General features: G+C 41.0%; 4 protein-coding genes and 1 long non-coding RNA gene across 12 annotated transcripts in view; 3 read left to right on the forward strand and 2 right to left on the reverse strand.

The window, feature by feature from the left end:
- Positions 1-2,903: 2,903 nt before the first annotated feature.
- Positions 2,904-36,616, reverse strand: LOC115436560 (arylsulfatase I-like). 4 transcript variants are annotated; one of them, XM_030159427.1, is made up of 11 exons: positions 36,466-36,616; positions 27,702-27,880; positions 24,298-24,437; positions 21,274-21,423; positions 20,529-20,603; positions 20,247-20,421; positions 10,247-10,483; positions 9,040-9,186; positions 6,877-7,024; positions 5,625-6,229; positions 2,904-3,786 (listed from the first exon to the last, which is right to left on the reverse strand). In XM_030159427.1, exons 1-11 carry the CDS (start codon positions 36,491-36,493, stop codon positions 3,373-3,375), a joined length of 2,298 nt encoding a protein of 765 aa, XP_030015287.1. In that variant the 5' UTR covers positions 36,494-36,616; the 3' UTR covers positions 2,904-3,372. The 4 variants fall into 4 exon arrangements, with proteins under 4 accessions (XP_030015287.1, XP_030015286.1, XP_030015288.1 ...); XM_030159426.1 differs by having other exon boundaries at positions 36,439-36,612; XM_030159428.1 differs by lacking the exon at positions 36,466-36,616 and adding an exon at positions 35,080-35,294.
- Positions 36,617-44,535: 7,919 nt separating this feature from the next.
- Positions 44,536-86,083, forward strand: LOC115437986 (fibrous sheath CABYR-binding protein-like). Of its 3 annotated transcripts, none has more exons than XM_030161412.1 (15): positions 44,536-44,755; positions 46,158-46,213; positions 48,897-49,057; positions 52,876-52,985; positions 57,012-57,236; positions 61,754-61,882; positions 67,260-67,338; positions 71,658-71,719; positions 71,837-71,933; positions 72,988-73,608; positions 77,196-77,346; positions 79,504-79,823; positions 80,064-80,113; positions 83,617-83,658; positions 85,524-86,083. In XM_030161412.1, the coding sequence occupies exons 1-14, from the start codon at positions 44,651-44,653 to the stop codon at positions 83,650-83,652; spliced, it is 2,202 nt and encodes a 733-aa protein (XP_030017272.1). In that variant the 5' UTR covers positions 44,536-44,650; the 3' UTR covers positions 83,653-83,658; positions 85,524-86,083. The 3 variants fall into 3 exon arrangements, with proteins under 3 accessions (XP_030017272.1, XP_030017273.1, XP_030017274.1); XM_030161413.1 differs by having other exon boundaries at positions 83,620-83,658; XM_030161414.1 differs by lacking the exons at positions 80,064-80,113; positions 83,617-83,658; positions 85,524-86,083 and having other exon boundaries at positions 77,196-77,352; positions 79,504-79,617.
- A 678-nt stretch (positions 86,084-86,761) lies between these two features.
- On the forward strand, positions 86,762-88,189 carry LOC115437655 (uncharacterized). The gene is made up of 2 exons (XR_003937963.1): positions 86,762-87,444; positions 87,501-88,189. It is a non-coding gene; the product is annotated as an uncharacterized LOC115437655 (long non-coding RNA).
- A 21,709-nt stretch (positions 88,190-109,898) lies between these two features.
- Positions 109,899-114,083, reverse strand: LOC115437018 (E3 ubiquitin-protein ligase TRIM21-like). Of its 2 annotated transcripts, none has more exons than XM_030160081.1 (2): positions 113,928-114,083; positions 109,899-112,266 (listed from the first exon to the last, which is right to left on the reverse strand). In XM_030160081.1, exon 2 carries the CDS (start codon positions 112,260-112,262, stop codon positions 110,619-110,621), a length of 1,644 nt encoding a protein of 547 aa, XP_030015941.1. In that variant the 5' UTR covers positions 112,263-112,266; positions 113,928-114,083; the 3' UTR covers positions 109,899-110,618. The 2 variants fall into 2 exon arrangements, with proteins under 2 accessions (XP_030015941.1, XP_030015940.1); XM_030160080.1 differs by having other exon boundaries at positions 109,899-112,264; positions 113,924-114,083.
- Positions 114,084-117,539: 3,456 nt separating this feature from the next.
- LOC115437017 (E3 ubiquitin-protein ligase TRIM39-like) overlaps positions 117,540-144,179 on the forward strand; it is a 760,370-nt gene continuing 733,730 nt past the window's right edge. The window contains exons 1-2 of one of the 2 annotated variants that reach the window (XR_003937901.1): positions 117,540-117,641; positions 122,355-122,593. The gene's annotated coding sequence lies outside the window, so the exon portion shown is untranslated. Of the gene's footprint in view, positions 117,642-122,354; positions 122,594-144,179 lie in introns of those variants that run through there. The other variant, XM_030160078.1, reaches the window with a different exon arrangement.

A 144,179-nucleotide genomic window follows, 5' to 3' on the forward strand; every position in this document is an offset into this window, starting at 1 on the left:
GCAGGTACAGGGTCACATCCGAACCCTTTCACCCGAGTCCTGACTGCAGGCACAGGGTCACATCCGAACCCTTTAACCCCCGAGTCCTGACTGCAGGTACAGGTTCACATCCGAACCCTTTAACCCGAGTCCTGACTGCAGGTACAGGGTCACATCCGAACCCTTTAACCCCGAGTCCTGACTGCAGGTACAGGTTCACATCTGAACATATTAGTTAATATATACACATTATCACATATCAGTTTTAGTTTAGACTCTTTTTTTGTATAAATCAGTCCAGCTGCTGTTGGACACCTGTTTAACTCCATACAACAGTTCCACAGTCAAAAAAAAGAATAAAATAAACAACAAAATGAACAAAAACAGCCAAAGTGATCAATAAAATGAACTAATTTTTATTTTTTACTTTTTATTTTTAGGGTAATTTGTGGGTGATTTTTAGGTAGTTTTTGGGTGATTTTTAGGTAGTTTTTGGGTGATTTTTAGGTAGTTTTTGGGTGATTTTTAGGTAGTTTTTAGGTGGTTTTGGGGTAAATTCTGGGTGTTTTTTGAGTCGTTTTTGGGTGGTTATGTGTAAATCTGTACTTTCTTCTGTATATAATTCCCCTCAGTATTTCTTCTTTCAGGGCTGGTACGAAGCACTTGCTGAAGCTGTTCTTCTGCTGTGTACAGACGGCTCCATCTACTCAACATCCTGTGGTCATTTACGGTCAGCGTCACCTTTAAAGGACACTGGGACGTTCACAGACTCACAGGCTGGGGGGGGGTGGTTACCATGGAAATGTCCCAAACACACATGTACCTGCATAACACTGGTCATGTCTTTGTACTCTGGTGATAATTGTATTTAAGTCACGACATTTACAAAGTGTCCAGACTTAAGTAGCAGATGTGACACAACAGGACCCACATAGAACAGCCCTAAGAGCAGTCCAGTCCGGTCCAGTCCAGTCCGGTCCAGTCCGGTCCGGTCCAGTCCAGTCCAGTCCAGTCAGGTAAACTGGTATCATCCTTTCTGGAGGATTTTCTGGAATTCCAGCTGCTTTTAATGTCATTTTACAGCAACGGCTTCAGTCTGAAGAAAACAAAACTGATCAGATGATGTCATTGTGTTCAGTTTTAATGGATAAACTACAAACAACAACTTTCACATTTAGTTCATCTAACACATGGACCAAAAGACGAGTATTCGGACTGTACTGACCTTCAAATTCCAGTGAAGAGGCTGCAGATGGACTTGGACTTTCAGTGGACAACAACACCTACATTTCACTAAACACACAAATAAGTCCTTTTATTTCCTGAAGAAAATGATAAAAATCCAACTGTCGAAGCAGGAAAATGGAGGACGTTGAAGAACATGAGGTGACTTTGAAACCTGATGGAATGAAGTCACTCCATTCCCACTTCCTGGTTTTAGTTTGTGTCAGATGTGAACCTTCTGAACACGAGTCAACACATCGGTCTGCTCCGATCAGAACTGTTGAACCGGTCCAGTCTGTGGACCCGCTGGATCCAGGTGTTTGTGTTCCAACAAAACCATAAGGACGAATGAATCCAGGTGTTTGTGTTCCAACAAAACCATAAGGACGAATGAATCCAGGTGTTTGTGTTCCAACAAAACCATAAGGACGAATGAATCCAGGTGTTTGTGTTCCAACAAAACCATAAGGACGAATGAATCCAGGTGTTTGTGTTCCAACAAAACCATAAGGACGAATGAATCCAGGTGTTTGTGTTCTAACAAAACCATAAGGACGAATGAATCCAGGTGTTTGTGTTCCAACAAAACCATAAGGACGAATGAATCCAGGTGTTTGTGTTCCAACAAAACCATATGGACGAATGAATCCAGGTGTTTGTGTTCTAACAGGGTCTGGATTCACAACAATAAGGACTAACACATCAGCTCATCGAACCGGTCTGATTCACTCAGCTTTGGGTGGTTTATGGGGGAATTTTAGGGTGGTTTGTGAGCAATTTTAGGTGGTTTTGGGTGATTTTAGGTGGGGGTTTTTTGGGTGGTTTTTAGGTGTTTTTTGGGTGATTTTTAGGTGGTTTTGGGGAGATTTTTGGGTGATTTTTGAGTAATTTTTAGGTGGTTTTTGTGTAATTTTTAACTGGTTTTTGAGTAATTTTTAGCTGGTTTATGAACAATTTTTAGGTGGTTTTTGGGTGATTTTAGGTGGGGGTTTTTTGGGTGGTGTTTTGGGTGGTTTTTAGGTGTTTTTTGGGTGATTTTTAGGTGGTTTTGCGTGATTTTTTTGGTGGTTTTGGGGTAATTTTTGGGTGATTTTTGAGTAATTTTTTAGGTGGTTTTTGTGTAATTTTTAAGTGGTTTTTGAGTAATTTTTAGGTGGTTTTTGGATGATTTTAGGTGATTTTGGGTGATTTTTTTGGTGGTTTTTGGGGTAATTTTTAGGTGGTTTTTGTGTAATTTTTAAGTAGTTTTTGAGTAATTTTTAGGTGGTTTATAAACAATTTTTAGGTGGTTTTTGGGTGACTTTAGGTGGGGTTTTTTTGGGTGGTGTTTTGGGTGGTTTTGGGTGATTTTTTTGGTGGTTTTTGGGGTAATTTTTAGGTGATTTTTAGGTGGTTTTTGAGTAATTTTTAGGTGGTTTTGGGGTGATTTTTGGATGATTTTTTAGGAGTTTTTGGAGTAATTTTGGGGTGATTTTTAGGTGGTTTTTCGGTGATTTTTTTGGTGGTTTGTGGATGATTTTTTGGTGGTTTTGGGGTAATTTTGGGGTGATTTTCAGGTGGTTTGGAGGTAATTTTTGTGTTATTTATAGGTGATTTTTGAGTAATTTTTAGGTGGTTTTTGTGTAATTTTAGGTGGTTTTTAAGTAATTTTAGGTGGTTTTTGTGTGATTTTTAAGTGGTTTTTGAGTAATTCTTAGGTGGTTTTTGTGTAATTTTTAGGTGGTTTTTGAGTAACTTTTAGGTGTTTTTTGTGTAATTTTTAGGTGAATTTTGGTGATTTTTGAGTAGTTTTTGGGTGACTAGAGGGGTTTTAAGGTGAGTACAAAAGAGCAGGAATAATATTTTATCAATTTAGAGTTAAAACATTTAAAATCCGAGTCATGGATAAAAAAAAAAAAAAAAAAATTCATCAGTGTTGATCCAAATTCAGTCCAAACCATCTGTGAGTCATTTTAGAAACAAAGATAAGAACTGAACCCAAATGAACCAATGCACTGATATCTATCCCATAATATCCAACTGTATTGTGACATTAGTCCTTATTGTTTTGGATCCCAGAGCCCTGTTAGAACACAAACAGACTGGGGTCCATTTCAGTATAAGTTGGACAGTTCTGATGTCCAAGGAAGGATAAGGTCGTGTAAATCTAACGGCTGTCCATGTGGGACGTCAGATCCGGCTCGACATCATCCTGGTGTTCAGTTTCAGGAAGAACGACTGCAGTTTGCACAGTCGGCCCTTGGTCTTCTTCTTCTTCTTCTTGCTGTACTTCCTTTTCTTGTACACTCCGTGGTATTTCCCTTCGGGGTCCTCGTCCTCGTCCACCCAGGGCACCCAGGCTCCTCTGTGGTGGTCCGGGTTGGCTCGGGGGTCGTCGGGGGGGAAGTAGACCGGTACGGCGGTCCGGTTGTAGTAGGCCAGCCGGTCCAGCAGCTGTCGGACCACGTCGGGCCTCTGGTCCGCCAGGTCCTGCCGCTCGTACGGGTCTGCGGTGATGTTGAACAGCCAGACGCTTTTGAGTTTGGGGCTTTTGTAGGACGCACGTTCCAGGTTCCACCAACGACCGGGGAGAGAGGTAAGGACCTGAGGGATGGAAGGCACAGGTAAAGACGCCAAACCAAGGTTATTACCGTTAACGAAAACTAATGACATGACCAAAACTACAATTGAAAAAACATTTTCGTTGAAATAAATAAAAATATACTATACAATATAATAAAATATATGATAATTAAAAGAAAAAAACGATAACTAACTGAAACTGTATTTGTGTATTTACAAAACTAACTAAAACAGATAAAAATTATAGATAAAATTCCTTTCGTTTTTGTCTTTGTCAATGTTGGATAGATACGAAATCGATTTCTTTGTCTCTCTCAGTTTTCTGTGCTGTCTCCATACGACACTTTTTGCTCCGTCACTTGTGTTCACTTGTGGTTTCCAGTCGTCTTCTGGTCCCCACTCTACCTGGAAACATGGAGACTAAAGTTGGGAGAAAGCAGCACAGTCCTTTACACCAGGACTCTCAAACATGTGTCCCGGGGCCCAAATGCGTCCCCCCAAAGGTTCCAGTCCGACCCCTGGGATGAATTGAAGTGTATAAATTCCACAGTCCAGGCTGTGGAACTCATTTTAGTTGTGGTTCCACATCCAGACTAATCTGATCTACAGTTAAATAATAACAGCAGAAGAACCCACACAAAAGAATGACTGCAGATTTACAACTGGGTTTGATGGGAAAAAAATAATATTACATTGCGTCTATAAATAATGACGACTTCAAATTTTTGTCTTTGTTTTAGTGCAAAAAAATAACATCAAATTCTGAAACTCTTTCCATTTCCAAACTCTCCTGTACCAATAAAATGTGACTAACCTGAACAAATGTGTCCAACCTGAAATGTCTGTATTAAATTCAGTCCAGTTTGAACTCTTTTCTTCCTGTTCCTCAGTGTTTAGTGTCTTTGCAGATCTGATCCAGAATGCACATGGACTAATGAGAAGTGGAGGAAGAAGATTGTTAAAATTGCACTGATTTTTCTCAAGAAATTTCAGTTTTTTAGGTTTGGAAAGTTTATAAAAGTAACTATTTTCATAATTACCTCCGCCAAGGAGGTTATGCTTTTGCTGGCACTGGTTTGTTTATCTGTTAGCAAGATAACTCAAAAAGTTAAAGACGGATTTGGATTAAAAATATCAGTAAATGTTGATACTGGGACAAGGAACAAATGATTAAATTTTGGTGTTTGGTGGTGATGGGGGGGGGGGGGGGCACTGATCAGCCTTGGCGGAGGTGTGGGCTCTCCGAGTGCTTTTCTAGTTTGAAATTTTGTTTTGTTTTTTTGCACAAAAACAAAGTCATTATTTCTAGGTTTTTCTGTTCTTATTTTACTGGTCCGGCCCACTGTAGAGCAAATCAAACTGAATGTGGAACCTGAAAGAAAATGAGTTTGAGAGCCCTGCTGTCTGGGATTTATGTGAATACAACAGTGAGGAAGATAAAAGATATGAAAAAACTACAACCAAGCACTTAGAAAAAAATGAAAACTAAAAAAAGTAGCAAACCTGCTCTAAAAACGAATTCAAACGAACTGAATTAGGGAAAAAAAAAAGTCGAAACTAAATAAAACTAAACTAGAATGAAAAATCCAAAACTATTCGAACCATGCCACATTCAGCCTCATCTGCAGAGTCCTGTCTGGGATTTATTTGAATACGACGGAGAAGAAGTGAAAAGAGACGACTAAACTAAAACTAAACTAAGCATTTAGAAAAAAATGAAAACTAATAAAAACTATCAAACCTGCTCTAAAAACAAACTGAATTAGATTTTATAAAAAAGTCCAAACCAATAAAACTAAACTAGAATGAAACATCCAGAACTATTAGAACCCTGGTCTGGACCTGTGGCGGGTCGGTACCTGTGGGGGGACCCAGTCTCCGTGACCCGGGTCTCCGGTCAGCAGTTTCCAGTCTCCCACCCTGATGGCGGCCTGGACCAATGTGTCCCACACCGATGGGGGGGGCGTGGGCCGCGGTCTGGGCGGGGCCGTCCCAGCCTGGGTCGTGTTCCGGTACCGGGTTAAGGTCCGTCTGGACTTGGATTTGAGTCTGAACTGGACTTGGTCTGGTCTGGGTTTTGTCTGATCAGACTCTGACAGGTTCTGGCTTTGGGGTAAAGTTCTCTTAGATTTGGATTTAAAGCCCAGTCGTTTCTGAGGTGGAGTTTTGGGCTGAGATGTTCCCGACGCCAACGCGTTCCGGTCGCCGTGGGTGTTCTGTTTGGGGCGGGGCCTGTGACTGGTCGAGGTCTTCTGCTGAGGAGATGCTTCGGTGTTGGGTTTGAGGTTCAGTTTGGGTTTGGGTTTGGTTTTAGGGGCATGATGGGAAAATCCATGAGGTTTGTTGGAGGTCTTGACTTTGAAGGCGGACTTCTGCTTGGGCTGCAGCCTCAGAATTTTCTTCTTCTTCTTCTTTTTCTTCTTCTTGAGTGTCTTTTTCAACACGGTGCCCTTTGGTTGAATTACTGTCAAATGGAAGAAAAAACACAGGTCAGCTGATCCTCCTCTGGACATTTGGCATGTTTGAGGTTATTTGCTATAACAGTGTGTTCAGGTCCAGTGTTTGTCCCACACTTTAATGTCACTGAGGTCAACTAAGGATGACAAGAATGTTTTCCCCTTATAAAAAATATCACATGATGTTGTCAGGAATATTTTCACATTCTAATGCTTATTATTAACCCACTGCAGATAATATTGAACTAGATTTAACCAGAATCGAACTAAAACCATGGACAGGTTTGGATAATATCTGAGCAGTGGATGGTTTAGGTTAAAGGTGGACGTTTGGGTCTGTAAGGGTTAAAGGTGGACGTTTGGGTCTGTAAGGGTTAAAGGCGGACGTTTGGGTCTGTAAGGGTTAAAGGTGGACGTTTGGGTCTGTAAAGGTTAAAGGTGGACGTTTGGGTCTGTAAGGGTTAAAGGTGGACGTTTAGGTCTGTAAAGGTTAAAGGTGGACGTTTGGGTCTGTAAAGGTTAAAGGTGGACGTCTGGGTCTTTAAGGGTTAAAGGTGGACGTTTGGGTCTGTAAGGGTTAAAGGTGGACGTCTGGGTCTGTAAGGGTTAAAGGTGGACGTTTGGGTCTTTACAGGTGTTGTGTTGCCATGGTTACCGGCGTCTCCCTCTGTGCTGCTGGTCCAGGCTGTGGTGGGTGCAGGTGGTTTGTGCAGAGGGTCGATGTTGTGGAGGATTTCCTTTCGTGGAGACGCTTTGCCCTCGCTGATGGTGGACCAGACGTCAAAGCCGTCCAGACCTGGGCTCTGAGAGGAGAGCAGGACAGAGAATACACACAAGGAGAGAGAGAGAGAGAGAGGGAGTGTGAATGTGGAAGTGAAAACCACCCAGCACACCAACAGCAATAAAGAACAAGATAAGCACTCAGAGGGCGCAGACCGCCACCAAAACCGTACCCCCCCCCCCCGATCACCACCAAAATGTAATCATTTCTTCCTTGTGCCAGTATCAACATTTCCTGAAAATTTCCTGAAAATCCATCCTTAACTTTTGGAGTTAAAGGTGGGGTCTGAGATCTTAGAAAAACAGTTCCAGCAGCTACATTTTGAAAATACTCAATACTCAAGTCCAACCCCCTTTCTTCAGATGTCCCTCTGAAGCCACGCCTCCGGAGTACTGGCACACACAATGCTTTTTCCCGAGGGTTCACGAGTGCTTCACGGCAACAGTTCACCAGATGAGGCTCTGCTCCGGTCCCGGAGGCTCAGCTGGGGCTGTAGTTGGCCTTGGACCCCGGCTCCGGCTTTGACCCCGCCTGGGGCTCCAAGGCCAACTACAGCCCCAGCTGAGCCTCCGGCTGGCATATCCAGTCATACCTCCTTCAGTTTCCTCCCACCCCCCCGCTCGTCCAGAACAGCCCCAGTTCAGACCTGTGGGACTAATGTTCCATTTCCTACTGGTTTATGTTGTGACTTAACAGTTTACCAGTGAACTTTCCATCCTAATAGAACTAATACATCCAGGTTCGGGCTACGCTTCCTGTCCAAGGGTTTCCAGCCTCTGGGAACGCACTTCATATTCAAAGAGGGGTACGAACGGGGGGGGGGGGGGGGGTTTAGTTTGATAGACATGTCACCGTTCAATCATTTCCAGTGGGCGCTCAGTATGACTGGATGGAGTTTTTTCAGTCCTGTCCACAGGTGAACGATTTTTTTATTTTTGTGTTAGAGCATTTAATTAATAAGTTGTAATCGGGGCGTGAAGGGGATTTGAAAGAATATAGTAAAAAATGTTCCAGAAAAAATCTCAGACCACACCTTTAACTTGCTAACAAACAAACAAACAAACAAACACACAGAGCAAAGGGCTCACAACACCTCCTGGTGGAGGTAATAACACAGTTCCTCTGGGAATGGAGGCACTGTGTTTCAGGATGAGTCCAGTTGTGTTCAGACTGTAGCCAAGACTGTTCATGTGATGTGTTTGAGTACCTGAGATGAGTACCAGAGGTTCTAACAGTTTTGGATTTTTCATTCTAGTTTAGTTTTATTTAGTTTGGACTCTTTTCTCTAATTCAGTTCGTTTTAATTCATTTTTAGAGCAGGTTTGATAGTTTTTATTAGCTCTCATTTTTTCTAAATGCTTAGTTGTAGTTCAGTTGTAGTTCAGTTGTAGTTCAGTTGTAGTTCAGTTGTAGTTCAGTTGTAGTTTAGTTGTAGTTCAGTTGTAGTTTAGTTGTAGTTTAGTTGTAGTTCAGTTGTAGTTCAGTTGTAGTTCAGTTGTAGTTTAGCTGTAGTTTAGCTGTAGTTCAGTTGTAGTTCAGTTGTAGTTCAGTTGTAGTTCAGTTGTCTCTTTTCTCTTCTTCTCTGTGCTCCTATTCAAATCAATCCCAGACAGGACTCTGCTGCTTTAGTCTCCATGTTTCCAGGTAGAGTGGGGACCAGAAGACGACTGGAAACCACAAGTGAACACAAGTGACGGAGCAAAAAGTGTCGTATGGAGACAGCACAGAAAACTGAGAGAGACAAAGAAATCGATTTTGCATCAATCCAACGTTGACAAAAAAACAAAAACGAAGGGAATTTTATCCATAATTTTTATCTGTTTTAGTTACTTTTGTGAACACACAATACAGTTTCAGTTAGTTATGTTTTTTTCTTTTAATTATAGTTTTTATTTATTTCAGTTAATGAAAATGTTTTTACAATTCTAGTTTTGGCCGTTTCGTTAGTTTCCAATAATAATCTTGAACTGGCCGATAAAAACCCCACACAGACCCGTAAACCCAAAGCACAGCAGACACACTGGAGATGAGTCCGACCTGGCTGATGTTTCCTCCGGCCAGTCCCACCAGTGTTGGAAACCAGTCTGTGATGTGCAGCAGGTCTGTGGAAACCCTCCTCCTGCGCTTCAGTAAAGGGCTGTGAACGAAGGCCACGCCCCGCACACCGCCCTCCCAGTACGTGCCCTGAAAACACAAGTCACAGTCAGTCCTGTCCCTGTTATCAGACCCAGAGGTGACTCCGCCCACTCCTCATTAAGGCTGTGCCATAAAATCCATTCATAAAACAATCGTGATTCTCATTTACTACGATTTAGAATCGAATTAAAATGTCCCAAATTGATTTTAAAAAATAAAACAAATCCACGCCATTAGTGCGATTAGCGGCTAGGGTTAGCGATTTACAGCTAGCACTATTAGCGGTTAGGGTTAGCGATTTGTGGCTAGCGTGGTTAGTGGCTAGGGTTAGGTTTAGTGCTACCGATTAGCGGCTAGCGCGATTAGCGGTTAGGGTTAGTGATTAGCACGATTAGCAGCTAGCGTGGTTAGCAGCTAGGGTTAGGTTTAACATTGCGATTAGCGGTTAGGGTTAGCAATTAGCGGCTGGCGTGGTTGGCGACTAGGGTTAGGTTTAGTGTTAGCAATTAGCAGCTGGCACAATTAGTGGTGAGGGTTAGCAATTAGTGGCTAGTGTGGTTAGCGGCTAGGGTTAGTGTTAGCAAATACCAGCTAGCGCGATTAGCATTAGGGTTAGCAATTAGTGCGATTGGTGGCTAGCATGGTTAGGAGCTAGGGTTAGGTTCAGTGTTAGCGATCAGCAGCTAGCGCGATTAGCAGCTAGCATGGTTAGCAGCTAGGGTTAGGTTCAGTGTTGGCGATTAGGGGCTAGCGCGATTAGCAGCTAGCATGGTTAGCAGCTAGGGTTAGGTTCAGTGTTAGCGATTAGCGGCTAGCATGGTTAGCAGCTAGGGTTAGGTTTAGTGTTAGCGATTAGCGGCTAGTGCGATTAGCAGCTAGCATGGTTAGCAGCTAGGGTTAGTTTTAGTGTTAGCGATTAGTGGCTAGACTGGAGTAGATCATGGGGATCCTTTGCACACCTACAGATTGAAGCAGAAATCATTATAAATCATAATTCTAAATCATTATAAATCAAATCAAAAATCAATTTTGAATCGAAACGAAGCCCCAAAAATCAGAATCCAATCCAATCGTGAGACAGTAACAGATTCCCACCCCCCCTTGACACCTTGCGGCCTCGGAGGGGCCAGTTGCTTCCTCCTGTGAAGGGCTGGGCTCCGTTATCGGTGGAGTAGATGATGACGCTGTTCTTGTAGTAGCCGTACTTTCTCAGGGCGTAGGTGACGTTACGCACCGCCTCGTCCACTGTGGAAACCATGGCTGCAAATTTTCTCCTGGCGACGTTAGCCATGTCTCGGTAGGGGTAGATGTAAGACTTGGGGGGCTGTAGAGGAGTGTGGACCGCCTGCAAACACAAGACCATCCTTTAATGACAGCTTTGGACACTTGGAAGGTATTTGGCACAATTTATTTATCAGTTATTGACCTATGGTGGTGTTTAACATCACACTGGTCTCTTTTCCACTGACCCTCAAATTGCGTGAATATAACTTGCGCATAAAAATTTGTCTATGCACAGGTCTGTGCACAGGTGTCAAACATGCGGCCTGGGGGCCAGAACTGGCCCACCAAAGGTTCCAATCCGGCCCGCAGGATGAATTTGCAAAGTGCAGAAAATATTAAGAGTCAAGGGTGTCAAACTCAAAAATAACAGCTTAATAACCTAGAAATAATGACTCCACATGTTCTTCTTGGTTTAATGTGAAAAAAATAATATGACATCATCATCAAATAATGGCAACACCAATTTCTTCTCTTTGATTTATTGCAAAGAACATTAAACTCTGATATCCTTTAATAATAAAACATGAATAATCTGAACAAACATGAACAACCTGAAATGTCCTAAAAAAAATAAGTGTAATTTTAACAATCATCTGTCTGTTTTGTGTCTTGGTAGATCTGATCTGTATTGCACATGTAGAAATTATGAGTTGAGGCAGAATATTGATCAGATTTTTCATATTATGTCTTATTTTTATTCAGAAATTTCATTTTTTTCCAGGTTATTCACATCTTTTTTTGTTTGGATAGTTTGTAAAATGTAAATGAATTCATAATTTAATCTTATTTTTTGCATATAAAAAACATGGAGTTGTCATTATCTATAAGTTATTCTGATATTATTTTACTGGTCTGGCCCACTGCAGATCAAACTGGGCTGAATGTGGAACCTGAAAGAACATGAGTTTCAGAGCCCTGGATTACATGGTGTTGTACAAACTGACACATTGGAACAAACCTTTGTATGAGGCTGAAAGACACACACACACACACACACACAGTAAAGTTTTCTAAAACATTACTCTATAAATGTAAAGACACTGACTCATACAGAAGTTAACTCTGTGTTAAAATAGTTCAGTGTATGAGAAGACAGCAGACTGAGACCAACTGTTCAGCTGTAAAAACAAAAATAAAGTCAACATGAATCCACAGACTGAGGTCTACAAGGGCCCATAGTCTGAACCGTCCCTCATTCAGGTCTAGAAGGGCCCATAGTCTGAACCGTCCCTCATTCAGGTCTAGAAGGGCTCATAGTCCTGAACCGTCCCTCATTCAGGTCTAGAAGGGCCCGTAGTCCTGAACCGTCCCTAATTCAGGTCTAGAAGGGCCCATAGTCTGAACCGTCCCTCATTCAGGTCTAGAAGGGCCCATAGTCTGAACCGTCCCTAATTCAGGTCTAGAAGGGCCCATAGTCCTGAACCGTCCCTCATTCAGGTCTAGAAGGGCCCATAGTCCTGAACCGTCCCTCATTCAGGTCTAGAAGGGCTCATAGTCCTGAACCGTCCCTCATTCAGGTCTAGAAGGGCCCGTAGTCCTGAACCGTCCCTCATTCAGGTCTAGAAGGGCTCATAGTCCTGAACCGTCCCTAATTCAGGTCTAGAAGGGCCCGTAGTCCTGAACCGTCCCTAATTCAGGTCTAGAAGGGCCCGTAGTCCTGAACCGTCCTTCATTCAGGTCTAGAAGGGCCCATAGTCTGAACCGTCCCTCATTCAGGTCTAGAAGGGCTCATAGTCCTGAACCGTCCCTCATTCAGGTCTAGAAGGGCTCATAGTCCTGAACCGTCCCTCATTCAGGTCTAGAAGGGCCCGTAGTCCTGAACCGTCCCTCATTCAGGTCTAGAAGGGCCCGTAGTCCTGAACCGTCCCTAATTCAGGTCTAGAAGGGCCCGTAGTCCTGAACCGTCCTTCATTCAGGTCTAGAAGGGCCCATAGTCTGAACCGTCCCTCATTCAGGTCTAGAAGGGCTCATAGTCCTGAACCGTCCCTCATTCAGGTCTAGAAGGGCCCGTAGTCCTGAACCGTCCCTAATTCAGGTCTAGAAGGGCCCATAGTCTGAACCGTCCCTCATTCAGGTCTAGAAGGGCCCGTAGTCCTGAACCGTCCCTAATTCAGGTCTAGAAGGGCCCATAGTCTGAACCGTCCCTCATTCAGGTCTAGAAGGGCCCATAGTCTGAACCGTCCCCCATTCAGGTCTAGAAGGGCCCATAGTCCTGAACCGTCCCTCATTCAGGTCTAGAAGGGCTCATAGTCCTGAACCGTCCCTCATTCAGGTCTAGAAGGGCCCGTAGTCCTGAACCGTCCCTAATTCAGGTCTAGAAGGGCCCATAGTCTGAACCGTCCCTCATTCAGGTCTAGAAGGGCCCGTAGTCCTGAACCGTCCCTAATTCAGGTCTAGAAGGGCCCATAGTCTGAACCGTCCCTAATTCAGGTCTAGAAGGGCCCGTAGTCCTGAACCGTCCCTAATTCAGGTCTAGAAGGGCCCATAGTCCTGAACCGTCCCTCATTCAGGTCTAGAAGGGCTCATAGTCCTGAACCGTCCCTAATTCAGGTCTAGAAGGGCCCGTAGTCCTGAACCGTCCTTCATTCAGGTCTAGAATGGCCCATAGTCTGAACCGTCCCTCATTCAGGTCTAGAAGGGCTCATAGTCCTGAACCGTCCCTAATTCAGGTCTAGAAGGGCCCGTAGTCCTGAACCGTCCCTAATTCAGGTCTAGAAGGGCCCGTAGTCCTGAACCGTCCTTCATTCAGGTCTAGAAGGGCCCATAGTCTGAACCGTCCCTCATTCAGGTCTAGAAGGGCTCATAGTCCTGAACCGTCCCTCATTCAGGTCTAGAAGGGCCCGTAGTCCTGAACCGTCCCTCATTCAGGTCTAGAAGGGCCCGTAGTCCTGAACCGTCCCTAATTCAGGTCTAGAAGGGCCCGTAGTCCTGAACCGTCCTTCATTCAGGTCTAGAAGGGCCCATAGTCTGAACCGTCCCTCATTCAGGTCTAGAAGGGCTCATAGTCCTGAACCGTCCCTCATTCAGGTCTAGAAGGGCCCGTAGTCCTGAACCGTCCCTAATTCAGGTCTAGAAGGGCCCGTAGTCCTGAACCGTCCCCCATTCAGGTCTAGAAGGGCCCATAGTCTGAACCGTCCCTCATTCAGGTCTAGAAGGGCTCATAGTCCTGAACCGTCCCTCATTCAGGTCTAGAAGGGCTCATAGTCCTGAACCGTCCCTCATTCAGGTCTAGAAGGGCCCATAGTCTGAACCGTCCCTCATTCAGGTCTAGAAGGGCTCATAGTCCTGAACCGTCCCTCATTCAGGTCTAGAAGGGCCCATAGTCCTGAACCGTCCCTAATTCAGGTCTAGAAGGGCCCATAGTCCTGAACCGTCCCTCATTCAGGTCTAGAAGGGCTCGTAGTCCTGAACCGTCCCTCATTCAGGTCTAGAAGGGCCCGTAGTCCTGAACCGTCCCTCATTCAGGTCTAGAAGGGCCCGTAGTCCTGAACCGTCCTTCATTCAGGTCTAGAAGGGCCCATAGTCTGAACCGTCCCTAATTCAGGTCTAGAAGGGCTCATAGTCCTGAACCGTCCCTCATTCAGGTCTAGAAGGGCCCGTAGTCCTGAACCGTCCCTAATTCAGGTCTAGAAGGGCCCGTAGTCCTGAACCGTCCCCCATTCAGGTCTAGAAGGGCCCGTAGTCCTGAACCGTCCCCCATTCAGGTCTAGAAGGGCCCGTAGTCCTGAACCGTCCCCCATTCAGGTCTAGAAGGGCCCGTAGTCCTGAACCGTCCTTCATTCAGGTCTAGAAGGGCCCGTAGTCCTGAACCGTCCCTAATTCAGGTCTAGAAGGGCCCATAGTCCTGAACCGCCCCCCATTCAGGTCTAGAAGGGCCCGTAGTCCTGAACCGTCCCCCATTCAGGTCTAGAAGGGCCCGTAGTCCTGAACCGTCCCTCATTCAGGTCTAGAAGGGCTCGTAGTCCTGAACCGTCCCTCATTCAGGTCTAGAAGGGCCCGTAGTCCTGAACCGTCCCTAATTCAGGTCTAGAAGGGCCCGTAGTCCTGAACCGTCCCTCATTCAGGTCTAGAAGGGCCCGTAGTCCTGAACCGTCCCTCATTCAGGTCTAGAAGGGCCCGTAGTCCTGAACCGTCCCCCATTCAGGTCTAGAAGGGCCCGTAGTCCTGAACCGTCCCTAATTCAGGTCTAGAAGGGCCCGTAGCCCTGAACCGTCCCCCATTCAGGTCTAGAAGGGCCCGTAGTCCTGAACCGTCCCCCATTCAGGTCTAGAAGGGCCCGTAGTCCTGAGCCGTCCCTCATTCAGGTCTAGAAGGGCCCGTAGTCCTGAACCGTCCCCCATTCAGGTCTAGAAGGGCCCGTAGTCCTGAACCGTCCTTCATTCAGGTCTAGAAGGGCCCGTAGTCCTGAACCGTCCCCCATTCAGGTCTAGAAGGGCCCGTAGTCCTGAACCGTCCCCCATTCAGGTCTAGAAGGGCCCGTAGTCCTGAACCGTCCTTCATTCAGGTCTAGAAGGGCCCGTAGTCCTGAACCGTCCCTAATTCAGGTCTAGAAGGGCCCATAGTCCTGAACCGCCCCCCATTCAGGTCTAGAAGGGCCCGTAGTCCTGAACCGTCCCTAATTCAGGTCTAGAAGGGCCCGTAGTCCTGAACCGTCCCTAATTCAGGTCTAGAAGGGCCCGTAGTCCTGAACCGTCCCCCATTCAGGTCTAGAAGGGCCCATCGTCTGAACCGTCCCTCATTCAGGTCTAGAAGGGCTCATAGTCCTGAACCGTCCCTCATTCAGGTCTAGAAGGGCCCATAGTCCTGAACCGTCCCTAATTCAGGTCTAGAAGGGCCCGTAGTCCTGGACCGTCCCTCATTCAGGTCTAGAAGGGCTCGTAGTCCTGAACCGTCCCTCATTCAGGTCTAGAAGGGCCCGTAGTCCTGAACCGTCCCTAATTCAGGTCTAGAAGGGCCCGTAGTCCTGAACCGTCCTTCATTCAGGTCTAGAAGGGCCCATAGTCTGAACCGTCCCTAATTCAGGTCTAGAAGGGCTCATAGTCCTGAACCGTCCCTCATTCAGGTCTAGAAGGGCCCGTAGTCCTGAACCGTCCCTAATTCAGGTCTAGAAGGGCCCGTAGTCCTGAACCGTCCCCCATTCAGGTCTAGAAGGGCCCATAGTCTGAACCGTCCCCCATTCAGGTCTAGAAGGGCCCATAGTCTGAACCGTCCCTCATTCAGGTCTAGAAGGGCTCATAGTCCTGAACCGTCCCTCATTCAGGTCTAGAAGAGCCCATAGTCCTGAACCGTCCCTCATTCAGGTCTAGAAGGGTCCGTAGTCCTGAACCGTCCCTCATTCAGGTCTAGAAGGGCCCGTAGTCCTGAACCGTCCCTCATTCAGGTCTAGAAGGGCCCGTAGTCCTGAACCGTCCCCCATTCAGGTCTAGAAGGGCCCGTAGTCCTGAACCGTCCCTCATTCAGGTCTAGAAGGGTCCGTAGTCCTGAACCGTCCCTCATTCAGGTCTAGAAGGGCCCGTAGTCCTGAACCGTCCCTCATTCAGGTCTAGAAGGGCCCATAGTCCTGAACCGTCCCTAATTCAGGTCTAGAAGGGCCCGTAGTCCTGAACCGTCCCCCATTCAGGTCTAGAAGGGCCCGTAGTCCTGAACCGTCCCCCATTCAGGTCTAGAAGGGCCCGTAGTCCTGAACCGTCCTTCATTCAGGTCTAGAAGGGCCCGTAGTCCTGAACCGTCCCTAATTCAGGTCTAGAAGGGCCCGTAGTCCTGAACCGCCCCCCATTCAGGTCTAGAAGGGCCCGTAGTCCTGAACCGTCCCTAATTCAGGTCTAGAAGGGCCCGTAGTCCTGAACCGTCCCCCATTCAGGTCTAGAAGGGCCCGTAGTCCTGAACCGTCCCTCATTCAGGTCTAGAAGGGCTCATAGTCCTGAACCGTCCCTCATTCAGGTCTAGAAGGGCCCATAGTCCTGAACCGTCCCTAATTCAGGTCTAGAAGGGCCCGTAGTCCTGAACCGTCCCCCATTCAGGTCTAGAAGGGCCCATAGTCTGAACCGTCCCCCATTCAGGTCTAGAAGGGCCCATAGTCTGAACCGTCCCTCATTCAGGTCTAGAAGGGCTCATAGTCCTGAACCGTCCCTCATTCAGGTCTAGAAGGGCCCGTAGTCCTGAACCGTCCCTCATTCAGGTCTAGAAGGGTCCGTAGTCCTGAACCGTCCCTCATTCAGGTCTAGAAGGGCCCGTAGTCCTGAACCGTCCCTCATTCAGGTCTAGAAGGGCCCGTAGTCCTGAACCGTCCCCCATTCAGGTCTAGAAGGGCCCGTAGTCCTGAACCGTCCCCCATTCAGGTCTAGAAGGGCCCGTAGTCCTGAACCGTCCCCCATTGAGGTCTAGAAGGGCTCGTAGTCCTGAACCGTCCCTCATTCAGGTCTAGAAGGGCCCGTAGTCCTGAACCGTCCCTAATTCAGGTCTAGAAGGGCCCGTAGTCCTGAACCGTCCTTCATTCAGGTCTAGAAGGGCCCATAGTCTGAACCGTCCCTCATTCAGGTCTAGAAGGGCTCATAGTCCTGAACCGTCCCTCATTCAGGTCTAGAAGGGCCCGTAGTCCTGAACCGTCCCTCATTCAGGTCTAGAAGGGCCCGTAGTCCTGAACCATCCCCCATTCAGGTCTAGAAGGGCCCATAGTCTGAACCGTCCCTCATTCAGGTCTAGAAGGGCCCATAGTCCTGAACCGTCCCTCATTCAGGTCTAGAAGGGTCCATAGTCCTGAACCGTCCCTCATTCAGGTCTAGAAGGGCCCGTAGTCCTGAACCGTCCCTCATTCAGGTCTAGAAGGGCCCGTAGTCCTGAACCGTCCCCCATTCAGGTCTAGAAGGGCCCGTAGTCCTGAACCGTCCCCCATTCAGGTCTAGAAGGGCCCGTAGTCCTGAACCGTCCCCCATTCAGGTCTAGAAGGGCCCGTAGTCCTGAACCGTCCCCCATTCAGGTCTAGAAGGGCCCGTAGTCCTGAACCGTCCTTCATTCAGGTCTAGAAGGGCCCGTAGTCCTGAACCGTCCCTCATTCAGGTCTAGAAGGGCCCGTAGTCCTGAACCGTCCTTCATTCAGGTCTAGAAGGGCCCGTAGTCCTGAACCGTCCCTCATTCAGGTCTAGAAGGGCCCGTAGTCCTGAACCGTCCCTAATTCAGGTCTAGAAGGGCCCGTAGTCCTGAACCGTCCCCCATTCAGGTCTAGAAGGGCCCGTAGTCCTGAACCGTCCCCCATTCAGGTCTAGAAGGGCCCGTAGTCCTGAACCGTCCCTCATTCAGGTCTAGAAGGGCTCATAGTCCTGAACCGTCCCTAATTCAGGTCTAGAAGGGCCCATAGCCCTGAACCGTCCCCCATTCAGGTCTAGAAGGGCCCGTAGTCCTGAACCGTCCCCCATTCAGGTCTAGAAGGGCCCGTAGTCCTGAACCGTCCCTCATTCAGGTCTAGAAGGGCCCGTAGTCCTGAACCGTCCTTCATTCAGGTCTAGAAGGGCCCGTAGTCCTGAACCGTCCCCCATTCAGGTCTAGAAGGGCCCATAGTCCTGAACCGTCCCTCATGCTTCTGCAGCTTCAGTCCATGTGTTCCACGTGTGCTGTTTGTCTGGTTCCACCCACTCTGTTCAGTGTTTCCAGAGCGCCTGCTGAATCGCAGATTGCCACCCTCCTGTCTGCAGGTTACTTTTTAATAATTTAAATTAAATATTCTTACCGATTTGAGACGACACAGTTTAAAAGTTGAAATAATTGCAATTTTTTGTTCGTCATCTTCTCAACTTTTACTTCACACAACGCCATCTTTGTTTTGGCCAAAGTGTGAACTGAATGATCCTGAAGCACTCCAAGTCTCCGGAAACAGCTGAGCGCGCTCCGTGTAGCTTTCTACTGCAAATTGGTCAAAGAAGACAACGAAAGAAGTCTGCTTGGAGCGTGCACTAAGGGTGGGAATCGAAATGGTGCTGATGAGAGTAAAACTCTGAATAAATGGATTGTTTTATGTCAGACAATGTCTTCCAAGAGCAAGCAAGAGATCATGAAAGGCCAGCAGACACTGTTTGGTTTAATACAGAAGCAGAGAACAGGTATTTACCCACAATACATCTGGAGCTATGCTTGAAACTACTGTTCTCTCCACTAAAATTACCAAAATAAATCTCAGGTCATGAATGTACACATTTCACAGATCTTTTGTATTTGTTCTATTAACTTTTATGAACGAGTGAAATGACAAAATTCTGCCAAATATTTTTTCATGTCCAGACTTAGAAAATATTCTGGGTCCTGCCATATAGATCTAATTTAGCCATTTTCAGTAATGTTCTGAGCTGCTATATAATTGATATTTTATTTTTCAGAGCCTCCACCAGCCTCTACGCCACATCTATGCTAAACATGCAGTTATGTTACATGCCAGACAGCATACTACAGAGGTTTACTAAGAGACCAGACACACACATATTCCAGAGCAGATGACACAGAAATAATGCGCCACATCGCTATGACGACCAGGTACTGTAAAGTCGGTAGTATCTTGTAATGGAAATGGTCTGCAGGAATACTGAGTCGAGCCGAGCCGAACCAAGCTGAGTTGAGCTGGTTCCACGTAGTGGAAACGCAGCATAAGAGACCAGACACATACTGCTGGTGAAAGTGCAGTTTGGATGAACATTGTGTACTTAAAAGAGCTCCATTACATTGTGTATTTTTCAGTGTCACATTTTGATGGAAACTGTACTTAAATACACAAATCTCAAGACAATACAAGTGCTAGAAATAAGTAATATTACACAATTAAAATGCACCAGAGATCACCAAATAACACCAAATTATCAACATTTTCTTAGGGGGGCATGCCCCCAACCCCCTCCAGGTGAAGCACACCTGTGGTGCACGGCAGCGCGTTACACCCCACAATAACTTAACATGCAAAGCTGTGCAGGCTACTGTTTTTTTTTTAGTGCAGACTACTTAAATATTCTGGGAACACTGTCTGTTCTGTCCATTTGCAGGTCAGATCTGTTTCTAAAACCTCGATCTCAGCTTGATTTGGTTCGCATCAAATGTCAACAGCGCACAAATGTTGCTCTAATACAACAGGAGGTTTGGTGGCGGTGACATTTTCTCGAAGGCTTGTTTTAAGGACATGGTTTGAGTTCACGTACTGTTTCTAAATCCGTTCACACTGTTTGTCAGCGGCCAAACAAACACACACTTAAATGTGGCGTCCATGTTTTTCCCACATAAACCAAGGCAGCGTCAGCCCACATGTTTACTGACTGAGCTGGAGTCTGGACTCCTGCATCTACTGACAAACAGCAGCTCTGTGGAAGTCTGAGCTCAGATATGGTTCTACTCACATCAGAACTGTGGAACTCACACACACATGGACAAGAGACTGTGGACACGTTGAATCCTGGTGTTTGTATTGTCTGTGTTTGTGTTGTTGTTTGTGTTGTCTGTGTTCACTGTGTTGTTGTCTGTGTTGTTTGTGTTGACTGTGTTGTCTGTGTTGTTGTTTATGTTGACTGTGTTGTCTGTGTTGTTTGTGTTGTTTGTGTTTTCTGTGTTGTTTGTGTTGACTGTGTTGTCTGTGTTGTTGTCTGTGTTGTTTGTGTTGTCTGTATTGTTTGTATTGTGTTGTTGTTTGTGTTGTCTGTATTGTTTGTATTGTTTCGGTTGTCTGTGTTGTTTGTTTGTGTTGTTTGTGTCCACCTGCAGGGACAGCAGCAGGAACAGGGGCCTCTCCGTTGGCTGGTGTTTGCATTGTTTGTTTGTGTTGTTTGTTTGTTGTTGTTTGTGTTGTTTGTGTCCACCTGCAGGGACAGCAGCAGGAACAGGGGCCTCTCCGTTGGCTGGTGTCCCTCCAGGACTTTGCGTGCTCTCTGGGTGAACAGGGTGGTGGAGTACTTCCCTTCGTATCCCCAGGCCACGCCCTCGTCATCATGGAGGTCATAACCACAGACCCCTGGGCCGTCACATGAGCCGTAACTGGACACACACACACACACACACACACACACACACACACACACACACACACGTGTTTATCAGAGGTCATGTGTTTCCTGTCAGTCTAGTGTTGGTCTGTAGTTTACCTGTAGTAGTCCACACTTCCTGTCAAAGAACCAAAGAAAGAGTCAAAACCCTTCCTGGTGGGCAAACACGCTTTCCTGGAACAAACACAGAAACGCAGAAACACACATAATAATATGAAAATGAACACAGACTCTTGGAAATCTACCCCCCACAGTCAATTCTAGAGACAAATACCTGATTAATAGAATGACGGCAGCCTGTAGAAAAAACCATAACAAGAAAACGACTGAGTGAAGAGCCCCCAAAAAAGAAGGAATGGATTGGAATTATTCAAGAAATATACAATATGGAAAAACTAACATTCTGCTTAAACCATAATTTGGACAAATTTGCTAATTACTGGCTAAAATGGACGTCTATTCCAGAAGATGTGACGCCCCAATAGGACAACAGCTTGTTTTTGTCATGACAAATACACATATATGTCAACATCTGTGCGTTTTACTGTCAACATGTCCCTGGTTGTCTGTCCCCAGTGAGTTGTCCCTGGTGGGTTGTGTCTCCAGTGGGTGGGTGGGCTGTCCCCCCAGTGGGTGGGTGGGCTGTCCCCAGTGAGTTGTTTGTCCCCAGTGAGTGGGCTGTCCCCAGTGGGTTGTCTCTGGTGGGTTGTGTCCCCAGTGGGTGGGCTGTCCCTGGTGGGTTGTCCCCAGTGGGCTGTCTGTCTCTGGTGGGTTGTCCCTGGTGGGTTGTGTCCCCAGTGCGTGGGTGGTCCCCAGTGGGTGGGCTGTCCCCAGTGGGTCTCACCTGTAGAATCCCAGGTGCCACTTGCCCACCATGTGTGTGCTGTATCCCAGCTGCTGCAGCCGCTGTGGCAGTGTGTCCATGTGTGAGGGCAGACAGCTGGGTTGGCTGGGCCTGATGATGGAATGCTGCAGGCCTGTGTGGATCTGATATCTGCAACAAACACACACACACACACACAAACACACACACACACACAAACACATACACACACACACAAACACATACACAGGAGAACACCAGGATGTGCTGTTTACTCTCAGACTCAGAGAATCCCACTCAGGAAGTGTTCTGCTCTTTAGTGTCAAACATCTGGAATAACAAACGATAAACAGGATAAACACACGTCAGAACCCAAAAGAACAACAGACGGCAGAACGACTGGAACGAACGCTCAGTGTCTGTGATTAATAAAGACCTTATATAAGACTGGTTTAGGATGAACACCACTGATGCTGCTCTCATAGAACCATTCCACCCACATCTGTGCAGTAAATAGTTCTGTTGTTGGTACCACGGTTATTATTGTTAACCAAAACTAACGAAATGACCAAAACTAGAATTGTAAAAACATTTTCATTAACTGAAATAAATAAAACTATAATTAAAAGAAAAAAAACATAACTAACTGAAACTGTATTGTGTGTTTACAAAACTAACTAAAACAGATAAAAAATTATGAATCAAATTCCCTTGGTTTTGGTCTTTGTCAGTGTCAGATTGATGTTAAATGGATTTCTTTGTCTCTCTCAGTTTTCTGTGCTGTCTCCATACGACACTTTTTGCTCCGTCACTTGTGTTCACTTGTGGTTTCCAGTCGTCTTCTGGTCCCCACTCTACCTGGAAACATGGAGACTAAAGCAGCAGAGTCCTGTCTGGGATTGATTTGAATAGGAGCACAGAGAAGAAGAGAAAAGAGACCACTGAACTACAACTGAACTACAACTGAACTACAACTAAACTACAACTAAACTAATACTAAACCACAACTACACTAAAACTAAACTACAACAAAACTAAACTAAACTAAAACTAAGCATTTACAAAAAAATTAAAACTAATAAAAACTATCCAACCTGCTCTAAAAACTAATTAAAACAAACCGAATTAGAGAAAAAAAAGTCCAAACTAAATAAAACTAAACTAGAATGAAAAACCAAAAACTGTTCAAACCTTGGTTGGTACCAGAGAAATCTTCAAATAAATGGTTTACGGACAAGAAATCCTGACGTGCACTCCTTTTATTATGCAGTCTGGGAAGTCATTCTGTGTTTTCTTTATTATTATTATTATTATTATTATTATTATTATTATCATTATTATTATTATTATATATTGTTTTTGAATGCCCTGTGTAACTGTGGAACAGGTCAATCCTAGTGTGACTCTTACATGAACACAACTGTTATTTTCCATTTACTGATATCTACCTCATGCAGGGATGTAACCATATGAACATTTCAGATCATGGTTATTGTGACCAAAATTATCACAGTTATCGTTATTATCACTGTATTGTTGAAACTGTGCTCAAAATGTTCAAAAGTACTGATACACACACTGAAATAATTTAACCAAGTTGTATTAAAAAAATAAAGCAAATAAAATAACAGTCCCAATGTCCCTTCTGTTGCAGAAACATTCCAATATTAACCCTTAGTGGTCTGAGCCTATTTTGTCCATTTTTCAGTCCTTTTGATTTGGCCTTTATATACTATATAAACAAATGTTTACTATACCCATATTTGGGTTCTGTTTTTTCCAGCACAACTTCATTTATATCATCTATTATTTTTTCACTTTAACCTACTATAAAAACACATTTTTATTTGATCATAACAGGATCTAATGTTATATCACAAAATACAGTTTCAGATCCTGTGCTGGAAGGATATCGTCAGGGCAGTAAACAGCTACCTGCAGCAGACCACACCAGCTTTGTCACAGAAGGGGGAGGGCCAAGATCCACCAGGCCAAGAGAGAGACCAAGGCCTTTTTCCCCGGTCAAAGGTGGGACATGAGGGTTGACCTTGACAGACAGCTCCAATTTCCCACCAAGATTACCACCACACCTCTTCGCCCCGACACTGTCGTATGGTCCGAATCAGCAAAAGCAGTGTACCTCAATGAACTCGCAGTTCCATCAGAGGAGGAGATCGAGGCTGCGTTTGAGTGTAAGAGGGCCAAGTTCGCAGATCTGGCCGCTGAGTGTCAGGAGGCTGGCTGGAAGACTACCATCTACCCAGTGGAGGTCGGCTGCCGCGGCTTTGTGGGGCTGCCCACGACGCAGCTACTAAGGGATGCAGGAGTGGCAGGGAGGAAGCTGAGGAAGGCTATGAAAGAGCTTTCTGAGGAGGTGGAAAAAGGCAGCTTCTGGCTCTGGCTCAGAAGGAAGGACAGGTGCTGGGGAAAGAACACCTAACCCCAACAACAGCCACAGGGGGTAACAGCTACCAGCTGCAGGGGGTGACAGGGAGACGTCCCTCTCACTGCTGATGACCCTGCAGCTGACCCTGCAGCTGACCCTGTGGCTGACCCATGGGCACTGGAGGAAGTGCGACAGGCAGCAATGCCAAGCAGGAACTTCCACCTTCCTGTATCTTAACTGAGTACCTAAAAATATCCATACAGTACTTTTTAATATCGATACAGTATTGTGAAATGAAATATCGCGATATATTGCAGAACCGATATTTTCTTGCACTCCAAGTTAAGAGATGTAATCCAAGCTGTTTTCAACACTTTTCATGGGTTAAATATTTGTAAAACCTTCAGGCTAATGTGAAGACCGGCCAATAGAAATATTTTATGACCAAAAAAAAACCCCCCAAAAAAAGACCAAAAAAATGGACTTATGACGTTTCTACCCGACAGCGACAATATGTTTGCTAACCAGCTAAAATAACAAATCCTGTGTCATGGTCCAGATCATTCTGGTTCGAACTGTTTCACCCTGTTGCAGTGAGTAGAAGTAGGACTGGTCTGGTTCTGATCGACCCGGCTGAAAGGGGGGGGGGGGGGTCGTACCTGCCGGTCATCAGCTGACTGCGTGACGGAGTACAGATGGGCTGGACGTAGTAGTTCTCCAGCTTCACCCCCTCTGCTGCCAGTTTGTCCAGAGTGGGACTTTGAATGGTGGGGTTGTGGTAGCCGATGTCATTGAAGCCCTGATGGAGAGGCATGGACAGGGTCAGAAAAACCGGACTCAGGTCTGGTTCTGTTATTGAAACACAAAGACAAAGAAACACAACAGACCAGTGTCCACGCTGAAACCATTTATCAAATAATCCACTCCAATCAACTTTAAAAACATGAGTCCATTCAATTAGTCCTGAATCTCTCCTTGGTTTCCTTCATGTCTGTGCTCTTAAACATTGGTTCCACTGTTGTGTTTCACACCCGTATTGTGACGCACGAGTCCAGTCCAAGGTTCGAATAGTTTTGGATTTTTCATTCTAGTTTAGTTTTATTTAGTTTGGACCTTTTTTCTGTAATTCAGTTCGTTTTAATTTGTTTTTAGAGCAGGTCTGCTAGTTACCTCCACCAAGAGGTATTGTGATCATTTTGCTTTGTGTGTTTGCATGTTTGTTTGTTTGTTTGTAACTTTAGGGGAAAACTCTTCCACCCTGTCATATCAGTCCCCGGACTTTTACTCGTTTGTCTGTCTTGTGTGTCATTTCCTGTTTTATTTTGTTAAGTTTCCCTCATGTGTCATGTCTGGTGTTTTTACTTCCCTTCCCTGATTGTGTCCACCTGTGCTGATTACCTGACTCCTCCCTGATTGTCTCCACCTGTGTCCAATTGTCTTCCCGCCCTCTTGTGTATTTAAACCCTGTGTTTTCCCCTGTTCATTGCCAGTTCGTTTTCCTCCTTTTGGTGTGTTAACTTACCAGCGTTTTTGGATCCTGTCTGTCTGTCTGTCTGTCTGCCTGTTGTGACCCGTTTTGCCCTTCGACCACCGTCTCTGCCTGTCCCTCGTCTGCCTGCTCGTCTGTCTTCGACCTGGTTTGTTCATCACACCTGAGAATTCGCCTGACCCCTGTCTGTTCCTCCGCCTCGGTGCCCTATCCTGGTTTCGACCCCTGCCCGGACTATGGGTACGTGAGCCTGCCTATCCCCATGTACGTTTGCCTGTCTGATTGTCCACCCGCGTATGACCTGGTCTGTCCCCTGACTCTTCTGTGTTTCTTCCTAGTCGGGTTCCCCTCGTGTGCTCCCGACCTGGGCTGTAAAGTGGTTCACTTGGAATCAGAAGCCGAGACGATTCCCCAACACAGTCCCACTGAAGAAATATCCATTACTTTCCTGTGTGAACCATTTACTCTGACTGTATTCAATAAATCCCCTTTAATTGTATTTCTGTCTGAGGGTCTTGCATCTGGGTTCAGTTCACGTACCATCAGTCCTAACACACCCATCTTTCCCAAATCTTCCCCACAGATAGGCCTTGGCCCTGGGACCAACCCATTAAATTCTGGTCCAAGTAGGCCAAAGTTCAAGGTCACAAAATCTACAATTTTCCATCTGTCATCATTGAGACATTTTCAAAAATTCATCCAAAATTCAAAACGACTCCGATTAGCCTCCAATTTGACCCACCCATAGCTTAGAACAATATCTTGTTACCTTATGTTTATTGCAAGGGTTTGTTTGTTGTTAGTTAGCAAGATTTAGCAAATAGTTATATAGCAATAGCAAAAATAATAGCAAAAGTAACAAATGGAACAGACTTTCATGAAATTTTCAGGAAATGTTGATACTGGCACAAGGAAGAAATGATAAAATTTTGGTGGTGATGGGGGGGGGGGGATCTGCCTTGGTGGCAGATCTGCCACTCTGAGTGCTTTTCTAGTTTTTATTAGTTTTTGTTTTCTTTTAAATGCATAGTTGTAGTTGTAGTTTAGTTGTAGTTCAGTTGTAGTTTAGTTGTAGTTCAGTGGTCTCTCTTCTTCTCTGTGCTCCTATTCAAATCAATCCCAGACAGGACTCTGCTGCTTTAGTCTCCATGTTTCCAGGTAGAGTGGGGACCAGAAGACGACTGGAAACCACAAGTGAACACAAGTGACGGAGCAAAAAGTGTCGTATGGAGACAGCACAGAAAACTGAGAGAGACAAAGAAATTGATTTCACATCAATCTGACATGGACAAAGACGAAAACGAAGGGAATTTTATCCATAGTTTTTATCCGTTTTAGTTAGTTTTGTAAACACACAATACAGTTTCAGTTAGTTATGGTTTTTCTTTTAATTATAGTTTTTATTTATTTTAGTTAACGAAAATGTTTTTTCAGTTCTAGTTTTGGTCATTTTGTTAGTTTTGGTTAACGATAGTAACCTTGGTTCAGTCATCTTATAGCTCATTAAAAGTGGTTTTATGGGTTGAACTGGTTCCGAACTCAATTCTTGCTTTGCTTTTATATCAGATGGAGCTCATGTCTTCACCTGCATGTGTGTGTTTGTTTGACTGTTTCGCAGAGGAGTCATAAACTGAAGCCTGCAGCGTTTCACCGCAGTTTCTCCCATTGTGCGATGGGATGTTATGTCGGATTAGTCTGACTGTGGGCCTTGGATGACAAATGGAACGACTCAGCGCTTACTAGTTTCCAATTTGTGCTGATAAATCTGTGATTAAAACCCTCCAAGTCTGAGAAAGTGAAGAAATTAAGAAAAATTATACATTTTAGAATCATCATGGAAAATAATTTGTAGGGCTACAACTTCTAAAATGTGCTGCTTTCAGATCCAAACAGGACTTTGTTTTTTTTTTCTTATTGTGATGCAAAAACTGGGACGTCCCTTAGATTGTGATCATTGTGGTGCTGCCGTTCTTTCGTTCATTCATTTGAATACTTGGGGTGGCCACGGCCACATGAGGTAGAGCAGGTCGTCCGATAACACAAGGGTTGGCGGTTTGAATCCAGCTCTGTCCTGCCGTTGTGTCCTTGGGCAAGACACTTCAGCCCCTTTGCCTCCACTGTCACTCACACTGGTGTATGAAGGCGTATGAGTGTTCAGTGGTGGTGGGAGGGGCCATTCGGCATGAAGCCACGCCTCCTTCAGTCTGCCCCAGAACAGCTGTGGACACAAATGGAGTTTAACTCCACCACAGTGTGGATACAGATGGAGTTTAACTCCAACAGAGTGTGGATACAGATGGAGTTTAACTCCACCAGAGTGGATGAATAACAGATCAGTAGTGTAAAGTGCTTTGAGTGCCTTGAAAAGCACTGTAGAAGTCTAGTCCATTCTGTTCCTGTGCTCATGGTCATGTGACCAGGCTGGTCCTGTTTACTGTGGTATGTGTTTGTGCATCTCTGTAGATCTATATTATTATATTACTGTCGTCTTCAGAAAATTGCTTATATTGTGATCCCTGGTCCCTGGAACCTGCTGTAAGTGTTTGAAGTCCATATTTGAACTGGGACACACACCTGGTCGTCTATGAGGATGAATATAATGTGCGGCTGGTTCTGGTGTTGTCTGGTGTGGTGGGTCTTTGTGCGTCCCCCGTCGTGGCCGTGGTCTGGTTTGGACCGCTGTCCGCTCAGGCCGTCCAGTCTGAAGAAGACGCCGAGCAGCGTCAGAGCCACGGCAGGAGGACGCATCTTCACTGCAATGAAACACAACAAACAGACGTTACAGTGGAAGAGGAACGTGTGTGAGTCAGCGAATAATCACACACACATGCCAACGCTGAGGACTGGCATCAGAAACCACATCTGGAACGGAGCGCACCGCTGAGTGATCTGAAACACATCCATGTGGTAGTGGAGAGACAGAGCTCTCATTACCCACAATTCAGCTGGAGTCACATGTGTAAGTGCTGGTGGTCTGACAGTCATCTGAACAGAAAACATATGATAAAAGTTTACTGTCACTGTTACAGGAACTGACTGGACACAAACTAAAACACATTATACTTAAAATATAGACTGAGAAAATACTGATGATATAGAAAAACACAAAGAAAAACTGAAAATACACAAAAGGCCAACTCTGTACCACAGATAGAAGAAATATATGACACATATAAAAGAAACCACAGGTGTTTAGTGTCAGACTGCAGTGGAAGCTCCTCTGACCCTAAAATGACTCCCATTAAATGCTCAAATCTGTTCAGTTGTTTTCATTTCATTGACTCCAAATGTGTTGGAACACGTTCGTCTCTCAGACCAGTTGGTTCAGAATCAGTTTGATCCCAGATCAGTGGACTGGATGTTGTTCACTTCTCCTCCATTCCTGTGTCTGTGTTTTCTCCTCCATCTCTGCTCAGTGCATTTGTCCATAGACGCTCAGCGTCCATGCACTTCAATGGGACTGAGTGGAACTGCTGGAAACTGACTCTAAACTGGACCAGCATTGGATAAAGACACCATGTTGTCCTGCCCCCGGACGCTCGGCGTCTCTGGGGGTGAACGGAATTGTGGGCGGAGCTTGGTCGGGCCGGACGCTGAGCTACCGCGTGGCAATTGGAGGATGGGTCCAAAGGCTGAATCCTGTTTGACTGACAGCTGTTTTCAGATCTGCTCCTTCACTGACACAGTTCAGTTTAATACCGTCACACATTCTGCTGGGAAATCACACAAACCAAATGAACTGTTCATTTACTGACCTGAAAGAAAACACAACCACTGGACTAACTGGGTTACACTGAACATAATTTCAATGTTTTCTTGTTTCAGTTCCATAATTTAATCATTTCTTGTTTGAGTTTAACATTGTTTTGGAGATAGTTAAATCAATCAAACTGTTGGCTACGTCAGAGCTGACAACGAGCTTCCCCTGTCTGAAAGAAGAGCAGCTGCCACTGGAGGAAATATATATGTGTATATTTATATATATACACATATAAATATATATATATATATATATATATATATATATATATATATATATATATATAGTAATAAAGGGTACTTTTTTTAACCGTTCATTATCTGTCTTGTCGACAGAACAGTAGTTGTGTGTCTTTAAGTGTTAAAGCTTCATTTCACTAATTAGACAATCCAATTAAAATGGATGAGACCAAAAGGACTCCTGGGAAAAAAACATTTACAGTTTATTTTCTGAAACAGAAGTTCAGTGTAAGTCTGTGGGGGCCAGAGTGCCCCCCCAGTGGCTGTTATTGGGATTGCAACATTAAAAACCGTCCACATGGGCTTCCTTTTGGAGCTGCGACCCTTGACCTTTGGGCCAAACACCATCCACATGAGGTAAGTCCAGTTCAGGGTGTTCTTTCTTCTGTTTTCCTCCTACTTGGATGAACTTCAGCCTGAGCTCACACTCACAGATCTGCTGGTGACAAATCCACAGACACGACCAGGCTTGTCCTTGGCTTCCACTTCCTCTAGAACTTTCCCACAGTTCCACTGAAGTGTGGGCCTGTTGGTCTGAATAAACTCCACTGACTGTCTACAGTCAATCTGGGTCATTTCACCAGCGTTCACTCAGAACAAAGGGGGAGTCACAACACAAGACAGACACTAAATGCACCATAAACCTGGACATGTTTGGGTCTGTAAGGGTTAAAGGAGGACGTTTGGGTCTGTAAGGGTTAGAGGTGGACGTTTGGGTCTTTAAGGGTTAAAGGAGGACGTTTGGGTCTGTAAGGGTTAAAGGTGGACGTTTGGGTCTGTTAGGGTTAAAGGTGGACGTTTGGGTCTGTTAGGGTTAAAGGTGGACGTTTGGATCTGTAAGGGTTAAAGGTGGACGTTTGGGTCTGTTAGGGTTAAAGGTGGACGTTTGTGTCTGTAAGGGTTAAAGGTGGACGTTTGGGTCTGTAAGGGTTAAAGGTGGACGTTTGGGTCTGTAAGGGTTAAAGGTGGACGTTTGGGTCTGTAAGGGTTAAAGGTGGACGTTTGGGTCTGTAAGGGTTAAAGGTGGACGTCTGGGGCTTTAAGGGTTAAAGGTGGACGTCTGGGGCTTTAAGGGTTAAAGGTGGACGTTTGGGTCTGTAAGGGTTAAAGGTGGACGTTTGGGGCTTTAAGGGTTAAAGGTGAACATTTGGGTCTTTAAGGGTTAAAGGTGGACGTTTGGGTCTTTAAGGGTTAAAGGTGGACGTTTGGGTGTGTAAGGGTTAAAGGTGGACGTTTGGGTGTGTAAGGGGTAAAGGAGGACGTTTGGGTCTGTAAGGGTTAAAGGTGGACGTTTGGGTGTTTAAGGGTTAAAGGTGGACGTTTGGGTCTGTAAGGGTTAAAGGTGGACGTTTGGGTCTGTAAGGGTTAAAGGTGGACGTTTGGGTCTGTAAGGGTTAAAGGTGGACGTTTGGGTCTGTAAGGGTTAAAGGTGGACGTTTGGGTGTGTAAGGGTTAAAGGTGGACGTTTGGGTCTGTAAGGGGTAAAGGTGGACATTTGGGTGTTTAAGGGTTAAAGGTGGACGTTTGGGTCTTTAAGGGTTAAAGGTGGACGTTTGGGTCTGTAAGGGTTAAAGGTGGACGTTTGGGTCTGTAAGGGTTAAAGGTGGACGTTTGGGTCTGTAAGGGTTAAAGGTGGACGTTTGGGTCTGTAAGGGTTAAAGGTGGACGTTTGGGTCTGTAAGGGTTAAAGGTGGACGTTTGGGTCTGTAAGGGTTAAAGGTGGACGTTTGGGTCTGTAAGGGTTAAAGGAGGACGTTTGGGTCTGTAAGGGTTAAAGGAGGACGTTTGGGTCTGTAAGGGTTAAAGGAGGACGTTTGGGTCTTTAAGGGTTAAAGGTGGACGTTTGGATCTGTAAGGGTTAAAGGTGGACGTTTGGGTCTGTAAGGGTTAAAGGAGGACGTTTGGGTCTGTAAGGGTTAAAGGTGGACGTTTGGGTCTGTAAGGGTTAAAGGTGGACGTTTGGGTCTGTAAGGGTTAAAGGTGGACGTTTGGGTCTGTAAGGGTTAAAGGTGGACGTTTGGGTGTGTAAGGGTTAAAGGTGGACGTTTGGGTCTGTAAGGGGTAAAGGTGGACATTTGGGTGTTTAAGGGTTAAAGGTGGACGTTTGGGTCTTTAAGGGTTAAAGGTGGACGTTTGGGTCTGTAAGGGTTAAAGGTGGACGTTTGGGTCTGTAAGGGTTAAAGGTGGACGTTTGGGTCTGTAAGGGTTAAAGGTGGACGTTTGGGTCTGTAAGGGTTAAAGGTGGACGTTTGGGTCTGTAAGGGTTAAAGGAGGACGTTTGGGTCTGTAAGGGTTAAAGGTGGACGTTTGGGTCTGTAAGGGTTAAAGGAGGACGTTTGGGTCTTTAAGGGTTAAAGGTGGACGTTTGGATCTGTAAGGGTTAAAGGTGGACGTTTGGGTCTGTAAGGGTTAAAGGAGGACGTTTGGGTCTGTAAGGGTTAAAGGTGGACGTTTGGGTCTGTAAGGGTTAAAGGTGGACGTTTGGGTCTGTAAGGTTAAAGGAGGACGTTTGGGTCTGTAAGGGTTAAAGGTGGACGTTTGGGTTTGTAAGGGTTAAAGGTGGACGTTTGGGTCTGTAAGGGTTAAAGGTGGACGTTTGGGTCTGTAAGGGTTAAAGGAGGACGTTTGGGTGTTTAAGGGTTAAGGTGGACGTTTGGGTCTGTAAGGGTTAAAGGTGGACGTTTGGGTGTTTAAGGGTTAAAGGTGGACGTTTGGGTCTGTAAGGGTTAAAGGTGGACATTTGGGTCTGTAAGGGTTAAAGGTGGACGTTTGGGTCTGTAAGGGTTAAAGGTGGACGTTTGGGTCTGTAAGGGTTAAAGGTGGACGTTTGGGTCTGTAAGGGTTAAAGGTGGACGTTTGGGTCTGTAAGGGTTAAAGGTGGATGTTTGGGTCTGTAAGGGTTAAAGGAGGACGTTTGGGTCTGTAAGGGTTAAAGGTGGACGTTTGGGTCTGTAAGGGTTAAAGGTGAACATTTGGGTCTGTAAGGGTTAAAGGTGGACGTTTGGGTCTGTAAGGGTTAAAGGTGGACGTTTGGGTCTGTAAGGGTTAAAGGAGGACGTTTGGGTCTGTAAGGGTTAAAGGTGGACGTTTGGGTCTGTAAGGGTTAAAGGTGGACGTTTGGGTCTGTAAGGGTTAAAGGTGGACGTTTGGGTCTGTAAGGGTTAAAGGTGGACGTTTGGGTCTGTAAGGGTTAAAGGTGGACGTTGGGTCTGTAAGGGTTAAAGGAGGACGTTTGGGTCTGTAAGGGTTAAAGGAGGACGTTTGGGTCTGTAAGGGTTAAAGGTGGACGTTTGGGTCTGTAAGGGTTAAAGGAGGACGTTTGGGTCTGTAAGGGTTAAAGGTGGACGTTTGGGTCTGTAAGGGTTAAAGGTGGACGTTTGGGTGTTTAAGGGTTAAAGGTGGACATTTGGGTCTGTAAGGGTTAAAGGTGGACGTTTGGGTCTTTAAGGGTTAAAGGTGAACATTTGGGTCTGTAAGGGTTAAAGGTGGACGTTTGGGTCTGTAAGGGTTAAAGGAGGACGTTTGGGTCTGTAAGGGTTAAAGGTGGACGTTTGGGTCTGTAAGGGTTAAAGGTGGACGTTTGGGTCTGTAAGGGTTAAAGGTGAACATTTGGGTCTGTAAGGGTTAAAGGTGGACGTTTGGGTCTTTAAGGGTTAAAGGTGAACATTTGGGTCTGTAAGGGTTAAAGGTGGACGTTTGGGTCTGTAAGGGTTAAAGGTGGACGTTTGGGTCTTTAAGGGTTAAAGGAGGACGTTTGGGTCTGTAAGGGTTAAAATGGTCCAGCTCCATAGTGTTCAAATGTATTTTCATTGTCTTCATGTCTTCCTGGACACAGACATGTTCCTGTAAATATGAAAGGACAGTTTTTGCGTCTGCCTGTGTCCAGGCTGTTGCAGTGCTTTTCATCAGACTCTTTTCATCGTCTTTATCCGTGCATTTCCTGAACGCTGCAGTGTTTGGTCCAGACCAGGCTGTGCTGGTGTTTGTAATCAGACATGTTTGGAGGCTGAAGCCAAAGGCCCAGGGCTGGGTTGGTTTTATACATGACAGACGACGGACGGCAGCTGGACACCGCAACGACTGACTGCTGAGGGTCAACTGGTTTAACAGCGGGTTACATACTGGTCGTCATGGCAACAGCACTACACACCAAGGTTCTAATAGTTTTGGATTTTTCATTCTAGTTTAGTTTAATTTAGTTTGGACTTTTTTTCTCTAATTCAGTTCGTTTTAATTAGTTTTTACAGCAGGTTTGATAGTGTTTATTAGCTGCTTAGTTGTAGTTCAGTGGTCTCTTTTCTCTTCTTCTCTGTGCTCCTATTCAAATCAATCCCAGACAGGACTCTGCTGCTTTAGTCTCCATGTTTCCAGGTAGAGTGGGGACCAGAAGACGACTGGAAACCACAAGTGAACACAAGTGACGGACCAAAAAGTGTCGTATGGTGCCACCAACTAAAATTGCTTGAGCAAAATAAATCAATTTCATATCAATCCAACATTGACAAAGACGAAAACGAAGGGAATTTTACGCATGATTTTTATCCGTTTAAGTTAGTTTTGTAAACACACAATACAGTTTCAGTTAGTTCCGTTTTTTTTCTTTTAATTATAGTTTTTATGTATTTCAGTGAACGAAAATGCTTTTTCAGTTCTAGTTTTGGTCATTTCATTAACAATAATAAGCTTGCTGCAGACACACATAAACACATCCCTTTGCCTGTGACTGAATGTTGGACATGAATGCCCTGGTGTGGTTGAGTCTGCAGCTCAGACTGGTGCTGAACCCTAAGATCAGCTTCAATGAACATGCAGCCAACATTATATTATATTATATTATATTATATTATATTTAGGGCTGTAAGAAAATATCAGTTCTGCAATATATCATAATATTTCATTTCACAAATCGATATCGAATCGGTATCGATATTAAAAAGTACTGTACCAATATTTTTAGGTATTTATTCAAATATTATTATTATTATTATTCACGCAGATATGGTGGAGGTTCATTACCTCCACCAGGAATCATTGTGATCACTGCTTTGAGTGTTTGTGTGTTTGCGTGCGTGCATGTTTGTTAGCAGGATAACTCAAAAAGTTATGGACGGATTTTCATGAAATTTTCAGGAAATATTGATACTGGCACAAGGAAGAAATGATCAAATTTTGGTGGTGATCGGGGAGGGGGGGGGCAGATCTGTCTTGGCAGAGGTCTGCGCTCTCTAAGTGCTTTTCTTGTTTTTGTAGTTTTGTTTTTCTTTTTTGTTTCTATTTTATTAATTATTATTTCACATTCTTTTATTCAATAATGTTGGTTCCTTTGTTGGGATTGAACTCAAATCCTGTTCTGATGTTAGTTGTGAACTAATAGAATCTGAACATTTGAACAGGATCTGAAACTGGAATGTCTGTAAAACAGAATTTCAGTTTGAACACAGGAACATTTTGTGATAGAACATTAGATCCTGTTGGGATCAAATAAAAATGTGTTTAGTATTTGCGCAGATTTCTGCTGTATTTCAATTCTTCAAGGAAATAATCATTTTAAAAAAGAAAGAAACAAAAAATTGCCTTTTTAACAGTATCATGATATATCGTGACATATTGTATCATGATCCTAGTATTGTGATTTGTATCGTATCACCAGATTCTTGCTGATACACAAACCTAACTATATTATATTATATGTAAAATCCTTCAGAAGTAAAATATAAAACAGCAGCAGGACTCACTTCAGTCTGACTCAAACATTTTGCTGAACTCATGCACAGATCTTCTCCGGTTTTACATCTGTCTGAACACTAACACCGATCTGACTCTGAATTAGTTCAGACTGGATCAATACCTCTGAACACAGGATCAATACCTCTGAACACAGGATCAATACCTCTGAACACAGGATCAATACCTCTGAAGACAGGATCAATACCTCTGAACACAGGATCAATACCTCTGAACACAGGATCAATAGGAGTGAACGGCTCCTCTTCCTCTTCCTCCTCTTCCTCCTCTCCTTCAGTGCATTCTTCACACTTCAGCTGTGGTTTTCCACTCGCTGAAAGTTAAGTGTGTGAAAAGTTTGTCTCAGAACCCGCCGCATGTCCTCCAGTCTGCACAAACGCTTCTTTCCTTCTTTTCTTTCTTTCCTTCAGAGCGTCTTCACTCCTAATGAAACACAGCCGGACGTCAAGTACGCGAGAGTACAACACTTCCGGTTTGACCCGCCAAAATAAAAGAGCCTTACAGAACCGGTAAGAAGTACCCAAGGAGGTTTGTATGTTTACAGTAAACCTGTCTAGAAATTTTTTTTGTCCTCTGCTGTGTGAAGATGTAAGATATAATAAAATATATATAATATACAATTATTATAGTATTTAAAACAGTGGTAACTTGTTGCAAACATAACATGTAACTTGAATATTTGAGAAATTACGCTTACTTTATCGTCACTTAAGGCAATAGTTAAAAAAAAAAATCTGTAGAACGTATGCTAAATGATAAAATTATAAGTTGTGTCAACTTTTAACACCTAATTAATTTTTGTATTTTTTTGTGAACATCAAGCTAGGTGGTTAGCATCGTCACCTAGCATCAAGCTACATGCTAAGATGCTAGCACAGGTTACGCTGTTTTACCCTTTATACTCTTTTTATAAATGTGCTTCCTTTATCATCACTTAAGGCAATAATTAAAAAAAACTGTAATACGTATGCTAAAGGATAAAATTCTAAGTTGTGTCTACTTTTAACACCTAATTAATTGTTGTATTTTTTTTTATATACATCTTGCTAGCATCGTCACCTAGCATCAAGCTACATGCTAAGATGCTAGCACAGGTTACGCTGTTTTACCCTTTATACTCTTTTTATAAATGTGCTTCCTTTATCATCACTTAAGGCAATAATTAAAAAAAACTGTAATACGTATGCTAAAGGTAAAATTCTAAGTTGTGTCTACTTTTAACACCTAATTAATTGTTGTATTTTTTTTTATATACATCTTGCTAGCATCGTCACCTAGCATCAAGCTACATGCTAAGATGCTAGCACCAGGTTAAGCTCCTTTACCCTTTATATTCTTTTTTAAAATTGTATCATAAATATGGTACATTTTTATATATATCAAATATTAAGTTACAGTTGGTCTTGACTTGGTGACTGGGTGTAACAAAGCTAATTTTAATGTTAGCATACTATACTTCAACATGTTCTGCTAGGCTGTTATTATTATAATTCTTCTTTCGTTTCGTTTTGGCCTAAACTGTCTGTAAAAGTCCAAACAGATGTGAGTTGTGGTTCAGACTCAGTACCTGTCAGGGTTTCTTGTGCAGTCTGACCTGTTTGGTGTCCGTGTTTCGGCTTCATTTGTGGGACTTCCTCCTCTGGGTTCGGTTCTGTCTGCTGTTTGGTACCGGTGTCATTAGTGCCGGTGTGTGGGTGTTGACAGTCCACAGGCAGCTGGGCTGGTTTACACACACACACACACACACACACACACACACACACACACACACACACACACACACACACACACACACACAGGAGCCAAGTCCAACTGTAAAACTCAGACTCAGTGTCTTTACGCAACTTTTACTGTACAGCTGCGAAAACTGCATCAAGTCAGCGTAGGTAACCATACCGGAAATGAAGCGGGTTGTCTACAAAATAAAAGCATCACATTTCAGCATCTCTCACAGAAGATAAGAAACATTAATACAAATGTTTGTATCAGTATTAATCATCTTAGTTTAACAAGTGCTACTTAAATAATACTGATTTTATATACTGGCTGAACGAATGTTACTGATCATACTGATAATAGGAACAACAGCAGAGATCTGAGTCCAACAGAGCACAACCCTAGGAACAGAGAAGATCCTGAACAGAACCCTCAGACTGCAGGACCTGTGGTAGAAGACCCAGTCTGAAGGAGACACCACCCAGGAGGGACAGAAGAAGACTTTAGATAGAACGATAGAACGATACATAGAACGACAGATAGAACGACAGAACGATAGATAGAACGATAGAACGATAGATAGAACGATAGAACGATACATAGAACGACAGATAGAACAACAGAACGATAGATAGAACGATAGAACGATACATAGAACGATAGAACGATACATAGAACGACAGATAGAACGACAGATAGAACAATAGAACGATAGATAGAACGATAGATAGAACGATAGAACGATAGATAGAACGATAGAACGATACATAGAACGACAGATAGAACGACAGAACGATAGATAGAACGATAGAACGATAGATAGAACGATAGAACGATACATAGAACGACAGATAGAACGACAGAACGATAGATAGAACGATAGAACGATAGATAGAACGACAGATAGAACAATAGAATGACAGATAGAACGATAGAATGACAGATAGAACGATAGATAGAACGATCGATAGAACGATAGATAGAACAATAGAATGACAGATAGAACGATAGATAGAACGATAGATAGAACAATAGAATGACAGATAGAACGATAGATAGAACGATAGATAGAACGATAGATAGAACAATAGAACGATAGATAGAACGACAGATAGAACGATAGAACGATAGATAGAACGACAGATAGAACGATAGAACGACAGATAGAACGATAGATAGAACGATAGATAGAACAACAGATAGAACGATAGATAGAACAACAGATAGAACGATAGATAGAACGACAGATAGAACGATAGATAGAACGATAGAACGATAGATAGAACGACAGATAGAACTATAGAACGATAGATAGAACGATGGATAGAACGACAGATAGAACGATAGATAGAATGATAGATACAACGATAGAACGACAGATAGAACGATAGATAGAATGACAGATAGAACGATAGATAGAACGATAGATAGAACGATAGAACAATAGATAGAACGATAGAACGATAGATAGAACGATAGAACAATAGATAGAACGATAGAACGATAGATAGAACGTTAGATAGAACGATAGAACAATAGATAGAACGATAGAACAATAGATAGAACGATAGAATGATAGATAGAACGACAGATAGAATGATAGAACGATAGATAGAACGACAGATAGAACGATAGGACGATAGATAGAACGATAGAACGATGGATAGAACGACAGATAGAATGATAGAACGATAGATAGAATGATAGATAGAACGATAGAACGACAGATAGAATGACAGATAGAACGATAGAACAATAGATAGAACGATAGATAGAACGATAGAACAATAGATAGAACGATAGAATGATAGATAGAACGATAGATAGAACGATAGAACAATAGATAGAACGATAGATAGAACGATAGATAGAACAATAGAACGATAGAACAATAGATAGAACGATAGATAGAATGATAGAACGATAGATAGAACGATAGATAGAACGATAGAATGATAGATAGAACGATAGATAGAACAATAGATAGAACGATAGAACGATAGATAGAATGATAGATAGAACGATAGAACAATAGATAGAACGATAAATAGAACGACATAGAACAATAGATAGAACGATAGAGCGATAGATAGAATGATAGAACAATAGATAGAATGATAGATAGAACAATAGAACAATAGATAGAACGATAGAGCGATAGAACGATAGAACAATAGATAGAATGATATATAGAACGATAGAACAATACAACGATAGATAGATAGATAGATAGATAGATAGATAGATAGATAGATAGATAGATAGATAGATAGATAGATAGATAGATAGATAGATAGATAGATAGATCATTGTTTAAATCCCTGGGACTACGTTAGTTATTTTGTATTGAGTTTAAAAACTGAATGTTAAATAGATCAAAACACTAAATGAATTCAAAGTGACCTGCCATTAAAATATGCAGATGCTAATTCTACTAAATATTACATTAGACCAGGGTTCTCCAACTCCTGTTCTTTCAGGTTCCACATTCAGTCTGATCTGATCTGCAGTGGACCCAACCAGTCAAATAAGAACAGAAGAACCTGTGAATAATGACAACTGACAATTTATGTCTGTGTTAAAGTGCAAAAACCCATTAAATTATGAAAATACTTAGTTTTATAAACGATCCAAACAAGCAAAAAAACGTGAATAACCTTGAAAAAAAGGACATTTTTTAACAAAAATCTTTTTAATTTTAATAATCTTCTTCCTCCACTTCTCATTAGTCCATGTGCATTCTGGATCAGATCTCCAAAGACACTAAACACTGAGGAACAGGAAGAAAAGAGTTCAAACTGGACTGAATTTAATACAGACATTTCAGGTTGGACACATTTGTTCAGGTTAGTCACATTTTATTGGTACAGGAGAGTTTGGAAATGGAAAGAGTTTCACAATTTAATGTGATTTTTTTTTTTTTTGCACTAAAACAAAGACAAAAATTTGAAGTTGTCATTATCTGTAGGAGAGCTTCTCCCAGATCCCAGGGGAGGCTGGGGACATTGAGTCCGAGTGGACCATGTTCTCCACCTCCATTGTCGAAGTGGCTGCTCGGAGCTGTGGTCGCAAGGTCTCCGGTGCTTGTCGTGGCGGCAATCCCCGAACCCGGTGGTGGACCCCGGAAGTAAGGGATGCCGTCAAGCTGAAGAAGGAGTCTTATCGGGCCTTGTTGGCCCGTGGGACTCCTGAGGCAGCTGATGGGTACCGGAAGGCCAAGCGAGCTGCAGCCCGAGCAGTTGTGGAGGCAAAAACTCGGGTCTGGGTGGAGTTTGGGGAGGCCATGGAGGAGGACTATCGGTCAGCCTCGAGGAAATTCTGGCAAACCATCCAGCGCCTCAGAAGGGGAAAGCAGTGCGCCACCAACACTGTTTACAGTGGAAGTGGGGAGCTGCTGACCTCGACTGGGGATGTTGTCGGACGGTGGAAGGAATTCTTCGAGGATCTCCTCAATCCCACTGTCACGTCTTCCATGGAGGAAGCAGAGGCTGAGGTCCCAGAGGTGAACTCGTCCATCACCCAAGCTGAAGTCACCGAGGTGGTTCACAAGCTCCTCGGTGGCAGGGCACCGGGGGTGGATGAGATTCACCCTGAGTACCTTAAGTCTCTGGATGTGCAGGGACTGTCTTGGTTGACACGTCTCTGTAACATCGCGTGGCGGTCGGGGACAGTACCTCTGGATTGGCAGACCGGGGTGGTGGTCCCCCTTTTTAAGAAGGGGGACCGGAGGATGTGCTCCAACTACAGGGGGATCACACTCCTCAGCCTACCAGGGAAAGTCTATTCCGGGGTACTGGAGAGGAGGATCCGACCGATAGTCGAACCTTGGATCCAGGAGGAACAATGTGGTTTTCGTCCCGGCCGCGGAACGCTGGACCACCTCTATACTCTCCATCGGGTGCTCGAGGGTTCATGGGAGTTTGCCCAACCAGTCCACATGTGTTTTGTGGATCTGGAGAAGGCGTTCGACCGTGTCCCTTGTGGTATCCTGTGGGGGGTGCTTCGGGAGTATGGGGTCTTTGTATGACCGAAGCAGGAGCCTGGTTCGCATTGCCGGCAGTAAGTCAGACCTGTTCCAGGTGCACGTTGGTCTCCGGCAGGGCTGTCCTTTGTCACCGGTTCTGTTCATAATTTTTATGGACAGAATTTCTAGGCGCAGCCAAGGGCCGGAGGGGGTCCGGTTTGGGGACCACAGGATTTCATCTCTGCTTTTTGCAGGTGACGTTGTCCTGTTGGCCTCATCAGACCTGGACCTTCAGCGTGCACTGGGGCGGTTTGCAGCCGAGTGTGAAGCGAGCGGGATGAGGATCAGCACCTCCAAATCCGAGGCCGTGGTTCTCGACCGGAAAAAGGTGGTCTGCCCTCTCCGGGTCTGTGGGGAGTCTTTGCCCCAAGTGGAGGAGTTCAAGTATCTCGGGGTCTTGTTCATGAGTGAGGGAAGGATGGAGCGTGAGATTGACAGGCAGATCGGTGCAGCGTCTGCAGTGATGCAGTCGCTGTACCGGTTGGTTGTGGTGAAGAAGGAGCTGAGCTGAGAGGAGAAGCTCTGGATTTACCGGTCAATCTACGTTCCTACCCTCACCTATGGTCATGAGCTTTGGGTCATGACCGAAAGGACAAGATCCCGGATACAAGCGGTCCAAATGAGTTTCCTCCGCAGGGTGTCTGGGCGCACCCTTAGGGATAGGGTGAGGAGCTCAGTCACCAGGGAGGAGCTCGGAGTAGAGCCGCTACTCCTCCGCGTCGAGAGGGGCCAGCTGAGGTGGCTCGGCCATCTGTTTCGGATGCCTCCTGGACGCCTCCCTGGGGAGGTGTTCCGGGCATGTCCCACCGGGAGGAGACCTCAGGGAAGACCCAGGACACGTTGGAGAGACTATATCTCTCAGCTGGCCTGGGAACGCCTCGGGGTCCCCCCGGAAGAGCTGGAGGAGGAGTCTGGGGAGAGGGAAGTCTGGGCATCCCTGCTTAGACTGTTACCCCCGCGACCCGGCCCCGGATAAGCGGTGGATAATGGATGGATGGATTATCTGTAGGCATAATATAATTTTTTTTTTCCCATCAAACCCAGTAGTAAATCTGCAGTCCTTTTGTGTGGGATCTTCTGCTGTTATTATTTGACTGTAGATCAGATTGGTCTGGATGTGGAACCCACACTAAAATGAGTTCCACAGCCTAGACTGTGGAATTTACATATACACTTTGTAAATTCATCCCAGGGGTCGGATTGGAACCTTTGAGGGGATGCATTTGGGCCCCGGGCCGCATGTTTGACAGCCCTGGTTTAGAGAGTACAGTGAAGTGTGATCTGCACCAAGTGTGTTGAAGATGATCATCATCCTGGGCTTTTATTTTGAAGTTCCCCTGCAGCTCCTGACTGTGGCTGTTTTTAAAAGCTGAGGATATGGATAAATGGAGGAGTAGACGGATGGATGATGACAGCAGTTATTAACACCTGACATGTACATGAGTCCTGAGCAGACACAAGGACAGACACAAGGACAGACACAAGGACAGACAGAAGGTGGACCAGTCTCATCACTGTCCTCTGACAGGAGTTTGTGTGTGTTTGAATTCTGTGAAGGGTCTGGGTGTTTGGACCTCTGCCTCAGTTGGAACTCCTCCTCTGCCGCTGCTACGTCCACGTCCAAGTTTCCAACAAACAAATCACTGAAGGAGGTGGTGTGGGATTTATTAAAGTCTGATTTACTGAAGGAACAGAGCCAGACACTGAGGAGGAGCATCTGAACTGAAGACACCTTTAACCCTTAAACACCCAAACGTCCACCTTTAACCCTTAAACACCCAAACATCCACCTTTAACACTTAAAGATCCAAACGTCCACCTTTAACCCTTACAGACCCAAACATCCACCTTTAACCCTTAAAGATCCAAACGTCCACCTTTAACCCTTAAAGACCCAAACGTCCACCTTTAACCCTTACAGACCCAAACATCCACCTTTAACCCTTACAGACCCAAACGTCCACCTTTAACCCTTACAGACCCAAACGTCCACCTTTAACCCTTAAACACCCAAACATCCACCTTTAACACTTAAAGATCCAAACGTCCACCTTTAACCCTTAAAGATCCAAACGTCCACCTTAAACCCTTAAAGACCCAAACGTCCACCTTTAACCCTTACAGACCCAAACATCCACCTTTAACCCTTACAGACCCAAACGTCATCCTTTAACCCTTACAGACCCAAACGTCCACCTTTAACCCTTACAGACCCAAACGTCCTCCTTTAACCCTTACAGACCCAAACGTCCTCCTTTAACCCTTACAGACCCAAACGTCCACCTTTAACCCTTTAACACCCAAACATCCACCTTTAACCCTTACAGACCCAAACGTCCACCTTTAACCCTTACAGACCCAAACATCCACCTTTAACCCTTTAACACCCAAACGTCCACCTTTAACCCTTAAAGACCCAAACGTCCACCTCTAATCCTTACAGACCCAAACGTCCACCTTTAACCCTTACAGACCCAAACGTCCACCTTTAACCCTTACAGACCCAAACGTCCACCTTTAACTCTTACAGACCCAAACATCCAACTTTAACCCTTAAACACCCAAACGTCCACCTTTACCCCTTACAGACCCAAACGTCCACCTTTAACTCTTACAGACCCAAACGTCCAGCTTTAACCCTTAAACACCCAAACGTCCACCTTTAACCCTTACAGACCCAAACGTCTACCTTTAACTCTTACAGACCCAAACATTCAGCTTTAACCCTTAAACACCCAAACGTCCACCTTTAACCCTTACAGACCCAAACGTCCACCTCTAACCTTTAAAGACCCAAACGTCCACCTTTAACTCTTACAGATCCAAACGTCCACCTTCAACCCTTACAGACCCAAACGTCCACCTTTAACCCTTACAGACCCAAACGTCCACCTTTAACTCTTACAGACCCAAACGTCCACCTTTAACCCTTACAGACCTAAACGTCCACCTTTAACCCTTAAAGACCCAAACGTCCACCTTTAACTCTTACAGACCCAAACGTCCACCTTTAACCCTTAAAGACCCAAACGTCCACCTTTAACCCTTACAGACCCAAATGTCCACCTTTAACCCTTACAGACCCTAACGTCCACCTTTAACCCTTAAAGACCCAAACGTCCACCTTTAACCCTTACAGACCCAAACGTCCACCTTTAACCCTTAAAGACCCAAACGTCCACCTTTAACCCTTACAGACCCAAACGTCCACCTTTAACCCTTACAGACCCAAACGTCCACCTTTAACCCTCACAGACCCAAACGTCCACCTTTAACCCTTACAGACCTAAACGTCCACCTTTAACCCTTACAGACCCAAACGTCCACCTTTAACCCTTACAGACCCAATCGTCCACCATGAATTAATATATCAAGCCATTTTTACACCAGTGTCCAAACATTATTGTTTTTAAAGCCCTTTTGTCCAATTATTTAGACAATTTAAAGAACATCACAAACTCTAAAGCAAATGAAATAAAATAAAATAAAAACTAGGTCAAGTGTATAATCTTATTTAATTTGTATAATTTCCATTTATATCTCGAGTATTTTTTATTTATTTATATATATTATTATTTTTTTACTTGCATGTGTTTCTATATGTTTGAAATGTAAAATATATTGTGATTTGTGATTTTTTTTCTATCCTTTTTTGATGTATACTATTATGTATATATACTGTTCAATTGTTCATTGTTCCAAAAAAAAAAAAAAAATTACAATTATAGTAGTAGTATTTAATCTTTTTTTTTTGTTTGTTTGTTTTTTTTTACATTTTTCACGTGTTACAATGCTTAATTTTCATCTCAAATGTATTACAAATAATTTCATGGATATTTTTTTGGCGGAGGATGAAGTTTTGCAATGTCCCGTTTGGAAAGGAACTCACTTTCCCATGCTGCATTTCGAGGGGGGCGTCTTCAGTGAGTGCACGAGCGCACGCTGGATAGCGCGCATGAACTGAACTGTGAATAAATCGTTAATATTTCTGGTGTTTGTCCTGTTTTGTCGGTCGTGTCCGCCGGTTCTGTGGGACAGAATGGCCTCGGAGGAAGACGAAGCTCTGCTGTTTTTAATTTACCAGCATTTAAAGGTGAACGGCTACAAGAAAGCTGCCAAAGGGCTGGAAAAACACGTAACTCAGGTGAGAAGTTTGGTGTCATTCATGCTAACTCTAACCCTTAAAGGTTAGCCTGAACCCTTAAACATTAGCCTGTACCCTTAAACATTAGCCTGAACCCTTAAACCTTTAGCCTGAACCCTTAAAGGTTAGCCTGAACCCTTGAACCTTTAGCTTGAACCCTTAAATATTAGCCTGAACCCTTAAACTTTAGCCTGAACCCTTAAACCTGCTGTGCCTGAGCTCAGGTCAGTTCAGTCTTATATATATATATATATATATATATATATATATATATATATATATGAGTTAAGGCTGTTTTCATGGACTGGAAGCGCCATGCTGTGTTGTATAAGACTGTAAAGTGTGTGTGTGTATTAAATGTAAAGTGTGTGCTCCTTGTTGCTGTGTGGTGTGTGTCAGTGAGCTGCAGGCATGTTCAGTGTGTCTGAAAGCACATGGGTCCTGAAGAAGGAAAAGAACAGAATGTTACAGCCACTGCATGTCCATAAAAACAGCTCTGAGCTGCACTCACACTCCAGTCTAAAGCCATCACACTGTTTACCGAGAGAAATACCAGCAAATCCTTAGATTTCAACTCTTATTTATTCCAACCAGTGCACATAAATACATACAGACTGATGCACACTTTAAACCTGCATGATGTGTACCTCGTATACATGTGTACCCAGTGAAATGGCATGTGGCAGCACAGATTTCCTGTGTCTGACCTTTCGACAGCAGAGCGGTAACAGAACACATATGATGGGAAAATCCAAGTATTTCTTGTTTAGGACTGTAAGAAAACATCGGTTCTGCAATATATCACGATATTTCATTTCATAATACTGTATCAATATTAAAAAGTACTGTATGGATATTTTTAAGTAGTCATTCAAATGCAGATATGGTGGTGGTTATTTTTTTTTCTTTATTGTTTATATTTTTATTAATTATTATTTAATACTGTTTTATACAATAATGATTATTTGAAGCATCCTTAAAGCACTTTTTACTGTCTGAGAGGAAGATGTTCGTTCCTTTGTTGGGATTGAACTCAAATCCTGTTCTGATGTTAGTTGTGAACTAATAGAATCTGAACAGGATCTGAAACTGTAATGTCTGTAAAACAGAATTTCAGTTTGAACACAGTTTGAACATTTTGTGATATAACATTAGATCCTGTTGGGATCAAATAAAAATGTGTTTAGTATTTGTGCAGATTTCTGCTATAATTCAATTCTTCAAGGAAATAATAATAAAAAAAAAAAAGAAACACAAAAAATTGCCTTTTTAACAGTATCATGATATATCATGATATATCGTATCGTGATCCTAGTATTGTGATTTGTGTCGTATCGCCAGATTCTTGCCGATACACAGCCCTACTCTTGTGTTTGATGACTGTTTGTTTGTTTGTGCTCAGGTGGAAACACCAGAGGACATGTCCAACCTCCATGACATCTACACTGGATGGATGAAGTAAGTCAGACAGGTTCAAAGGCTGGGTTTGGTGTCTTTTCTCATGATGTCACCCACTTGTTTCTGAATGTCTTGTTTTGAAGGTAGCACTAGTAGCTTATGATTTGGCCATTGTTATGTTGACTTATTGGAGCCAGAAGTGACCATATTTGGATCAAACAGGCATAGGTATTGGAGAGGTCAGAGGTCAAACTACCAAACACTGAACTTCATCAGGCTTTACCAAACCAAATCATTTAACAGAATTTGTCGTTCAGCTTATTCACCACAGCTACAGTAGAGCGGTCTGTCAGGAAAAAATGTGTTTCATTAAATGAACTGAAATTCTGAGGGTCCATCTCAGCAGGGTTAGGGTTAAGGTTACTTTAATCCAGTGTTTTTCAACCTTGGGGTTGGGAGCCCATGTGGGGTCGCCAGGAATTTCTAGTAATTGATAAAAATAAAAAGCGGCAGCTTAGTAATAAAAAAATCTGTGTTGAGTTGACAGAGCCAATCCCAGTCCATATCAGACAAACTGTGGTTGTGAAACTGCAGCACTGTGGTTCTGTTTCTGTGTCAAATGTTCATTGTGGTCAGTTTCAGATGCTGCAGCTCTTTCATAATTCATAGTTTCAGTTCTTGTTTGTTCAGTATTAATTGTCCTCCTTGTAAATCCCAGCTGGACTGACTGGACAGATCCTGGGCCTTTGTGCAGTAATCTACACCTGGATTTACTGCCTCTGTCCACAATAATATACATTATATAGACTAAATGTCCTCTGAAATTAACCTGGATTTGAAACAGAGGATAGAAAACTATTACAGGATCAAAAACAAATTAATTTTTAGCAAAAAAAAAAAAGTCTCTGTTTTGAATGTCTGGGGTCGTCAGGAATTAGTGATGTTAAAATGGAGTCAGGAGACAAAAAAGGTTGGGAACCGCTGTTTTAATCATTTATTTATTTTTATTCCCACTGGGCGCCCATCAAAGGGAAGTGGGTCACTCTCATCAGACTGACTCTGTATCTGCGCAAGTAAAGGATGAAACAGTGACTTTCCTATAAATGGTACTTTTCAGTACGTCCTGTCAGCGTTGTGCAGGTAGAGGTTTGACGGTCGGATCTGAACATACACTATACTGCCAAAGGTGTTGTCTCCCCCATCCAAATACTCAGACTCAGCTGTTCCAGTCCCTTCCATGTCCACAGGTGGATTAAATCCAGCCCTAGGCATGCAGACTGCTTTTACAAACATTTGGGACAGAATGGGTCTCTCTCAGGAGCTCAGTGAATTCCAGCGTGGAACTGTGATAGGATGCCACCTGTGCAACAAATCCAGTGGTGAAATTTCCTGGCTCCTAAATATTCCACAGTCAGCTGTCAGCTGGATTATAAGAAAGTGGAAGTGTTTGGGAACGACGGCAACTCAGCCACGCAGTGGTAGGCCACGGAAACTGACGGAGTGGGGTCAGCAGATGCTGAGGCGCAGAGTGTGAAGAGGTGGACGACTTTCTGCAGAGTCAATGGTACAGACCTCCAAACTTCATGTGTCCTTCAGATTAGCTCCAGAACAGTGCCCACAGAGCTTCATGGAATGGGTTTCCGTGGCCGAGCGGCCGCATCCGAGCCATACATCAGCAAGTGCAATGCAAAGCGGTGGATGCAGTGGTGTAAAGCACGCCGCCACTGGACTGTAAAGCAGGGGAGGAGCCTTCTCTGGACTGACCAATCACACTTCTCCATCTGGCGATCTGATGGACGGGTCTGGGTTTGGCGGTCACCAGGAGAACGATACTTGTGGGAACGCATTGTGCCGAGTGTAAAGTTTGGTGGAGGGGGGGTTATGGTGTGGGGTTGTTTTTCAGGAGCTGGGCTGGGCCCCTTAGTTCCAGTGAAAGGAACTGGGAATGCTTCAGCAGAACAAGACATTTGGGACAATTCCACGCTCCCAACTTTGTGGGAACAGTTTGGAGCCGGCCCCTTCCTCTTCCAACATGACTGTGCACCAGTGCACATAGCAAGGTCCATTTGGACATGGAGGACAGAGTCTGGTGTGGATGAACTGGACTGGCCTGCACACAGTCCTGACCTCAACCCCATAGAACACCTTTGGATGAATTAGAGCGCAGACTGAGAGCCAGGCCTTCTGTCCAACATCAGTGTGGGAACTCACAAATGCGCTTCTGGAAGAACGGTCCAAAATTCCCATGAACACACTCCTAAACCTTGTGGACAGCCTTCCCAGAAGAGTTGAAGCTGTTAGAGCTGCAAAGGGTGGACCCACGTCAGACTGAACCCATAGACTAGGAATGGGATGGACCTGACATTCATATGAGAGTCAAGGCAGGTGAGGGAATACTGTTGGATATATAGTGTAGATGAGCCTGTGGACACCCATTAGCTCCTCTGACTGATTCTGTCATCACTTTTTCCTCCACACCATCGGCATGAACAGGATGCGACTGAATGGCTGTACTTGGCCTTGCGCCCAGTGCATTCTGGGATTGGTGTCAAATCCCTGCAGCTCTGAAAAGCATTAAATGGGCAGCAGATGAAAGACTGACTAGATGACATCAGCCATGACTCTGATACTGTTAAACCAAAAGAATATAAAATGTAATTAAATGTGACTTACAGACTCCACTCCACCTTTAGTTGTGCTGTTTCCACACACACTCATAACTGACGGTATGTGTCCTCTGTAGACTGTGCTCTTTAGCTCAACATGCGAAGGAGGAGACGGGCGACTCCAGCCCAGTGAAGAAGACGGTCAAATGTGAACCTGCCACCAGCGAAGAAGAAGGGCCTGAATCCAAACACTCAAACACCACAGAAGAAGAAGATGTGGACGCCAAACCAATACTTGGTACGTTTTGGATGTACAGTCTTTTATCTCCATGCATGAAGGCACAGATGTCAAACATGTGGCCCGGGGGCCAAATCCAGCCCACCAAAGGGTCCAATACGGCCCTGTGGGATTAACTTATGAAATGCAAAAATTATTAACAATCAGTGGCGTCAAAATCATTTTAATTCAGGTTCCACAGACCACGGTTCTAATAGTTTTGGATTTTTCATTCTAGTTTAGTTTTATTTAGTTTTGACTTTTTTTTCTCTAATTCAGTTCATTTTAATTTGTTTTTACAGCAGGTTTGATAGTTTTTATTAATTTTTCATTTTTTTCTAAATGCCTAGTTTTGGTTTAGTTTTAGTATTAATTTTAGTTCAGTGGTCTCTTTTCTCTTCTTCTCTGTCGTTGTATTCAAATAAATCCCAGACAGGACTCTGCTGCTTTCTCCCACCTTTAGTCTCCATGTTTCCAGGTAGAGTGGGGACCAGAAGACGACTGGAAACCACAAGTGACGGACCGTTAAATATCATATGGTGCCAGCAGATAAAATTGCTAGAGCAAAATAAATCAATTTCATATCAATCTGACATTGGCAAAAATGAAAACGAAGGGAATTTTCTCCATAATTACCTCCGCCAAGGAGGTTATGTTTTTGCCTGGGTTTGTTTGTTTGTTTGTCTATTTGTTTGTTTGTTTGTCTGTCCGTTAGTGTGCAACATAACTCAAAAAGTTATGGACAGATTTTGATGAAATTTTCAGGGTTTGTTGGAAATGGGATAAGGAAGAAATGATTAAATTTTGGTGGTGATCGGGGGTGGGGGGGCCCACGGGGGGGTGCACTGATCAGCCTTGGCGGAGGTCTGCGCTCTCCGAGTGCTTCTAGTTTTTATCTGTTTTAGTTAGTTTTGTAAACACACAATACAGTTTCAGTTAGTTATGTTTTTTTCTTTTAATTATAGTTTTTATTTTAGTTAACAACAATGTTTTTTCAATTCTAGTTTTGGTCATTTCGTTAGTTTTCGTTAACGATAATAACCTTGCCACATACAGACCAATTAGTTCTCAAGTGGATCAGAGCAGTAAAATATTACCATAATATCCTATAAATAATGACAACTGCAAATTTTCTCTTTGTTTTGGTGTAAAAAAGTTAAATTACATGAAAATGTTTACATTAACAAACTATACTTTTACAAAAAAATTTGAATAACCTGAACAAATATGAACAACCTGAAATGTCTTAAGACACAGGTGTCAAACATGCGGCCCCAGGGCCAAATGCGGCCCTCCAAAGGGTCCATTCTGGCCCCTGGGATGAATTTATGAAATGCAAAAATCACACTGAAAATATGAATCATTTTAGTTCAGGTACCACATTCAGACCAATTTAATCTCAAGCGGGTCGGATGAGTAAAATACTATCATAATAACCTATAAATACTCACAGCTCCAAATTTTTCCCTTTGTAAATGTAAACATTTTCATGTCATTTTACTGTATTTACACTAAAACAAACATTTCACAAATACATGAATAACTGCAACAAATATGAACATTTAGAAATGCCTGAAGTATAATTTTAACAATATTCTGCCTGTTATTAAAGGTTTTGTGTATTTGTTGATCTGCTGTGCTCTGTACATTGTAATTTACATGTTTAATTGATAAACTCAGACATAATATTGTAAAAATTGCACTTAGTTTTATTAAGAAATTTCAGTTTGTTCATGTTATTCACATTGTTTTAAAGGATATTTGGCAGATGTAAACATTTTCGTCACATAATTTGACTTTTTTCACTCTAAAACACAGAGGAAAGTTTGGAGTTGACATTATTTATATATTATTATGTTAGTATTTTAGTGGTTCGGCCCACTGCAGATCAAATTTGGCTGAATGTGGAACTGAACTAACATGAGTTTGACAGCCCTGTCTTAATAGAAGTAAATGCAATTTTGCCACCATTCTGTTATTAAATGTTTTGTGTATGTGTAAATCCACTGTGATCTGTAAGTTATAATGTACACGTGTAAATTATAAACTGTGGCAGAATATTTTTAAAATTGCACTTATTTTTCTGAAGACATTTCAAAGTGTTCCTGTTACTCAGATTTTTAAGGACACTTTGTAGATGTAAACATTATCATAATTTAATTTAACTTTTTTCACTGTTATTATTTTACTGGTCCGGCCCACTTCAGATCATATTGGGCTGAATGCAGCCCCATGAACTAAAATAAGTTTAACACTCCTGCATTTAGGTTTAATATTTCCTTAATTTTATAATACTATAGTTTATAAAATACCAGGAAATGGAAGAAATGCTGATCACAACTCCACAACCCTTACATGGACATGATCCAGGTGCTCAGTCTTACCAGCTGTTTGTAAAACGGCCTTTTTAAAGCTTTGAATTTGCATTTTTGCATTTTTCATATTCAGAAAACGGAGTTGATAGTTGATCCACACCAAGCTAATGCTTCCACTGACTTAGAGGGCTGTGTATTGGCAAGAATCTGGTGATACGATATAAATCACAATACTGGGATCACGATGCGATATATCATGATACTGTTAAAAAAGCCAATGTTTTTTTTTGTTTCTTTTTTAAATGATTATTTCCTTGAAGAATGGAATTCCAGCAGAAATCTGCACAAATACTAAACACATTTGTATTTGATCCCAACAGGATCTAATGTTCTATCACAAAATGTTCAAACTGTGTTCAAACTGAAATTCAGTTTTCCAGACATTCCAGTTTCAGATCCTGTTCAAACGTTCAGATTCTATTAGTTCACAACTAACATCAGAACAGGATTTTAGTGCAATCCCAACAAAGGAACGAACATTATTGAATAAAAGAGTGTGAAATAAGAATAAATAAAACATAAGCAAAAAACCAAAAATGAACCTCCACAATATCTGCATTTGAATAAATACCTAAAAATATCCATACAGTACTTTTTAATATCGATCTAGTATTGTGAAATGAAATATGGCAATATATCGCAGAACCGATATTTTCTTACAGCCCTACTGACTTACAAAAACCCTGACCACACAGTTTGGTTAAAGTCACCAAGTATTTGCAGATGCTTTATAAATGATTATAAATGATTAGATGAGATGATTCAGTGGATACTTTATTCATCCAAATGGGTAATTTCACAAGTTCCAGCAGAATTCACACATTTAGAAGAATAAGCCATGCAATAAATGCTACTAAAACACATTAAAATCATTAAAGTCCAGTAATAAAAAGTCCAATGCAGATGCATAGTAACACATTCAGTTATTTTTATGTGCAGTAACGGCAGATTCACACAATCTGTAAACTTTAGATGTGCTGTTAAAGCTGGATCCCACAGTCCAAAGCACTGCCTGTTTTTAAGGCTTCTGTGGAAGTTGGTCGTCATGTATTCGCTGCTGTGTTTCCCCGAGTCTGGCATCCTTTGGGGTGGGGGGTACATTGTTCATTTTGTCATAATAATCATAAGGTGCTTTTCAGTCAGTATAATTCTTTGTTATTTATTCAGAACCTTTCCCAGTTCTCTCTCTCTCTCTCTCTCTACATATATACATATATATATATTCATTTATTCATTCAAGCTTTATTAAGGACACAAAAAAATAGATCCACAGAATAAAATAAAAATATACACAAAAAAAAAGAAATTGCATTAATCCATATATTACTTACACATAAAGGCTTGATCACCACTGAGACCACATTTTACATGTAAACCTTACAGATCTCATCTTGGGACAGACCAGTCCATGGAATTGTAAAAACACATGCAGTACTTTTTCTTCTCCTTTTTTTTTGGTGACAGATGAGGTCGAACCTTCCACAGTAGATGATCAGCTTCTTGGTCCGACCCCTGAAATCCAAATAACAAACAAAGAAGAAAAAAGGAAAGAAGAAATCCAAATGGAGCAGGAGGTGAGCAGCATTTAGACATGTCTGGTATTTGTCACAGTATTAAATGTTTTCATAAATAGGGCTGAGTATCAGCGAGAATCTGGTGATACAGCACTAGGATCATGAGACGATATATCACGATATATTACGAAACTCTTAACAAGACCATTTTTCAAAATTTATTTATTTATTTTTTAAAGATTATTTTCTGGAAAAATTGAATTATACCAGAAATATGCACAAATACTAAACACATTTTTATTTGATCAGAACTGGATCCAATCCAATCCAACTTTATTTATAAAGCACTAAAATGACCACAGTGGACCAAAGTCCTGTACAGAAGACTAAAAGCACCATAAAAACTAATAAAAGCATAAAAAATACAAACAAAAAAATGTTAAAATAAAATGAAAATAGTTACAATAAACACGTTAAAATATAAACTCCATCAAATTAACATATTTTACTGTGTCTTCACAACAGATATGATGTTGAAGTTATTGATAGTGATACAAGATTTGGGGCCTATTTCTTCCAGTCATCAAGTATCATTGTAAAATTACATGAAGAAACAACTAAAACCAACAGACAGGAGCAACTATGCATCAGAATCATCAATAATAATCATCAGGATCTAATGCTATATCACAAATGCAGGATTTGGATAAATAAAGTTTTAACATCTGGCTTTACCAGTACAAAAAAACACAAAAAATAAATAAATATATAAAATTATATTTTACACACATTGCAGTTTAAGATCCTGCTCAAATGTTCATATTCTACAGGGTTATTCAAAAAGAATGAACCCATTTCATGATGCGTTACTTCAGTTCTTATGCATCATCATGGAATTGAGTCAGTGACCATTTGAAAGAGGAGTTTTATCAGTTTTGAACGGTTTCTTCGATGACCTTAAACAGCGAATAACAACAGTGATCAACTCAGTAGATGGTGATCTGCTGATACTCCTCTGGGAAGAATCCTCTTATCGCACTGATGTGGTCTGTGCTGCAGGTGGTGGACACACTGAACACTTGGAAGACAGGAAATAAAAGTTGATTATCGGGTGAATACTTGGGACTTGGCTGGAGTTTTCTGTTGCTTTTCCTGATTAAAATATTGCATAATGAAATCAGTTCATTCTTTTTGAATTAGTATTAGTTGTAGGGCTGTGTATTGGTAAGAATCTGGTGATGCAATACAAATCACAATACTAGAGTCACCATATGATATACCACGATGTATCATGATACTGTTAAAAAGGCAATTTTTTGTTTTTCTTTTGTTTTTTGTTTTTTTTATGATTATTTCCTGGAAGAATTGAATTACAGCATAAATCTGCACAAATACTAAACACATTTTTATTTGATCCCAACAGGATCTAATGTTCTGTCACCAAATGTTCCTGTGTTCAAACTGAAATTCTGTTTTACAGACATTCCAGTTTCAGATCCTGTTCAAATGTTCAGATTCTATTAGTTCAGAACTCACATCAGAACAGGATTTGAGTTCAGTCCCAACAAAGGAACTCCCATCTGCCTCTCAGACAGAAAAAAGTGCTTTTAGGATGATTCAAAGAACCATTATTTAATAAAACAGTGTTAAATAATAATAAATAAAATATGAACAGAAAAGAAAACCAAAAAACAAAAATGAACCTCCTCCATATCTACATTTGAATAAATACCTAAAAATGTCCATACAGTCCTTTTTAATATCGATACAGTATTGTGAAATTAAATATTGTGATATATATCTCAGAACAGATATCTTCTTAGCCCTCTGACTCACACAGCTTAAACCACGTTACGCCTCGTGGTCACAGTGACGAACAGTAGAAGTAATTACCACAGGACGACACTCGTCTACCTACAGCTTTGGGTTCATGACTTCAATTAGAAGCTCTGAACATTTTTGGCCCAGCAGGAAACGAATGCAGCGCGGCGCTAAAACCCACACATACCTGTTGTCCAGTCACTGTGCTAATAGGAGTGCATGGACAGTAGCTGCAGTGTTGTTCTATTCTTCATGTCTACTGTGCGTCCTGTGGCTGTTAGTTCTGTTCATTTACTCCCTTGTTTTTCTAAGTGTGTGTGAGTGTGAGTCCAGGTCTGGTCTCTGACGTGTTGTGTGCGTTCACTGATGCAGCAGAGAACGCCGTTTGGACAGAAAACGTCCTGTGATAACTCCAACAAATGGACTGTGTGTGAAGTTTTGTGTGTCTACAGCAAGGTTATTATCGTTAACGAAAACTAACGAAATGACAAAAACTAGAATTGAAAAAACATTTTCATTAACTGAAATAAATAAAAACTATAAATAAAAGAAAAAAACAGCTAACTTAAACTGTATTGTGTGTTTACAAAACTAACTAAAACAGATAAAAATTATGCATAAAATTACCTTCGTTTTTGTTTTTGTCAACGTCTGATTGATACGAAAACGATTTATTTTGCTCTAGCAATTTTCTCTGCTGTCACCATACGACACTTGATGGTCCGTCCCTTTTCGTCACTTGTCATTTATTTATTTTGATTTTTAAAAGTTTTTTTGTCCATTTAGCTTTAATGTTGTGGAAGTCAGTGTACACCATATTAAATCAATATTAACAAAATAAATACTGCATTAAAAAGCACAGAAAAAAAACAAAATAACACCCCAAAAAAGGAAAAACAAAATGAGCAAAACAAAAAACAGAGGGAAAGTGAACAAAATAAACCAAAAAAATAAAAAACAAACAAGAAAAAAAAGAAATAGCCAAAAGGTGAGGACAAATTAACAAAATAAGTCACTTGTGGTTTCCAGTCGTCTTCTGGTCCCCACTCTACCTGGAAACATGGAGATTAAAGTTGGGAGAAAGCAGCAGAGTCCTGTCTGGGAAGAATAGAAAAGAGACCACTGAACTACAACTAAACTAAAACTAAACTACAACTAAACTACAACTAAGCATTTAGAAAAAAATGAAAACTAAAAACTATCAAACCTGCTCTAAAAATGAATTAAAATGAACTGAATTAGAGAAAAAAAAGCCCAAACTAAATAAAACTAAACTAGAATGAAAAATCCTAAACTATTAGAACCTTGGTCTACAGCGAATGGACGCCTCCTTTTCTCTTTACCTTCCTTTTTTTGTGTCTGAAAAGTGAATTCAGCCTCACAAAATCAGATACAGATTGTCGAACAGAACAAAGACACAGTTCAGTCTGGCTGTGTTTTCTCCTGATTCCAGCCGGTAAAATGAACTGAACTCCCCACAAAAGGAGCGGTACTACTAAAGTCTGCAACTAAGGATGGAACCATATGACCATTTCAGATCACGGTTATTGTGACCAAAATTATGACAGTTATGATTATTATCGCGGTATTGCTGAAATGTGCTCAAAATGTTCAAAAAGTACTAATACACACCAAGGTTATTATCGTTAATGAAAACTAATGAAATGATGAAAACTAGAATTGTAAAAACATTTTCGTTAACTGAAATAAAGAAAAACTATAATTAAAAGACAAAAACCATAACTAACTCAAACTGTATTGTGTGTTTACAAAACTAACTAAAACAGATAAAAAGTATGGATAAAATTCCCTTCGTTTTCTTCTTTGTCAATGTCAGATTGACGTTAAATGGATTTCTTTGTCTCTCTCAGTTTTCTGTGCTGTCTCCATACGACACTTTTTGGTCCGTCATTTGTGTTCACTTGTGGTTTCCAGTCGTCTTCTGGTCCCCACTCTACCTGGAAACATGGAGACTAAAGTTGGGAGAAAGCAGCAGAGTCCTGTCTGGGATTTATTTGAATACAACGACAGAGAAGAAGAGAAAAGAGACGACTAGACTAAAACTAAACTACAACTAAAGTACAACTAAACTACAACTAAGCATTTAGAAAAAAATGAAAACTAACAACTATCAAACCTGCTCTAAAAACCAATTAAAACGAACTGAATTAGAGAAAAAAAAGTCCAAACTAAATCAAACTAAACTAGAATGAAAATCCAGAACTCTTCTAACCTTGGTTCTCACCCCTGTTTGTTCATTTTCAGTCTGCTCTAGTGTTCGCTGAGGAACCAAACAATGTGGAAAACCCCAGCTCTGACTCCTCAGACTGTGCAGGAGCGGTTGAACCACCTCAGGGTGAGTCCAGCTCAGTCAGCCCAGATCAACCGGACCCTGATCCGGCTCCAGATCAAACGCAGACCCTTGATCCGGCCCCAGCCCCCAGCCCAGTCAGCGAGGAGCCCGATCAGGACGCAGACGAGCTGCAGCAGGTTAGTGACCCCAGGCAACGAAAGTACTGATGGAAAGGCTTCTCCCAGTGAACTGCCAAGTCTTTTTTGTTTTTACAATTTTTATTTCTCATTTTGATCAGCGCATTTCAATCTCCTCAAGTTGAGGAGCAGGAAAAGAACAAAAGAACAGAAAAACAAACAGATGAAAAGAACAGCCTGTGTTGGTGTCAGAATATTTAAGGTTCCTTAATAGATACATTTGTCTCTGAATGTCTGCCATTTTCCCTAGCTTTTCATAAAGAGATTTTCTTTTAACTTCAGTTTATATGTCAGATGTTCCATGACAAGTCTATCATCTATGATTGAAAGCCATTTTTTTTAAGACAGAGCATCAGTCTGAAGACAGTTCTTTGTTCTGGCCTTCTTCCTGACCACCAGGAGGATCTTGACAAGATATCTGTCTTTATGCACTGATTCTTCTAAAGTCTGAGGTACAGAACAAGACAAGAATTTGGGATTGTATATCAAACACACATCACAGAGAGCTGAGTGAACCTTCCCCAGAAGGGTTGGATATTTGAGCATTTCCTAACTGCCAAGTCTTTTATGTATTTACAGTTTTCTGCTGTTGATAAATTTAGTGAAATTCACCTTTTAGTCTAACAGACCTCTGATACATGAATTCACATCTACTGTTCAGGAGTGTGACAGTGCAGTTGTGTCCGTTTGCTTTAGGTTTTATTCACCACCATAATGTCTTGAACAAGCACATGTATACGTACAGCACATGTTCCCGTCGCTCTGCCAGAAAGCGTTGAAATGTGAAGAAATATGTTGCACTGTTTCTGTAATTAGTCGAAACTGCAGCCAATAAAAACAGGAGTTTCTGCTGATTCCTGGCACTGCTGAGGCTTCGCTCCCTCACTTCACCCTCTGCACATCTGAGTCTGATTTTGCACAGGGCTTGGCCAGGCTGAGGTGCATTGTTTGTGCTGTTTGTACACGTTTTGTTTTCTGTGCAGAGCTCTAAGTATGTTCTGGCGTGCAACATTTCTGGATTAAATGTCACCATACCTGTTGTTAGCAGCAAGGAAAGTGTTGAGACAGAAAAAGGTGAACCAGAACAAGCTGAAGCAAAAAAAACAAAACTAAAAACTAGCCAACTGTAGCTGTTTCTGGGACCAAGAAGTAAGAGTGTGTTCAGACAAAAGTACAATGCACAAACTTCAAACTGAGCATCTTTTTTTTTTTTATTCAAATGTTTATTCAGAACAGTCTTATGACATCAATCATGCAAAGTACACTGTTCTGTTTTTTTAAGAAGGAAAAAACATGGTATCAATAATGATCATTAAAAGGAAGAAAGAGGGAGAAAAAAAACAAAACAGAGTAGTATAAGTAAATTAAATAAGTATGTAAAAAAAATGGATAGTAAAAATGATATTAACAAGCCTGTACACTGAACCAACCACACTTTCAGGAAACAAGACAAAAAAAAAAAAGGATGCATAAATGCATATATATAAATACACACAAAGCAGCATTCATAATCATAATACAAAGAAAAAAAAATAAAGAGCCTAACAGTGCACATGTACATTTAGTCTTAGGATATTAAAGTACAAAAGGCAACCATGAACACAAGAGTAACACAGAAAAAGAAAACACATAACGGCTAAAATTTCCTAAGGGGGTCAAATGAGTGTCCATTTTTGTCAAAAAAAAAAAAAAAGTTGTCATAAAGTCATAGAAGTGTGTGTAAATAATGCTAATCCATTTGTGCACAGACTACTGATATTCTCTGACAGTGGAAGCTCTATTTTCATAAATATTGGATTTGGAATAGCACGTGTATGTGAAAACTTGCTGGTGGACGGACGTGACATTACCCATGATGCTCTGGTCAGTCCCAGTACTTTATTAGGAATAAACTGATAGACTTCCTATTGCTAATTGTGCTCTTCTTCATAAATGTTGGTATTGTGGATCTAAAACAATCCCAGCTGACACAAAAACACTAAATGTGTCAGTGGACGGATGTGACATGGTTGTTGTGGATCCCATCATACTGATGCTCTGCAGCCATGTCAGCGTTTACACTAATGATCCCTGTGCAAAAACTAGGAGCACTATTATTTATTGGATAGTTTAGCATCAGACTAACGAGGAAAGAACAATATAGAATAGTTCTTTGTGTATAAAAATGCTTCTTATTGTAAAAGTGTTGATGTAAACAGTGCTGTGTGCCATTCTTCATGTATGTATTGGTGGAACAGAAGCAGGATGGATCAGCACCATACTCCAGATTGAACCTGTACAAATAAAACATGTGATATGGAGGAGAGAATCTGGGAAGAAAAACTGGGGAATCCAAAAGAAGAGAAGATTTGTTTTTCAGGTCAATTCACTTCAAATAGAACTTGTCCATTTGTGACATGAAAATATAGCATTAATTGTGCTGAAATTGTTCATTTTTGAGCTGAAAACATAGTTCATATGAGCATCAACATGTCGAACAGAACTGAAATCCTGTCCATTTGAACAACTGTCATTTACCAACACAAAGTTCCTTTGGATTCACTGAGACTGATTTCTTATGAACAAAGACAGAAATAAGACCTCTAAGCACATTTTAGCCGATAAACAAAATTAAAAAAAAAAAACCTTGAGGGAAGAGAGTTCATATCATTTTCTGTGTTCTGTCAAAGTCAGGTTTGCTAAAGTTAAACTGAGCGTCTTTTTTGTTTCATTGTCAACATTTGGTCGGTTAGTTTTGCTTTCACACACCCAGATGTCATCATCACTGCACCTGCCTTTATGAATGGACTTGTGTCTGACGTCGGATGGATTATTTCCTGCATTTTCCAAGGTTTCTGACATATGCGTTATGTGCACAGTGAATTCACAGAAGTAAATGTTTTGGTGGTTTATTAGGACATTCAAACTTCATAACTACTTCTACAGGTGGTGACTGTTGTCATTCTGTAGCACTAGATTTACAAAGAACTGAAACCAGGTTCTACACTAAAAAGAATGGGAGAAATGAAGGACTTAATATTAAGTTTATTTTTAAATTTAGATTCAGTGGCATCTAGTGGTGAAATTGCAGGATACTATAATAGAACTAAGGAAATGAAGTTTTCAAAAATAGCCTAGTGAGTAGGGCTGTAAGAAAATATGGGTTCTGCAATATATCGTGATATTCCATTTCATAATACTGTATCAATATTAAAAAGTACTGTATGGATGTTTTTAGGTATTTACTTAAATGCAGAAATGTGGAGGTTCATGTTTGTTTTTTGTTTTTCTTGTTTCTATTTTATTTATTATTATTTCACACTCTTTTATTCAGTAATGTTTGTTCCTTTGTTGGGATTGAACTAAAATAATGTTCTGATGTTAGTTCTGAACTAATAGAATGTGAACATTTGAACTAGGGATGGAACCATATGAAAATTTCAAATCACGGTTATTGTGACCAGAATTATCACAGTTATCATTATTATCGCGGCATTGTTGAAATTGTGCTCGAAATGTTCAAAAAGTCTAATACACACACTGAAATAATTTAACCAAGCTGTATTTGGAAAAAAAAAACCCAAAACAAATAAAATAATAGTTCCAATGTCCCTTCTGTTGCAGAAACATTCCAATATTAACCCTTAGTGGTCTGAGCCTATTTTGTCTGTTTTTCAGTCCTTTTGATTTGGCCTTTATATACTATAGAAACAAATGTTTACTATACCCATGTTTGGGATCTGTTTTTTCAGCACAACTTCATCTATATCATCTGTCTATTTTTTTTCACTTTAACCTACTATAAAAACATAAAAGGACAAAAAGCACACAAAAAAAAATAAAATCTGATTTGAAAAATGTATATACTTTATCGCATAAATAACACACAGATGCTTAGCGAACCTTTTCAAAGACTTTAAAAGTGAATATTGGTTCCAAATATTGGGTATAGAAAATTAAAATTGTAATAAATTAAAACTATACTCAAATATTTGACATAAAAGCAGATACTTACATAGGCGTTTTGTCCGGAAAAGTGTGGTAATCAAACACGGTTATCATGATAATTAGAATTTAAATGGTAATACTAACAATTTTACCGCAGTTTATCGTTATCGTAATCGTTACATCCCTAATTTGAACAGGATCTGAAACTGTAATGTCTGTGAAACATTTAGTGATAGAACATTAGATTCTGTTGAGATCAAATAAAAATGTGTTTTGTATTTGCACAGATTTCTGCTGTAATTCAATTCTTCCAGTAAATAATCATTTTTAAAAAAAGAGACAAACAAATAATTGGCTTTTTATCAGTATCATGACATATCATATCATGATCCTAGTATTGTGGTTTGTATCGTATCTACAGGTTCTTGCTGATCCACAGCCCTAATGCTGTATAGAAAAATGTGTCTAAAATGCAGAAAGCCAAACCTACATGCATGTGAACTGCTTTGGAATGAAAAGCTGAGTCCTTAAAGCTCTGTTATTGTTGTATCTAAATCTCCTGGTGTCACTGCTGCCTTCTGTTCCTCCAGGAGCCTGAAGCAGACGCAGCTGAAACATCAGACCAGACACCTGTCAGTCAAACGTTGGCACCGCCCCCATGCACTCAGGAGCCAATTGAGCCACACTCCTCAGAGACCGGAGAAGGCGCTCCAGAAGAGGTGCAGTGTGGGGAAAAAAAAAGAGGGGGTAGAGATTTTGTTGTTGATTAGAGGACACATCCTGACTCTTTGTTGATTCTTAGAAATCCACTGAAGACAAATGAAGTGTCAGGAAATTCAGGTTTACATGGATTTGGTGTTTGGAAAGTGTTGGTTTCTCATTTAGGGGCTTTACAGTCTTTAACCCTTTAGCCCCTGAGCACTGACTGCAGGTAAAGGTTCACATATGAACCCTTTAACCCCTGGGCACTGACTGCAGGTAAAGGTTCACATATTAAAACCCAGCTTTTCGGCCTCAGTGAATAGAAAATGATCCAGTTTGTGTCCAAACAAAAAACAGTGAAAACCCAGCACAAATAAAGAGAGATAATCTAATCCACAGGTGTCAAACATGCATCCTGGGGTCCAAATGCGGCCCACCAAAGGGTCCAGTCCAACCCTTGGGATGAATTTGTGAAATGCAAAAATTACACTAAGATATGAACAATCCTTTTAGTTCAGGTTCCACATTCAGACCAATTCAATCTAAAGTGGGCAGGACCAGTAAAGTACTATCATAATAACATAAAAATAATGACAAATCCACATTTTTCTCTTTGTAAATGTAAATATTTTCATGTATTTACACTAAAACAACGGATAATTTCACAAAAAATGTGAATAACCTGAACAAATATGAACAACCTGAAATGTCTTAAGAGAAGTCAGTACAATTTTAACAATATTCTGCCTGTTATTAAATATTCTGTGTTTACAGATCCACTGTGACCTGTATGTTACAATGAACATGTGTAAATGATAAACTGAGGCAGAATATTGTTAAAATTACACTTATTTTTTCAGTTTGTTCATGTTATTCACATCTTTTGAAAGGATTGTTTGTAGATGCAAACCTTTTCATAATGTAAATTTACTTTATTCGCTCTAAAACATAGAGAAAAGTTTGGAGTTGACATTATTTATATATTATTCTGTTATTATTTTACTGGTTCAGCCCACTGCAGATCAGATTTAGCTGAATGTGGAACTGAACTAACATGAGTTTGACAGCCCTGATCTAGTAAATGTTTAAAAAAAAATGCAAATGTGTAGAAGTAAAGTTGAACCAGTCAGAGGACGTCCACGTCTGGTCCTGGGGTCTGTTGCAAGGTTATTATCGTAAAAGAAAACTCACAAAATGACCAAAACTAGAATTGTAAAAACATTTTCGTTAACTGAAATAAATAAAAACTATAATTAAAAGAAAAAAAAACATAACTAACTGAAACTGTATTGTGTGTTTACAAAACTAACTAAAACGTATAAAAATTATGGATGAAATTCTCTTCGTTTTCATCCCTGTCAATGTCAGATTGATGTTAAATGGATTTCCCTCAAGCAATTTTCTGTGCTGTCACCATATGATATTTAACGGTCCGTCACTTGTGTTCACTTGTGGTTTCCATTCGTCTTCTGGTCCCCACTCTACCTGGAAACATGGAGACTAAAGTTGGGAGAAAGCAGCAGAGTCCTGTCTGGGATTTATTTGAATACGACCACAGAGAAGAAGAGAAAAGAGACGACTGAACTATTTATTTATTTATTTCAAACATACAAAGAAACAAAATTAAAACAAAACAAAGCAAATTGAGAAAAAAATAAAATAACATTTAAATGGACAGAATCTCTCTTCAGCACATACAAGTCTGAATATTGCATGGTCGAAAAGGAGCAGGAAGAAGTATAAACTTATTTAATCCAACCCCTCAGTGCGTTTACACCTTTATCATAAACTTAATACAACAATCAAACAATACTATTTTCCTAATTTTAGCATCGAACCACAACAATCCATAATGCAGTAACTGAATTATTCACAACAAAATGTTCATGTCAGTGCAGTCATACAAACAGACTCAACAATTCAACCATTTTCTTCAATAATTCCATCAGATTTATCAGTACAACATCATTCATAAACAAACAGCCTCATTGTCATTGTTAAATACTGTAACCTCTCAAGAATCAATTCTTTATATCTTTTTTTAAACTGAATTATGTTTGATATTTGTTTTATCTCCACACACAATTTGTTCCATAATTTTACTCCACAGATGGTCATACAGAAACTTTTTAATGTAGTGTGTACTTAATGAATCTTTAAATTAAATTTTCCCCGTAGATCATAGCCTCCCTCTCTTTCACAAAACATTTCTTGAATATTGCCCGGTAGTAAGTTATTCTTTGCTTTATATATTATTTGAATAGTTTTGAACTCCACAAGGTCAATGAGTTTTAAAGTTTTAGATTGTAAATCTAAAACTAATACTAAACTAATACTAAACTGTAAAACTAATACTAAAACTAAACTAAAACTAAGCATTTAGAAAAAAATGAAAACTAATAAAAACTATCAAACCTGCTCTAAAAACAAATTAAAACAAACAGAATTAGAGAAAAAAAAAAGTCCAAACTAAATTAAACTAAACTATAAGACAAGGTTCAAGGTTTGAGTTGCATTTTAGTGACATCAAGGGCAAAAATTCCAGTTCTTGGTTATGGACTGAAAATATATCAGTTTAGGGTCAAACTTTCTCAGGAATCTGAATCTGAAATCATTTGTGCAAAATCTCTGCTTAAATTGGCTCCCTCATTAACAGAACAAGTCCAAATCTAACAAATTGGTGGGCAGTTTCAAAAACCAATATGAAAATTTGGTTGTAAAAAAAACTTGATCTCACTTTAGGAAAGTAAATGGGCCTCAATAATCTAAACTAATTGTAGCCCATGTAGGTGGGCACAATTGATTAAATTTTGGAGGCTAGATATTGAAAATTGAGTGAATGCTAGTTTTTTTTTTACAATGGTCTGTATTTTTTTCACAAACTAAAAACTGATGGGGGTGGGGTTAGTAAAAGTAATGATTTGACTGATCTAATATTAGAATTGACTTAATTGTTGGGTAATGCTTTATTCACAACAGAAAAAGAAGGAGAATGGTGTATAATACATACAGATTTATGATCATATCTACATACCGTGCATTTACATGACAACTTTTATTTCTGGTTTAATCTGATTAAAGGTCAGATGTCCATGTAAACACCTTATTCCAGTTGAAAAAGAAAAGTTCGAATTAAATTTAAACCCGATTAAAGTCAGTGGTTTAATCCTCTTTTAATTGCGGTCTAAATTCTTCCTGGACATGTAAAGCCTTTATTCCGTTTGGACTTTATTCCTTCCATTCTGCACATGCTCAGTGTCTTGTCCTGTGGCGATGACGCACACATTCTGCGCTGGTGGAAGAATCTGCACTGCAGTCTAGTCTTCCCAAAGCGTTCCAGTGGAATATTCTGATGGGATCTACCAGCCTGGAAAACCCTGAAGGAACAGTTCAACACTGGCTTTGGATTCATTCATTTGTCCTGAACTAATGAGTTCCACAAGTGGGACAAACAGTTTGAACTGCAGCCCTAACGTTAGCTTAGCTTAGCTTAGCTTAGCATAATGGCTTCATTCCTCTGGTCAGACGTAGCCAGGCTTTTAGAGGTGGTTTGTAGTATTTTAGGAGTGATTTTGGTAAATTCAGTTCTCCCTAATCATTCCTTTAGTCCGCTGGGGTCAATATGATCACAAACTGAAGGAATAAAATCTGGGAAATAAAAATTAATGCAAAGCTAAAACGCTAAAGCAAAGCTAATTTAGTGCATGCATCCCTTCAACAAAAAGATTTTCCAACTTCCGTCAACACAACAGTCCACAGATTGTATGAGTGCAGTAAGTCGCAGATCTAAAGAAATAATTAGAGAGAATCGGATTTCACAAAATCACTGACAAAAGACGACTTTAAAAAATCGGACCAATGGTCCTGTGTCGGCCAAATTCAAAGCTTTGGGAAATGTATCCAGATGCCATTTATTCTCCCCCAGTTCTGTGTATTTATTCTATTACAGAAATAGTCCATGTTTTGCTCATATTCCAATCAGATCTGTAAAAAATTCAAATTCACACTTGATATCATTGATACTGATTTATTGGATCAATCCACTTCCTATCTGTTATAATGGAAACATTCATCGAAGTGGCATCAAATCCAGAATCAGATCCGGATCCAAATAATTTCAATCCCTTGTGTTGACATCATCATACAGAAGCTGTATACCAAGTTTGAAGTCAACCAGAACTGGAGTTTCAGAGAAGAAGACGATTGAATTTTTTTTCCTCATAAGAGCCCGTGTTAAATTTTCCATCACTTCCAGATCCAGAAGAAGATCCTGATCAGCATGTGGACATTATGTTTGGGTCATCTCCCCATCAGGGCTGGACTGGAGACATTTACACTGGATATCATTTATATTTACAGAGTTACTGCATCCATCCACTTCCTATCTCTGATAATGGGGACATTTTTCCAAGTGGCACCAAATCCAGAATCAGATCCAGACCCAAATAATTTCACTAACTTTTGTTGACATCATCATAAAGAAGCTGTATACCAAGTTTGAAGTCAATCGGAATTGTAGTTTTGGAGAAGAAGACAATTGAAATTTTTGTAACGGACGACGCCGATGACAGACGACGACGCATGATGACAATAGCTTATGTCCTGTCGGCCGGTAAGCTAAAAACTGGCTATATGTGACCATGGAAATGCAGCAACTATGCTAAGCTAAGCTAACAGAGGGGCTGCCAGAACAAGGCAACATGAGCACTGCAGCACAAACCCCTTAGCTCACTTGTCTACCTCATTAATACCTCATGTAAACTTTTATTCAGGTTTAACATTTCCATGGGAACAGAAGAGAAAATACTTTAGTTCCGAATTAATTTCTTCTGGAAAAATAAATTGGATTTAAAAAACCTCACGCAACCGTACCCATACAGAATTATAAGTCCAGTTCTTACCTAGACGCCAGAAAATCCAAACAGAATAGCCCTAGGACGTCTTCTGAGGAACTGTCTGATCTGACGTCATTGACTTTGAACTGAAATCACTGAAACTGATCCTCATTCCAAAGGCCAGACCATAAGCTCTGCTTCTAAGGTTCAAAGGAAGCAAGTTCAATGAGCATTTGCAAACAGCAACAGGATTAATAAGGGTTTGCAAATTATTTGTCACTGAAAAAGGGTCATTTTTGCTCCACTTTTCAGCAAACATCATGCAAAAAGTCACACAAGGACAACTGATGCACATTTTTGGATGTTATATTCTGAAACTACACAAATTTTCTAATAAATTCAACACAAGACACTGCATGAAAGGTGTACATTTATTCCACAATATTTTTTTCACAATAATGTCACAATAATGATACTCAAAGTTTCAACCTTGTCATAATGAAACATCCAAAACTATTGGAACCTTGGTCTGTTGTTGACCTGTCCGTTCCTCAAACAGGACCCTGGCCAGGCACCGCCCACCGCCACTGCAGAGCCCAATGAGAAGCCAGCTGACATGGAAGCCCCGCCCCCCACAGGTACTGGCAGCCAATGGAGTAAGAGAATAATTCTTTACATGTTATGTGTGGCATCTTTCTTCTTAATGCTGATGAGTCACAGGCTGGTGTGAAGAGAGTTCAGAGGGTTTGGTTTGAAATGTTTTCACCACAGACTGCACCAGGAATCACACACATTCACATTTATGATCCACACAGAAACTAGAAGAGTTAGAACATGTATGGGTTCTGCAATATACCGCCATATTTCATGTCACAATACTGTGTCGATATTAAAAAGTACTGTATCAGTATTTTTAGGTATTTATTCAAATACAGATATGATGGAGGTTAATTTTTACCTCCGCCAGGAGGTATTGTGATCACTTTGCTTTGTGTGCCTGCGTGCGTTTGTTTGTTAGCAAGATAACTCAAAAAGTTATGGATGGATTTTCAGGAAATTTTCAGGAAATGTTGATACTGGCACAAGGAAGAAATGATTAAATTTTGGTGGTGATCGGGGGGGGGGGCGCTTGCTAACAAACAAACAAACAAACACGCACGCACGGGAGGCAGCTCTGTCCTGGCTGAGGTCTGCACTCTCCGAGTACTTTTCTTGTTGTTTTTTGTTTTTCTTTATTGTTTATATCTAATTTATTATTCTTTATCACTGTTTAATTAAGTACTGGTTATTTGAATCATCCTAAAAGCACTTTAAACTGTCTGAGAGGCAGATGTTCGTTCCTTTGGAAACTAATAGAAACACATTCACAGCTGGACAATTATTCTGTTCATTTATTATTTACTTGAATTTCTTTCTGGAGTAATAAGTGTCTGTCTGTCTGTCTGTCCGTCCGTCCGTCCGTCAATCTATTGTCATATCTATCGTTCTATCTATTGTTCTATTGTTCTATCTATAGTTCTCTTGTTCTTTCTATCTCAAACTTTATATTCACAATTTATATATACATATACATAGAAGGAGGACTCATATAGATGAAAGTGTGCAGGGACAGGACGACTCCAGACAGTGGGACAGACCAGCTCAGTGGTTGCTGTTGAAAACATAGCAAAACATGTGAAAGATGTGACAACAAGTAAGACAAAAACAGATACTAATTACATATTCATCATTATATATGTGTGTCTGTGTGTGTGTGAGGAGAGTGAGGGAATTTTATTTTTTTTTTTTTTATCAATTTGTGTTGCTTAATCGTTTCTGGTTAAATGTCCCTCCTGTCTGTGTAATGTTCAGTTTTAGGGCAGTGAAAGTAGTTTGTAATGTACAGATCCTGTATGTAGTCTGTGAATTAATACAGACAAATCCTAAATGTCTTAGTTTGTAGAAAACAAAGACCAGGTGAAACAGTCCTGCAGAGAAGCTGCTGTGATGGCTGAGCTTCGGCTGTGTCCAATGTGTGTTTTTCAGTAGTTTTTTTTTTTTTTTTTTGTCCGCTGTACAATTTCCAATGACTTTTCAACCTTTTCACAGCGGTGTTCTGTCAGGAATGTACCGGTTTACTACAGTCAGTCCCTGAGGATTATTCACAGCTGACATGTGAACAGATGAAGTGACCTTTTAAACCACAGTCCAGCTGAACGCAGACACATCACCAAGGGTCACATGACCACATACTGTCGACACCTTCGAGGCCTGATCACTGCCGTGCCTTTGACCCCGGACACATTTTGACCATTTTGAGGGTTTTGAACAGAGCTCACTTCTTTTACTGGCAGGGTTTTGTTTGCTGTGGAACCTTTCTGTGCAGGAAGAAGGGAAAAGAAAAGAACGTACACACATAAAGTTGACGGTTTTTTTCTTGAGGCGCTTGAATTCATAGCCAAAACTTGTAAAGAGTTTGATGGTTTCCTGCCAAGGCCGAGAGGAGCAGCTCCGTTCAGAAAAATAAAGCACGTCAGTCACTTATTTTAACGTCTTAAAGCAGGGTTCTCAAACTCCTGTTCTTTCAGGTTCCACATTCAGTCTGATCTGATCTGCAGTGGACCCAACCAGTAAAATAAGAACAGAAGAACCTGTAAATAATGACAACTGACAATTTATGTCTGTGTTTTACTGCAAAAAAACCCATTAAATTATGAAAATACTTACTTTTATAAACTATCCAAACAAATAAGATGTGAATAACCTGAAAAAACTGAAATTTCTTCAAAAAAAATCAGTGCAATTTTAATAATCTTCTTCCTCCACTTCTCATTAGTCCATGTGCATTCTGGATCAGATCTCCAAAGACACTAAACACTGATGAACAGGAAGGAAAGAGTTCAAACTGGACTGAATTTAATACAGACATTTCAGGTTGGACACATTTGTTCAGGTTAGTCACATTTTATTGGTACAGGAGAGTTTGGAAATGGAAATATTTTCAGAATTTAATGTTATTTTTTGCACTCAAATTTGAAGTTGTCATTATTTATAGACATAATGTTAGGTGGGTTTTTTTTAGGTGTTTTTTGGGTGGTTTTTAGGTGGTTTTTGGTTGATTTTTACGTGGTTTTTGGGAAATTTGTAGGTGGTTTTTGGCCGTTTATTGGGTGGTTTTTAGGTGATTTTTAGGTGGTTTTTGGGTAATTTTTAGGTGGTTTTTGGATGGTTTTTAGGTGGTTTTTGGCTAGTTTTTAGATGGTTTTTGGCTAGTTTTTAGGTGATTTTTAGGTGGTTTTTGGGTGATTTTTAGGTGATTTTTCGGGTGATTTTTAGGTGATTTTTCGGGTGATTTTTAGGTGATTTTTGGGTGATTTTTAGGTGGTTTTTGGGTGGTTTTTAGGTAGTTTTTGGGTGATTTTTGGGTGATTTTTAGGTGTTTTTTTGATGGTTTTTGGGTGATTTTTAGGGGGTTTTTGGGTAATTTTTGGGTGATTTTTAGGTGATATATAGGTGTTTTTGTGTGATTTCTAGGTGGTTTTAGGGTAATTTTTGGGTGATTTTTGAGGAGTAACTTCTCATTTCTACATGTGCATTCTGGATCAGATCCCCAAAGACACTAAACACTGAGGAACAGGAAGAAAAGAGTTCAAACTGGACTGAATTTAATACAGACATTTCAGGTTGGACACATTTGTTCAGGTTATTCACATTTTATTGGTACAGGAGAGTTTGGAAATGTAAATATTTTCATAATTTAATGTTATTTTTTTGCACTAAAACAAAGACAAAAATTTTAAGTAGTTAATTCAAGACTTTTTTGCTTAATTCAAGATTTTTTGCTAAATTTAAGATTTTTTTTTTGTGCTTAATTCAAGATTTTTTTTTGTCTTAATTCAAGATTTTTTTTTACTTAATTGGAGATTTTTTTTTTTTTTGCTTAATTCAGTTCAAGACTGTGGAATGTTTGACTTTGCAAAAACATCCCCAGGGGCCAGATTGGAACCTTTGGCGGGCCACATTTGGCCCCCGGACCGCATGTTTGATGCCCCTGTCTTAAAGGCTTTGTTAAAGACGTCAGAGCTTGTTAAACAAACTGAAACGACAAGGAGTGTGTTAGAATTATGGCCGTCTGGAACCAAAGCTCCCAGTTTACTGACGGAGTTCATCAGTCACAGTCAAAGCCAGAGAATCGGCTTTCTGACATGTTCACAAAGTAGAGACAGGTTTGACTTTTTGGATTACCTCTGAAACTCATCAAGCAACAACTGAAAAGTGCAGTTTGTGGACAGTTTTTTTTTTTTTTTTTTAATAAACAAAACACAACAAACAAAACAAAACAAACAACATTCGGCAATGGATACTAGTTTCTATCCAAAAGCAAAGATAATAATGGTTTCAGTCATGCAACAGCAATCAGGTTATATAATCAAGTTTGTGCAGCAGCTCACACAACGCTCTCAGGAATACGTGATAAACCACACATTAATTGTCTTTAAAGAAACTAACCCATGTGTTCCACCTTCTCATGTATACATCAGTTTGCAGCCTCGGCATAAATGTTAATCTCTCCATCCTGTGAATTTCATCCACCTCTTTCATCCAGTCCTCCAGCACCAGTGGTTCAAGTTGAAGCCATTTTTGAGTGATTGTGTTTTTTGCTGCAGCACCAAAAATTTTTCAAGAGGTTTTTGTCATTTATTGTCAAATCGTCAGGAAGATCTCCTAACAAAAGTGGAAGAGTGGGTTGTTGTAATTTAAAACCCAAAATCTGTTCTATTTTTTGTTCCAACATCTTTCCAAAAAGTTGTAATTTGTGGACAGTTTTATGTTGGTGAAATGCAACTTTTTAGTACTTTTCGTAGTTTTCCAATATCGTAAGTGGAGGAGTTTTGATTAAGAAATGTCGTGTTCAAAGTGCTGTATGTCTGTACTTTTAATGAACACTTGAGCTTAACAACTGGTTTTCATTTTCCAGACCCTGAAACTGACTCGACTGGTGAAAATCAACAGGAGGAAGTAGAGGAGCAGAAATGTGAGGTACGAGAGCACAGTTTTTTTGGTAATATTGTAACTTAATGAAGCCAGTAGCCTACCTGTGAATGCTCCAAGGTGTGTATGAAACAGCTGATTGGCTGCTCTGTCCTCTTAACTCAGGATCCAAAGGTGGATGATCTGACGCCATCGGTGAATCCTGAGGTCCAGATGGAGACGTCATCATCAGATCCTGCTGATCCTTCACTCAGTGTCCATGGTAAAAGTCAGTTAATATGTATGTGTGTACGCTGTGACACATATGAAACTTGCAGGCTTCAGTTTTGCTGCTAATTGTGCTTAATTTTCTTTAGACATTTCAGGTTGTTCATATTTGTTCAGGTTATTCACATTTTATTGTTACAGGATAGTGTGTGAATGTAAATATTTTGATAATTTAATGTTATTTTTTTGCACTACAATTTGAAGTTGTCTTTATTTATAGGCATAATGTTAGGTGTTTTTTTTTTTTTGGGTGGTTTTTGGGTGATTTTTAGGTGGGGTCTTTTTGGGTGATTTTTAGGTGTTTTGTTTTTTTTTTTTGGTGATTTGTGGGTGGTTTTTGGGTGACTTTTTTTGGGGGGTGAATTTGGGTGATTTTTGAGTAGTAAGTTCTCATTTGTCCATGTGCATTATTGATCAGATCTACAAAGACACTAAACACTGAGGAACAGGAGGAAAATATTATTTTTTGCACTAACACAAACAGAAACAATTAAGTTGTCATTATTTATTGGTATAATGTAATATTATTTTTTTCCACATCAAATCATGAAGAAAATATGGAGTTGTTTGGGTCTGTAAGGGTTAAAGGTGGACGTTTGGGTCTGTAAGGGTTAGTGGTGGTCTTTAAGGGTTAAAGGTGGTCTTTAAGGGTTAAAGGTGGTCTTTAACGGTTAAAGGTGGACGTTTGGGTCTGTAAGGGTTAAAGGTGGTTTTTAAGGGTTAAAGGTGGTCTTTAAGGATTAAAGGTGGACGTTTGGGTCTGTAAGGGTTAAAGGTGGTCTGTAAGGGTTAAAGGTGGTTTTTAAGGGTTAAAGGTGGTCTTTAAGGATTAAAGGTGGACGTTTGGGTCTGTAAGGGTTAAAGGTGGTCTGTAAGGGTTAAAGGTGGTTTTTAAGGGTTAAAGGTGGTCGTTAAGGGTTAAAGGTGGACGTTTGGGTCTGTAAGGGTTAAAGGTGGTCTGTAAGGGTTAAAGGTGGTCTTTAAGGGTTAAAGGTGGTCTTTAAGCGTTAACCACAGTAACTCTTCAGTGTTGTGTTGCTGTGTTGTAGTTCAGGAAATGGAAGCTGCTGTGAAGGAACAGGCAGATCCAGATTCCTCCATCCTCCTGAACATTGTTGGTGACGTCAGTGCAGAGGTGACTGAATCCTGTGGAGACCAAACTCCAAAGAAGAAGAAGAAGAAGAAAAAGAAGAAGGGGAATGCAGAGACAGCAGCCACAGATACTTCAACCTCAGAAACAACCAGTGAAACCTCCACCAAGAGCCCCAAGAAGAAGAAGAAAGACAAGAACAAAGAGCAGGAGGAACAGGTGGAGGTGCAGGAGGACGGAGAGGAGGAACAGGTGGAGGTGCAGGAGGACGGAGAGGTAGCACAGGAAGCTCTGTCAGAGAAAAAGAAGAAGGCAAAAAAGAGGAAAAGAGATGAAGAAGTGGAGAAAGATGAGAAAGAACATATCATTCCTGTAGAAACAAAAAGCAAAAAAAAGAAGATGAAAGACGTAGAAGAGGAGAAGGAGGAGGAGGAGCATCCTGTTAGTTTGACTGACACAGCAGCAAAAAAGAAGAAGAGGAGAAAGAGGAAGAAGGGAGGACCTGGAACAGAGGAGGTGCATTCTGCTGAACAGCCAGCAGAGGGCGACACAGACAAAGACATGACACTGGAGGCAGCAGGTAAGAGGACGCTGTGGACCAACGCTGTCCATCTGCAGCAGCGTCCAGCTACAACACACACATGTCATTAAACTGGTGTTTTTCAACCTCGGGGTCGGGACCTTATGTGGGGTCGCCTGGAATTTATAGTAATTGGTAAAAATAAAATATATTATGAGTTGAGAGAGACAATCACAATCCATAGAAGACATGACAAACGCTGAAGCTGAAACTGAAGCACTGTGGTTCTGTTTCTCTGTGGTTCTGTTTCTCTGTGGTTCTGTTTATGTGTGATTCTGTTTCTTTGTGGTTCTGGTTCTCTGTGGTTCTGTTTCTGTGTCAAATGTTCATTGTGGTCAGTTTCAGATGCTGCAGCTCTTTCATAATTCACAGTTTCAGTTCTTGTTTGTTCAGTATTAATTGTCCTCCTTGTAAATCACAGCTGGACTGACTGGACAGATCCTGACCAAGGAAAATCAAATTCTCCCTTTCAAATCAAATCAAAGTTTATTTCTATAGCTTTTTACAACAGCATAACAAAGCTCAAAGTGCTTTACATCTAAAAGCATGATTCAATTGTAAGATAGAAACAGGTTAATCAAGTACCATAAATATGCATAAAACAATAGGACACAACACACACACAGAGCACAGATTCAAAGCTAATAGTGTGTCAGTGTGAAGGGTTAAAGCCAGTCTGAACAGGTGAGTCTTTAACCTGGACTTGAACAGGGGCAGGTCGGTGACGACTCACAAGTCAGGAGGAAACGAGTTCCACAGGTTTGGAGCGGCAACAGCAAGTGAACGATCAGCCCACTGTTTATATGTGGACCTGGGGACATCCAGAACCATCTGAGAAGACGATGGGAGGGCTCTGCTGGGACGGTGTTTATATGTGGACCTGGGGACATCCAGAACCATCTGAGAAGACGATGGGAGGGCTCTGCTGGGACGGTGTTTATATGTGGACCTGGGGACATCCAGAACCATCTGAGAAGACGATGGGAGGGCTCTGCTGGGACGGTGTTTATATGTGGACCTGGGGACGTCCAAAACCATCTGAGAGGACGATGGGAGGGCTCTGCTGGGACGGTGTTTATATGTGACCTGGGGACATCCAGAACCATCTGAGAAGACGATGGGAGGGCTCTGCTGGGACGGTGTTTATATGTGACCTGGGGACATCCAGAACCATCTGAGAAGACGATGGGAGGGCTCTGCTGGGACGGTGTTTATATGTGGACCTGGGGACGTCCAAAACCATCTGAGAGGACGATGGGAGGGCTCTGCTGGGACGGTGTTTATATGTGGACCTGGGGACGTCCAAAACCATCTGAGAGGACGATGGGAGGGCTCTGCTGGGACGGTGTTTATATGTGACCTGGGGACATCCAGAACCATCTGAGAAGACGATGGGAGGGCTCTGCTGGGACGGTGTTTATATGTGACCTGGGGACATCCAGAACCATCTGAGAAGACGATGGGAGGGCTCTGCTGGGACGGTGTTTATATGTGGACCTGGGGACGTCCAAAACCATCTGAGAGGACGATGGGAGGGCTCTGCTGGGACGGTGTTTATATGGGGACCTGGGGACATCCAAAACCATCTGAGAGGACGATGGGAGGGTTCTGCTGGGACGGTGTTTATATGGGGACCTGGGGACGTCCAAAACCATCTGAGAGGACAATGGGAGGGCTCTGCTGGGGCGGTGAACTGTTCAAATCTCAGATAAATAGGGAGGAGCTAGACCTTTTAAAGCTTTAAAAACAAACATTAAAATTTTAAAATCAATATGATGGTGGACTGGGAGCCAGTGCAGAGAAGAGAGGATGGGGCTGATGAGGTTGAATCTGGTGGAGGTGATCCAGAAATAGGCAGCTGCATTTAGGACCAGTTGTAAGCGATGGAGTGAAGACTGAGTGATAATGAACAATAATAATAATGATGATGGATCAGATTTCTATAGTGTTTTTCTATGAACGCATACTCAAAGCACATACAGAGGATCCATTATTCATTCACTCTCACATTCTCCCTCTGGTGGTGGTAAACTACATCTGTATCCACAGCTGTCCTGGGGCAGACTGACAGAAGTGTGGCTGACAATCTGCACCTATGGCCCCTCCCACCACCACCAAACATTCACACACATTCATACACCAGTGTGAGTGGCACTGGAGGCAAGGAGGGGGAAGTGTCTTGCCCAAGGACACAACAGCACATGGAGTGAGCAGGATTCAAACCACCAACCCTTCGGTTATTGGACAACCCGCTTTACCATCTGAGCCATGGCCACCCCAAACTGAGCCATGGCCGCCCCAAACTGAGCCATGGCCGCCCCAAACTGAGCCATGGCCACCCCAACCTGAGCCATGGCCGCCCAAACTGAGCCATGGCCCCCCAAACTGAGCCATGGCCACCCCAAACTGAGCCATGGCCGCCCCAACTGAGCCATGGCCGCCCCAAACTGAGCCATGGCCGCCCCAACTGAGCCATGGCCGCCCCAAACTGAGCCATGGCCACCCCAACCTGAGCCATGGCCACCCCAACCTGAGCCATGGCCGCCCAAACTGAGCCATGGCCCCCCAAACTGAGCCATGGCCACCCCAAACTGAGCCATGGCCGCCCCAACTGAGCCATGGCCGCCCCAAACTGAGCCATGGCCGCCCCAAACTGAGCCATGGCCACCCCAAACTGAGCCATGGCCGCCCCAACTGAGCCATGGCCACCCCAAACTGAGCCATGGCCGCCCCAAACTGAGCCATGGCCGCCCCAACTGAGCCATGGCCGCCCCAAACTGAGCCATGGCCGCCCCAACTGAGCCATGGCCACCCCAAACTGAGCCATGACTGCCCCAAAGTGAGACGATAATAAAGAGCATTACAGTAGTCCAGATATGAACTGATAAAAGCATGGATCAGTCTCTCCAGATCTCTGTGAGAGGAACAGCTTCCCTTTGGCCAAAAGACAAAGCTGGAAAAAACCTGCTTTAACAACTGCGTTCATCTGTTTATCAAGCTTCAGCTGACGGTCTAAAATCACTCTGAGGGTCCTGACAGCCTGGCTCACAGGGGCTGGGAGGAGGTGGGATGGTGCATTAAAGTGAAAATCAGAGGGGCCAAAAAGTATACATTCACTTTTGTTCTGGTTGAGGTGAAGAAAGTTTTGAGCCAACCATTCTTTAATGTCTGAGAGGCAGGTGTGGAGAGAGTCTAGTGCAGATGTGTCATTTGAAAGCACAGGGAGATAGACCTGGAGGTCATCCTTTGTGCAGTCATCTACACCTGGCTTTACTGCCTCTGTCCACTATAGTATACATTATATAGATTAAATGTCCTCTAAAATTAACATTTATTCACAACATAGTATAGCAAACTATTATAAGATCAAAAACTAATTATTTTAGCAAAAAAAAAAAAAAGTCTCCATTTTGAATGTCGGGGGTTGCTACAAATTTGTGATGTTAAAATGGAATCATGAGCCAAAACAGATTGGAAACCACTGGATTAAACCTATATCAGGACTGAAGCTCTGTTTTTTTCCCTCATTCAGCCTTTGTGTCTGATTTCACTCAACTGTGTGTGGTTTCTGTGTGGTGACTCCACAGACGGCGGTGGATCTCAGCTCCACTCAGCCAAAAAGAAACGCCTCAGAAAGAAACTGAGCCTGAAGAAAAGATTAAGGATCCAGAAGTACGAGCGAAGAAGCAGCAGTGCTCCAGTCGAGTCCCAAACCAAAACCTTCACCAGCGAAAAAAAGTAGGAGTCTATACGTACTGTAATATTTATGTGTGTACCAGAGTTTGTGTCATCTGTAATGAAAAAACATGAACTCAAGACTTTTAAATGTCTGAGGTAAGAGTAATGTTTTAGTAGTCTGTACAAACAACTTAGAACAAGGGTGTCAAACATGTGGCCCGGGGGCCAAATGTGACCCCCCAAAGGTTCCAGTTAAGCCCCTGGAATGAATTTGCAAAGTGTAAAAATTCCACAGTCAGGGCTGTGGAACTCACTGTAGTGTTGGTTCCACATCCAGACCAATCTGATCTACAGTCAAATAATAACAGCAGAAGAACCGACAAAAGAGAATGACTGCAGATTTACTACTGGGTTTGAGGGAAAAAAATAATATTACGCTATGTCTATAAATAATGACAACTTCAAATTTTTGTTTTAGTGCAAAAAACAACATTAAATTATGAAAATACTTACATTTACAAACACTCCTGTAACAGTAAAATGTGAATAACCTGAACAAATATGAACAGCCTGAAATGTCTAAACCAGGGGTGTCAAACATGCGGCCTGGGAGCCAAATGCAGCCCCCCCAAAGGTTCCAATCTGGCCCCGGGGATGTTTTTGCAAAGTCAAAAATTCCACAGTCTTGAATTGAATTAAGCAAAAACAAAACAAAAAAAAATTCTTGAATTAAGGAAAAAATGTTGAATTAAGAAAAAAAAATCTTAAACAAAAAAAAATCTTAAATTTAGCAAAAAATCTTGAATTAAGCAAAAAAGTCTTGAATTAACAACTTCAAATTTTTGTTTTTGTTTTAGCGCAAAAAATAACATTAAATTATGTAAATATTTCCATTTCCAAACTCTCCTGTACCAATAAAATGTGACTAACCTGAACAAATGTGCCCGACCTGAAATGTCTGTATTAAATTCAGTCCAGTTTGAACTCTTTTCTTCCTGTTCATCAGTGTTTAGTGTCTTTGTAGATCTGATCCAGAATGCACATGGACTAATGAGAAGTGGAGGCAGAAGATTGATAAAATTACACTGATTTTTCTGAAGAAATTTCAGTTTTTTCAGGTTATTCACATCTTTTTTGTTCAGATAGTTTTTAAAAGTAAATATTTTCATAATTTAATGGGGTTTTTTTGCAGTAAAACACAGACATAAATTGTCAGTTGTCATTATTTACAGGTTCTTCTGTTCTTATTTTACTGGTTGGGTCCACTGCAGATCAGATCAGACTGAATGTGGAACCTGAAAGAACAGGAGTTTGAGAACCCTGGTTTAGACATTGAAATGTAAATGAAATGTGATTCTTGGAAACAGTGAAACTGCAGCTTCATTTATCAAACCGTCATCATCATATTCTAAAATGCTGTTCATACATAAAGGCAGTTAACTGTGTTCCATAAACAACAAGAAAATACAAGCAACACACTTCAATGAAAGTAAGAAATCCTACATATAGTTAAAAATAGGGTTGTAAGAAAATATTGGTTCTACAATATATTGCGATATTTCATTTCACAATACTGTATTGATATTAAAAAGTATGGTATCGATATTTTTAGGTATTTATTCAAATGCAGATATGGTGGAGGTTCATTTTTGTCTTTCTTTTTTGTTTGTATTTTATTTCTGATTATTTCACACTCTTTTATTCAATAACGTTGGTTCCTTTGTTGGATTGAACTCAAATCCTGTTCTGATGTTAGTTGTGAACTAATAGAATCTGAACATTTGAACAGGATCTGAAACTGGAATGTCTGGAAAACTGAATTTCAGTTTGAACACAGTTTGAACATTTGGTGATAGAACATTAGATCCTGTTGGGATCAAATTCAAATGTGTTTAGTATTTGTGCAGATTTATGCTGTAATTCAATTCTTCAAGGAAATAATCATAAAAAAAAAGAAACAAACTAAAAATTGCCTTTTTAACAGTATCACGATATATCGTGATGTGTTGTATTGTGATTTGTATTGTATCGCCTGATTCTTGCCAATACACAGCCCTAGTTAAAAAGTGCAATGAATATAAGACAAAGAAAGGAAAAATATAATGAAATAGATCCTGAAATGATTCGAACAAAGTGCAGTACAACAGAATTAAACGGCAGAAAAATGAACGTTCATCAGTAATGAAGTGTAAAAATCATATGATCTGTGTTTATCAGACTAAAGCTGATGGAGACCCCCCGTCAAAAAGCAGCCAAGAGACCCCGACCAGAGTCAGCGCCAGATGACAAAACACCAACGAAGAAGAAGAAGCTGAAGGCTGAACAGGAGGAGAACTCCTCCAAAGAGAATCAACCCCCGAAGAAAAAGAAAAAGGGGAGGAGTTTGTCTGGGGAGGGGGATAGTGGTGCAGTGAGCGACCTGAGCGCTGCAGATACACCGACAAAACCAAAGAAGAAGAAGAAGAAGAAGACGGTGCAGCAGATGGAGAGTTCAACCCCCGTCACCTCCAGCCGACAGGAACCAGTGAAGAAAAAGAGTGGGTCAAGAATGTGATGAATGTGATAAATGTTCTGAAGGTTCTGAAGGTTCTGTGGATTGAATCCCAGTGTCTCATGTTTATTGGAACTAACCAGTGTACAGTCTGGGGTTGGAACAGGCAGTAAACAGTAGTCTAACGTATGTGTATAACTGGCTGCATTTCCTCACAGATTAAACAGAATGACTCCTCAGTGTACTGATGATGAACTTTTGTCATGACTTTTTTTTTTTATTGCAGAGAAGAACAAATTAAAGCTGAAAGACACAGAAGCTGCTGCTGCCTCCACGGTACGACACAAATACAGCTGTGACTGGAACACAAAGAGTTATGATGGAGTTTAAACACGTCAGATACAGGAAACAGGAAACAGACAGGAAACAGGAAACAGACAGGAAACAGACAGGAAACAGACAGGAAACAGACAGGAAACAGAGGAAACAGTAAACAGACAGGAAACAGCAAACAGACAGGAAACAGACAGGAAACAGACAGGAAACAGAGGAAACAGTAAACAGGCAGTAAACAGACAGGAAACAGTAAACAAGCAGGAAACAGACAGGAAACAGAGGAAACAGTAAACAGGCAGTAAATAGACAGGAAACAGTAAACAAGCAGGAAACAGACAGGAAACAGGAAACAGAGGAAACAGTAAACAGGCAGTAAACAGACAGGAAACAGACAGGAAACAGACAGGAAACAGAGGAAACAGTAAACAGGCAGTAAACAGACAGGAAACAGTAAACAGACAGGAAACAGAGGAAACAGTAAACAGGCAGTAAACAGACAGGAAACAGTAAACAGACAGTAAACAGACAGGAAACAGTAAACAGGCAGGAAACAGACAGGAAACAGGAAACAGGCAGGAAACAGACAGGAAACAGGAAACAGAGGAAACAGTAAACAGGCAGTAAACAGACAGGAAACAGGAAACAGACAGGAAACAGCAAACAGACAGGAAACAGACAGGAAACAGACAGGAAACAGAGGAAACAGTAAACAGGCAGTAAACAGACAGGAAACAGTAAACAGACAGGAAACAGACAGGAAACAGAGGAAACAGTAAACAGGCAGTAAACAGACAGGAAACAGCAAACAGACAGGAAACAGACAGGAAACAGGAAACAGAGGAAACAGTAAAGAGGCAGTAAACAGTAAACAGGCAGGAAACAGACAGGAAACAGACAGAAAACAGAGGAAACAGTAAACAGGCAGTAAACAGACAGGAAACAGTAAACAAGCAGGAAACAGACAGGAAACAGAGGAAACAGTAAACAGGCAGTAAACAGACAGGAAACAGTAAACAGGCAGGAAACAGACAGGAAACAGAGGAAACAGTAAACAGGCAGTAAACAGACAGGAAACAGTAAACAGACAGGAAACAGACAGGAAACAGAGGAAACAGTAAACAGGCAGTAAACAGACAGGAAACAGCAAACAGACAGGAAACAGACAGGAAACAGGAAACAGAGGAAACAGTAAACAGGCAGTAAACAGTAAACAGGCAGGAAACAGACAGGAAACAGACAGAAAACAGAGGAAACAGTAAACAGGCAGTAAACAGACAGGAAACAGTAAACAAGCAGGAAACAGACAGGAAACAGGAAACAGAGGAAACAGTAAACAGGCAGTAAACAGACAGGAAACAGTAAACAGGCAGGAAACAGACAGGAAACAGTAAACAGGCAGTAAACAGACAGGAAACAGTAAACAGGCAGGAAACAGACAGGAAACAGAGGAAACAGTAAACAGGCAGTAAACAGACAGGAAACAGTAAACAGGCAGTAAACAGACAGGAAACAGGCAGGAAACAGACAGGAAACAGGAAACAGGCAGTAAACAGACAGGAAACAGTAAACAGGCAGGAAACAGACAGGAAACAGGAAACAGAGGAAACAGTAAACAGGCAGTAAACAGACAGGAAACAGTAAACAGACAGGAAACAGAGGAAACAGTAAACAGGCAGTAAACAGACAGGAAACAGTAAACAGGCAGTAAACAGACAGGAAACAGGCAGTAAACAGACAGGAAACAGTAAACAGGCAGTAAACAGACAGGAAACAGTAAACAGGCAGGAAACAGACAGGAAACAGGAAACAGAGGAAACAGTAAACAGGCAGTAAACAGACAGGAAACAGTAAACAGGCAGGAAACAGACAGGAAACAGGCAGGAAACAGACAGGAAACAGGAAACAGGCAGGAAACAGGAAACAGACAGTAAACTGTAAAGACAGGAAACAGGAAACTGACAGGAAACTGACAGGAAACAGACAGGAAACAGACAGGAAACAGTAAACAGGCAGGAAACAGACAGGAAACAGAGGAAACAGTAAACAGGCAGTAAACAGACAGGAAACAGTAAACAGGCAGTAAACAGACAGGAAGCAGGAAACAGACAGGAAACAGTAAACAGGCAGTAAACAGACAGGAAACAGTAAACAGGCAGGAAACAGACAGGGAACAGACAGTAAACAGTAAAGACAGGGAACAGACAGTAAACAGTAAAGACAGGAAACAGGAAACTGACAGTAAACAGACAGGAAACAGACAAGAAACAGTAAACAGGCAGGAAACAGACAGGAAACAGGAAACAGACAGGAAACAGTACACAGGCAGGAAACAGAGAGGAAACAGTAAACAGGCAGTAAACAGGCAGGAAACAGACAGGAAACAGACAGGAAACAGACAGGAAACAGTAAACAGGCAGTAAACAGACAGGAAACAGGAAACAGGCAGGAAACAGACAGGAAACAGGAAACAGAGAGGAAACAGTAAACGGGCAGGAAACAGAGAGGAAACAGTAAACAGGCAGTAAACAGACAGGAAACAGTAAACAGGCAGGAAACAGTACGTAGGCAGGAAACAGACAGGAAACAGCAAACAGGCAGGAAGCAGGAAACAGACAGGAAACAGGAAACAGGCAGGAAACAGTAAACAGGCAGGAAACAGACAGGGAACAGACAGCAAACAGTAAACAGGCAGGAAACAGTAAATAGGCAGGAAACAGGAAACAGGCAGGAAACAGACAGAAAACAGTAAACAGGCAGGAAACAGACAGGAAACGGGCAGGAAACAGACAGGAAACAGTAAACAGGCAGTAAACAGGCAGGAAACAGGCAGGAAACAGTAAACAGGCAGGAAACAGTAAACAGGCAGGAAACAGTAAACAGTAAATAGGCAGGAAACAGACAGGAGGCAGGAAACAGACAGGAAGCAGGAAACAGACAGGAAACAGTAAACAGGCAGGAAACAGACAGGAAGCAGGAAACAGACAGGAAACAGTAAACAGGCAGGAAACAGACAGGAAACAGTAAACAGGCAGGAAACAGACAGGAAACAGTAAACAGGCAGGAAACAGTAAACAGGCAGGAAAGGGCGGACATACTACATCACACTCTTACTAGTTTTAAAAACACAAATTTCATCTAAAACAAGTAGAAATGAGGAATAAAATAAAGCAAATCTCATGGGTGAAGTGGTCAGTGTGTCATCTTAAAATAAAGAGGATGTTTTTGACAGACAGACAGACAGACAGACAGATAGATCCCAAACTGTGAAACTGTAGAGCAGCAGCAGGACAAACAATAAAACCAGAATATAAGATAATCAATAGAAGACAAGAGCAGACACAGTATCCAGAATAGATTAGAAGTGTATTAAAAACAGAATGGTAGATGACAGGGCCAGTCCAACAGTAGGTGCAGTAAATAAACTGAGTCAAATAGAGTGGAAATATGTTTATGAGTGGGTTCAAACATCATGTATAATGTGCATATGTTTACTTTATTTATAGAAGAAGACCTCCAAGAAGAAGACCAACTCTGATTAAATCTGTGTAAGTTTCAACGTTCACAATAAGTCAGAAGGTTTTAAATGGATGAACTGTTTGAGCCCTTCAGTAAGGCTGTAATGGTCTGGTCCTTTTTGAAACTGTGGCTCCACTGACACAGTTTTAGTGGTAGTAGAACCTTTGTCAGATTTGATTGACAGCTGAGTTGGACATTTAATTGAATCAGACGTGTTTCTACAGACAGAATGTGTTTGTGACTATAGTTACACTAGTCCCTCATGGATTATTTCACCTGTCATTTACAAACACCATCTTTTTTATCTGTTCCAGCTCAGCTCGAATTAACACTCTAAACCAGGGTTCTCAAACTCATGTTCTTTCAGGTTCCACATTCAGTCTGATCTGATCTGCAGTGGACCCAACCAGTAAAATAAGAACAGAAGAACCTGTAAATAATGACAACTGACAATTTATGTCTGTGTTTTACTGCAAAAAAAACCATTAAATTATGAAAATACTTAGTTTTATAAAATATTCAAACAAAAAAGATATGAATAACCTGAAAAAACTGAAAATTCTTAAGAAAAATCAGTGTAATTTTATCAATCTTCTTCCTCCACTTCTCATTAGTCCATGTGCATTCTGGATCAGATCTACAAAGACACTAAACACTGAGGAACAGGAAGAAAAGAGTTCAAACTGGACTGAATTTAATACAGACATTTCAGGTTGGACACATTTGTTCAGGTTAGTCACATTTTATTGGTACAGGAGAGTTTGGAAATGGAAAGAGTTTCAGAATTTAATGTTTTGTTTTGCACTAAAATTTGTAGTTGTCATTATTTACAGACATAATGTAATATTTTTTTCCATCAAACCCAGTAGTAAATCTGCAGTCCTTCTTTTGTGTGGGTTCTTCTGCTGTTATGATTGGACTGTAGATCAGAATGGTCTGGATGTGGAACTGACACTAAAATGAGTTCCACAGCCCTTACAGTGGAATTTATACACTTTTATATTTATACACAACAAAAAAAATCTTGAATTAGGCAAGAAAAAAATCTTGAATTAAACAAAAATATCTTGAATTAAGCAAAAAAATCTTGAATTAAGCCCAAAAAAAAGTGAATTAAGCAAAAAAAAATTTGAATTAAGCAAAAAAAACTTGAATTAAGCACAAAAAAAAAAAATCTTGAATTAAGCCAAAAACTCTTGAAATAAACCAAAAAAAAATCTTGAATTAAGCCAAAAAAAATCTTGAGTTTAACAAAAAAATATTGAATTAAGAAAAAAACTTGAATTAAACAAAAAAATCGTTAAACAAAAAATCTTGAATTAAACAAAAAAATCTTGAATTAAACCAAAGAAAATCTTGAATTAAACAAAAAAAATCTTGAATTAAGCAAAAAAATTTGAATTAAGCAAAAAAATTTTGAATTAAAACAAAAAAATCATGAATTAAGCAAGAAAAATCTTGAATTAAACAAAAAAATCTTGAATTAAGCAAAAAACTCTTGAGTTAAGCAAAAAATTTGAATTAAGCAAAAAACAATTTGAATTAAACAAAACAATCTTGAATTAAGCCACAAACTCTTGAATTAAGCAAAAAAAATTGAATTAAACAAAAAAATCTTGAATTAAGCAAAAAAAGTCTTGAATTAAGCAAAAAAAAACCAAACCTTTGGTGGGCTGCATTTGGCAGCTGGGCTGCATGTTTGAGACCTCTGCTCTACAGGAGTTCTGCTTCATATAAAGGGTTTACAGTAAAGTCACACAGCTGATGGTGTTGTTGTTAAATCACAGCTGATGGTGGTGGTGTTAAATCACAGCTGATGGTGGTGTTGTTAAATCACAGCTGATGGTGGTGTTGTTAAATCACAGCTGATGGTGTTGTTGTTGTTGTTTTTCAGTGTTGTGTGCGAGCAGATCAGAGGAGGTGGGTTATGCATTAGGTCAGTGCCTTCCCTCTTTAACATCGACCACAGAACGACTCCACAGACTCCTCAAAGGTCGGCCACATGTTCTTAAACTGTGAAAAAACACGTACGTACATGTTGAACGTCAGCAGACTGGAGCTTTATCTGAACACGTGTAAACAGAAACAGCTGCTTTAGAAACAGACAGAAAACAGGTGACAGAGCGTTCAAGTGTGTTCAGTTAGTGGGTTTAAGCATAGAAGGACATCTACTGGTTCTACAGACGACGAAGAAGTTCTACCTAAACTAAAGCTATAGTGTGTGATAGGAGGACATCTGGTGGTGAAGTTCCAAACAGCAGAAAACTGCCCTCACTGTCATCCACAAAAAGTAACAGCAACAGTTCTGTTCTTCTGCTCTGTTTACTGAAGACATGTGTTACATTCAATTAAACATCAAAAAACATGTGTAACATTAAATTAAAAATAAAATAAACGTGTGTAACATTAAATTAAAAATAAAATAAACATGTGTAACATTAAATTAAAAATAAAATAAACGTGTGTAACATTAAATTGAAAATAAAATAAACATGTGTAACATTAAATTAAAAATAAAATAAACGTGTAACATTAAATTAAAAATAAAATAAACATGTGTAACATTAAATTAAAAATAAAATAAACGTGTAACATTAAATTAAAAATAAAATAAACATGTGTAACATTAAATTAAAAATAAAATAAATATGTGTAACATTAAATTAAAAATAAAATAAACGTGTGTAACATTAAATTGAAAATAAAATAAACATGTGTAACATTAAATTAATGTGTAACATTAAATAAACGTGTTACATTAAATCAAACATTAAATAAACATGTGTTACATTAAATCAAACATTAAATAAACATGTAACATTAAACATTAAATAAACATGTGTAACATCAAATAAACATGTGTTACATTAAATTAATGTGTAACATTAAATAAACGTGTTACTTTAAATCAAACATTAAATAAACATGTGTTACATTAAGTCAAACATTAAATATGTGTAACATTAATTACACATTAAATAAACATATGTTACATTAAATCAAATATTAAATAAACATGTGTAACATTAAGTCAAACATTTAATAAATATGTGTAACATTAAATTAAACATAAAATAAACGAGTAACATTAAATAAACATGTTACATTAAATCAAACATTAAATAAACATGTGTAACAGTAAAGAAACATGTGTAACATTAAATTAAACATTAAAGAAACATGTGTTACATTAAATTAAACATAAAATAAATGAGTAACATTAAATAAACATGTGTTACATTAAATCAAACATTAAAGAAACATGTGTAACATTAAGTTAAACATTAAAGAAATGTGTAATATTAAATAAACATGTGTTACATTGAATTAAATTAAATTAAACATTAAATAAACATTTGCAACATTAAATAAACATGTGTAATATTAAATTAAACAATTAAACATCAAATAAATGTGTAATATTAAATATTGTCCCTGATGGGAAACATCATCATGACCATTTTCTCAGATACTTTTTTTTTTTTTTTTTTTTTCAATAGAATGTTTTTTGCAGTGGACAGTGTTTGTTTTTCCTTTTTTTTTTTAAAAACTAAGTAAAACTGTGAAAGGGGACAAAAATGCATCTGCACAGGCATTTTCTTCAGTGTGAACTTCAAATCCACTCGACAACAAATGGAGACGGAGTTATTTTTAATTTTTTTTCTGTTTTTTGTAAGTGAATCCAAATGTTTACTCAGTCATTTCTGCTTCAACCTGCATCTGAAACATCACATGGAATCACATGACACTCACCGTCTCACTGTTCTTCACGCTCGTTCATTTTTACGTCTGTATTTCTGAGGTTCTAAACAGAGGTGTGGTTCAAACATGTTCATTTTTAACGTCTGTATTTCTGGGGTTCTAAACAGAGGTGTGGTTCAAACATGTTCATTTTTAACGTCTGTATTTCTGGGGTTCTAAACAGAGGTGTGGTTCAAACATGTTCATTTTTAACGTCTGTATTTCTGGGGTTCTAAACAGAGGTGTGGTTCAAACATGTTCATTTTTAACGTCTGTATTTCTGGGGTTCTAAACAGAGGCGTGGTTCAAACATGTTCATTTTTAACGTCTGTATTTCTGGGGTTCTAAACAGAGGCGTGGTTCAAACATGTTCATTTTTAACGTCTGTATTTCTGGGGTTCTAAACAGAGGCGTGGTTCAAACATGTTCATTTTTAACGTCTGTATTTCTGGGGTTCTAAACAGAGGCGTGGTTCAAACATGTTCATTTTTAACGTCTGTATTTCTGGGGTTCTAAACAGAGGCGTGGTTCAAACATGTCAGTCAGTGTTAAAGGAACACTGAGCTGTGAACACACCCTTTTCAGAACAGGTTTAAACTTCCTTTTTCCTGTCGGTGCTTCAGTTTTAAGGCAGAACGTCAGCTGTTTTCTGTGTCTGTGAATTTAAGCTGTGACAGTGGTTTGTTTCCTCTGGTTTGTCGACACTTTGTGATGTTTACTCTGTTTTTATTCTGATGTTTACCTTCTTTTATGTCTTTTTATCAAAGCCATGACTGTTACTAAACCTCTGATAATAAAATCCTTCTGCTGTTGTTTTGGTTAAACTACTGCGTCATGACTTCGACCACATTTTACAGAAAACATCTGAAACGTTTCCACAGTAAATGTACGTCTGTGGTTTGAAGAAGGTCCAGCCTGTCCACTGTCTGCACTGAAGCGCCTCCTGGTGGACTGTAAGAGCAGAAACACACCGGGCACAGAGACCTGGGACACCACCAGGGTTAGGGAGTCCACTGGAGAGTAGGAGAGGGGACACCAAGACCACCACCACCCCAAAGACCAGGACTACGCAAGGAAACCTGTCTCAGCACATTCGGAATTATAAAAGCCAGTGGATTTGTAGCACTGAAATTAAGTATCTGAATTTTTGCCTGTCAGTTTAACTATGTTCATAAATAAAAATTAAAAAAAATTCACTTGCAAAAAACTCAGATGCAAAAAATTCCGATCACACATTCTGGACACCAAGGATAAGCAAAGATTCTATCTGAAGCCGAACTGACAGCCAACCAATCGAGTTACGTTAGGTTGGTCATGTGACACCGATGCACGAAGACGGTCAGCGCCGATGTGTGATCTGAGTTTTTTGCATTTGAATTTTTTTTTTACTCTAAATTTATGAACATAGTTGAATTCAGAGACAAAAAAAATCAGATACTTAATTTCAGTGCAAAAAAAAATTCAGCACTAGAAATTCAATGGCTTTTATAATTCAAAATCTGAAAAAAGGAACAGGGAACTGAAACAACACTGGAGGTCAAAGGTCAAACCCACACAACCTCTGAAAACAGCTTTGACCACAGTGATTCTAGTTACTCCAGTGGCACGCCCATATTTTAGCTATTTGGCTAAAATGTGGGATTTCTAGAAGCCAGTTGTATTTGGTGTCCAAATGTAGTCACTTCCTGTCCTTTCTCATGGTGTCTGTTATTTTGTGGTCCTGCCTATCCCACATGCTGATACTGACCTGTGAATGTGCAGGTGGGACAGATGTTTGTACTGTTCATCTGTTCACATCTCATCCAGAACAGAACATAGACCTTCATTTTGCACAGATCCATTCCCTCAGTAGAACAGATAGAACACAGAACATTTACACTGAAGATGAGGAGGAGTTTGTGTGGAATGAGTGGACAACAGGAGCAGTTTACAGGTTCGCAATGGATAAAATCTCAACTTTGTCATTCTCTGTAACATGTAATTATAAATGTTCAGTGAATATGTTCCCATTTCTTAGGACTATAGATTCTGTCAAATGGTTCTGTAAATTTCAGACCTCTAGTTCTTGTTGTTCAGAAGTTATAGAAGCTGAAAATAGACCAACATTTACAGTCTGAATTTGGGTCGCAATTGTAGGGTAGGCTCTACCTACTGCAAACGGACAGAACTGTGGAACTGTTTACAATGAAGCCTGAAATTTTGTATTTTCCATCATATATAATGTTCTATAAGTATGTCAAAATTTAGAAAAATCTGAGAGGGTCAGGGGGGAAATTTTTAAAAATCTGTTGATTTCATATGGAATGACCCAGTTATTTCAGTTCTTCCAGAGTCATTCCAGTTCTCCCACAGTTCTTCCAGAGTTCTTCCAGTTCTTCCACAGTTCTTCCATAGTTCTTCCAGTTCTTCCAGAGTTATTTCAGTTCTTCCAGGGTTTTTCTAAAGTTCTTCCGCAGTTCTTCCAGTTCTTCCACAGTTTTTCCAGAGTTTTTCCAGTTCTTCCACAGTTCTTCCAGTTCTTCCACAGTTCTTCCAGAGTTATTTCAGTTCTTCCAGTGTTTTTCTAAAGTTCTTCCGCAGTTCTCCCACAGTTCTTCCGCAGTTCTTCCAGTTCTTCCACAGTTTTTCCAGAGTTTTTCCAGTTCTTCCACAGTTCGTCCAGTTCTTCCAGAGTTCTTCCAGTTCTTCCACAGTTCTTCCAGAGTTATTTCAGTTCTTCCAGTGTTTTTCTAAAGTTCTTCCGCAGTTCTCCCACAGTTCTTCCAGTTCTTCCACAGTTCTTCTGTCTGTTTGTCATATTCTGCTCTTTCTCCACTCACCGTACACAGATGTTTGCAGATGTTCATCTTCATCCTCCTGTTCTGCTCGTCTCCAAACCAAATGAGTGAATTCACTGGAGTGAAACGACGCTCAGATATGGTCACTGCTGTAATAACCACAGTGGTTTATTTATTTATTTTGAAATATATTTTTTTATTTATTTTAAATTTTTAAATTTATTTATTTTATTATTTAATATAACCGCAGTGATTCCAGTTCATTTCACTCCGCTCCAGTCCATTTGTCTTCATTAGTTGTGATGATCACAAACACATCATCATGTGTCAGTCAAAGCGGCGCCTCTGCGACCCGAGCGCGACCGTTCAACGACGCCCAGAAACGCCACCGTGACGACTGCGACCAATGAGCTGTGACGTCTGCTGATGTTTCTGAACCTGAGTTTGAAAAGCAGTTTGAGTTAAAGTGTTATTTAATGAACTGGAGGAAGAGGAGAGAAGAAGTCAGACCACAACGAAAGCACGAGCACAGGTTAACAGGACACACACACACACACACACACACACACACAGGCGTATACATCCCTTCTCTTATCCTGGTTTGGTTTCGTCTAAAGTCCTGGTCTGGAGGCTGGTCCTGTTCACGTCCTTCAGCTGAACCTCAGACTACCTCCTCTGTCGCTGAATCTGCCTTTTAAACCCAGTTTCACTGTGTTGTTATGGTTGTGGGTTTTAGTTTGTGGAGGTTTTAGATTAGTTTGAAACATTTGTGTAGATCAGTAATACCCTGTTGGGTTGTAGTGGTTTTCTCCAGTGGGCTGAACAGGATGAAAGGCACCAGTTTCCATCAGCTGGTTCTGCTGCTGGAGAAGACACTGATGCTCTGACCTCCAGCTGCTCTGACACTTTTTGACATTTGCACTTTTAAGTGAGATGAAGCCTCATGAAGCATCAAACCACTTGAGCCAGTTAGTTCCAGAAAGGGTTCATTTGTCGAGGCTTCATGTGCACATGAACCCACCTCCTGTCCATGTGGAGAACCACAGACGGCTGCATCTGAACCACAGAACGTGGGATGGGTTGAAGGTTTGGGTCTGTTCTGGCTCTGAGGAACGACTATGAAGAACACAAAATGTGTGAACAAATAATTTCTCTGCCTAAATGATCACATATGTGTAGAATAAAATATTTTTGAATGTATTCTGTGTGTGTAAATTTCCCCCAAATGGTAGAATCATATGTAGGAGGTTGTGTCATGTTTTTTTTGTCACTTTAGGAAAATGTCCTGGACTTAAACAGACAGAGGACAGTGACAGTGTTTGTGGAACTAGAAGAGGACACTGAACATGTGTGGAACTTAGACAGTGATGGACAGGACAGAGGAGATTTCATTCACTTTTATTCAGAAATAACAGTTTCTCAACAGTTTTTACTTTGAAGTGATTTTTTTTTTTTTTGACACAACCTCTGCTGCGTTTGTAAACACCCTGTCACATGGTTCAGAAGATGCACAGAAACACAAGAACAACATGATATAAACTGGGGCACAGTCGTTTATTGTCTCTCCCAGTTCTCCAGATAAACAAACCTTATGTGTCTGAAATAATGTTAGATTTAGTTGACCTTATCAGGAGTTATCAAATCCAAATGTTCATCCTCCTCTTCTTCACTGGCTCCATCCTCTTACTCATCCTTCTCTTCTCCCTCTCCTAAATCTTCAGATGATCTCTCGCTAAACTCTTCAAACTCGATCCAAACTCTGCTTTCCAACTGTTCACACTCTGCTCTGACCTGAACTCTCATTCCTAAACCCACATGTTGAACAGAGCCTGAGTGGTTTCTACTGCTGTCAATCAAACCTGGATCACACAGATCCACCTCTGAACCGCTTCCTGAAGCAGTCACATGGTACAGCCGGGCAGCGAGGCTTCACACGTCATCATTTTCGGCTCCTCCCCTAAATGAAGCAAGCCTCCATACACAATTCACTGAAACGCCCCCTCCATTACTAGACACACACTTTTTGTTTTGTTTTTTTTACTGGACATACACTTTTTTTTATTTTATTGTTTTTTTTTATTACTGGACACTTTTTATTTTTTTTTAATTTTTTTTTTTTTTTTTATTACTGGACACACTTTTTTTTTTTTTAATTTATTTTTTATTACTGGACACACTTTTTTTTTTTAAATTTATTTTTTATTACTGGACACACTTTTTGTTTTTTTTTTATTACTGGACACACACTTTTTTATTATTTTTTTTTTTATTACTGGACACACACTTTTTTTAAATTTTATTATTATTATTTTTTATTACTGGACACACACTTTTTTTAAATTTTATTATTATTTTTTTTTATTACTGGACACACACTTTTTTATTATTATTTTTTTTTATTACTGGACACACACTTTTTTTAAATTTTATTATTATTATTTTTTATTACTGGACACACACTTCTAAGCCTCAGCCCATCTGTGACATCACTGCTTTACACTTTTTAACCCCTGCACTCTGTTGGAAATAAGGATTATTGAAAACATGAAAAACTGGACCTCACCATCTCCGGCCTCTCCTCCTTCAGTTCTCTCACCTCCAACCGCTAAAGGGCCAGCCTACGTCACAGCCCCCCCACGTGCTGGTGCGGCCCCCGGTGTCTGGGGGAGGGGCTGTCTGACTGACAGCAGTGGGGCAGTTAGGCTCCTCCCCACCTCCTCTAGGACGAGCCGCTGACAGAAGGAGTTCTGCTGCTGCCAGGTGGGATGGATGCAGGTCCAGAGGATGTAGGCGCTGGAGTCCAGGAGGTTTGAAGACAGCACCAGGGGCCGACGCCAAGACGCCCTCCAGCAGGAGTACGTAGAACCACCTGTAGAATACAAAAAGAAAAACACAGTGAATACTAATGTTCTTTTGGACGTACACTAACGGTCAAAAGTTGTAGAACACCCCAGTTTGTTCCAGTTTTGTCTGTAAATTCCATCAGTTCCAGTCCAGTGAACAGCTGGAACTGGTCCAAAGGTCAGAGTGAACTGACAGAGGAAAAAAAAAAGGTTAAACAAAACTGAAAAATAACGTACATTTCAGAATTCTACAAAAAGGCGAAACAAGAAATGGATGAACAACTGAAAGCAGTTCTGCAGCAGTGGAGGGTGATCAGACCTCAAAAGTTGGTGGTTCAATTCCTGCAGGTGTCCCAACATTTGTTGGGACATTCCTTCAGCCCCCTGTGTCTGCAGAACAGTCAGCCTCAGCCCAGGTGAGACCAAAAAACTAGAACCAGGTACCAGATTCCAGGTGCTTTTTTGTAATGGAAACACAAAAAGGCCGAGTCGAGCCGGTACCACATACAGGGTGTGGAAGCCAAATGTACATGAACATGTAGTTGTTTTTTCTCAGCAGACACTACGTCAGTTGTTTTGAACCCAAACATATACTGATGTCATAATCATACCTAACACTATTATCCATACCTTTTCACAAACTTTTGCCCATATGAGTAATCAGGAAAGCAAACGTCAAAGAGTGTGTGATTTGCTGAATGCACTCGTCACACCAAAGGAGATTTCCAAAATAGTTGGAGTGTCCATAAAGACTGTTTATAATGGAAAGAAGAGAATGACTATGAGCAAAACTATTACCAGAGAGTCTGGAAGTGGAGGAAGCAACAAAAAACGTACCAAAGCTTTTATTGAAGCTCTCAAATCCAAAATCCTAAAGGATCCAACCAAATCCAGGAGAAAAATGGCAACTGAACTTGAGGTAGACAACAAGAGCGTTAGAAATGCAGTAAAATAGGATTTGAAGTTAAACTCTTACACAAGAACACCAAAACACTTGTTGACAACAGCAACAAATCCAACTTTAGCAGTTTTTGGGAATCCTGTTTATGTCCGCCTTCTAGCCCAGATCTAAACCCTCTGGATTCTGCTGTTTGGGGCGTTTTAGAACATGCTACCAATAGAACATCACACAGCAATGTCCACTTTATTAAAAATACTATTAAAGAAGAATGGGAGAAGTTGTCACCCCAATATCTGAGGAACACTTGCGCAAGTTTCAGGAAGTGTGTGAAGGCAGTTACTGAGAAAGAAGGAGGACACATAGAATAAAAACATTTTGTATTATGGACATTTTCTTGTGGCAAATAAATTCTCATGACTTTCAATAAACTAATTGGTCATACACTGTCTTTCAATCCCTGCCTCAAAATATTGTACATTTTGCTTCCCCACCCTGTAATGTAAACGCAGCATTAGTCTGTGCTGGAACCTACAGTAACTGCATGCAGTCATTTTATTTCTCCAATAATTAGTAAGTGAAAACATGGGCTTACTTTCTTATTGGTACTGGAACTAATCACACCGCTGTTAGTTTTTAGTTTTTGGAACTGAATGCGCTGAAGGTGTTCTGTTTGAAGAGTCAGCACTTAATGTTCCACACACCTGTTTTAGCACACGCGGTGACAGGTCTGTTAAAGCTGTGGCACCACGTCTATGGAATGACCTGCCTCTACACCTACGGTCCATGGACTCTGTACAGAGCTTTAAGAAACACCTCCAAACCCTCCTGTTCAAAAAGGCTTTTTAGTCTCCCACCTGACCCAGGACCACCACAGACTGATTACACTCTATGTATTCATCATAACGTACTCCATGTGTCATCCCCCCCCCAGTCTCTCTATATCTCTATCGCTCTCTCTTTTCTCCTCCTTTACTCTCTCTCTCTCTCTTTAACCCCACTGGTCCAGGCAGACGTCCATCCTTCAGGAGTCTGGGTCTGCTCCAGGTTTCTGCTGTTAAAGGGAACTTTTTCCTTCCACTGTCACCAATCACAAGTGTTTGCTCCTGAAGGATTCTGTTGGGTCTGGAAACGTAATTTGATTCTGATTTGAATGATAAAGCACTTTGTGACTCTGTCTGTGAAAAGTGCTCTGTAAATAAAATTTACTTACTTACTTAATGTGTTTCAGGGTTGTTAAAAATCGGACATATCCTGCATAAACGAGGTTGATAATATTATAAAATGTCAAATATCAGTGCTGGGGTACTCATAAGAATGTATGTGTTGTGTGTGCCCCACCAGAACACACTTTAAATTCAGAACTGATCCGGTGTTGGATCACTGACTTTAAAAGTGTTTTGTGTTTTTACCTTCGATGCCATTTAACCCAGGAAGCACAGATCGCATCATTCAGCAGTAAAAGACGAAACAACCAAAGTGAACAGGATTACTCCAAACTGCAGGAAGTGAAGTGTTACTGTGGGTCTGTTTTTGACAAAGGAACATTTAATAACTTATAACATGGTTTAAAACAGGACTGTCAAACTCATGTTAGTTCAGTTCCACATTCAGCTAAATCTGATCTGCAGTGGACCCAACCAGTCAAATAAACAGAATAATAGAGAAATAATGTCAACTCCAAACTTTCCTCTATGTTTTAGAGCAAAAAAAAAAAAGTAAAATTACATTATGAGAAGATTTACATCTACAAACTATCCTTTCAAATAATGTGAATAACATGAACAAACTGGAACAATAAGTGTCATTTTAACACTATTCTGCCTCAGTTTATCATTTCCACATGTTCATTAGAACTTCCAGATCACAGTGGATCTACAAACACACAAAACATTTAATAACAGACAGAATATTGTTAAAATTGTTCTTACTTCTCTTAAGACATTTCAGGTTGTTCATATTTGTTCAGGTATTTTTTTTGCGAAATTATCTGTTGTTTTTGTGTAAATACATGAAAATATTTACATTTACAAAGAGAAACATTTGCAGTTGTCATTATTTCTGTGATTCTGATGGTATTTGACTGGTCCTGTCCACTGGAGGTTGAACTGGTCTGAATGTGGAACCTGAACTAAAAGGACTGCTCATATCTTCAGTGGAATTTTTACATTTCTCAAATTCATCCCAGTGGCCAGACTGGACCCTTTGGTGGGTCGGACTGGACCCTTTGGTGGGTCGGACTGGACCCTTTGGTGGGTCAGACTGGACCCTTTGGTGGGCTGGATTTGGCCCCCAGGCTGCATGTTTGACACCTGTGGTTTAAAGTAAAAAAAAAAAAAAAAGTCCATTTTGCATGATACGTCTCCTTTAAAGGGTAGTATGCCTTTTGTCTAAGTTTGGAAATCTGCAAAATGCTTGTAATCAGATAAAAAAAAAAATCCACAAATAAATGCAGATAATAGTTCAAGTTTCTGTGTGAACATGTGTTTTGGGTGATGGAAAACTTTCAGTGGAACTGTGTCCAAACCCTGAGCCGCATGTGAAAGAACATTTGAGCTCAGATGTACTTTATGGATGAACCCCAGTTTGTTTGACAGGTGTTTGTGTTTGTCACTGACTTGAACACAGACCAGGGGCTTAGAGCGGTAACTGTGGGGGTGGGGGGTGGGCTTTGGTCAAATGTCTCCTGGGGTGTAGGAGGAGGAACGAGTGTCCGTACTGGAGTGGGTGGAGGGGTCAGGGCTGGCCGATGCAAGGTTATTATCGTTAATGGAAACTAACGAAATGACCAAAACTAGACTTGAAAAAACATTTTTGTTAACTGAAATAAACAAAAACTATAATTAAAAGAAAAAAAAAACTGTAATGGAATTTTAACTTCTTTATCTGATTCCCTTCTTTGTTCCCATATCCTTTCCTGAATCCCCTTCCCCACTGCATGCTAACGTTCCCACATCCTCACCCAAATCCTCCTACTGTGTGTGTACATTTTCCTGTGAGGGAACAAAAGGTGACAGATTATTAAAGCCGTGAGTTCATCATTCAGTCAAAAGGCCCTTTGAGCAGACTGGAGGTGTCACCTGTAAATGGGATTCACCCTATAATAGAAGGCGGACCTTGTGAGAAGCTCTCTGTCTTTTCTTCACAATCGCTGCTCGTGTGCAGAACTGACCTTTCCTGACAAAGACAATAAATACTGTCGGCCGGCAGATGTCTCTGTTTCATTATTCACCAGCAGCAGAGAAAAACTGCTGTAACAAACCCTAACTAACTGAAACTGTATTGAGTGTTTACAAAACTCACTAAAACAGATAAAAATTATGGATAAAATTCCCTTAGTTTTTGTCTTTGTCAATGTCGGAACGAGAACTGATCAACACTTTATGACCCATCCAGTGTCAGTGCCCCCCCGACCCCAAGTCACCAACTCACAAACTTATATTTTTGCACTCTGTATAAAACTGTCTAATTTGCACCATGTAAAAAAAAAACAAAACTCTATTTGCACTACAATTAAAAAAAAAAAAAGTGTATATATATATATATATATATATATATATATATATATATATATATATATATATTTTTTTTTTTTTTTTTTTTTTGTACAGTCTGTATTCCTGTACATTTCCACTTGCTGTATAAATACTTCAGTTTGCACTTTCTGTACATATTACAATGTAAGACCCACTGTAAATAATATACACATATATTTTTAATAGACCGGACCCACCCACTGTATAAAAAGTCCAAATGCACTCTGTACATACTCCATTGTAAATCCACTGTAAATCTCCACCCATTGCTCTCTTCGTCTCCAGTGGACGGTTTGTCTGTATTATGTCCAGCTCCACATGTTCTTCTGGGTTCATGTTGAAACTGTCGTGAGCGATGGAAAAACTGAAGCCAAACCCCTTGTATGTGTTCACATACTTGGCCAATAAATTGATTCTGATACGAAATCGATTTCTTTGTCTCTCTCAGTTTTCTGTGCTGTCTCCATACGACACTTTTTGCTCCGTCACTTGTGTTCACTTGTGGTTTCCAGTCGTCTTCTGGTCCCCACTCTACCTGGAAACATGGAGACTAAAGCAGCAGAGTCCTGTCTGGGATTGATTTGAATAGGAGCACAGAGAAGAAGAGAAAAGAGACCACTGAACTACAACTGAACTACAACTGAACTACAACTGAACTACAACTGAACTACAACTGAACTACAACTAAACTACAACTAAACTACAACTAAACTAATACTAAACTACAACTGAACTACAACTGAACTACAACTGAACTACAACTAAACTACAACTGAACTACAACTAAACTACAACTGAACTACAACTGAACTACAACTAAACTACAACTAAACTACAACTGAACTACAACTGAACTACAACTAAACTACAACTGAACTACAACTAAACTACAACTGAACTACAACTAAACTACAACTAAACTACAACTGAACTACAACTGAACTACAACTGAACTATAACTAAACTACAACTGAACTACAACTAAACTACAACTGAACTACAACTAAACTACAACTGAACTACAACTGAACTGAAACTGAACTACAACTAAACTACAACTGAACTACAACTGAACTGAAACTGAACTACAACTAAACTACAACTGAACTACAACTGAACTACAACTAAACTACAACTGAACTACAACTAAACTACAACTGAACTACAACTGAACTACAACTAAACTACAACTGAACTACAACTGAACTACAACTGAACTACAACTAAACTACAACTAAACTACAACTAAACTAAACTAAACTACAACTAAACTAAACTAAACTAAACTAAACTAAACTAAACTAAACTAAACTAAACTACAACTAAACTAAACTAAACTAAACTAAACTAAACTACAACTAAACTAAACTAAACTAAACTACAACTAAACTAAACTAAACTAAACTAAACTAAACTACAACTAAACTAAACTAAACTACACTAAACTAAACTACAACTAAACTAAACTAAACTAAACTAAACTAAACTACAACTAAACTAAACTAAACTAAACTAAACTAAACTACAACTAAACTAAACTAAACTAAACTACAACTAAACTAAACTAAACTAAACTAAACTAAACTAAACTAAACTACAACTAAACTAAACTAAACTAAACTACAACTAAACTAAACTAAACTAAACTAAACTAAACTACAACTAAACTAAACTAAACTAAACTAAACTACAACTAAACTAAACTAAACTAAACTAAACTAAACTACAACTAAACTAAACTAAACTACACTAAACTAAACTACAACTAAACTAAACTAAACTAAACTAAACTAAACTACAACTAAACTAAACTAAACTAAACTAAACTACAACTAAACTAAACTAAACTAAACTACAACTAAACTAAACTAAACTAAACTAAACTAAACTAAACTAGAATGAACATCCAGAACTACTCTAACCTTGGTCTGATGGTCCATCAGAGCCACAGCAGAAGTCCTTCAGACTGACGGCTAGTCGCAGACTGTCAGTGGAGTGGGTGGAGCTTTAAGGTGAAGACACACTGACCTGATTTTCAGCAGTCGGACGTCATCAGTCAGTCTGCTTTGTTTTTGTTTTTTTTTAGCTTGTCTTGTCCTTCGTCCTAACAGCAGAATCTGGTTCCTTTTGGTGCTGAACACATTTGCTTTGCCAAAGGTATAAAGTATATGAAGCTCCACTTGATATTCTGCTGTGTTTATTATGAGTTTTGTTGAACCACATTTTGATGCCAGACCTGACATGGGGGGGGGGGGGGGGGCAAGAAAGAAGAAGGTGGTAAAGACCCTCACAACAAAGTATCAACAATACAAACAGCACCAACCATGGAGATAATTATAATGGAAACCATAAGCAGAACCACAGCTGAGTAAAACTGGGCAGAAGAGACAAACTAAAGCCAGTAAATCAAATCAAATAAACATGTGGGTCAGTCTGCTGAGGTGGGTGACAGGAGTGTGTTTGGTGTGTTCTGTTCCATCAGCTGTCGTTAATTCTGCCTCCAGTCTTTCTGGTGATTCAACACGTGTGATGGTCCACTACCGGTCATTCAGTCGGACCAGTGTGACTGGTGGAGGTGGAACAGAGTTCATGTTTGTAGTGTGTGATTCCACTCACCATCTCACACTGTTACTGGACTCATTCCCTCCACCAGGGGGGGTTGGGATCCCTTTTGTTTTTTCTTGGATTTCTATAGCGTTTTTCTATGAACACAGACTCAAAGCGCTTACAGAGGATCCATTCTTCATTCACTCTCACATTGTCCCTCTGGTGGCGGTAAACTCCATCTGCATCCACAGCTGTCCTGGGGGGGGGGGGGGGGGGGCAGGCTGACAGAAGTGTGGCTGACAGTCTGCCTACAGCCCCTCCCACCATCGCTGAACATTCACACATGTTCATACACTAGTGTGAGTGACAGCACTGGAGGCAAGGGGGGGGGGGGGGTGCCCAAGGACACAACAGACTGAGTGGGAATCAAACCGCCAACCCTCTCTACCATCTGAGCCCTCTTTGCTTTGTTTGTTTGTTTGTTCATCTTCAGTGTAAAACTCTTCCACCCATCTTTCCCAGATCTTCCCCACAGATAGGCCTAGGCCCTGGGACCAACCCAGTCCATTTTGGTCCCAGTAGGACAAAGTTCAAGGTCACAGCAAGGTCACAACATCTACAGTTTTCCATCTGTCATCATTGAGACATTTTCCAAAATTCATCCAAAATTCCAAACGACTCGGATTCTCCTCCAGTTGGATCCACCTGTAGCTTAGAACAGTCTCTTGTATGTGGAACTAAATTGTCCACATCCACTGTGGAATGTGGACTCTGTGGACATTTACACTGAAAATCCCATTTCCCACACATTTAAAATTAGAACTCAACTAATATTGATGTGAATTGAATCTAATTGGACAGACACATGACTGGGACCAGATTCAACTGTTTCTGTGTATGGAACAACCTGGAAACTGTTGGATTTCACCCTTTCATGCATTAATTATGAGAACCTTGTTTAAGATTTTTTTCTTGAATGTTTTTATTCCTCCATAGGCATGAAAAAACAAAATGATTTTTTTTTTTCATGGAGTTACAAAAATGTCCATGCATTTAATTTTACAAGTAAAGAAACGTGTTTAAAACTCAATATTAGAAAGTGATATGAAAACAATGAAATAAAATCTGATGTTTTCTCACATTTTCACATATTCCATATGCCAGTTATTACTCCCTTCATGGAGATAATATGCAAAAAAACAACTCTTTGTCTAACAAATTGATTTACACTGAAACATGTTATTGTAGATGAGGTTTATCAAAAACAGTAGTTACACTAATGTCTGAATGTATTATTATGGGATGGTGCATTAGTGTCCACTGTGTTCACTGATATGGAACTGAAACAACCAAACCCATAAATATACAAGAGAACAGATGGAGAAGAACTGTCCACTGGACTGACCACTGGACTGACCACTATGCATGAAAGGGTTAAAACAAATAGTCCATCCTCACACGCACACCGTTCGGGGTGCTTGGCGGAGGTTTGCGTTCTCTGAACACTTGTTACAATTTTATTTTATCGCCATTGAACGCAACACCCCTGCGGACTAGGGTGGTGAACCCCAGGGAGTTAGCAGCAGTGGAGCTGTGCTGTTTACTAGGGAAGTACACACTGGTAGTACCGCCATTATTTTACATGTTTTAATTTTAATTTCAGATCTAAATGATTGTATTACATCATTATGTTTGTGTAACGCTTAGCTCCCTATCAGTTTTGAGCATATTCTTGAATGAAAATGACAATATTCTTAATTATATGTTCATAGCATGGTTAGCATATGGCGTGCTAGCTAACTTTGATTTTTTAAATTTATTTTTTACATTTTTGTAGCCAACTTTTTAAAATGATAGCTTAGCAGTGTGAGAACCAGGTTTGGGTGTTACTCATGAGACTGACTGTATATTTTTTCTGCCAGGAATAAACGGAAAGTGTCCAAAGAAGATGGGTTTTGTCAGATCTAACACAACGTATGAATACAGCCGCTACGATGGAGCTGTCAGCCTGACAGAGGACTGTTCATGCCGCTGATTCACCGCTGCTTTAACTCTTTCCTGGCTATCGTGAGTCCAATTGTGACTTGGAGTCTGATTTTTGAACTGTGTTTTTTCTGAGTGATGAATGTGGCCTGAGTACTACAGAGGGTCTGCACGTGACGTCACCGCTAGCGGAAGTCACCGCCCACTGAGTGTCAGAAAGAGGGAGATGAGTGACAGCGTTGGCTTCAAAACCGTCTAAACTGAAGAACAATATTTAATAAAAATGGGGCAGAGCTGTTGTGAGATTGATTGTATTTTCAGGTTCTTAAAGCAGTGGGAGCTATCGTTTACAGACACTGAAAGACAAAGAAAAGAGAAGGAGATGGATCCACAAATCCAGGAAACCAAACCTAGATCTGTGGATCCTGTTTGGTGTCAGATAACATTCATTAATGCTGAATTTTTGGGTCCAATCAGACCTGAAATGACCTATTGTTTTGGCTAACGTTCCTTCTTAGTGCAGCTCTTGGTTTCATGATCAGATCTTTCCTGGTTTTTGTCTCATTTTGTGATTGTGAACCTTGTGCTCCTACATGATTAGTAAACTAACTGAAACTGAGGCCAACCTAGTTTTACAAATACGGAGGAACTGGAGAATAAAGCTACGACGGAGTATTAGGACCACAGAAGAAAAGAAAAACACTGGGCACTACCAGAAGAAAGTCAGAAAATATAGATATAAAACCCTTAGTTTTATGAGAATAAAGTCAAATACCAAAAGAATCACAATGTTATGAGATTAAAGTCGTAGTTATAAAAAAAAAAACAACCTCATAATGTAACAAAAATGTCATTCATTTATGAGATTAAAGTCGTCATACTCTGACAATAAAGCCATAATGTTATGAGAATAATGCCATAATTTAAACCAGGTGGTGTAAATCTGCTAATTTCCCAGAATGCAGTGGTGCCCTGCTGGTCCACAGCAGTAGTATCTGTGTTGGATAAAGGACTGGATCTGAACTAGACTCAGTAAATCTGCTCAGTCCCAGTAGATCATGCATATATTCACTGGGGTCAGTCCACGCTCGACTGGAAATGACCTTTGGATCAGCTGGTTCTGGGCCCTAGTTTTGGAGCCTTTAGATCAGCTGGTTCTGGGCCCTAGTTTTGGAGCCTTTAGATCAGCTGGTTCTGGGCCCTAGTTTTGGAGCCTTTGGATCAGCTGGTTCTGGGCCCTAGTTTTGGACCCTGGTTGTCAGTCCTGATGAAACCATGTATATTTGTTTCAGGTCCAAATAGCGCTGGTCCCCTCCCCCCTGGATTAGGTCTGGATCCTCCATTTGAGTCCACATGTCAGTGTTCATGGACCACTTGTTCTTTGGTAGCTCGTACAGATCCATGTCCAGTCCAACTGTCCTTCATTTAATTTCAGATTTCACATTTTCCCTTTTCTCTGGCTGTGTTTACTGCTATACTCCGTCATGTTGAGCAGGTTGGTTTAAGACACTCAGTCTGACTGAGAGGGGCGTGGCCTGGGGGGGAAGTGACGTATGTGCATCCCCTCTATAGAAAAAAAAAAAGAAAAACAAAAAAGGGTTGATTTGTTGCATATATGATGTGTTTGATGTGATCTGTGAAGAAGTGTATTTTTTGTTTCCCTCTCTTCCTCATATCTGTGGGTCATTTGAAGGGTGTATCCTGTGAAAGGGGAAACATTGGAGAAAAAAAAAAGTACAGCAGTGAGTGTTAACAGGCTCATAGCTGGAGGGTTTATTTTATTTATTTATTTGTTTTCTTTCAGTGACATTGGATGAACATAATGTGTCAAGTGCTGTAGGGGTTAAAAAATGTGGTTCAGGGAGTTTCCTACTTTGGGTTAGGCTTAATGAAGACAGACACGTTACATCTAGCCCTCATAGTCTTCTGGGTGGGATGGTGCAGGTGCTGCTGCAGATGCTGGGATGGATGGTGAGTCTGTGCTTTCTGGGTGAGAGGTCCATGTTCTCAGTGACTTGGTGAGACCGATAGGAACCAGTATAGGTGAGAATATCGCTTCATGTCTGGAGTCCTTCCCTGCTAATGATGATAGTCTGACCCAGTCAACCACAGCTGATCTTTCTATAATTCAGGTTTTTATTAGAGTTTTCACTTGGCCCACGACATTCATACAGTGTTGCTTAATTTTAACAATGAGGGCTTCTGTATGTACATGAAAAGTATCACCAAAAAAAAAAAGTGCTACAAAGCGTGGAAGTTCTCAAGAAGAAAAAAATAAAATAGATAAATAATTAAGTAAATAAATGAATATAAGAGGGAAGTCGTTCAGCTGTCATCCTGCTGACTGTCAGTCATAGTTATGTAGGACCAGAATGGCCTCCAAACTGGTGCTGTGGTTCCATCCCTATCAGGGGTTTTTCTAGAAAAAAATAGTAAGAGGGAGTACAGGTAGGCAAGGGAGCGAAGTGATCAAGCAGGGGGGATGGTGCACGTTCTGAAAAGACGCCAGTTGGTGTCGTTTTGAACTGTCAGACAGTCTACCTACTATGTTTACAATAGTTTTGGAATAATTATATCGTTTTTGATGACCAGGCACATTGTCTTGTGTTGTTACTGTGGTAGTTTCGCCAGGAAAAGATCGTTTTTGGAAAGATTGCATGTTGTGTAAGTACTGTGTTGCAGGGATGTCAATAATTTTCAGAGTAGACGGTTATTTGTTATAAATAGGTGTGTCTTCCCAGATGGCAGGGTGGGGTCTAGGGGCAAAGCCCTGGTGGGGGTATACGGGGGGCGAAGCCGATATCTGATATATCGTCCGATAACCGATATATTGGCCGATATATGAAATAAGAGCATTTATATACACAGGAAATATACAGTACATGAACATAAATTCTTATAATACCCAAAATATGATTCAACACAAAGAAGCAGAAGACTACTAAATTAAAATAAGGAACTTTAATTAGTAACACTGTCAACATAAGGACTGTAAACCCACTGATAAATAAGAAAAGCAGACTGTAAACACAATGGTATAAGAAAACTAAACTGTAAACACAATGCTAAGTCAGTACATTTGTAGTGTTCTTTGCTGGTGCTGGAGCCCTGGCTAACTCTTCACTGCAGATGTCCATCTACCTCCTGTGGAGTCTTTTGTGAAGTGGCTCCACACCTTCCTCTTCCCCTCTGCCTGTGAAATGAACATTTACATTTAATGCATTTTGACAGTTAGCATAGAATTTGATTCTATAGTTGGCCATTTTAAAATAAAAACAAGTGGCTGCATTTAGCTGAAAGTGATCATATATAGGCTAATGTGAGGGGTTTTTAAACCAATACACTATGTATTTTTAAAAGGCTTATTCACAAAAACATCTTACCAATACTAATTAGTCATATTTACTAGCTAATGAAAAGTTCCATCTGCAGCCACTGGGTATTTGCAAACAGCTCAAAAATAATTGCTGAAGCAAACATTAAAAAGAGAAAAAAAAGTTGTCTACGAACAAAATAAGAAATAATCCAAACATGCATCATGTTATTAGACTTAATACAAGGGACTAAACTATATTTTATGTAACAATGGAGCTGCTTTCAAAACATGCAATACATAAAATTACAACTAAATACATTACTTGGAACCTTTTCAAAACTATTTTAATGAAGACATTAACTTGTGAATTTATGAGCCCCGGTAAATCCTGCATGACAGTATGAAGTGAAGTGGGACGCTGTATGGTAGTCTGATATGAATGATAGACATGGGAGTGAACAGGTGCATAGATATGTATTTCACAAAGATGCTACTAACACAACTTTAAAACACTGCATAATAGTCTGATATTAGATAATGGTGGACATGAGAATTAACAGTTGTACATGTCTGTGTTTGTTTCACCGAGATGCAACTTACGCGACGTTAAAACGCTGTAATACGCTCTCTAAAACTTGCGTGAAAAAAAAACTAGAATGTTCTCTTTGGCGTATCCTGACAGCGTGTTTCCACAAGGACGTTTTTCTCATGGGGCACTAAAGTGTAGTGTTATATTGTTTTACAAAGTCACAGCTTACCGTGGAGTAAAATAAATGCAGTTTCTTTCACCGTTTCTCTCGTCTTCTTCTCTGCTGCAGCCCAGTGAGTGTGAGAGGAAAAGCTTAAAGAGCAAAAAACTTAAATCAATATATCGGTTACATATTGACCAATGTTGATTAATCGGTCCGATTAATCGGTGGGGCTCTAGTTTCTACTTTTCTTGTTGACTTGCTGCCTCCTGATGCTGGGGCAGTTGTTGCATCAGAGGCAGGACAACATTATCTGTGACAGTGTGTAGGGGATACGGACTACAGTAGATATGGGAGGGTCGTTAGAACTGTCATGAGATGTATTCAGAAGGTTCTTACTGGTCGCTAGGTTTATTTTGTGTATTGGTTTTACATTTGTTCATGTGTTGATTAGGCAAGGCAGGTTTATTTCTATAGCACTTCTCATGTACAAGACAATTCAAAGTGCTTTACACAAAACATTAAAAGCATTACAGCAGAAGCAATAAAAAGCATAGACATGAGAAAAACAAACAAAACAAAGTCAGATAAATAGATAAAACCTATAAAGCAGACAAAACTTTAAGCTTAAAAGAATATGAACTATTCAAATGCAGCTGAGAACAGGTGGGTCTTTAACCTGGATTTAAATAAACTGAGTGTTGCAGCTAATCGGAGGTTTTCTGGGAGGTTGTTCCAGACATGTGGAGCATAGAAGCTGAACGCAGCTTCTGCAGGTCTGGGTCTGACTCTGGAACTGACAACAGACCGGATCCAGATGACCTGAGGGGTCTGGGGGGTTCATACTGGGTCAGGAGGACCGGATCCAGATGACCTGAGGGGTCTGGGGGGTTCATACTGGGTCAGGAGGTCACTGATGGATTCTGGTCCTAAACCATTCAGAGCTTTATAGACCAGCAACAGAACTTCAGAGTCTATCCTCTGACGGACAGGCAGCCAGTGGAAGGACCTCAGATCTGGACTAATGTGGTCCACTTTTCTGGTCTTAGTGAGGACTCTAGCCTCAGAGTTCTGAATGAGCTGCAGTTGTCTAATGGATTTTTTAGGTCAACCTGGAAAGACACTGTTGCATTGACACTGATTAGCAACTGTATAATGTATAAGTTCCTTCACTTTTGAGGAGGATTTGGTTTTGGGTTTTTTTTGTCTTCTCTGTGAAGTACTGACATCTGTGTGTGAATACTAGGGTATGTCCAGATGGATAATGTTTGTGCTGTTTTATAACATGATCTGTGAGTTGTTTAACATTTATAAGGCCACGTTTACCTGCGGGTGCTGGAGGCTTTGCAACCCTTCCTCATTCTAGTTCTTCAGGAATAGTCTTGTGACTGGTTTACTTGGGATCTGTGATCTTAACAGCGCTGTACACTTGGAGTGATATTTATTTATTTTTCTCATTTCCTCCTCTTGAGATGTTATTGATACCTGGTATGGTCATGGGTCATGTGATTTCGCAGTCTAGTCTCATTCTTTGATTTGTGTATTTTTTTGGTTTGGGTTGTATGGGCAAGTGGAGATCAGTAGGGGGAGTGTAACAGAGTTAATATATGTAGTGTGGGATTCCACTTGACATCTCACACTGTTAATGTATTAATGATAATTTTATTTCATTGCCATTGAATGCAACACCCCTGCAGACAAGGGTGGTGAACCCCAGGGAGATAGCACCAGTTGAACTTTGCTGTCTACCAGGTGGGTACACACACTGTTAGTCCAGTCATTATTTTACATTTTTTTAGTTTTAATTTCATACCCAAATGATTGTATTACACCATTATATTTGTGTACCACTTAGCTCCCTATCAGTCAAGCATATTCATGAATGAAAATGACAATATTCTTAATTATATGTTCATAGCATGATTAGCATGCGGTGTGTTAGCTAACTTTGATTTTTTTATTTTAGCTTAGCAGTGTGAGAACCAGGCTTGGGTGTGACTCATGAGACTGACTATATTTTTCTGCCAGGAATAAACGGCAGTTGTCCAAAGAAGATCGGTTTTGTCATCTTACACAACGCACAAATACAGCCGCTACCGAGGGATCGGCCTGGACTAGCGAATGAGTGAAGGAGAAGTTTCCATGTGAATCCAGCTCTACCAAGGTACTGCACACTATTATTATCTTCTAGAATAGTCCATTCACTGCTCAGATCGAATCTGAATGAGTGACAGTCAGTGTTGAATATGGACTGCATTCATTCCATCCAGTCAACACTGTTAGCATTGTTAGCATAGTGCCATTTCTCCTCAGTTTTCTCCTGCGACATCTTTCTTCTTCCACCAGTAGAAGCCCTAGAGCTGACAACACCAGGATCTGTTCAACTGACGACAACACCGACCCTTCTGGACTACTGAACACTGACAACACCGACCCTTCTGGACTACTGAACACTGACAGCAACACCGATCCTTCTGGACTACTGAACACTGACAACACTGACCCTTCTGGACTACTGAACACTGACAACACCGACCCTTCTGGACTACTGAACACTAACAACACCGACCCTTCTGAACTACCGAACACTAACAACACCGACCCTTCTGGACTACTGAACACTAACAACACCGACCCTTCTGGACTACTGAACACTAACAACACCGACCCTTCTGGACTACTGAACACTAACAACACCGACCCTTCTGGACTACTGAACACTGACAACACCGATCCTTCTGGACTACTGAACACTGACAACACCGACCCTTCTGAACTACCGAACACTAACAACACCGACCCTTCTGGACTACTGAACACTGACGACAACACCGACCCTTCTGGACTACTGAACACTGACGACAACACCAACCCTTCTGGACTACTGAACACTGACAACACCGACCCTTCTGGACTACTGAACACTGACAACACCGACCCTTCTGGACTACTGAACACTGACAGCAACACCGATCCTTCTGGACTACTGAACACTGACAACACCGACCCTTCTGGACTACTGAACACTGACAGCAACACCGATCCTTCTGGACTACTGAACACTGACAACACCGACCCTTCTGGACTACTGAACACTGACAACACTGACCCTTTTGGACTACTGAACACTGACAACACCGACCCTTCTGGACTACTTAACACTGACAACACTGACCCTTCTGGACTACTGAACACTGACAACACTTACCCTTCTGGACTACTGAACACTGACAGCAACACCGATCCTTCTGGACTACTGAACACTGACAACACCGACCCTTCTGGACTACTGAACACTGACAACACTGACTGATGACAGCAAACTCTGGGTTTTGGTCTACAGGGATGTTCTGTCATTTCCAGGTTTTCGTCTTGCGCAAGCGCAGAACATACATTCAAGTTGGTAGTCGATTTGGTGTGTTCTTCACACTTTTTGACCACATTGGGGACACAAGAGCTGGCTGTTGGACTACCTTTTCTGTCAACGGTCGGCAGTGGGGTTGGTGTGTCTTCGCCTTTAGGCTTGTAATTAGTGATATTCCGAAGCCCTTTCCATACAAAGGCTAAGTCATCACACCGGCATGCCCCCCCCCCAGATACACAGATGATTTCCATGTGTGGAAATTGTCGAGTTACATGTGTTTCTCTACAAACAAATAGAAAATAACTCACCAAAAGACAATTAATATTTAATGGTTTTTCTCATTTCAAATGAATACAGTATACGACTGTATTTATTACAGCTGATGAACAGAATTTTTACAACCTGGATTTATTCATAGATGGGTTTTATCAGGCTGCAGTGACTTTGGTTGGTTTATGACGGTAAAACTCTGCATTTTTACATCATTTTCAAGACTATTTACTATATACTATTTACTAGACTATTACAGTTTTAGATTAAAAAAAAGAAGAAACACAAGACAAATCTGTTTACAGTTTAATACATTTATTGAAGTTTTACATTTAACAGAGAAAATAATGTGAATATTTCCATCTATTTCTTCATCATTTACATGTAAATACGTAAATCAAATATTTGAGCAGAATCATCCAAATAAGTTGAAGGTTTGTGATTTATCAAATGGACTGATTGGATTTCAACTTTAGTAAATTTAATCAGAACATATTTGAATAACTGATGAATCATTTCAATATATTTGGTCTTAAATATTATGGTCTAACCTCCGTCTGAGCTGATGTGAAAATAATTACAGGGTTTACAATAATTACATGTGTTTGTCTCTGAACAAAAAGAAAACAACTCAGCAAACATTTATTATTTAATATTTATTCTTATTTCAAATGTAGACAGTATATGACTGTATTTATTAAAGCTGATGAACAGAATCTTTACTTTTATTATTGAATATTGAATCCTCCTGAACACTTCTATCATTTAAATGTATAAAATCAATCACATCATGGAAACACATTCACAATCCCAACATTTGAATTCAAGTTCACATTCAAACACCATCATTATCATTGGATTAAATCACAGACATCAGAATGTGTCAAACCAGGATTATTATCAGCACTAATGTGAGTATTTCAGTGCATTTGGATCCAGATTCATCCACGTTCAAACAGTTTACATCATCACTAAGTTTAGTGACTCCAGTAAATCAGAGAAAATCTGTACATCTGATGAGTTTCTTACTCAGTGTCGACAGGAGTGATGATCAGAGGAGCAGAGTTTGTACCTTCAACATTAGACCATGGATCGAAAAATGGGAGGAGTTTATCACTGAAGCAGCAGCCAGTGAAGGAGTAGATGAGAACTGAAGAATCTATGTCATAAAAGGAGACCAGACCCTCCTCATAATCCACAAACACCCCCACCTTCTGAAGACCAGACTGCACAGACAGACGGACAGGAGGATCAGCACGAGCTCTGAACTCATTCCCATTTCTCAACCAGATGGTCCAGAATCCGTTTGGAGGTCTCACTGTGATCTCTCCTTTCCTGTCGATGGACTCTCTGACCACTCCTAAAGTCCAGTCAGTCTTTCCTTTGACCTGAACCTCAAAGTAAAACCTGCCTGAAGAGAAACTCTGCTTCGCTAAGATGCAAGGACAATCAGAGAACCTCTGTGGATTGTCTGGAAGGTTCTTCGTTTCATCACCGTGATGAACCTGTTTTCCATCATCAGACAGGATGAGTTCAGGATGTGCTGTATCTGGATCCAGAGTCACATCCACCTCATACTGTTGGATTCTCTTCAGCTCAGCTTCAACCACTTTCTTGTTCTTGTTCTTCTTGTTCTTGTTCTTCTTCTTTTTCTTGTTTTCTGTGCGTTCGTCCTTCAGCTCAGACACAGCTCTCTCCACAGTCCCCTCATATGATGGTGGACAGATGCTGGCATTTGTCCAGGTCTTCATGGATTGAGCAGCTTTTATACATGTGAACCTCTGGACAAAGTGGAGGTGGTCTTCAGAGCCTGAGAGCTGCTTCACCTCAGTCCTTCTCTTCTCCAGCTCACAGATTTCCTCTTCCAGCTCTTTGATGAAGTCTTCAGCCTGTTTCTCAGTGGATCTCCGCTTTTCTTGGATCTCCCCTAAGAGCTGCTTCAGACTTCTTTCCATCAGAGCCCTCAACACCTCAACACCTTCTGCTGTCTTTCTGTCTACAGCGTTCTTACTGAGCTCCACTGACTGTTGGATAATCTGGATCTTCAGTCGTCTCTCCTGGATCATCTTCTTCAGATCTGGCTTCTGCTTATGTTCGTCTTTCAGAGGAGTAACGTCATGACTTCTGTGGTTTGAGTAGGCGCAGTGTTTACAGATACATGTGTGGTCGGTTTTACAGAACAGCCTCAGAGGTTTCTTGTGTTTCCTACAAATCCTGTCATTCAGGTTCTCCACAGGGTGGATCAGCTGATGTCTTTTCAGTCCTGGAACTGTCCGATGAGATTCCACATGAGTCAGACAGTAGGAGGTCAGACACACCAGGCAGGACTTCAGGGCCTTCAGTTTGGGTTCAGTGCAGACGTCACAGGGAACTTCTCCTGGTTTGGCAGCTTGTTGGTCTGAGCTGTAGATGTTTGGTTCATGTTGAGCTTCATGTCTGAACTGAGCCACCATCTCTGAGATGATTGTGTTGATCTTCAGCTGAGGTTTTATGTTGAAAACCTCTTTACACATGGGACACTGATATGGGACATTCACCCTCCAGTGATCAGAGATGCAGGATTTGCAGAAGTTGTGTCCACATGGTGTGCTGACTGGATCAGTGAAGACATCCAGACAGATGGAACACAGGAACTGATCTTCAGATCGGACACGACCAGCAGCAGCCATATCTATGGACCAACAGAACAGATACAACACTGAAATATTTGAATTATAGAATCAGTGTTTATCATCATGTGATCATTTATAATAAGGAGACTCATAAAAGTTCTTTATGGTCTTCAGATAAGTGTGACTGGTCAGTCACATGACTCTACAGCACAGATGTCAAACATGCGGCCCAGGGGCCAAAACCGGCCCGCCAAAGGGTCCAATCCGGCCCGCGGGATGAATTTGTGAAATGCTAAAGTTACACTGAAGATATTAAAAATCAAGGATATTAAAATTTTAGGTCAGTTCAATCTAAAGTGGGTCAGACCAGTAAAATACAATCATAATAACTTGTAAATAATGGAAACAAATTTTTCTCTTGATTTCAGTTTTAAAAAATGTTAAAATTACACAAAAATGTTTACATTTAAAGACTAGCCTTTTACAAAAAATGTAAATAACCTGAAATGTCTTAACAGTATTCTAATTTTACTAATATTCTGCCTGTTACTAAATGTTTTGTGCATTTGTAGATCCACTGTGATCTGTAAGTTATAATGCACATGTATAAATTATAAACTAAGGCATAATATTGTTAAAATTGCGCTTATTTTTATTTTGAAGAATTTTTCAGGTTCCTATGTGTTCATGTTGTGTTCAAGTACACTTCATAGATGTAAACATTTTCATTATGGAATTTGACTTTTTTCACTCAAAAACAGAGAGTAAACTTTGGAGTTGACATTATTTATAAATTGTAATCCTATTATTCATATTATTTTACTGGTCCAGCCCACTTTATAAAATATTAGGCTGTATGTGGCCCCTGAATTGAAATGAGTTTGACACCCCTGCTCTACAGCAGTGCTAAAAATCCATGACGTCAGTCCAATACTATGACTTTGAAATGTTCTGGAAGTTCATTAAAGTGTAACTGTAGAAAATGTTAGTGGTAACCATGGGTGTTGTTAGACCTGAGCGTTGGGGGCTTAAGCCCTGGATGTTTTTTTGCAGTAGCCCCGGATCTGTGAGGTTTTTTTGTGTTGTTTTTAAATAAACATATGAGTAAATACACAACGGGGCAAAAGTTTTAGAACCCCCCAATTTTTCCAGTTTTGTATTGAAATTCAAGCAGAAAGAGAGACGGAGGGGGAGAGAGAGAGAGAAGAGAGAGGAAGAGGTACTCACATGGTAGTTATGGACCCCCCCCCCTCCAGTCGCAAATTAGTTTTTTAAGCCCTGGATGTTTTCCAGTCTTAACGACGCTCATGGTTCAAACAAAAGCAGGAATAGACGTTGAACCAAAGTCCAGCCCATCTAAAGGACATGGACTGTAATAATCTAGAATCTGTGTAAATACTGTTGGTTTATCCATGTGGTTCAGTGATAGGTGGGATGTTCGTAGGAACATGTGTTTTATTTTGAAGTCCAACTGCACACACAGGAAGTGGATGTGATATGAGTTACAGTTGATGTTAGGAGCTGTGAACAGGGAAGTTTCCGCTGGAAAGCAGTGAATAAAGAAGCACTGAGTTTACTGAACAACTGGTGATTTTCTGCAGTGATTCAGACGAGCAGACATGACAATAGGAACCATTTGAGGAGAGATGGTGTGAAATGAATCCAGTTGTGTGTGTGTGTTTGCAGTTGAAGCTGTAGATCAGCTCAGTTGGACTCACCTCTGTTTGTAGAGACTCTGCTGAGACTGGAAACAGATCTGATGAAGTGGGTTTAAGGTTTGTTGGACGCTTCCACACACACGTCTGCAGCTCTAATCACACTGACAACAACGTTCACTGGCATTTCTGGGAAATGATCTTTGTTCTGTGGAATGTGGCTCCGCCTCTGACCTGTTTCCTGGTTGATGTGATGGTGAAATCCGAGTGTGTGTTGTTTTATCACAGAGCACAGACGACATGTAGAAGGGTTCTGCTTCTGCTTCTGTAAATACATGTGTGGAAGTGTAGATGTTTTTAGTCCATTTTTGGGGGGCCAAATGTCCAAACTATATACAGTGCATGTTTGAAGCATAATATTTCAACAACAAATATACAGCACCCCCCCCACCCCCCCATCTTGTCTATAAAATGGTTTGATCCACTCCACCCCTCCTCGTGTACAGAGCAGTGTACAGGCGCTGCCTTCTACAGTTGGTTCAGAAGTGGAGGACGTACCTGGGTCCAACCAGGACATTTGTTTACTTTGACCACTGAATACCAACACATTAGGATCAACACCAGGACATATTTTTACTGCACTGAAACGTAGATCCCTGTTTCTGCCGTTAGGTGGGAGTTAGCTGATGTTTTTTCTGTCAAGGAAATGTTCCATGTAGTGCTGGGCGATATGACGATACATATCGCGGGGACGATAGAAAAGTGTCTATCGTGCCATTTCTCTTCTATCATTTCTAACCTAATTTTATCAATTATTACAGCAAATATATCATTAAATAGCCTGCGACGGTTGTATTAGTGTTGTCTTGTCACTATGCATACTTTAAGTTTATATAAGTGAAAATAAAAAAGAATAAAAAATAGATTTTTCGCAAAGAAACCCCGTCTTGTGGTTTTGCGACGTGACGCTGCTTTACATTCTTTGATTCTCACGCGGGTTTGCGACGTGCTTTACGTTACTTAACTCATGAGTGCTGAACGATGGACGCGCAACAGGTTGAGGTTTCTTGCCCGGAGTCACAACAGACAGAGACAGCTATGCAGGCAGCCCAAGAAGAAGCACTTTTACTGAAAAGAGGGGGTACGTCTGTGATTTGGTTACATTTTGGGTTCAAGACTTCCGACACGGAGCAGAAGGCGGCCATATGCAAACTATGCTTCGAGACTATTCCTGCGCCTGATGCCAACACAACAAACCTCTTCTATCACCTAAAGAAGGTCCACGAAAAAGAATCCAAAAGAATCCAAAAAATCCGAGCTAAACCAAGTTGTGGAACAGCGGGGGCAAGTTGCGAAAAGAAAAACTATAGCCAGCCAAAGATAAAGCAGTCTTTCACACAAGGCACGCCGTATGAGAAAACGTTCCAGCGCCAGAAACAAATCACATGTGCCATCTCGTGTTACATCTGTAAAGGCATGGCTCCCGTGTATGTAGTTGAGAAGGACAGCTTTTGAGACTTCGTCCTTGATCCGAGGTACGTTATGCCCAGTCGTAAGCACTTCAGTAAAGTCGAGTTGCCTTGCTTATATGACGCATGCTGGACCAAAGTAGAGAAGGATGTTTGCAGTGTGGTGGCAGTTCATTTGTGACAGTTCAGTTAAATGTCACTTCAAAATGAATTTGGAGAAAAGTAAGCAATGAAATTTTTGTCAAACTTTTCAGAGAATAACTGAAAACATACTTTATTGTGGTATATCGTGATATATATCGTTATTGTGATATAAAATAATCCCTACCGTGATATTTGATTTTTTCTATATCGCCCAGCACTAGTTCCATGTGGTTCAGTCCACCTCTGTCCACCTCTGTCCTCTGTTTGAACTGGACTGAGAGAAGCTGCTGTTGAGTCTGTGCATGTGTTCAGATTAAAGACAAGGAGAGACGGACTTTATCTGACTGGATGAACATTAACTCCTATTGTGTGTGTGTGTGTGTGTGTGTGTGTATGCAGATAGGAACATAAGATTGTTTTTTTTTTTGTCTGTTTGTTTTTTTAGGAAAAAAAGCCAGATTCAGGTCAGAGTGTCGGATCAACTTGTGTAACCTCATTTTCCACAGCAACCAAGTATTCTATTACAATGATATTATAAGTTGAATAAATGTACCTGTTTATATTTCTTATTAGATATAAAACACATTGTCTGGTTATTTGCCTTTTGGTTCAAGCACAAACAGAGAGCGTGGAGCAGAGACACTGAACATATCCACTGGTCTACAGTTTATTAGAAATAATCTGACTCAGATTAAATGTTACGTATTTTCTCTCGTAGATGTATACGTTGAGGAGCTGCTGTATCAAAATGGAGGATTGTCTTCCACCACAAATTAGAGTTCGGGTTTATTTCTTTAATGATTCCAATCCATTCCTCTTTTACTGTGGCTCATTGAAATAACTTTGATCAGATTTGATGGTTTAGTCACAGAGTTTGTCAGACCCAAAAAATGTTCTGCTTTTCTTTCACAAATGTGGGAACGATGGTCTGAAATTGTTTTAAAATGTACAAAACAGTGAAATTTCTCTTGCCTGTCCATCCAGTACTCTGGGTGTTCAGCCCCTGAACCTGTGATCCTAGAATCACCCCTGCCTTCAAATATTTTAGGGGGGCTTCAACACCCCCAAAAATGGACTAAAAACACCCATGGGCGACACTTCCACAGACTCCCATGGGTAAAAAAAAAAAAAAAAGAGCAGCTGAAACATGGACCTCATTCCAGGTTCTGGAGGCGGGATCGATCGATCGATAGATCGATCTATCGATCGATCGATCTATCGATCTATCTATATTCATCCATTCATTCATTCATTCATTGCGTATGGTGTCGTCTGAACCCATTCATTTTTTTGTGCTGATCTACCAACTCCAGCTCTAAGTTGACCAGATATGGTCATCTTTCCACTGGTCCAGTCTGTTTCCTGTATTAGTGACATTTCTGTTGTAAATTCTGTTTTCTTTGCTCTGTGTTTGGATCCATTTCTATCTGATCCAACTGTTCTGTTGGGTTTTCACCTGTAGTTCTATAGTTCCATAGTTGGACTGGTCCAGCTGTTCACATGGAACCACTACAACTAGAAGGATGGAGGTTCGAAGGGAAGGGACTGTTGGTCCAAATGTGGTTCTGTGGGTTGGATTGGAGGAGTTCTGTTGAACCTGACACCATTCTGCATATTTACTCCACCAGACCACCACTAGATAGACCACAACACAAAGGACCTGAAGGCCTGAAGTCCATGAGACTCCCACAGAACAGCTCATGTGACTCCACACTAATGATGACAGACAGTCTTGGAAAACCGGGTCAGTACTAGACGTGTTCATTCATGTGAACTGCCCACACATACATGGATCCTGTTCATATTTTCCAACCTTAAGTGTAGGTTCAACAGCTGACAGGACAGATAATGCTCTGACTGCTGTTTCTAAACGTCCACACTTCCACACATGTATTTAAAGAAACGGAACCAGAAGCAGAACCCTTCTACATGTTGTTTGTGCTCTGTGATAAAACAACACACACTCAGATTTCACCATCACATCAAACAGGAAACAGATCGTAGGCGGAGCCACATCTAACAGAACAAAGATCATTTCCTAGAAATTAAAGTGAACGTTGTTGTCAGTTCGATCAGAGCAGCAGACGTGTGTGTGGAAGCGTCCAACAAACCTTCAGCCCACTTCATCAGATCTGTTTCGAGTCTCAGCAGAGTCTCTACAAACAGAGGTGAGTCCAACTGAGCTGATCTACAGCTTCAACTGCAAACACACACACAACTGGATTCATTTCACACCAACTCTCCTCAAATGGTTCCTATTGTCATGTCTGCTCGTCTGAATCACTGCAGAAAATCACCAGAGTTGTTCAGTAAACTCAGTGCTTCTTTATTCACTGCTTTCCAGCAGAAACTTCCCTATTCACAGCTCCTAACATCAACTGTAACTCATATCACATCCACTTCCTGTATATGTGTGTGTGTGTGTGCGCACAGACAGGAACATACTATGGACTCTATGCACATCCTCACTACTTCCTGAACTTCAGGTGGGTCCTTTATTTCCTGTCTTTCATTATTGGACACGCTGATTAATCCAGGTGTGTCTGCTACTTCTTGTTGTTACTGCTGATTAATTAGACACACCTGGATTAATCAGTGTGTCCAATAGGTAAAGACAGGAAATAAAGGACCCATCTGAAGTTCAGGAAGTAGTGGAGCTGCGCATAGAGTCCATTGAGTGTCAGATCAACTAGTTCAACCTCATTTTCCACAGAAACCAAATATTCTATTACAGTGATATTATAAGTTGAATAAATGTACCAGTTTATATTTCATATTCTTATTCTGGTTATTTGCCTTTTGGTTCAAGCACAAACAGAGAGAGTGGAGCAGAGACACTGAACATATCCACTGGTCTAAAGTTTATTAGAAATTATCTGACTCAGATTAAATGTGTTAAATGTTACATATTTTAACCAGATTCATTGGACAACAAATGACTAAAGTGCTGGTTTGCTGCTGTTTTGACAGTATATGATAAAGTGTTCTTCCACATATATTTTGGTTTGTGTCCATTTATCCACCGGATGTCTAAATGTTCCACTGATAGAACCTGTCCAGTGAATGTATTGTCATGTGCAGACAGTGTTTGAAGTCCATCTGACACTAATATTCCTCTGCAGTTAAACCCATTCTCTCGTACATGTATACGTTGAGGAGCTGCTGTATCAAAATGGAGGATTGTCTTCCACCAGAAATTAGGGTTCGGGTTTATTTCTTTATGATTCCAATCCATTCCTCTTTTACTGTGGCTCATTGAAATAACTTTGATCAGATTTGATGGTTTAGTCACAGAGTTTGTCAGACCCAAAAAATGTTCTGCTTTTCTTTCACAAATGTGGGAACGATGATCTGAAATTGTGTTAAAATGTACAAAACAGTGAAATTTCTCTTGCCTGTCCATCCAGTACTCTGGATGTTCAGCCCCTGAACCTCTGATCCTAGTATCACCCCTGGTCCCCCCTCTAACTGGTCCAGAACGCAGCAGCTCAGCTTCTCACTGGTTTGAACAGATGACATCACATCAGCCATCATGGCTTCACTTCATTGGCTTCCTGTGTGTTACAGAATTGATTTTAAGATTTGACTGATCCCTTTTAAAGCCTGAATGGGCCTGGCCCCTAGCTCTAGAACAGACATGCTAGTCAGTTCTGAGCCAGTACGCAGCCTTAGATCCTCGGGGGGGCGGAGGGCTCCTGGCAGTTCCAAGGTCTAGGTTTAAATCTACAAGTAACGGTTTCTTCTCCATCAGGGCCCCTCCACTTTAGAACGGCCTGCCCCAGGACACAAGGCTGCACAGTCACTAACATCTATTCCATGTCTTCGTCAAACACAGTTTTATGGACTTGCCTTTATGTTTTAATTAGGGATGCACCAATACCACTTTTTTCCAGACTGAGTACGAGTACAAGTACTTACATTTGAGTACTTGCCAATACCGAGTACTGATCCTAGTCCTTAATAATCCCATTCCAGTTGTTAGTTCCTTTTGTAAATGTGCTTTATTGTCGTTGTCATTAGTCTGACTGGGAAAAAAAGTGCTGCTACTGACATTTAATGTGTTGGAATGATTTCTCAATTAATCCACCAGGGGGTGCTGCTCTGAATTAACCATACTGAACAAATACCACAAAGAAAGGGAAAGTTTTATGAGAAGAAGAAGAAAGTCAGTAATAACAAACATGGAGATGACAGAGGGAACACTAATGTGATACTAATGTTGCAGCATTTTCACTGGTAAGGTTTAAAAGTGAAGCTTCAGCAGGAAGAGAAATGAGCCATAAGTTTCGTTTTTACTTCTGCTGGTGGTGGTCCACACCGCTCCGTACTCCCGGTGGTATTCTCTGTCTCCGCCAGCACCTGGAAAACGGATGGAATGTACGCAGAGGACGGACAGAACGCTGTGTCTGTATCTGTCTGTGTCTTTAACATTACTGTCAGTCAGCGTTACTTGTATCACCGTCATTTATTTTGAAAAATCTCCACACTCTTCACACACATCATTCCACCGCCACGTACCTGCTGCACTGAACTGTGAATGTGACACAGCCGTAAGTGGTATCGGTGCATTTGTATCGGATTACTTTTACGAGTATGAGTACACACACTGAGTATCGGAGCCGATGCCCGATACTGGTATCAGTATCGGAGCATCCCTAGTTTTGTTTTGAATGTTGAATAATTAATTTGACCCTGTTTTGGTGTTTCATTTATACTGACGTACAATGATGTCGTTTTATTCCATTCCTTCATTTTGCATTGATCTGACAGCATCATGTTCTGTTATTTCTGCCCTCTCCACTAGGGTTGGGAATCTTTTACTATCTCACGATTCGAGTCCGAATTTTGGGGCTAAGATTCGATTCAGAATCGACTTTTGATTCAAAATGAATTGATTCGTAATGATTTCTGCTTCAATCTGTAGGTGTGCAAAGGATCCTCATGATCTACTCTAGGGTTGGGAATCTTAGTTTTCAGGCCGTTACGATACACATCTCAATACAACATCTCTGATTCAATATATTAAAGATACATATATGGCATCTCACAATGTGATGCAATACAATTCACACCCAAATCATGACACAGAGCAATTAAGCACATTCTGATTGAACACATTCATTCTGGTAAAAAAATAAAAAATAAAATATGCAGTTGTTACTACTCTGGCTCAGGAGCAGCAACCAAGAGGGGAGACCACACACGGTACAAACAGCTTAACAAAGATTTATTAAATAAAAATAAGGTGAACGTTTAAGTCAGTAGTGAAAGCAGTGATGTTGGTGCATGTGGTGTGTGGCAGTGTAGATCAATCAACTAAACTAAATGTAGACAGCCCATGGTCAGGTCAGGAGAGGAGCAGAGAGAGAGCAACCATGCTCTCGGCCATTTTATGGGCTTCAGCCAGGTGAGGCAGATGAGGGCCTGATTGGGACAATACCCCCAGCTTCCTGGACACACAGGACAAGAGTGATGAGCAGCAAGGGCTCAACAATAAAGGCCACCCGCCGGCCGTCACACAGTTCAGTTCAGTGAGCTGATTATTTATCAAATAAGACCATGACTTTTTACGAAGTGTCTTTAGTTCAATTTCAGGACACGTGCCTCACATTCAGTCAGCTGAAAAAGTTAGGACTTTGTTTCCAAAGTCATTTCTCTGTTTGCTTCCAACTCAACTTCTTGCTCCCTCGCCGAATCAATTTGGGTTCTGTCACTTTAAGAGACACCTGCACAAGGTATTCTGGGATGTGCTGTTGGATCTGTATGACACTGTTTAAGGAAGTATCTGTGGTGTGTACTGCAGTATTCAGTCCAGCTGATCTAGTAGAAGTACATGTTCATAAACCACATGTGTTCTCCTCCTCCTGTGTCTGTCACATACACACAGTACAGTATTCATCTGCACATGCTCAGTCCATGGGCGGAGCTCAGACTGTTAGTTTACAGTGTACACATCCGCCAATCCGCGGCACACGTTAACGATGGTCTGAAGGAAAGAAGAACTTTACCCAAATAAACAGTAACTCTTTTAAATGCAAGTAAAAATATATTCTATTGAACGGATCGAATTTTATCGATACAAACATTCAATAACCGATGCATCGCGATATCATTCCAAACTTTTCATTCACTCGCAGCTTCTCTATCAGTGCACTGGGATCGTGCACGTGCATGTCAGCGTATCAACTAATCTTCACATCCCTAATGTACTTCAGTCTAGCTGCTAATCACGCTAATGGCTAACACTAACCATTAATAGCGCTAGCCGCTAATTGCGCTAATGGCGTGAGACTGCGGGTGGATTTGTTTTAGTTTTTAAAATCAATTTTGGGACATTTTAATTTGATTCTGAATCATTGTAAATGAGAATTTTTATATGAATCCATTTTTTGGCCCAGCCCTACTCTGCACTGCGATACATTCAAAGTTAGTCATGTTTCTGTGTTTGCTGCACTTAGGTCTTTTATTGTGTTGTTTTCTATGCTCTTATTCTGCTTTGTCTGTCAAAGTACTTTGTAAATTCAGTTTTTAAAGGCGCTATATAAATATAGTTATTAATATTATTAATATAGGTCTTTAAGGTTCATTTTACCTATAACTTTGTAAATCTACATCTTGGTGATGTCGTTGAACTAGAACGGAGGGAGGATACTAAATTATTCCAGGCACTTTTAGCAGCCAGCAAGAAATCTATTCCAAGAAGGAGGTTAAAGCCAACTCCACCAACAATAGAAGATTGGTATGAGATCATCTGGCAGATGTTCAAAGTGGGAAAATGTACTTACTCTATTAGAATCCAGAGGGATCATTTGGATCATATTTGGGACAAATGGATCCAGTTTGTATCCGACTGCAGGCGTTGACTCCTCATGTCTTTCCAGGTGAGACTCAGATTGACCGAGGGAACAGCTGAGAGGTGACGAAAACAAACCCTTTTCTGTTCGACGTCCACAGGTGAGTTTTATCTGTGATCCAGATGTTTTTATTAAAGTTTTCTCAGTTTAATCCAAGTGCAGAGCTGAATGGTCTGCACAGAAATCTGAAGGAAGCATGGGTGGACATCAGTCACAACTACTACCATAGAAAACAGAACAAATCAAAGTAAAAACCAGACCAAACAACAGACTGTCCATAAAAGAATCCCTCCTCAGTCTTTGTCAGTGCACTAGACATAGTAAAGGATTATGATCACAACAGAAACGTGCACCAGGAGGAAGTCCAAAGTGTGCAGCGTTGTTCAACTGCACCTAAACGACATTTTCAGAGTCTGGAAGTGAGTTTGATCTGAGACTGAGACCAAATGGAGTCTGTGACCATCAGCTGATCTGGAAACACTGGAAACATGTTTGTGATGTTTGAATCAGTTTGGATTCAGGAGGTGGTTTTTATTGGACTCTGATAACTTTTGACCTTTGACCTTTCACATGCACAGTTTAGTCAATTATTAGTCGCTTTTCCACTGGACATCTGCGCAAAACTTTACCGATATTTACTAAATGTCAAACAGAAGTGCGTAATGTGGGTTTCTCCATTAAATCACAAATGCGATGATTTGTTTATTTATTATGACGAGAAGTCATTCCATAAACATGGTGACGAACATAAATATGGTGTTGATTTACAGATATATTCATTATTATTCTATATTACCCCTCTATCTCCGATTAAATTCTAAAATGATGTGGTTTCCTGGTGTGTCCACACATACACACGTTTCTTCTTCACTTGTTGTAACGTCTGTCAACATCCGTTTTTTTTTTTTTTTTTTAATTCACCTGACTCCAGTTGTGAACAAAGGTTCTTTCCATTGCAGTTTTGCGTGATATACCATTTGCGCTACGCCTGAAAAACCACCTCTTGCCAAAAACTTTTAATTGAAAAATGAGACTTTTGGCGAAATTGTCATTTTTCCATTAGGTAAATTTTAATGTGCAAGTTATATTTGTGCAATTTGAGGATCAATGGAAAAGATACTATTGATGAAGTTAAATCTGATCAGGTGATAAAGAGCTGCTGTTTAGGTCGAATAAATTGACTTCAGCGTGTTTCTGACCTTCCTCAGTCGTCGTCTGCAGATAAAAGTCAGACACAACAAGACACTGAGACTTCCTGTGAAACCTTTCAAAATAAAAGTAGATTGAGCTGCTGTTTGTCCTGTACAGGATGAATCAGTGTGGATTCAGGTCTGGACTGATGGTTTGTGTTCTGATGTGGATTCAGGTCTGGACTGATGGTTTGTGTTCTGATGTGGATTCAGGTCTGGACTGATGGTTTGTGTTCTGATGTGGATTCAGGTCTGGACTGATGGTTTGTGTTCTGATGTGGATTCAGGTCTGGACTGATGGTTTGTGTTCTGATGTGGATTCCACAGAATGGATCAGAATGAGGACAGAGAGGAGGAAGCTCCTCCCTGGAAGACTCGCCACAGACTCCCCACAGGACCTGGACCTGGACCAGGACCAAAACCTAGACCTGGATCTGGACCCAGCTGTGTGTCCATGAAGAGTGATGCCTCCATGGATGAACCTCTATTCTTTAAAGGCCAACATGTTTCTGATCCTCAGTAAGTGAACCTCAGATCTGGTCCAGATTCACCTCCAGGGTTTTCAGCTCAGTCAGTCCTAACTTGGCTTCTATGTCTGACCTAAAGTTAGTCCTGTTGAACCGTCGGTGTCACATGGTCTTTTTTTCAGTCTAATAGAAGTCAGATACAACTGGACACTAACACATGTTGTGAAACCTTTCAAAATAAAAGCTGACACCGTTTAGATTCAATCACAACATTCGCTGTGTCATACACCAGGACGTTCAACTGCATCCAGGAGAATGATGGGAATATTTTATGTCATTTAAGCTCTGTTTTTCCTATTATTGTTATTATGTATTTCTTTTGTTATTGCTGTTTCAGTTTAAACTGTAATAATCCTTTCATGTCATGTTTTATAGGCTGGTATTATGTATATGAAAATATTAATGTCAAGTAAAACAGGCCATTAAAACTGTAGATTAATGGAACATTAAATGACACAACATGAATTTGTTACTTATATTAAACTACACTACGTTTCAGAAAGTTAGAGTTCACTGTTTTATGTTTAATTATGAAACAGAATGTACAACATCAACCTGATCAATGTCAGAGTTCAACTCTAAAACCACTGTACTGTCAATGATCACAGACCCGGACCCGGATCTGGACCTGGACCTGGACCTGGACCTGGACCCAGCTCCAGCTGTTTGTCTATGAAGAGTGATGCCTCCATGGATAAACCAATGGGTTTTCAAAGACAACATGTTTGTGATCCTCAGTAAGTGATCTTCAGTATCAGAACAGCACTGAGTGACCCTCAGTGGACGAACATACAAGGTCCAGATAAAGGACTCATAGAACTCAGTCTGAGTTTAGGTCTGAGGGTTAGGGGTGTGCGTATCGATCCACACATATCCATACTTCCATCTAGACGTGTGTTTTTTAGAATCGCTCTTTTACATCAAAATATTGATCCCAAGTCCGCTTTCACAATAAATATGAATACTTCTATGACAGTGAATCTGTAATCAATTCTAAAAAAGTGAAGTCTGTAGTCAGTATTTGTGTGGATATAGGAACTACTTTTCCTTCTGGCTTCACTCTCTACTCACACTTGGCGCTCACGCACTGATCCACGCACACGGCAGCAGCCCTGTCAGTTCCAACATCACAGGAGAATGGATGAAGCTGCAGTACGGCAGACAGAAACAGAAGCACCGTCTGGAGTTATTTCACTGCAGGAAACGCAAATGAAGCAACATGTGACAGAAATCTGAACAAACACTTGAAGATGAACCACATAGAATGGTGTTCACAAATAGAAAAAAGGAAGAACGTGTGTCATTGTCTATTAATAATGTTACGATTGAGAAGGTTTCAGAAACTCGTTTTGTGGATGTAATAGTGGACGATAAATTAACATGGAAGTCACATACTGCTGATGTAAAAAAAAAAAAAAAAAAAAAACGTGTCTAAAAGTATTTCTGTGTTGAGTAAAGCCAAAAATGTGTTGGATTATAAAGCAATGAGAATTTGATATTGTTCACTTATTCTGTCATATTTGAGTTCTTGTATTGAAGTTTGGGCCAACACATGTATGAGGAACACAAAGCCATTGTTTTTATGACAAAAAGAGCAAAAAGAATCATGTCTAATGTTAACTTCAGGGAACATACACATGAGTTGTTTATTAAATCAGGATTGTTTCAGTTGACAGAGTTAGCTGAATTAAGGACATTGCTGATTGTGTTTAGAGCGAGAAATGGACTTTTGCTGCAAATTTGCAGAAATTATTTGTTTTAGTTTGACAGGATGAAGAACATAGAAGGAGGTTTAATTTGAAACAGCAAAGGGTTCAAACTAATGTGAAGTAAATGTGTGTTTGTGTTGTGGGTGTCAGAATGTGGAAGAGAAGAGCTGCACAAATATTTATCAGTTTAAGAGGTTGGATAAGGAAAGAATAGAGAAGCTTTAAAAAGCATGTAATGAACTAATTTAACTCATGGATGTTGGATTTGTTGTATTTGCATTGACTGTCATGTAAACTGTTCATTGTAACAGCTGTAACGGTAACTTATCTGATGGAAGCAGATGTTTGAAGAAAGGGGCAGGTTTTAGAAGTTTTCTTCATCCTGCTCCTTTCCAATCATTTAGATTGGAATGAATGAATAAATGACAAAAATAGAAGAGCATGAGGAGTTACAGCGGAGGTGATTAGAGGAGCGTGAGAGAGAGGGAGCGCAGGGAAACCCCCCCCCACCTGCCGCCTGAATGAGACAGACCTGTGATGGAAGTCCTTCAGAGAGGCAGCCAACACACACTGTACATTTAAACTAGCACTTCAGTGGCACAGTTCAAGGAAAACTGTAGCTTTATAGTCTAGTTTTGGTTGTATGGGAGTTATACTTCCCATAAAAAGACTTCCTTGTACATCATAAATATTAGTATTTTTCATAGATGACTCCCAAAAAACTGCAGAGATTACAAGAAGTCTGGGAGAAATGATTGTGAAGGACCTCCAGCCGATATCAGCAGTAGAAGACAGAGGTTTGAACTAGGGTTGAACGATATGGACAAAATTTCATATCTCGATATTCATGCCAGATATCTCGATACGAAACGATATGACTACGGGTTTGGTGAAAACCAAGCATTTTTCAGAAAAATACAAACCTCATAATACAGAAGAATGTGGAAAGGGCAGTTTTATTTATAAGAACTCACTGCCAGTCATCAACATTAACATAAAGTACGAATAAATGAAATTAGTTGTGACTTCCAGAGCTGTACATGCAGGGCAAGCACGGGGGAAATCTATATCGTTTTGTGACACGTAGCACCATAATCTCAAAAAACCATTACAACATTAGTTAAGTGAAATTATAGTCCCAGATTTCTTTATCTTTATACACCGGGTAACTGACTTTGCTGTATTCTGGGCTAAGTTTACGTGCTTACAAAGTACATGACCACCGGTGTCTCTTTATCTGCTCAGATACCCCGACAAAAACTTTGGGGCCCCGCCAAGGCAGGACTGCCGAAGCAATGGGGGTTAACTTAAAAGGAAATTGCCTTACCAATCAAAGTTGTCGATGGAAAAACACAATAGGAGAATGAGGAAAAAATCCACCAGGAGGCAAGGTTAAAATTTAAAAAAGGTCAGTCCAGAATCTGGTTTATTGAAAACAGCAATGGTTTACAAAAAATCAAAAAACTTGTGAGTAGTCAGAGAAGGCAGTTTAACACTAGTATCTCCAAACAAACGCACTATCTGTCTAACATATAAGAAGCTTCTTCAGTACATTTTATAGTCTTTAGTGACTTGTAGAAGACTTCCCATTGTTTAGTTATTCCCATATTTGGTTACATATATCCCATATAAACATATGATTGGTTAAAGCACTTGCTGCAGAGTAAAATACGTCAAAAAACACGTCACAGACGTACAACATCTAATTCTAGGAAAAGCACATTTGACGAGTTCATCTTGGGTTAGCATCCGCTACAGACACCTGAAAATCTGTCAAAACAGCATTTTGTACATTTAATAAAGGTCAGACATGGGTTCAGTGTTTGCACAAGGAGTTCTAATTTAGATAACATAACCACAACGTGCGTCAAAATTACGCCTTGGTCTATGTCTTGTACAGTTAAGGTGACCCCCCCGCAACCACAATCAGATTATGTTCGGCTCACCCTAACCACCAAACCCATCCCGCCTTGCAGAACAAACAATTTTTACAAGACAATTCGAGTTCAGGTTCAAGTTATCAATTCTTTTATCGCTTGTTCAGCAGAAATTAAAGGCATATGGAAAGTACCTGGCACTAACTCAGGTCAGACACCCTTTAAGCAAACAACACCTATTAAGCAAACATCTTAAAGCATTTCATTTCTTCTTTTTTATATATATATATATATATATATATATATATGTTTTTTTTTTTTTTTTTCCCATATCTTTTCACCTTGTTTTTTATATTGAGGTCAGCAGCATTAAGATATAACTTATAAGGAGTACACATTTGCTAATGCACACTGCATGGCCCAGGGCAATCACATGTTCACCTTTCATCTAACGTAAGCTACGTTCCACAGTTTATATCGTTGCTTATTCAATATTAATATCTTGAATGTTCATATCTAGATATCGATACGATAACGATATATCTTTCAGCCCTAGTTTGAACGCATTTGTTAAGACTCTTGATCCAAATCTAAAATTGACGTGGGCACCCTTACTCATTGTTATTGGTCCTGTAGGAAAATTCAACATTTTTGGCATGTTGTAAAATGTGAACTGGATCAAATATTATCTGTTTCTGTTAGGGCTGCTCGATTATAGAAAAAAAAAATAATCACGATTATTTTAGCAATAATTGAAATCACGATTATTAAAAACGATTATTTGTTAACCTTAAAGTTGTTTAATTTTTTCTTGCAAAACAATGTAAGATATACTTTTTAAATATAAATAAAGCTTTTAACCATTAAAATAAAGTATGTTCACTTTTGTACGAAACAAATCTTTGAATGCAAATAAGTATACTCTAAATTCAAGTGTTTCCTTTTGTAAACAAATAGTGCACTGGAATTAAAGTGCTCTAGACTTGCCATAGAACTTTAGCAATTAAAAAAAAAAAAACTCACGTAAAGTGCAAATTATAAATTCAAGTATGTTCAATGTAGTATGAAACATAGTAAATTCAGTGGCGTGCCGTGAGGTTTCAGTTAGGTTAATACGGCAGTTGCAGCGTAAAGAGATTTGGAGACTGAAGATTGCATTGTGGATGAAGTTGTAGACGGAGTTTTTTTTAATGTGTTTTAGTTTTTCATAAGATTATGATAAAGGTCGCGGTGGTTAAACTTTAGATGGTTAAAAAGGTTTGTTGTGTTAGCGGTCGGTGCGGACACAACTACGAAACACTTTTTGCACGTAATGGGTTTTTGCTCTTCATCAAACCCAAAGTGATTCCATACAAATGAATCTGACTTGCCTTTTTTGTTTACCAAGCACTTCTGCTGCGATTCTCCTGCTATTTTTCCAGACCACTAGGTACAGCTTTCCTCTTGGGGTGGACCTGCCGGCTAGCTGGCAGCAGTAGCTTAGAGGGGGGCGGGGCTGAGCAGCGCATGGTAGCTTGCGTGCGCGTGAATTAAACAACTCAAAATTAATAATCGTTTTTTCACGATTACATAATTTTTGTAATCGTTGCGTGTAATAATCGAAATCGTAGTTGAATTTCGATTAATTGCACAGCCCTAGTTTCTGTTACTACTGAATATAATCCATTGACCATGTTGCTTGGAATGACAGATGTCACAATCATCGGAAAATATAAAAGACAACTCTGTAGGATGCTCACATTTTGTGCGAGGAAATGTATTCTTTTGAATTGGATCACAGATAAAGCACCTTCTAAAACTCAGTGGCATCGGACAGTACTTGAATATATGTCCCTGGACTATTTAACCAGTCTGTTACACAGCAAAGATGAAGTGTTCCATGAAACTCGGAACCCCTTTATGTCATGTATTGGTCTGGACATTTCAGCCCTTTTCCACAGAGGAATAATGTGAACTCATGTTACTGTCATAGTTTTTTAAATTGACTGAGTTTTCCACCTCCTTCTGTTTTGTACCATAATGTTCTGTTCTGTTTGTTGTCTCTTTCTTTTCTATAAACAAAAAAAAAAAAACAATGAATATATATTGGAAAAAAAAAGACTCTTGATCCACGCTACAAAGTCCCAAGCTGCAAACATATGATGGAAGGCACAGTTACAGACTTTGTATTCACAAATGTTCATTGTTAAAGTCATCATTTTCATAAACACAAGCAGACATCTAAAAGTATCAGTATGGGGATATTAGCCTCGGTATGACTTGGTATTGGATTGAAAAGAAAAAAAGTGGTATCGCACATCCCTACTGAGGGTCCACTGATCTGTCTGAGCTTTAAACACATTCTTATCTTAGACCTGGACCCTGAGTCCTCACATATGAGCATCAGGTCAGAGGTCAGAGGTCACAGCAGAGTCAGAAAACATGTGACAGAGAACAGCATCTGCTTTAACGTCCACAGGAAACTGGATTCATCTGCAGTAGGATATGAGTCCAACTAAGACCACGGTTTAATGTCAGAGTTCAGCACTGAAACCACTGTACCATCAATGTTCACAGACCTGGACCTGGACCTGGACCTGGACCCAGACCCAGACCCAGACCCAGCCCCAGCTGCGTGTCCATGAAGAGTGATGCCTCCATGGGTAAACCAATACATTTTCGAAGAGGACGTGTTTCTGATCCTCAGTAAGTGAACCTCAGATCTGGTCCAGATTCACCTCCAGGGTTTTCAGCTCAGTCAGTCCTAACTTGGCTTCTATGTCTGACCTAAAGTTAGTCCTGTTGAACCGTCGGTGTCACATGGTCTTTTTCTTCAGTCTATAGTTCAGACGTTGGCAGGAGAATCCCACTAAACCTGATCAATGAAAACCTGTTGTTGTAGTGGGACCAGTGGTGTAGTCCAGGGTATACGGTGGTTTATGGACTATACCTCCTTATTTTTCAGTCGTATATCCTCTTCTAAATCCTCCTGATGTGCTCCATTCAGTCGTATCTGAACCAAATTGCCCATTTTTTCTCCTCAGATGGTGAAGTCATGACCCGCCCTACTCTGCCTCTGATTGGCTAGTACTCACTGCCTTCACTGATTACATTGGTTAACTTTAGGCATGAGGACTGATGAGCCAATCAGAGGCAGAGTAGGGCGGGTCATTCTGAGGAAAACATGACCAACTAGTGCTGGTCTAAATAAACTAAATAGAATAGTCTGACATGTCACTGTTTCTAAAACAGGGTGTTTTTCTGGACTACTTAAAAAAAAAAGGTCTAAAATTGAGAGTATACCCACTTCTTCAGGGACCACTACACCACTGAGTGGGACCTGGTCCTGGACCATACTGGATCAGAGTCCAGGGTTGATTCCTGGTCCATTGAACACCTTTGTATCATATGTTGTGAGTGCAGATGGTGAGGACACACATTGTTAGGACAGAGCTGTTGGTTTCATCCTAATGTGGATGAGATCAACTAAACCCAGTGAGTGTGAAGCTCCAAACACACTCAGATGTGGATTCTCAGAGGGATCAGCAGGACCAGGACACCTGTCCCACTACAGGGGGTCATGTGACTCATGTTATGGTCCAGGTGTGTCCACCTGTGGGTGTGTGTGTGGACAGACATAATGTGAGCTCATTGTTGATGTTTGGTCCACAGAGTGGAGCAGCAGAGCTCAGAGGTTCCCACTGGTCTACAGGATCAGACTCAGCTGGACTCCATATTTAAGGTGTGTACATGACCAACATCTACTGGTCCATCTGTTCTGTCCAATCATGTCCTGCTGCTGGTTTCAGACCAGTGGACGTCACTGTGTCCAACATGGACCTGAGCTTTGGTCCATGGGTGGACTTTGTGTCTTTCATCACGTTTTGTGTTCCAGCTGCTGGAGGAGAACATCTGCACTTTTGTCAAGAATGAACTGAAGAAGTTCCAGCAGGTTCTGAGTCCCGATTACCCAGAATGCTTTGAGAGTCTGAGTGATGAGGATGAAGAGCAGAGGAGGAGCTCCGAGGCTTTTCTGCAGATCACACTGAACTTCCTGAGGAGGCTGAAGCAGGAGGAGCTGGCTGAGCGTCTGCACCGCAGTAAGACCATTGTGTACAGATTGAACAGATGAAAATACTGGATTTACTGTGAGACTGATGGTTTGATCTGGGTCTGCATTCAGGAAGTCAGTCTGGAGTTCAGCAGCGGAAACTGAAACATAACCTTCAGCAGAAGTTTGAGTGTGTGTTTGAGGGCATCGCTAAAGCAGGAAACCCCAAAACCCTCCTGAACCAGATCTACACAGAGCTCTACATCACAGAGGGAGGGGCTACAGAGGTCAACCAGGAACATGAGGTCAGACAGATTGAAAGAGCATCCAGGAACCCACACAGACCACCGACAACCATCACATGTGAAGACATCTTTAAAACACCAGCTGACAGACATCGATCAATCAGAACAGTGCTGACAAAGGGTGTGGCCGGCATCGGGAAAACAGTCTTAACACAGAAGTTCAGTCTGGACTGGGCTGAAGACAAAGCCAACCAGGACATCCACTTCATATTTCCATTCACCTTCAGAGAGCTGAATGTGCTGAAACAGAAGAAGTTCAGCTTGGTGGAACTGGTTCATCACTTCTTCAGTGAAACCACAGAAGCAGGAATCTGGATCTTTGCAGACTTCCAGGTGGTGTTCATCTTAGACGGTCTGGATGAGTGTCGACCTCCTCTGGACTTCAACAACACTCAGATCCTGACTGATGTGACAGAGTCCAGCTCAGTGGATGTGCTGCTGATGAACCTCATCAGGGGGAACCTGCTTCCCTCTGCTCGCCTCTGGATAACCACACGACCTGCAGCAGCCAATCAGATCCCTGCTCAGTGTGTGGACATGGTGACAGAGGTCAGAGGGTTCAAGGACCCACAGAAGGAGGAGTACTTCAGGAAGAGGTTCACAGATGAACAACAGACCAACACAATCATCTCCCACATCCAGAGGTCACGAAGCGTCCACATCATGTGTCACATCCCAGTCTTCTGCTGGATCACTGCTACAGTTCTGGAGGACGTGTTGAAGAGCACAGACAGAAGACAACTGCCCAAGACCCTGACTGAGATGTACATCCACTTCCTGGTGGTTCAGGCCAAACTGAAGAACGTCAAGTATGATGGAAGATCTGAGACAGATCCACCCTGGAGTCCAGAGACCAGGAAGATGATTGAGTCTCTGGGAAAACTGGCCTTTGAGCAGCTGAAGAAAGGAAACCTGATCTTCTATGAACCAGACCTGATAGAGTGTGGCATCGATATCAGCTCAGCCTCAGTGTACTCAGGAGTGTTCACAGAGGTCTTCAAAGAGGAGAGAGGACTGTACCAGGACAAGAGGTTCTGCTTCATCCATCTGAGTGTCCAGGAGTTTCTGGCTGCTCTTCATGTCCGTCAGACCTTCACCAACACTGGAGTCAATCTGCTGTCAGAAGAACAAACCACATCCCAGAGGTCTGGAGATGAGACACAGTTGTACCAGACCGCTGTGGACCAGGCCTTACAGAGTCCAAATGGACACCTGGACCTGTTCCTGCGCTTCCTCCTGGGTCTGTCACTGCCGACCAATCAGAGTCTCCTACTAGGTCTGATGGAACAGACAGGAAGTAGCTCAGAGACCAAGAAGAAGACAGCTGAGTACATCAAGAAGAAGATCAATGAGAAACTGTCTGTAGAGAAAAGCATCAACCTGTTCCACTGTCTGAATGAACTGGAGGATCGATCTCTGGTGGATCAGGTCCAATGGTACGTGGGATATGGAGGTCTCTCCATATATCATCTGTCTCCTGCTGAGTGGTCAGCTGTGGTCTTCATCTTACTGTCATCAGATAAAGATCTGGAGGAGTTTGACCTGAACAAATACCGTGGTTCAGAGGCGGCTCTTCTGAATTTGCTGCCAGTGGTCAAAGCCTCCACCAAAGCTGTGTGAGTCCAGACACAGTTTATTGAATTTACAGTCTGGTTTAGGACATTTTTACACCTTATTCATTCTGTGTCAAATGACACTGATCATATTAATCAACATCAGAACTTGATGGAATTCACATCCAATCCACTTCATCTGTGACAGTAGGAGAACATCTGATCCAGTCCATCAAACATCTGAGTTAGTTTATGGTGGACCGTGGATTTAGATCCTGTTTGGTCTTCAGTGCTGGTTGGAGATTCTCTGTAAATAAATGTGTAAATGTACGTGTTACTGAGACCTTCAGATAAATAAAGGGGTCATAACCAGAACCATAAATGAACAGCAGTGAAGGTCCAGACGGTTTGTCTGAGTGTTCACAGGAAATAGGAGCTCTGTGATACATGGACTTTCTAACCTGATACTGGACCAAAACTAGTGATTATCTGTAGAACTATTGGAACTGAAATGAAGTGGAGTTTAGTGAAGATCAGTTTAATCTGCTGCTGTTTGAATAAAACTAACCAATCTGTTCTGTTTCTGCAGAGTAAGCATGTGTGACCTGTCAGACAGAAGCTGTGCAGGTCTGTCCTCAGTTCTCAGATCCCAGTCCTCTAGTCTGATCCATCTGGACCTCAGCAGGAATGACCTGAAGGGTTCAGGACTGAAGATCCTGTCAGATGGACTAAGGAGTCCAGACTGTAAACTGGAGACTCTCAGGTCAGAGAAAGATAGAATCTGAATTCAGTTCTTTCTGATCTTTGGGTCCAGACTGAGTTTCATTCAAACATGTTCTACTTGTTCAATCACAAGTGTAATCACTACATCAACCAGTGCAACAATAACATGGAAAAAGACGACACTTTAAAGGTCAGGATGTAGGTGGATTTAGGGGGATCCAAAATGAGGGAAAACCAGTTCAACACAACCTCTGTTTATTGTGATGATTTGGACTGAGTGACACTGAGCAGATGGAGGTACTGTGGAAAACAGGAACAAATGAAAATCATAACATTAAAGTGGTTTGACTTTGAAGTGTTGGTATTTCTACACTAGTTTCAGTTTTTAGTCCAACAGCCTGAGGGTCCCATGGACTGTTGGTGTCGTCGTCCGTAAACAATTTTTCCAGAATCTTCTTCTCTGAACTCATCAGTCAGAATGACTTATTTGTTGTGGAACATCTTTGGGCTAAGGTCTACCACGGTTCTTCAAAGAATTGCGAAATATTGATTTTTGATTTTTTTATGAATTTTTGTCATTTTAAAATCCCCATTGGTTTATAATGGGACACATTTCAAAGTGTTATTAGTTGAAAACAGTTGAACATATTGATATAATTACTATTGGTAATAGACAGGAAGTCACATATGGGCTTTCATTTGGTACCATGACCTTTGACCTTGAGTGACCTTGAAAGGTCAAAGGAATGTTAGTGTCTTTAAATGTTGGGCTACAGGAGCCTTGGTTCTATTTTGATGTTTGACATTATTAAATGACTCATCTGTGCATCTGTTTTGATAAACAAGTACTCTCCAATTCCAACCACAATGTGAGTTTTTCACTAAATAGTCCAGACCTGACCTGATTGTAATCCAAATCTCTGTGTCCTCCAGGTTGAGTATGTGTGACCTGTCAGACAGAAGCTGTGCAGGTCTGTCCTCAGTTCTCAGATCCCAGTCCTCTAGTCTGATCCATCTGGACCTCAGCAACAACGACCTGAAGGATTCAGGACTGAAGATCCTGTCAGATGGACTAAGGAGTCCAGACTGTAAACTGGAGACTCTCAGGTTTGGATTGTTCAACCAGATGATGATTCAAACTGTGATGTACCTGTAGTGGGTCAGTCAGACCTGGTTTTCAGAACAGCTGTTCAGTGTCTGACATGAAACACATGCATGTTCCTTTATTTCTATGAAACAAACACAGTCATTAAACTGTATGAAGGTTTAGTTGAACCAAATGAGTAGAGAGGGGATGCATTTACCTCACCCCCCCAGGCCACGCCCCTCTAAGTCAGACTGAGTGGCAAAAACCAACCTCACTCAACATGATGGAGTATAGCAGTAAACACAGCGAGACCTGGAAAAATATGGAATATGAAATTAAATGGACAGTTGGACTGGACATGGATCTGAACGAGCTACCAAAGAACTAGTGGTCCATGAACACTGACATGTGGACCCAAATGGAGGATCCAGGCCTGATCCAGGGGGGAGGGGATCAGCGCTATTTTACCTGAAAAACAAATATACATGGTTTCATCATGACTGGCAACCAGGGTCCAAAACTAGGGCCCAGAACCAGCTGATCCAAAGGCTCCAAAACTAGGGCCCAGAACCAGCTGATCTAAAGGCTCCAAAACTAGGGCCCAGAACCAGCTGATCCAAAGGGTCCAGAACCAGCTGATCCAAAGGGCTCCAAAACTAGGGCCCAGAACCAGCTGATCCAAAGGCTCCAAAACTAGGGCCCAGAACCAGCTGATCTAAAGGCTCCAAAACTAGGGCCCAGAACCAGCTGATCCAAAGGGTCCAGAACCAGCTGATCCAAAGGGCTCCAAAACCAGGGCCCAGAACCAGCTGATCCAAAGGCTCCAAAACTAGGGCCCAGAACCAGCTGATCCAAAGGCTCCAAAACTAGGGCCCAGAACCAGCTGATCTAAAGGTCATTTCCAGTAGGTCGTGGACTGACCCCAGTGAATATATGCATGATCTACTGGGACTGAGCAGATTTACTGAGTCTAGTTCAGATCCAGTCCTTTATCCAACACAGATACTACTGCTGTGGACCAGCAGGGCACCACTGGATTCTGGGAAATTAGCAGATTTACACCACCTGGTTTAAATTATGACATTCTCATAATATTATGGCTTCATTGTCGGAATATGATGACTTTAATCACATAAAACTATGACATTATTTTTGTTAAATTATGACTTTTTTATAACTATGACTTTATTCTCATAAAATTACAGGTTTCATCTTGGTATTTTATGACTTTATTCTGGTAGTGACCAGTGTTTTTCTTTTCTTCTGTGGTCCTAATACTCCGTCGTAGCTTTATTCTCCAGACAAAAACCAGGAAAGATCTGATCATGAAACCAAGAGCTGCACTAAGAAGGAACGTTAGCCAAAACAACAGGTCATTTCAGGTCTGATTGGACCCAAAAATACAGCATCAGTGAATGTTAGCTGACACCAAACAAGATCCACAGATCTAGGTTTGGTTTCCTGGATTTGTGGATCCATCTACTTTTCTTTGTCTTTCGGTGTCTGCAAATCGATAGCTCCCACTGCTTTAAGAACCTGAAAATACAATCAATCACACAACAGCTCTGCCCCATTTTTATCAGGGACTGAGCCAAAAGGTAAGGCCCTCTCACACAGTGAGAGGCCTTGCCTGGAAGCAAGGCCCTATTGGATTTTGACCCCCTAAACATACTCAAAAACTCACCAAATTTTGCACATGTCAGGTGTGGTGAAAAATTTGATAAAATGTAAAAATTAGCCCCATAAGTGCCATAATGGGCTCTCTAGTGCCACCTATGTGAAAAAAATGGCAACAGCCCTAGTGGCCAGTAGGAATGTCGTACAGACATGGAACTAGTGCCAAAATGTTTGTTGCATGATGCGCTACAAATCATCCACTGACACTCATGACCTATCTCCAACAGGAAGTTCGCAATATGCCTTTCAAAATAAAATTTCTGAAACTAATTCCGATGACACCATTTGTCGTATTGACTTCTAAATACCACCAAAAGATAGAGTGAACCCTCCTCACAAAAGAGGTCTCACAACTTTTTCAGATCCTAGTTTTTTTTTTTTTTTAATAAGCCTGGAAAGTTGCGATGTCTGGAACTAATTTTTCACTTCGGAGTTTTTCCCCACATGTTACATATCTATCCATTCACAGGACTCAGCACAACTCTCACATGCAAAAATTTTGAGATAGGATGTACGGTTATTGATTTATAACAATTTTTTTATTTTCATAGTTTTTCCACTTTAGACTGCCATTTGACCCCCTTAACATGCTCCAAAACTCACCAAATTGCCATGTATTTTGTGGCTGGTGAACACTTTGATACAATATCAAAATTAACCCCTTGGGTGCCAAAATGGACTCTGTAGCGCCACCTATGTAATAAAAAACACACAAAATCTGCCCTAGCGGCCAGTAGGAATGTCACAGTAACATGAAACAAATGCCAACATGTTGGTCTGATTGAGCCGACAAATCATACACTGACACTCATGAGTTAATTCCAACAGGAAGTTGGCAATCTGCCTTTCAAAGTTACTCTATGTTTTTGCAATTACTGCTTATTAATTTCCAATGTTTTTCACAAATGTTATACCTCATTAAATTCCCACAAGTCTACAGAATCCAAAAGTGAAAGAATTTTTGAGATACCACCTACGGTTATGGAATAATTGCGATTTTTTTGACGAGTACTTGTTTTTTACTGATCACATTGAAAAAAATCCCTGAAAACTCTTGCTGGTGCAGGCTAGCAAGTGTCTGTCTATAGTGCAGTGGTTAGAGCTGCTGCCTATTGAACAGGAGGACCCTGGTTCAACTCCCAGGCAATTGAAAAAGTTTATTTATTTTTTTCCCCCATTCATTTTAAAGCAGGTTTTGCTGCATCGTATTGTGGATATTTGACATTTTGCACACATTACAGAGTGCAAGGAGTACATTTTTTCAAAATAAAGGCCTTATTAAAAATAATACATAATGACTATTAAATAACTTCTCCATTTTTATGCCAAACGCTCAAGTGTTTTGTAACAAGAATTGGATACCAATTTATTGATTAATTGAGTGTTGATTTATTGATTAATTTAATTATAGATTTATAACCAAACTTAAACTTAAATCAACTCAAAAGAATAATTTGGAAATCTTGCATAGGTGATAGTTCGTGGACTGCACAGTGAACCCATGTGTGAATAATAGTACACAAAGCACAACTGAGGCAATGGATTTATATACATATAAATACTTTATTAACTAAACTAAGACACACAAATAACATAAAAGACAAGAGACAAATACAACCAAAGGAGCAGGAGATTATGGACAGGAGAATATGTAGATTAAGCTGGCAGACAGCTATATTCAAGATATTATAATGTTAGTGAGGTTACGTTGAGGTAAACCTACTTAAATTGGAATAACACCAACTCAGATAAATCAGGAGCAAGTTTTCTTACAAGTTGTTGCGGTGCGGATGCAGCAACTGGCACGGCCTTGACGGCAGATGGATGAAGTCTTCTGACGTAGTTCGAAGCAGGAACAGGCTGTGAAGCGACGTGCTTGCGCTGGAGGCCTGAAGGTCTGGAGTTCTGAAGTTCTGCTGGCTGGAGGAGGTTCACAGCTGGCTCTGGCGGCTGGTTCTGGAAAGCTCACCAGGAGAAGATGGAGAACAGCGAAGATGATAAAGCTCTTTGGAGAGCTTAGAGGATAGAACAGCTCTGAGAGCCAAGGAGATGGTCAAGACTCCTTGGAGAAAGCTCTTTGCGTAGGTGAGAGCTCAGAAGAGGTGGAGATAGCTCTTCTCTTTGCGTAGGTGAGAGCAGCAAGGGTGGAAAAAGCTCTGCTCTGTGAGAGCCTGCGAGAGGTGGAAAAGACTCCCGAGATGGAAAAGACTCCTTGCTTAGGTGAGAGCAGCGAGGGTGGAAAAAGCTCTGCTGAAAAGTTGGTTTCATTTACTTTTATAGTTTGTCCAAAAACCAGCTTGCCACGCCTTCCTCGTGCATATAGATGAGTTATCGATGCCTTGGGGCGTTGCCTTCTTTGTCTGTTTTCGGCGGGAAAACGCCTCCTCGTGAATATTCAAAAATATCACGTTTCTCTTCCCTCTTGGGAAGACAGAGGGGGAGAGGACTGTGGCTTAGCCTTGTAAGAAAACTTTGCATCCTCAAATAAGATCCTCTTAAACTTTATACATCACCTGTAACCTCACTTAAGCATCAGTAAAATAATAGCATGATTATTCAGACATGCTATAAGCAGTGATACTCTTACTTTCACATAATTCACCGTGAACATGATCAGGATACACATATGTGAAACCACAGGTCAGGCAAATGGCTTAAGTATTACATGCATACAAGAGTTAACGTGCTGAGTTAATCAACATTAACACATAATGTAATACATTATTAACATGGCACATATAGGGATTTTATCATTCAGTCCTTTGTTCGTTTCTGGGTTCATCTTCACCTCTGGATAAGCAAGAATAATGGGACACAGATGTTGAGAGGCAAAAGGTCAGCTTAGTGTCAAAACCGAGTCCATTAGGCTCATTCTTTAAGATCATCTGTCATTATAAATGTCGCTTGTAGAGGATGTCCGGGCATTGACCTGCTAAACAACCAATCAGCATGGTTGTTCAGGAATTTGGTTTGACACGGAGAGGAAGATAATATAATTTATAATTCTGTTTTTGAGTCTGTTCACTCACTCCACCGTCATCCGGCTACAGTTTCTACAGTTTTAATTCATTAAAAATTATTCTCTCAAAGACACACACACGTACACACAATAGTTTTTTTCAAAATAAAAGTCTTAAATGTGGTAAATCATGACTTTTATGCTCAACTATTTGTATAATTTCAATTCATTCAGACTGATTCTGTCTCTCTCTCTTACACATACACACAGTAGGGTTTTTCCAAAATAAAAGCCTCATTAAAAAGTGATAGTGCTTTCAGCAGAGGGTTGCTGGTGTTCTGTAGGGATTTAAGGGTGATGAACACAAACGGTGGGAGCTCGTATCGGAATGGTGAGGTGTGAGTGGAGCTGAGGTGTCGATGGTCACAGGAGGTAGAATGCACGGAGTGCACTGCTCACACAGTAGGGTTTTTCCAAAATAATAGCCTTAAATTTGATAAATCATCACATTTATGCTCAAGTATTCATACAATTTCAATTCATTTTTCAAACTGATTCTTTCTCTCACATACAAAACAAATGCACAAACACACTGTAGGGTTTCCAAAATAAAAGTCTCATTTAAAGGTGATGGTGGTTTCAGCAGAGGGTCGCTGGTGTTCTGTAGGGGTGGAAGGAGGACGGAGAAAAAAAAAGGCTGGGAGCTGGTATCGGGACGGAGACGTGTGAGTGAAGCTGAGGTGTCGACGGTCACGGGAGGTGGATCGCGCGGGAGGCGGATCGCCTGGTGCGAGGTCCCACCCAATGCTGCTTGCAGCTTGAATTAAATATTATTCTTCAGTTTAGACGGTTTTTGAAGCCAACGCTGTCACTCATCTCCCTCTTTCTTCCACTCAGTGGACGTAACCATGGTGACTGTCAGGTCCCGTGCATCCCCTCCATAAATCTACAGATATTATCCAAAGGACAGTGAAGTGTCTCCAGTCTGAGGGTTGGACTGGAGTGGAACTGGTTTGTCAGTGTGAACACAGGTGTTGACCCCGCTGACCCCTCCCTCAGACTCATTGGACTCTCCTGCTGTGCACCTGGACCAGGTCTCAGTCAGGAGCCCAAATAAGGGGCTCCTCTGCTCCTGTGTGGGACCAGATCATTGCTCCTCCTCATTCCTCTCACTCCTCCATAGACTCTCCTGGACTGTCTCACCCCCCAGCAGACTCTGACCTCCCCTCCCTGCAGGTTTTTGGTTTGTTCCTCCAGTTTGTGTTTTCTGTTAAATAAGCAGCGTTTGTCCCTTCAGCACCGTGCACCTGAGTCCGTTCCTTCAGTCCACATCACAACAGGAACCCAAGAACCATTGAACCTTTGATGTGGAGCTGGTGGAGGATGTTCATTTATGCACTTCATGGTTTTGGACCAATATCTGTACATTTGTGTCTTTATTTGGTCAGTCTTCATCCAGTTCAGTTGGTCTGAGAAACAATTACAGATCAGGTCTTTCCAGACCTTGGACAGGGACTGGACTAGGCCTGTAATGGTACACAAAATTTTCGGTTCGGTACGATTTCGATTTTCAAAGCCACGGTTCGTTTTTTTTCGGTTCAGTATGGGAAGAAAGAAAACCCCTCAAAATGTCTTTAATATATTTACGGAATTTTTGAACATTCTTCCACGAATTTTTGGAGACAACAGAATATAGAAAAAGTGGAATAATATAATTCTGCTGCTACAAATCAAATAGAAAATAAAATATTACTAAATGTATTTTAAACATTAGTATGGCACTTTTCCCAGAAAGGGAATTTTGAACAAACAACACAAATCTAATCACATTTCTTTCAGTTCACATTCTGCATAAAAATAAAAAAAAAATTCCACATGAAGTGCAACATTAACAAGAGAGCAAACTGGTATTCTGTTCAAACAAACTGAAGAGCAACACTGACAAATAAATTAACCTAATTATTATTTATTTTAGGACAGATAAACTGTTTAGGCCACTGTGTAAGAGGGTGTGTGTGCGTGCGTGTGTGCAGGGTGCAATTTGTCAAAAACAGGGGGGGTTCGGGTTTTTTTTGTTTTTTTTGTTTTGTTTTTTTTGTCCGGGGGGTGGGGTGGTGGTATACGTGGGGGGTTGGTCCATAACTAACGTAATAACTAACGCTGGCATGCAACAAAAGTGAAACTTCACATCCTTTCAATTCCTTTACAACTTCCAACTCCAACAAAAAAAAAGGAAAAAATAAAATATGAATCCACTTTGCTACTCAAGCCAGCAGAGAGCAAGCACGGCCGAGTGGGCGGCGAAAGCCAACAGCAGTAACAGCCTCCGAGTTCTATTCCTCTATTATACAGCTTGTGTGTGTGTGTGAGAGAGAGAGAGAGAGCTAGTGTCAGTGTTTTAGAACTACCGTAGTTCCTAGGGGCCAAACAACGTCCATCTTATTAACATCTCTTTCCCCGTTGTTGTCTTTCGCCTGAACCTGAACTGATCCAAACAGGACTGGACTGATGGTGGAGGGTCTTCAGTCTCTTCCCTTCAGGTTCACATCATATTTGTTGTTTTTTTTTAACCGTATGGAAGCAGCTGTTTCATATTTTCGAGTCATTGTGCGCTAGTTCCGTATGTCGTGTGAAACTTGCGCGGATTTAAAGTTCCGCATCGAATGACGCCTTTTGTTCCTTTTTCTTCTTCTCAACATACTGTGTCATTTCGGTACAACTGTGTACCGAACCGGTTCGGTTCGGTATGTGTACCGTTACAGGCCTAGACTGGACTAGTCTGAGTCTGTTCAGATCTTGTCCTGAATCAAGTCAATCCAGTAGAAACTGTCTCCAGGTCAATCCCATTTGGAATGAAATCCATCCACAGAACTGTGTCCAACAGCTGACGCTGCTTCTTTTCCTCCTCAGATGATGTGTGATGTTTGTATTGCAGACTGTCAGGATGTCTGATCACAGAGGAAGGATGTTCTTCTCTGGTCTCAGCCCTGAAGTCCAATCCGTCCCATCTCAGACTGTTGGACCTGAGCTACAACCATCCAGGGAGCCTCAGGACAGGAGCTGTGTGCTCTAGTGGAGGATCCACAGTGTGTCAGGTATGGACTGAGCTGAAGGAGTGATAGAACAGGTGGAGCAGACAGAAACACTGTGAGAATTGAGTGATAAACAGGGTGGAGCTGACAGGAACACTGTGAGAATGAGTGATAGAACGGTGGAGCTGACAGGAACACTGTGAGAATGAGTGATAGAACAGGTGGAGCTGACAGGAACACTGTCTCAGCTGATTCCACATCCTTTACTGAAGGTCCAGACCTGGGTCACAGATCCAGACCTTCAATAATGGAGTGACAGGAACCAGTGAGTGGATGTGAACAGAACAGCTGGAGTGTATCACCAGTGATGTCATTCCATGTTTAATGCTGCTCTGACCGTCTGCACCCCCCCCCCCCCCCTTTCAGGTTGGAGCCCAGTGGAGTCAGATGGTTGAGACCAGGTCTGAGGAAGTGTAAGTGGATTTACATTGGATTAATATTAAACACCACCCACTGTGACCACCTGCCCACCTTACTGTTAGTGAAGGTCAACAGGAAGTGAGTGTTTGTCCAGATGTGGACACTCAGCTGTGGGTCAGTGGGTGGATGAAACCAGTGGTCCAGTGGTTGGAACTGGCATGGACCGTTGGATCCATGTCATCCCAGGGTTAGAGGTTCATCCACTGTCACTGTCCAAGACCCAAAAGAGCCCAAAAGGATGGACAGACCAGTAGATGGGTTCAAGATGAACCCCACTGAACTGAAAGGACCCCATTCCTTTGAGAAACATTTATGATCTGGTCTAATTTCTGGAATCAGTTGATAGATTTGAGTGCAGAGGTAAAGGCGACTGTGGGCAGATTTGACTGAGGTTTGAATTCAGTCCATTGGATTCAACAGTAGGAACCAAAGCCAAATGTGAACAAACAGTCAGTGAGGACTGAGGCCCAGGTACAGGTTATTGATCAGAGTCAAGAACAGAAGAGAACAGACACAGAACAGTGGAGAAGAAACATGAACAGAACCTCCTCATGTTGGTTCGGATAAATGGGATCCATTTGCAGACCCCAGATGAAGACTTTTCCTCTGTTTGTATTTGATGGTACTTCACTGATCCACTGGTTCATGTTCCTGTGTGTTGTTTGGAGCTAACGTTAGCGTCAAACTGCATCAGTTGAATCAA

Source organism: Sphaeramia orbicularis, chromosome 17 (genome assembly GCF_902148855.1).
Source record: "Sphaeramia orbicularis chromosome 17, fSphaOr1.1, whole genome shotgun sequence".
NCBI lineage: Eukaryota > Metazoa > Chordata > Actinopteri > Kurtiformes > Apogonidae > Sphaeramia > Sphaeramia orbicularis.

Bases quoted from the DNA above. Each gene is read 5' to 3' on its own strand.
- LOC115436560 (XM_030159426.1), bottom strand. From the start codon at position 36,493: ATGAAGCCGAAACACGGACACCAAACAGGTCAGACTGCACAAGAAACC. The intron at 20,604-21,273 runs GTGAGACCCACT...TGTTTGTTCCAG, and splicing joins TGGCACCTGGGATTCTACAG to GAAAGCGTGTTTGCCCACCA. The intron at 10,484-20,246 runs GTGGACACAAAC...TTGTGTTTGCAG, and splicing joins TCCTGCTGCTGTCCCTGCAG to GCGGTCCACACTCCTCTACA.
- LOC115437986 (XM_030161412.1), top strand. From the start codon at position 44,651: ATGGCCTCGGAGGAAGACGAAGCTCTGCTGTTTTTAATTTACCAGCAT. The intron at 52,986-57,011 runs GTGAGCAGCATT...GTTCATTTTCAG, and splicing joins AAATCCAAATGGAGCAGGAG to TCTGCTCTAGTGTTCGCTGA. The intron at 61,883-67,259 runs GTGCAGTGTGGG...TTCCTCAAACAG, and splicing joins GAGAAGGCGCTCCAGAAGAG to GACCCTGGCCAGGCACCGCC.
- LOC115437018 (XM_030160081.1), bottom strand. From the start codon at position 112,262: ATGGCTGCTGCTGGTCGTGTCCGATCTGAAGATCAGTTCCTGTGTTCC.